Source organism: Xiphophorus hellerii, chromosome 5 (genome assembly GCF_003331165.1).
Source record: "Xiphophorus hellerii strain 12219 chromosome 5, Xiphophorus_hellerii-4.1, whole genome shotgun sequence".
In the NCBI taxonomy this organism is placed as follows: Eukaryota; Metazoa; Chordata; class Actinopteri; order Cyprinodontiformes; family Poeciliidae; genus Xiphophorus; species Xiphophorus hellerii.
In genome coordinates this window covers 10,060,363-10,204,541 of record NC_045676.1, presented here as the reverse complement: position 1 = coordinate 10,204,541, position 144,179 = coordinate 10,060,363, and the positions used below count along the sequence as shown (strand labels likewise).

Sequence of the window (144,179 nt, the reverse complement as noted above, 5' to 3'; positions counted from 1 at the left end):
GCGTCGGAGAGAGCGTAGACGTGTGTGATCTACATTTGCAGCAAGATGCAAGATTGAATTTGTGTGCCTATGTTTCTCGGAAAATGCCTGTGCATATGTGTGTGTATGTGTGAGTGTGTGTGAACACGCAGACAAATGTGTGCCTCCCTCAGATCTGCAGTGTGAGCACACACACTCACAGTGACTTATTTACTCCAGAGGCGAGGCTATAACCCCAGGTACAGAGCCCTGCACAGAATAATTGCTTTTTTTCATCCCCCTGCATCATGCTGCCTCTTTGTTCCTAACCGCTCACACACAAAAAGTGAAATCTATTTGTGAGTGAGAACGTGTCCGCATGCATATGAAGAAGTAAGATTGGGTCTGTCTGAGTGGGAGTATGTGCTTATGATGGATATGAGCCTCAGAATGTGCTTGTATATCCAAGTATTTCCGTATTCAATTGTCAACCCAGCAAGAATTTGATTTGAATATATGTTTGTGTTGTCTTTGGTGTGAATGTAGCTTTATATGAAGAACACTGAAAGCCTTGAGAAAATGTTTTTATCTCTGGCAGAACTGTAAAAAGCAGTTTTCAAATGAATATTTTATTTATTAAGAGAAATGTTATATCTGTGTTAAAAAGTAATTTCCCCCTAAATCTATAAACTGGCTGAGCCATTCTTGCCTACATCAACTTTAGCGATAAGTAACAGAGTCTTTTACATCTTTGCAGATGAATTTTGACTTAGTGTTCTTTGCAGAATTGTTTGAATTCAACCACATTGGACCCATTACCTTCATTTTGATTTTCTGAGCCACTCAGAAGTGAATTTGCTGGTGTGGTTTGGACCATTTTACCTGCTTCTTAACCCAATTTTGCTGGTTTTTAAGATCACAAAGTGATGGGTGGACATTACTCTCCAGGATTCTTTTTCTCCCCAGAGAGCAGATTTCTTACCAGTCAATCGGTTTTTCACATTTTTACATTGTGCCCAGTTGGTTTGGACAACTTGTAACCAGTCATTATTGATATTTTGTGATATAGTTTGCTATTAAAATATCATTAAACATTTTTGTGTGATAAAAAAATTCTGCGGGGGAAATTATCTTTATAGCAATGCAGAATTATTCCTTCATGCAATGTGCATAGAGCATAGAAATAAAAAAACCCATAAATGTAAACATGCAATTTAAATGTGCAAATCTGCAACAACTGCGAGTAATTATCATTCAAGCATTTGAGGATAATTTTATTCAGTTTTCAGAACAAACTGCTCTAATTTCTGGTCTATTAGACTGCTGAGTAATGCTTTTAACTCACTTTCCATAATTAAACCCAGTGTACAATTGAGCGGGCGGGTTACTTGTGTTATGTAATGATTGCAATTAAGGGTCACGCACAAAGCTGGGTCTGCTTTCGGGAGCCACTGCGCGAGACACTGGCAATTAATTGAAAATGCAAATACACAAGCTGATGAATGAGAATTGTGCAGGGTCTGTTGTGCGTGAAGAGACTGTCTGCCTCACTGCTCGAGGCTCAGGGTGGGGGTGGGCGGACGAGAGGAAGGGAGATGCTCCTTCCACTCCTTCAGAGGGGAAATCAAACAAATTGGATGTGATGCATTGCTGTGCCTCTGCTGAGAGTGTGTTGTTTGCAGAGATGGATGCCGCAGACTGCAGGCCAAGTAAAAACAAAATGCTTTTAGACAACAATAGGACCACAGAAAAATGTTCTCTGCATTGAATGTGAAGTTGTTCTGTATAATCTGTAAAACATTACTTATTTCTTTATTTTATTTTAGTTCTTCTAAACTAGCCGATGACTGTCGGTGGAAAATAGAAAATCATCATCAGAAGAAATTAAGAGTCTTTGCTGAAAACATGCCACCACGTTGTTTTTATTATTTACATTGATAAATAATTTTTTTATCGTCGGACAAAATTAAAACATAAATCGGGTAGATCTCATACTTCTGTAGACATTGCACATGCACATGACAAATGTTCATATGAGCATGGTTATTAAAGTATGGCTATATGTTTCAAAAGCACGTTTGGGTTGTTGCGATCCGTCCCAAAAGATATTCAAGCCTCTTTGGACGCCTGTTGCAATCCCATGCAGTGTATTAACAACGTTATAGTCTTCTATACATCTCAGTTATAAGTCTCTTTGGATAACAGCGTCTGCTAAATCAATGTAATGTAATAAAATGACACACAGAGAAGTTGCAGCTGTGTCCCTGCAGCTTCACACACACTGTGTGAATAAACAGCTGAGCCCTTTCTCACTGAGATGATACTATCTGTACAGAAACATAAAGCAGAGGAGAAGCAAACTGAGCATAGCTGAATTATGCTGCACTAAACCTGTTGCACAAAAGAAAAAATGGGTGAAATTAAACATCCTGCCTTGTGAATTGTTTCCCATGTTTTTCTGGGTCAAGAAAAAACTTTTTATTATTATTATTATTTGTTAGACTAAGATAAAGTAGTGCAGAGAAAATAGTGCATGGAAAATGATATGTAGTTTAGAAAAGTGTACAAATATAAATCTGGAAAATCTGGGATGCATTTATTTTCAGACTTCAACACCTCTAAATAAAGCTCAGTTCACCCAACTATATTTTAGTTTTAGTTTTGGTTTAAATCTGATTGACATGCTTTGAAGTGACATTAAAGTGTTGTTGGTGTGTTCAGACATTTATTTATAAAAAAACAAACAAACATGAAGAACACCATGCATCCCTTTTCCTTTTATTTCATAGCTACAAACTACTTTGTGCTGGTCTATCACATAGAGTAATTGCTGCTTTGTTACTGCAGAAATGTGTCTGTGCCAGGGTGTAAACTCAGCTGTGCCAAGATCCAACGAGAAAAACTTCCTACACACGACCGTCTCTCCACAGTGTAGCCCGTTACAGGATTGCTGGATTTGGCGCAGAAGGCCACACCACCTGGCTGATGCCAGCAGCTATGTAAAGTTCTGCCTTGGCAGAACCGCCCTGTGACATGGCAGCATCAGGAGGGCGCCCCTGGCTTCATGAAGAAAAGACACTGTGCAGGAGGGGAGGCCCCATTTCAGTGCGACGAAACACACACACACACACGCAAATCCACATATGGAGCTTGTCTTTGTGGGCCAATGGTGACAGATGGGGGATGAAGCTGTCAGACCCTTACTCGGTGGTGCTGTAGGCCCATGTCGGCTGGCTGCTGCTTGTTAATGTGTTAATTAGACTACATGCTTGCCCTGTTTGGTAATCACAGTCCGTCTGGGCCAAGCTACTCATCAGGGGCCACTGAGTGCAAGACAGGGGAAGAGTGCTGACATATGGCCAAGGTGGTGTGTGATGCATGACCTCGTGAAAGAGTGCAGACTGTTACAAAAACTGAGCAGATAAATTGTAACGAGAACGGAAACAGTGTTGAAACACCTTAAAGGAACCTTTTCATGGTTTCAGCTGCCAATTATGCATTTAAATGTTTTTGGTAACTGATAAAAATGTCAACCTTTCAGAGCCCTTTCTTCAGAATGTCTGAAAAAAAACTGATGTTACCCACATTTTCGTTTAGATCTTTTGAACGCTGGATCGTCTGGGACCAAGAATGATGGACGGGCCAAGCACTCGTCGCTTAGGGAAATCTTGAATTTCCCTAAGTCATATTTAGCCCACTAGTGCAATGATTTAACTGTGACTTTGCTGGCTGTCAATATTCCTTCTGCAGAAAGTTTCATGTTCTGATGATACAAACATTGAGCTATTTGGCCACAGTGACAAGAAGTGTGTTTGGAAGGGCAAAGACGAAATTATTAAACCTTACAACACTGTATATTCTTTCAAGCATGGTGGTGGCAGAATCATGCTGTGGGACTATTTCTCCACAGTGGTAATGAGGCATTGCACAATGACAGCTGGGTCGTTCACTGCATGTCTTCCCCTTCTCTCTATGTATATATACTCTCTGCTATGAAATATATAAAGACAGAATTATTTAAAGTTAAAATCATTACACTCTCACTGCTTATTATGTTTGTTTGCAAGACATGGAAACTGCAAACCAGCAGCAATAAACAAATCAAAGAAAAACAATTTAAGTAGCTCAGCACACCTAATCTAATAACTGCTTTCTTCAAGCTAAACACAAAATGACACTTTTAATAACTACCGCAGTGTGAAAATTGTTTAACCTCTTAATGACAAGCAAGCTGCAAACATGATGGCCAAAGACCGGCCTCTGGGAGGATTCAGGAGAAATCTTAGTCCACTGGTTGAAAGGACAAAAGCTCTCAGATCATTCATATTTAGGTGTTCAATAGGAACAGCATCTAATTAACATTAGCTTCTTGTCTAAGATGGTTTAATTTTTTTATTTATTTATATGTAATCTGCTTTCGTTGATTTGTTTTTTTGTTTGAAATAAAGATTTATTTCTTTTTATAAATGGAGTCCTCGACTGGTTGCATCATTTGTACTAAAGGCTACATTTGATTTTCCATTGTGTGCTCTTGTGAAAAAATCTATTGAGGGGTTTTAGTATTTTTTAAGCTTTATGTGTGGAGTCATAATAAAGGATTAACAAACACAGAAATTACATTCCCATAGACGGACCAAATAAGTACAAAACATCATGTCTGTGTTTGAGGCTGTGGAATGAGTGCCACAGGTAGAGATAATGTGCTATTAAAAAGTGTGAGGTGTGCAGAAGGAGGAGTGGATATCAGATAAGGAGAGGAGGAATGATGCTGACGACCATTCGTCTTTGCTGTTATCTCCCACCTCGGCTCCAGCTCTTACCTGCAGGAAGCAGCAACTTCCTGCCTATGAGAGCCTGGCAGAGCCAATTAAAAGCGGTTTGTTTTATAGACGTGGGCTAATTGACTCGGCTGGATTGCTCGATCACCCGGTTCGTGCCTTCCATATTTTCTTTTTCATATCTTGACACTGCAGCTGCCTGACCCACGTTGTTTACTGTATTGCTGTGTAAAGTGAGGAGGGACATTGCTCCTACGTCTAATTAGACTCCTCTCCATCACTCTCCGTCTACCTTCTTCACATCTATATCTTTGCCCTAGAGGTCTGGTTTTGTCTATTTTCTGTCTCTGTGACCTTCTTCTCATTATTTGTCCCTCTCTACTCTTCCTCTACTCACTTCTCCATCTTATCCTCCTCTCCCATCCTTCTTTCTCTGCCTCACCACCATACCTCCTTCCTCCCCTGCTCTGTCCTTCCCAGTGAGTTAATTAGGCTCATCTCTGGCACCCTTTTGCCAAAGCCTGTGCCCACAGGGCCAGTCGCACTACTCTGCTCGTGATTGGGGAGGAAGGTCTATTTTTAGAAGACAACAGAAAGAAATGAGGAAGAGTGGAGGAGAGGGATGGCTGAAGGTCATCTGGTGCCTTCAGTTGGAGCATATCTCAATGAGTGGAAACGAAAAAAAAACCAGAAAAGAAGATGAATCATGAAGCAACAATTATTTTGAAAGCCATAATCGAATATAATTGTGCCGTTTCTTTCGTATGGCAACGATGCAATATGTTACTTTGCCTCTTATGTTGTACCATGTCCCATTGTATTTCTTAGAAAACTGCATATTTTAATGAGATAAAGCTTTTTAGAGCTCTGAATGCAGACTGCCGCTGCACACACTCTACAGCTCTTTCTCAGAAAACCTTCCATCATAAAGGTGCACAAGGTTTTCTGATCCGGTTTGTGCCGTTGCACTGTTGTGTATTTGCTTTGTGTTTTTTCAGTGCTGTGATTAGCTATGCTGCTTTAGGTCAATAACGTTCCAGCTTCACCTTCATATAAATCTGAAGATTTGTTTTCCTGTATAACTGGAAGGGTGGGGCCACAACCTGAATGACCTGAATATGGCAAGACCTTTTAAACAACAATAAAGAACACAGAAACCATTAAAATAAAAACCCAAACACCAGAAGAGAGAACAATATCATATGCAAAAGGCAAAATATATTAAGGCCTAATTTGCCTCTCATATTATTAACTAAACTAAATTTTTGTTGGATAAAGATGAGGATAGATCTTAAAGTATAATTTTTCTATAGGACTGGATATCCGAAAAGCAAAACGCCAAAATTTTATTACAATGACTCAGTTGATTGCGGTCACATGTGAGTTATGAGAGGAATTAGCAAGACACAATGACAGCACACAGAATTAAATGTCATCCACTTGACCAATCAGTGTTAGGCTGAATATGGTTACATTTCCTCATAATTATCCTTCTGGCAGACTGGAGCGAGGGCTTCTACTGTTTTCTGCATGTGGTTTAAATGTAAGTATTTTATTAGTACTGATTCTTTTCATCCTGCTTATGCAAATCATTTTCATTTTCAATAGTCACAGCTGGCTAACTACCAACAGAGATAAACTTTTACACCCAAAAAATATAATTAAAGTATTGAGATCACAGTTTGTCACAACACAAAACAAGGTTATTTAACAAACCCTGTATTCAGCTTACTCTGACACCCCTAAATAAAATTGAGTGAAATCAGTTGCTTTCAGACGTCACATATTTAGTAAATAATTTTATTTTTTATTTTTAACCATTGTATTAGGCATCTTTAATGGAAAAACTTTGGCAACCGTTTCTGGTTCAAAACATTATTCATGCATATATGCAGATCTAGAGTATGACATTTTTGGCCATTCTTAGCTCGCAATAGATTCATTTTTGGATTCAGTTCAGTTCATTTCAGTTTGGTTTATTTTTATAGCACCAATTCGCAGCACGTCAACTCAAGGAACTTTACAAAAAAAATACATTTGTCACATACTGTACATTCCAATTGATCCTAGTAATCAAACTGTGGATTACGTTCACTTTGTTGTTCAAATTAATTTAAAAGGTTTTGTATCTAAGGAAATTGTGCAGATTGCATCTAGTTTTTGGCTTGCAGGCTTTGACTAGGTCATTACTGAAAATAAACATGTTAAGATTCTTAACTCGGGCTTTACTTTTGGCTAGAGTTTGTAGGTAGAACAGTTTTTTTAAATGCAACATTACTTTTTTTTCTGTCCATGATCAAGTAAATCTGAAATAAGTAATAACAAATAAATAATACTTGTCCATTGGACAAATATATTTCGTTCACTGATGTTCTCTGACAAACTTCTGAGGTGTTCAGAGAACAGCTGGACTTTTACACAAACACTTCAGTGGATTTTCTTCCAAAGATGACTGGCTTTACCAGTTTTAATTTAGGGAAAGCAAAAAACAAATCAATACATGCTACTTTGTGTTGGTCTGTTGCATAAAATTCTAAATAAGGACTGAGAAGTTTGTGATTGTCAATTTAAGGGTCTAAATCATTTTTGAAAACCATCAATAGACTGTGACAGATTGTTCCTATGTCACAAAAAAAAATCATCCAGCAGTTCATAATTTTCTTATTTTCCGTTTTCTCTTTAATAACTTGAGCAAAGTTTCTTTCTAACAGTCCCTTTATTTTTTCCTGAATTTCAGATTTACACATGACCCTCTGAACCAAAGCAGCAGCACAAGAAACACACGCAAAACAACAAAAAGACAAACAGACAGTGGGACATAGAGGAGGCAGTCTGAGTGTAACCACCAGAGGTTTTTTCACCCTACGTCTATAATAAACAAAGCAATCAGGAACCGTCAGACACACAATTATGAGGTAATTACATCAAATCAGGGATTTTCTCTGTTTTTTTGTGTTTTTTTTGCATGTCTTACATGGGTACTACCACATAACAACAAACAACATGAACCCCCTCCTCCACCATGCAACTGTAATCCAAGCCCCCAACACACCTCCCCCACCCTCCCTAAACACATACTCACATTCATCTCCACGCTACACGAGACTAAATAAATGCACAAGTATGCAAAATACACACAGATTTATGCGAAAGGTTATTCATGCGACTGCGCGCTCTCTCTGTCACACAGAGTCATCCTCTGCCCTCCCAGAGCTTGTCTTAATTAGCAGCCGAGTCGTCTCATGGCAACACACTCGTCAATCTCCCTCTATGCAGACTTGCACTAATTAACTGATCTAAATGGGAGTGTGTAGCGAAGTGACACGGGGTGCAGGTTCTGTTGCCTTTCGTAAAGCCCCACCACCCCAGCCTGATTTGGCTCCAGATATATTCTTCACTCTTCCCTGACTTCTTCTTGTTCGTCCTCCTGCACATCCTCTAGAGTATTTGATTACAGTATTTATCAACATGGGCAGACTCATCCTGCTGTAAACGGGTAAACCACTGCGCCCCTGAGCCCAAACGGTGTGCTGGAAGGGGCACTGATGCTCTTTTCACAACATGATCATCAACATGAGCAGCTCCACAGGGAGAAGTCTCTCTAAATACGTGAATCGGCGCAACTCTGGAAGTGTCATAAAATATGGAGGGAAAGGAAATGTTGCACAGGAAGCTACTTAAGGTTCACAGGTGTAACTTGGGTAGCTTCCTGGCAACTCCTGGTGGAGTATTTATAGACTTAGACTTAGACTGACTTTATTGTCACTTTGCATGCACAGGGTGTATACAGAACGAAATTTCGTTGCATACGGCTCAGGACAGTGTTTTGAGCTTTCAATGTTGTGAGGTTACTCCAGAATAAAAACAAAATACAGTATAAAATATGAATATAAATATAAATATAAAATATAAAGTGCGGGACTGACAGTAAAAAGGAAGTTACTTAGCTCTGTACATGTGCAAGGTATAAAGTGGAGACCAGATTTTAAGTGCAGTCCAGTTAAGAGTTCAGCAGTCTGATGGCAAGTGGGAAAAAGCTGTTTCGGAACCTGGTGGACCTGCACCGGATGCTGCGGAACCTCTTTCCAGAGGGCAGCAGGGAGAACAGTCCATGGTGGGGGTGTGAGGGGTCACTGACGATGTTTCGGCCTCTGTGTAGGTTATAATCTGTGTAGGTTCCCACTAACCTCTTTCATTAACCTAACTTTGACAAAGTGGATTGATTTAAATAAGATAATCCCTCGATTGGATTGGATTACAGCGAAAATGTAAAAGATGTTTAACATAAAAGATGTTTAACACAAAATACTTTCTTTATGGAGAATTTATTTCAGTGTGGTTTGTCTGCACATAAAGCAAACATTAACTAATGATAACTTTTTATTTTTAACCTCTATCACCAGGATCAGGTGTGGGCTGTAAGGATTTATAAAATAAAAGTTTATTTCTGGGAAAGATTATGAGTTTTTAAAACGACAATGAACACAGAAAATGAACACAGTATTTATACTGGCTGTTTAGTATTTTTATGTCATTTTCTCTTAAATTGATCATTTTAAGGACGTTTCTGACAGGAATGCTTGATTCTTGGAATGTTTTAAAGACACTGACAAATAAATTAGAGCTTAGAAATCATAGGAAATAAGATTAGGGAATGGAATCAGCCATGACAGTAAATAACTAGGAGCCTACTGGAGCCCAAGCCTGAACGATAATGTTCAGCCATTTATCTCCCAGATATCCAATACTATTGGAACAGCCACACACACACAGCTAAGGTTTTAAGCTGCCTCCCTCCACTTTGAAATGCCCTGGCTCTCCAAAATGGCCTGCAGAGCCCAGTTTCTCAGCATGTAGCTAATACTGGTTTTATCTCCGAGTTATATTGGCCTCTCTGCTCGCACTACTGCCTCCATGCTGGGACGTTCAGAGCCACAGGATGGAAATGGCAACAAGGGGGTGAAGAGAGGGCGAGGAGAGGGCGAGGTGGGTGGTGCTGGAGCATCAGATTGGTGGAATTGATTTTCCTTTGTGACCTAAGAGTTGTGGCAAAAGCACACACACACACGACTGCTTTTACGCTTCAGAAAACAATACTGACATAAGCTAGCAATTTATTTTCTACAGACTTTATCTAACTGTAACCATAACAACCTGGCCCTTTTCATATCTTAAAAATAAATCTCATCCTCACCGCAACATTATACCCAATGTTCAGTCTTAAAATTAATAATACAGAATGAAATCTGTCTTTTCCATTTTAGATTATATACTATGAGCACAGAAATTGCACATGCAGTGTTAGAACTTGTTTTTGGTACAAATAAGAAGGGAGGCAAACTTTCTCAGGTGCACAGCTCAGACAAGACTATCACTATTGTGACTAATATTGTCTTAACATTGCATCATTCAAAATGTATGCGTATGTCTATGTATAGAATAGATACACAGAAAAGGCAGGTGGATGGAAAAACAGTGCATTTCAAAAGTATTCATAAGCATTTTTACTTTTTTTCACATTAACACCACAATAGCAACAATATTTTATTGAATGTTTGATAGGTTGTCAATTTTTTTTATTTTCTTAAAGATATTCATTTGCATTTTAAAGATATTAATTTGTTGTGTGAAGTTGGTTAGACACCGCAAACACACGGTTACTCAAGCCTGTCCGATTTTATCTGTTATCCTGTCATTTTTATTTTATTTGTTAACCTACAACTTTCAGATCCTTAATGGCAAGTAGTATTGGTATTTCATAAAAATTTTTTTAGTTATGTGACAAAACCCAATAGACTAACATTATAACTCCACGACCACATACCCCCATTCCACCTCTCTAAGTTTTTACCAAAGCAAAGCTTCTCTTACTTTCGGTAGGATGCAGATTTTGGAACATGCCACAGGCTGGTAATAAGCCCCACTGCTCCACCACACCGTACAGCAGCTAAATGCTTCTAATGGTTCCATCCTGTTCAGACAATGAATTGAAATTGAATGTTGTGCACCACACCAAATCTAATAGGTAACACTCGAGCATTGCAGTGAAACAGAGGGCATATCCCCTGATGCCTATCTGTGCTGCATTAATGAAGATTTATGGTGCAGGTATAGTGATGACATTTTCATGGGCAGTAGACACCTTCCATCTGCCCCGAGGCATCGGCTCGTACCACGCCTGTCTGCTCTGTGATGTGGAAAGTCAAAAGGTTTTGGACACAGCAAGAAACAGGTGATAGAATATCTGATAGTCGTCATATGGAAACACTGCAAGCTGTGACATGACAATTTCATCATATTACTTTTAGATGTGAAACAACTGTATTATATTTACTGGTTTATGGGGGGGGGGGGAAATGATATTTGTTAAGGCATTTGGGTTTGTTTACAAGCTTATCAGAAACTGGAGCGAGACATTCCAACTGTCAACAGTCTAACAGTAAAAATATTACCAGATAAAAAATAAAAATAAACTATTTTAGACTTTAAGGGAACAGTCACACAGGCTCAGAATTAATACGATCCTTATTATGGCACTTTGACAAAAAGAAATAGTCTAAATGATATTTGCATTTCTGTCCAATCAAAACAAATTATTTATGTTACTTCAATTATTTCAACAATTTGGTCAACATGAAGTACATCATTTGACTGAACCATTAGGGTCTGGAATATTTTGACAAGATTTTCTTACTAGAAACCAATAATGACAAAGAGGAAAACAAATTGTACATTTATTTCAAATTAAACACACTTTAATTTGAAATAAAAGTGTTACCAAAAATGAATGAAGAGAATCCTAAATGTGTCATATTTATATGTTTAAAAACGTAAAATTATGACCATGCCTGTAGCCAAATGACAGTAGAAGTAGCTCATTCAGCCTAATAGATGCCTTAATGTGTTTTGAGTAGTTGGTCAACTTTCATTTAGACCTGCAACATTTTCCAGCCATCTTTTAGCTATTTACTTTGTTTAATTTTCCTTTTCCTGCACCTCCACCTATACTACCCCTAATCTTATTTCTGTGGCTTCCCCAATTTTTTTCCCCAAATGTGGGGATACTTGAGAGGACTCGGTTTGGCGTTGAATGACGGATGTAGCTGAGTGTGTTGCCATGGCGCTACTGGATAGGTAATGCTAAGGAAAACGTGACTAAAACTAGCAACCTATCAATGAGCACAGGGAGCAAAATAAGATCCTGGAGTTAGCAGGGTGTGTGTGTTGTGGTGAGTGAGTGGGTACACAGAACAATGTTGTCCAATTTAGTAAACACACAGGCTCAAACCTTACAGGCATGCAATGCACATAAGCATGTGCACACACTTTCTTTTATGCAGAATTAAATCTCAGCGCTTCCAGAGGTGGTTCAGTTGAATTATTTATGGCCGCCCGTCTCTGAGCGGAGCCGTAATAAAGTTACGGCCAAGACTAATTTGCAGTTTGATGAGGTGGGCTTTTAGCGGCAGATATTAGACCAACATTAAGTACATATTGTTTTTAGAGATTTGATTACCTTTTTATTGTTATTTTTATTAATGTGCTGAGTGTGTGTGTTGGCTAAGAGCGCACACTCTGTCATTGTTTGCAGCTCAAAAGGCTCAACAAAGAAGAAAGATAAAGCTGAAAGAGCGGACTTGAATGGGGACCATTGGAAATGTACAGCATGTAATCTCGTGTTTAAAATTCAGGAAAAGTGGCAGCTCAACACTTTTTATAGCTACCTAGGGGCAGTCTGTTCCTTAATAAGTTAGACTTAGTCATGAATTAGGTGTGAATTGGACATGAGTCATAAAACAGCACAAAAAACACACGAGAATATGCACACACACAATATACACAGGAACCTCCATGAAAGTAGGAAAGTTTAAGAGATGATGTTGGCACTCACTGGCAGTAGATTAAGGATAATGGGAAAATGGTGTTGAAAAAGACCAATTTAGAATCTGTAATTTACCCTGGCTAAACAAAATTCAAGTCTGCATATTTTCCTAGGCTCATCACTCTGTCAGGCAAGAAACAACACCCTGTAAATCCGAGGCATAAAATGACAATGTGTTGCTGGGTTGTGAAAATGGAAGTTTCATGAGCTATTAGAGGATTAGGGCCTGTAAAAATGTGATAGTTATTAAAACATAAAAAGAAAAGTGGGGTTTTACTGCACCTTGTGGATGCCATTACATCTCTTATTCCTTAGCAAAAGCAAGCTTACATCGTATTTACCCTCCTCTGAATGTATGATAATCCACTGATTAATGACGCACAGCACATTTAATGTTTAATATGTAGAACGGGAGCTGACAAGCCAAACAATTAGATCAATTACTGGGTGACAACTATGTTGTGCTGGGTTAATTACTGGAGTCCTCGATCGTGGAGGGCTGGCGATTCAGGGTCATTGGAACAAGTTCAAATGCAAATGAGCTTACTGACAGTACAGGGGCCAGTAGTAACATGTCTTATGCTTACAGGTGGGTGTGTACAGATACAGTTGTTTGTGGAGCTCAACAAAACTGTGCTTTTTGTCCCCTCACAGGTCATCTAATTATATACAATTCTCTAATACATTATCTGACTGGAAAAATAAGTCACTACCTAAATTTAACAAAACCAATAGCAATGAGACCAATCACAGTACGGCCAATTATCTTTCACCTGGCAATAAGTTATTTAACCCCAGCTGATGCAATGAGCAGCTTCTTGTTTTTTAAACAAATGCGTGGAAAGAAGCATCCTGTACTCATGAAAAAAATGTTAGCTTGTTTAAGAAGGGTCAAATCATTGACACCAAGCAGAGAAAATATCTGAGCAGATTGCAGAAACTACTAAAATTGGGTTGAGAACTGTCTAAAGTATTAATAAAAACTGGAAGGAAAGTGGGGAACCATTGAACTCAAGGGATTGGGGCTGAAGACAAGTGTAGCCTTCAGAAAACCAGTAATGAGGCTAACCAGAGAAAAAGGTTACAGTTTGCAAACGAGCATAAAGATTGGACTCTGGAGCGATGCAAGAAGGTCATGGAATCGGATGAAATCTGTGCAGAGGTCAGACTCTCCCATCATCAATACAAGATCTTGGTGAGAAGTTAATGTGATGCTGGATGGAAATACATTTTGAGGCATTGCAGAAGCTCATGGAAATAATGCCAAAGCAAATGTGTGCTATAGTCAACACTAAAGGTGTCCAACAAAATATTAAAGTGTGTGACCATATTTTTTTTTTTGTCCAGACTGTGTATTTCTGTCTTTATTAGAGAGTCTTGCAATGGTTTTCATTCCCTTTCAGCTTGGTCACACTGGTTCAGGTTAAAACCAAAATTAAAGGTTTGATGGAATTAAAGGGCAAGGCCACATAGCAAGTAGGCCACAATTGTGGTGGAAAAAAAATACTACAACATTTTTCAACAGTTTAACCAAATAGAAATCTGAAAATTGTATCTTATATTCCTATTTAGTTTTCCTCAGTCAATCTTTCAGGTTATGTCTCCAGTAGTTTTGATTATCTAGAGAAATTACAAAAAAAAGATTATGCTTAGTCATATTGGATGGTATCTACCTGTGAACAGCATTTTTTTAAAGAACACCAGAATGGTTTGGTTCGCAGGTAGGCTGGTAAATCTAGAGTTTCAGCACTTTTTTCCCTACAAGGATAGATCAGAGCAGTGCCCACATTACTGCAGAAAATTCATCCCAAGTTGCTTTATCTTACCAACACTCATTAAAAAAGATACATATCTTAGAATTGAATTGAAAATGATTTGAATTAAACTCCTCTGCTCTGACCTGAGAACCATGGCCTGAGGCTTAGAGGAACTGATTCTCATTCCAGCTGTTTCAAACTCTGCAGTGGAAACTCCTGCACACCTTGAAGCATGAAGCTGCTAAAAAAACCACATCATCTGCAAAAATAAACGATGGCACCCTGAGAATGCCGAAACACCTTGGAGAAGTTGCTAATGTACACCTCAAATAAGATCCCATACGCCCAATGTACCCCTCACAATTCATCTGAGGAGATACAATCTCAAGCTTTCTCCGGCTCCACAAAACAAATGTCGACCGGACAATGAAACCCCTCAGCAGTTCAGCGACGGCAAAGATATGATTTGCTGTTTCATAGCCAGGATAAAAACATACAATTCCTCCTGACTCTGAGGTCCTACAATCACTTCAATTTACCAGGTTCAAATATTGAAAAAAAACCAATAAGGATTGCCCCTAATCTTTTGTCACTCTCTGACTAACAGAAATAGTTGGGGTGTCAACAAATTTGCATGTGAATGCAAAATCATTCTGTTTTTAAAGTCTATACTGCTCATTTTTGTCATTCGGTGACAAGGACATACATATTTTTTGAGTATTTACACACTGTTCTGTGAATACGACATCACAAAGTGTTCAAGAGAAGAAATTACTGGGGTTCTGCTTGAACATTCTCAGTCCTTAAGAGCCCACAGTCACTGGAATGTATTAATTAATCAAAGCTGGAAGACTTGAACCGGTCACAACCAATCCACAAGGTCCATCATGTCACCATTTTCTCCCACGCACACCACTGTTCAGCGCATTAAGAGAGGTTGACACAGGAGCAAAAGAGAGTGGCGTAGGTCATTTCCATATTCACTTAACAGAGAGTTGCCTCTCTCTTTTCTGCTCTGCAGCGCTTTAATCAAAGCAAGCGGCACTGTCACCATTCCTAAATGGCCCTGGAGCACCTTTGAAACACACTGACACCAGTGTCATGCTGAAAAAGGACATGCTTTTTATCCTCCTAAAGAGCTTGTAAAAGGGTCCCATTGACTACACAAGCAGCAGACACATCCATGCCTCCTTACCCAGGACTCCTTTGTACTTCCAAGCAAATCTATCAATGATACTCTTTGAGCACAGCCAAGCTGTTCAAGTAGGCTTTGAGCATTTGTGAATGGCAAATATTTATTTTGGTCTTCAAAGACACCTGTAGCAGAAATTGAGGCTGCTTTAATGGGAGAAAAGAAAGAAACACACACACACACACCCGCATGCACGCCCCCACACGCAGACACACTGACAAAAGTGATGATACCATGAAGACATACACAGTCAAACCAGAACATACACATACACTGAAGCCCCTACAGCACGGACATTCTTCATGTATGGCAATACACTGTGAAGGCTATCATCCATCAAGAGGTATTGCCTGTCCTTATTAGAAAGTCCTAATCCACTTGTTTCTACAGTCTATTCTCCTGGTAGACACCCCACACTAACATTATAATGGGCCCACAGCGCTCACAAAACACACAGACACACACACACCCCGTAACACATGGCCACACATATGGACAAACTGATTCCTTTATGCTTGTGGTTTTGTGTTGAGAAACTGCACCAAAACTATACCTGTTTCTGACAGTTTAGCCAAATATTATTTACATAAATAAGCAGAAACTCATGACAAAATGTTAGTTACAGTTCATATTAAGAAATTGTGCATTGGAAACATACAGGTTTCCAATGCACCTGTATTGCAGGTGCATTGGAAACCTGATAGAGCAGCAAATCAATAGCAAAATAAGAAAGCCGATGATAGAGTGAATTTTTTGACTTTTCAGCAAAAAAAATAAACAGTACACTGAAAATGCCGTCTTTCTTTTATTTTTTGTTTATGTCTTGATGTGTTGTTTTCAAAAAAGGAAAGAGAAAAAAAGAAAAAGTGGCAAATTGTAACCTAATTTTCAGACTGTAGTGGGTAGAGACTACAGTGTGTGATTACTGCTAGCATAGCTACAGACTAATGTTGTAGTTAAGCTAACAATCTAGAATCTTGCTTTCAAAGATTCTTCTTCTACTTCTTAATATGGTTCTTACCTTCTCTATTACTTTTAGTTATATGACCAAACTGTTTCATAGTGATGTAACTGTAATTTATTTATTTTACAGGCAATGACAGAACCTTGAAAACTCTCGTCTGACATGGACACACTAGGATAATTTTCACAGTGTGTGGGCGTGTGTGGGGGTGTGTGTAAGCACAACAGAAAGTGTACCGTGCTGCCATAAGGCTCCAGTTGGTGGACCCTTACACAGCTTCGTGTAGAGTATGTTTTGGTGTTTGCTTGTGCATCTGTCGCAATTGTGTGTCTGTGTGTGCGCTAGTGAATAGGTGTGTAATTGAGCTGGTGTAAGTTGGCCCCTATCAACTTCTCCCTCTCTGTAGTCTCTGAATTAGGTGGAGAGTGGCCCCATGGGGAGCCATTGTTTGAACAGCAGCAGAAGACAAACAAGACCGCCACCGCACACAGTGACTCCCCAGGCAACACTTAGAGTGTTGCAGTCATTCATTGAACAGCTCCTGAATGTGCACACACATATATGTAGCCCCAACATTTGCATATGCTTATCAATGCATATAGGCACAAATAAAAACAATAAAACGGAGAATATTGTAATATAGGCACAGTCGTTCATATTTGATTAATGGAAAGGATGTGAAGGTGTACAAGCAAAACATGGACAATGTGTGCACACACATGCAATGTTACACCGCAATGCTTCCTAGTAAATAGAGCAAAACCACAGATCCAGGGGAAAAACAAGGGCACACATGTTTACACACAAATTGCCCCCCAAGGACTTACTTAGCTCAGTTTCTGAAACAAAAGGCCTCAGCATGTTAGATTATACAGTGTGCATGGATATTCCCTTATGCATGTTTACTGACACCTTAATAACTGCTACTGTCCTGGGGCCTCTCGCTAAATGAACCAAAAAGATTTTACAAAGCAAAAAAAGCAGAGAAGTGAAGGAAAGATTTCTATCATAAACCCATGCTGGAACCAAAAAATTGAAATGAGAAGAATTGTCAGTTTTTTCAACAATTCTTTTTTTACTATGTTTCAATTAGAGAATGAAAAGATACGATTTTGTTTTTGTTTTGTTTACATGGCTAAATTATTTTTTAAATAATTTTGAATATTTCTGTCATGGTTGGAGCTGTTTCTAGAGGACTCAAATTCAGAACCAAAGAAACCAGGAGGAGGGTGAAAAGACTATTTTAAAACAAAACAGGATGACAGAACAGGAAGAAGAAATCAGCAGTGAGTGACAAATAGTGGGGAGGAGCTTAAATCCTGAGGAGTTGATTACTGAGAAGATGCAGGTGGATGATTACACACCAAGTGCAGCTGGGAGAGAAGACAAAAAGGCAGACAGGCTGAGGGAAACAAACGTAACCAGGGCTAGAACTCATCCAAAGAAATGAACAAATGAAATACAAGAATACACTTAGAACTGAATACAAAGAAATGATCTGAAATAGTGAGATCTAGGCAGAATGTAAACAATATAAATCAAAATACAAGCACAGTTGAAAACTAAAACCAAAACATTCCCATATTTGTGATCATTTCAACTCTCCTATTGAAATTCCTTCTTGTCTCATTCCAAGGTGGACTGGATCCCCCCCAAAACAATATTTTTTTGTTGTTATTTTGATAAAACAAATAATGCAGTTGACTTTTCCCCAAATCCCAAATTGTTTGTCATTGATGTCAAACTCAGCTATCTTCTTATGAACTTTACAGAAAGGGAACAACAAACAACAGCAACGGGCCAAAGTTGGGCCAGTGACAAAAGTTGGACATTTTTCAACGTTCATGTGTTGAACGTCTATATGTACAAGCTCAAAATTTCATATGCATGAATTTTGCCGGTTGCTTGGCTGAAGGAGGGCAAACAATTGTCGTCTCATCGTGGAAATTAGTGGAGATGTGTGTTGGGTGCTTTAGACTTTAACGATGAAATCAGAATCAAGAACTCAGAATATTTACTTGTTTCACATTTAGAAGGGCAGCGAGTGCCGGTCTGCTCTTCACTTTGACCCAAACTGCTTTGAAGATGATTAAACTGCTTTCCCCCCCAAAGGTTACAAACTTTAGCAACATACATGAATTCTAGATTGATTTACTTTCAGTTTCTCTCTTTTTCCTCCTCATTATCTCCTGCCATAATAAAACTTTTTCTCTGTGGAGAACTTTTTTTTTTTTAGATCATAAATGTTTTATAGGGGTCATAAAGGTTACAGCATATAAAGCCAGCTCCTCTGAGCTTACACTGCTACACTCTTCAAAAGAAAGGCGTTCAGTCAGGAAAAGAATTACTGTGATCCATCCACTTGTCTCATCTTACCAATGTTATTTTCTCTAAATGCTCTTTTGAATTTCCTGTGCGTTTTATGCCGCCCTTCATGTGGAGTATTTCTGCCGATGGCTTGAAAGAAGCGAATCCTAATGACAGATCTTAAGGAGAAGAAAGCCAACTCCGACATTGTGATGATTCTTTATTTAGTGTCCAGCTTTAGATGGCACAGGTATTGCTTTGAATTATAGTCTAAAGTGCATGGACGTGTTCCAAAGCTTTCATCCTTGTGCTTTCCACATTAAAGCACAAGGATATTCATTGTTATGTACCATGGGCAGATATACACCACACTTTCTTTTGTGAGTATCTCCATCTATTTTCCCCCCTACAAATAAGGAAATAACTTCCACGTATTACATGGAGCTACAAATGGAAGATGACAGTCATTCAGTCGAACGGGGCGGCAGCCGACTCCTTCTCCACAACCTATGCAGCAAGCTGCAAAATAACAAGCGCGCAAACAACAAGAGAAATAAATGACTTTCTGGACAAAGGCGGCAGGAAAGCAGAAAGCATTTCTCCTGAGGCTAAGGGGGGAATGAAAGCGAGATGGAGAGCTGGAGGAGGGGAGGGGATACATCACCTTGTGCAGCGCTCCATATAATTTGCATGGTTTATACTCTCCGAGGCCCCCACCATGCAAATGACTCATAAAACAGAAATAGAGAGACTTTGGAGCTGGTGTCAGGAGTGAATTTATATATGATTGCCAGGCGGGCCCGCTGTCCTAAATCATTTTCAATTAGATGACACTTTCAATATCGTGCAACTGATTTAGAGATATTAAAACTTCTCCTGCCTTATTCTCTACAGAGTTGCAGGCAGGCAAGCTTATCAGCCGCCCTGCTTACCTCCTCACTCTCCTTTTTTCCTCTCATCCGTGTTTTCTCATCCTTCTCCACTTAAAAGGTGCGTGTCAGAGGGATTTTTTAAAGGAAGGATTCAGCTCTTCAACGGGTTAAGGACCCCCTCACCACACATATGAAATGAGGATGATTTGAAACTCGTTTGAAATTCACCATGTCATTGTCTGAGCTGGCATTTGCAGAATTGAAAGAGAAAGGAGTGTAATATGTACAGGGTCTTGAAAAACTATTCAAAACGCTTGATCTTTTGCATTGTTTATAACTACAAACTTTAAGGTATTTTAGTGGGATTTTATGTGATAGATCAATGCAAAGTACCACATACAATTGCATCTCTATAAATTAGACTATAAATGAAAAGCAAATTTATTTCATTAACTCAATTTACAAAGTGAAAGACATTATGTAGATCAATTACACACTAATGTTTTTATTTTCATTAGTTATGATGATTTTCTGCTTAAGACTAATGAAAACAGGCTTTAATGAGGATAAACTTCAGAATATTACATCAGACCAATAAAAAAAATGTTACAGGAATGTGGACTTAATGAAAAATATGTTTTATACTTGCTTAAAGATTATTATCTTCAAAAGATACTTTTAATCTCACCATTGAGCTTCATTGGAACACATTTTGAATTTTCTGATGTACCTGTAATGTTAAGCGGAAGCAAAAACAATTAGAAATTTTTATCTAATAAAATAACAGAAAAGGTGTAGCATCAAAATTTCTGACAATTTATTATGACAAAACAGCTCAAGCTCAATCTGACGTGAGCCATTTTAACAGATTCGTTGGTCTAAGACAGAGTTTCCCAATTCCGGTCCTCAGGCCTCCCTGCCCTGCATGTTTTAGGTGTTTCCCTTCTGCTACACACCTGGATTGAATATATGGGTGATCAACAGGTTTCTGCAGCACTTGATGGTCATGCAATCATTTGAATCAGCTGCTCTGGAATAGAGGCACATCTAAAACATGCAGAGCAGGGGGGCCTGAGGACCGGAATTGGGAAACGCTGGTCTAAGACATTTTATTGTAGGAAGTTTAACCTCTGCAACAATCTTGGATTTTGGCAGAGCAGTTGGACGCTAGCCCAGTAGTGGCTGGGAGAGAACTGATTGAGTTTGTGGTCACCAAAATGTATTTTGACCTAGCAGGCCAACAATGGTGGAGTGTGAACATTGGCTGTTGAACTACTGTTTGCTTGAGGTTCAACATGTAGCAAAAGTTTATGTTCTGTTATGTTCAAATATTTACCATTAGACAGCAGTTTTTGGGTTCATCCCAGAAATATCCCACTGTAATTCATGGAAAGGTGTTCAGTGTTAGTTTTTTTTTTTATCACGGGTAGCAAGTCTGTCTCTGCTGGAGCAAAAATAAAAAAAAATTTCTTCCAACTCTTGTAGAGAATCCAGATTTGTAAAGAATATGACTAATCACTGTTCTGTTGACAGATGAGCTGTGGACCTGTGCAGCTCCTCCAGAGTTACAATATCAGTAGGTTCTTTGATTGGTGTTCTTCTTGCCTGTCCTATAAGTGTGGATGGGTGACCATGTCTTCATAGGCCTGTAATATACATATGGGGTATTTTTAAATAAGCTGACTTCTTTAATTGTTGTTCTTCTTGCCAATTGGGCAATTGGGTGGACTGGCATCAGAGTAAAAAGGGCTGAAAACAAATGCACATAACATTCATTTAACTTAAAATGAACTAGTTTGTGTCAGTCTATTGCAAAATCCCAAAAATATTACTTTTTTTGTGTTATGTGACATTATGTTGAAAAATTTTAAAGGAAAAGAAAACTTTTTTAAGGAATTTTATTTGAGTTATGATGACACAGAACTGGATTAATTTCACCAAATGTGTAAGTTTCAGTGCACTTATTCTACCTCTTCACCATCACCTTCATCCACTCCATCTTGCTCACACAATATCAAGGCAAGCCTTGATCCTGAATCTCTTTAAATTGTTCCCATTCATTCGCATTCCTCTTGTGCACCCCTCTCGACCTTTCTCAAGGCTGCCTTTTTAAGCATTCATTGTGGCGCTCTTAACAGCTTTGTTACATCTGCCCTCGCTATTTTGTACACCGTCTGAGTTAAAAGGTAGCCGTTTTAACAAAGTGCACCTCGACTTCCCGTCTTCATCCAAACCTCTCTCTTCAAGGCAGCAAGGCTGAGTGAAACTGACAGAATGGGATCCATATCAAAAAGCTTTCTTCAGTAGCAGCAACGGCGTACACCTTATCTCGTCAACACCGTGCAGAACACACAGCCCATTCGGAGGCAATAAAGACGGTATCTTAATGGATGCACACTAAGAGAATGTCCCCTCTGTAATGCATCTAAATGACATCTCCACCCTGCCATCATCGCAGTCTGTTCACATTTGGTCTAACCGATGCCAGCACCCACTCTCACCCCCTCCAACCTTTCAGGACCAATAAAACTGAGGCTTAGATGGACATCTCCCATACCTATACTTCCCTCTACATGCTGCCCTCCACCTCCTTTTCTTCATTTCATTCAGCTTCCTCTTGCTCCATCTCCCCCACTTTCAACCACCCTCACATCCCCCGCCTCCCACTTTTCCATCTCCCTCCTCATCTAAACACCGGTGCCCTCCCCCCTTCTCTTCTCCTTGCGTCCTCGATCTCTCCCTCCATCCGTCCTCAACGTGATCGTGTGCGAGGTCGGTGCTGCTGACACGCCTGGGCAGGGCTGATAACGTGGGGAGCTGAACAATGGGGGGAATATTGTAAAGCCTAATGGAAAGGAGCTAGAGGTGGTGGGATCAGGGACATAAATCAGGGCGCTTGGCACTGATGGGACTTTTCAGCAGCAATAAGAGAAGTAATACCTCTTGGAGAACCACAGCCGTGGATAGAGGAGGGGACCTATACTCCTTACCACGTCTCGGATCAGGAAGGAAAACACACATATGCAATTTTACAGACACACACACACATATGTACCAATTGTTAATGCCTTCAAAGGGGTTAGTACAGCAATAGATTTTAAATGTAGAAACACAAGGACACAACCTATGTGTACTTTCTGAAGGACTATGTTAAGCAGGAGCTGTGTCAATCTCCCTGGGGACAGATGGGGGTTGGGGGGACTGGCACCCGTCCGCCGCTGTGTTTGATAACCGGCAGGGATGGATGAGTCACATTTTACTTTTATGGTGTTCTGCTATTCACTGTGCAAAGATAATGGACGAAGCCACTTAGTAATCAGAGGTGGAATTAAAGAGCTTCTCTCATCTCCATTCTGACTCACTACAAAGCCTTTCTTATTCCATCACTCCTTCTACCCTCTCTTTTTTTACCCTCACCTGCCATCATTTCTAATTATCTGGCAATAAATGAATCGCTTTCTGCATTCGCCAAAGAAGGTGCTGCGTGCGCTGTTTTATCTGACCCAAAACTTGAGCGAGGGTGTGAACAGTCTGCAGAGTGACAACTTGTGTTAGTGATGAAAGGCAAGGTGAGGCTGGTTTGAGATGATACTGTGTGCTGTTAGCGTGGGGCTGCTATAGGATTTGAGTCTGCTATTTAAACATTTCAGAAACAGAAAAGTATTGTGGGGATTGTTCCTGTGCTATCACACTCAAACTTATTGCAGTAAAAAAGCTTCGGTTTTGTGACGTAGTGTTGGTTTATGTTGGCACTGCTGGACCAGACTTAAATTTTGCTTTTCCTTCTAAGAAGTAAACCCTGACAAGAACAACAGTGCCTTGCTAAAGTATTCAGACCTCTTGAAATACTCTGGAGGGGGAATCTGTTAACACAAGAACTATTAGTTGGTGCAGTTCACAAGCCCGTTCATTATGGGAAAAGAAGAAAGTCAATAAGACGTCCTGTAGGGAACAGCAAACTTGTGAAAATAAGGTGTTTTGGTTAGAAGAGACCAACATTCACCAAATTTTAGGCCACACATCACTCTGAAAGCAAACTGTGAAAAATGGTCCAACAGCATCATTTTGGGGTAAATACTTAGCAGATACAAGCAAAATACTAGTAGCTGTAGTTGTACCATTTTTTGAAAATGGTGAATAATTTTCCTTCTATTTCACAACCAATTACTATGTTGATCTTTACATAAAAACCCAACAATAGCATTGAAGTTTTTGGTTGTAGCAAAATGAGTTTTTCTAATATTTGTAATGCATGGTAGCTTATATTTTGGCTATCCTAGCTGTTTGGTTATGCTTAAGTAACTAAAATGGATAAATAAAGAAAAGACGATGCTAAGTTTGTGAATCTCTTTTTTGTTGGGTAAAAACAGTTTTTTGATTCTTGCTAACTAACGCCTCATACTTTTAACTTGATTGTAATGCAAGTTTTATGAATACATTTTTAGATCAGCTATATTTATGTATTACACAGAAAATCACATTGCTGAATAATTTAATTAATTTGCTAAAGACTATTAAACAGACTATTAAACAGTTAGCTAAATGAATAGACCGAATGCAACAAAAGCCAACATGCAATATAAAAAACAATCACAGTGTGACAATGGGCAGTGTTAGTTTTTGTTTAGATATCTGAACACAAGGTCTGAAAATAAAATGCAGTGCAGTAAGGCATCCCTCATGGTCTGAAATGCTCAATTAATCATTCCCCTCAAGTCATATCCTCCTTGCTGCCACAGATAAGAGCATTGTATAGAAGAGAGGCTGGAAAAGAATGGAATGTGGTGGAGAAATGGGAAAGGGTCCGGGGGCAATCACAGACCTGCTAAAATAATAAGCTGGTTCAGAGCCACGTGGAGGGAGGCCCTGGTGAGATGGGACTTGCTGATTAAATTAAAGGCTCATTAATCAGCCCTTGACCATGACTTCCTCATTCCTCTTTTTCAGCCTACACTACTGACTTCCAACATTTTTTTTTCCCTCCTCTCCTTTAGGCTTCTCTCTTGCCAAGTGGGGGAACCCCCCCTCACCCCCACCCCGCGGAAGGGTCAGGGTTAAGAGTCGGCAGGAGAGTGGGGATAAAGGGGCAAAAGGAACTGGCAAGCTTTTCCCCTGATTTGCCTGGAAAAACAGATATCTGGCCTCCTGCTGTAATGGCTGCCTCCAAATGAAAGCCAGAACAACCAAGGGCACCGGATTGGCAGGCGCCAAACGCATACGCACCCACTGCCTGGCTCATCCAGAATCACACAGAGCCTTGTGGCTGTGATTTGTCTAAAGATCTGGCAGCTGCTCCACTAATCTGTCAGCCCGACTGTGCTGAAGAGGAGCGAGGAGCAAATGAGCGCTGGCTGTAGGCATGAGTAGGCAACACTTTGATGATGGAGTGGGTGAGGGAGCTGAGAGCCTGTGTCATAATGGTGGTGATTATGCTGAGGTCATTAGAACATACACATTACATCATGGCTGAACGTAAGGGGACCCCCACCCCACAAGTTTACCTTAATGGAGAAAAATGGGCTTCTCATTACAAAAGCCATCACTTAGTCAGTCAGATTATCGGTCAATCAGTAAATCAAAATTGTCCAAAAAGAAAATGATCTGCTATTGGTGTCTTTTGACGCACTTTGTGGAGAATAACATTATGTTTTCATTGGGACTCAATTAATTAGTCAGTTAGATCATTAGTACAAGAGACAACACTGAAATATTAAATAGTAATTAATTTTTCTTTCCTCTGTCTATGGTAATGATTTATATAACTTATGATTTACGTAATTTGAGGATATCACCTTATCATGTGTTCAATAAAGTTTGAATAAATTAGGAAAAGAAGACAAATCACATTGTAGGAATTCAGTTTCATTTATGTAAGACACAATCTGATTTGAGGCAACAGTAGAGAGGAAAACTCCTAATAAAGAGGCAGGAACAGCCGGCAGAACCAAAGCTGCTGTCATATTGTTTCTTATTTAACCATGTACACAGTTCTTTTCAGTTACACCAAGAAATGTATCTTGTTTAAAAAAGAACAATAAGACATAAAGGAAAAAATGTGTTTTCTAATGGAAGGAAAGGAAAACGTTAGGAGACCTTACTCCCTAATGGGACTGATCGCAAATTATGTCACCTTTGCTCATTAATATTTATAAGAGGTTGCCTGGATGTTCGGACAATTAGAGTACAAACAGAACGGTGACATCTGAAATGATTATAACTTTGGAAGGTGACGAAGGTCCTGGGAGCTTCGCTTCAATATGTTTTAATGCTGAAACATGGTGTACAGCCGCTTAAATGTTGGTTGAAATGTAGAGGACTCAAAGTGAGTGAAAAGAAGACAATGTTTGTAGAAACCACTTGCTAGCACAAAGTTATCTGGGCCTACCCAGCCAGGAAGACAGGTGTCAGACTATTGATTTATTAATGCATTGGAATTAATTTTTTCCCATTGAATATCAATTCAGAATCATTTCAGATGTTGACATTCTGTTTGTACTCTGTCCAAACATCTGGGCAACTTGCGCATTTATGACTATAAATGAGCAAATGTGACATCATTTGCGATCAGTGCCATTCTGTCAAGGCTGCGGTCATCATCAAAATTACAAAAAATAGGATATTTACCTAAATAATAGTCAGAATATAAATTCTAACTTCAAATTGAAGTTGTTTTCATGAAAAGGACTATTCTTTATTTTTATAATTTTTTGATGAACCTGCTGGAACAGTTCACAGCATTTGTTGCCTTTACGCTTTCAAGAATTTGACACCAAAATAATAAACTGAACGACAGTTGGACACCATTTATGCATTTATCACAAAAAATTATTTCTTTCCCATAATTTCATCTGAGGTTGAAGTGAAGATTTTACACAAATGATTGCAATCAGGTCTGAACAGTTAGGAAAACAAAACCCCAATGCACAGTATATACCTTTATTTTAATCTCCCTCAAAGGTTTTAGTGGAGGACAGGATGTAAATAGAAAAAAATATATACAGATTCATCCATACATTCTGCACCTTGCCCCATGTGAACCCCCTCAGTATAAGTTGATAAATTGAACAGGACTCCCCTGACATCTCTGACAGCCTCCTTTTCATTCCTCTGTCGGCCCCGTCGCTTGCCCTTCTCACGCCACACTGAGGAAGACTGAGGAAGTAATGGGATCGCAGGGCTACCTGACCCCCGGCACGTGAACAGCTGTGGCACACAAAGCAAAGAGGGAGCAGCCACTTAAAAAGGAAATGGAATGAGCAAGGTGGAGGAACAGACTGGGAAGGTGGGAGCAAAAGAGTGAGAGAGAAAAGTGAAGAATGACGATAAGGAGCGTGTGGAAGAAGAAAAAACAAGTGCCCAGCCATGTGTGAAAGACATAATTGAAAATGTCAAAAGAAGTAAGGAATGACAGCAATGAACTGGCTGAGCGTGGCAGTGCAGCCTGTCAGTGAGCTACTACCTCCATGCTGAATGGCTTCTCCCTTTCTCTCATCTCCTGCATACATTCTGTGCTGCACAGACTCACACACACATTTAAAATAACCAGAAATATTTTCCTGAACTCCTCCGATTTCATTCACGTGCTCTTAGTCTGTGTGACTATTCGCAGACTCACACATGTACACTCAAAGCCTCTAAAAGTGTGAGGAGGAGCATATTCATATAGACTGATTTCAAAGGGAAATGTGATGCTAGATAAGCACTTGACCCTGATGTCAGCTTTATCGCTTATCCCCCCTCCTGCTCCTCAATTTTCCTCTTTATGGGTTGCCCTCCATCTACTTTTCATCTCTCAAGATGAAAACGAGATTCGTGGCCCATATTGGCCGCAGACGATGAGGAGAGTAGACGACTTATAATTCAGCATATGTGCCTGATGCCAGGTGTGTTTTATCATGTACAAGTGCAGACTGAGGGGGAGGGATGGTGGACGTTGTCAGATTTCCATGCAAACGCTTAAAAGCATTCTGTAGCCATGCAAACTTAATAATCACTAGAAATTTGATGTTAATGAGCAAAGAGCTTTACTTCAACTTACACATATGTAACGCACAATACAAAAAAAATTGGATGCAAAAAACAACCAGCAGAAAACTACATTTGAAAATTTTCAGTCTTCAAATGGTTTTACAGGAAAGGCTTTGTAATCTTCCATACTTATTTGCATTGCCTTGCAAAATTATCCTTGAACTTTCACAGGATAATTGCAGCTACAAACCCCAGTGGATTTTACTGACTGATCACAAAGAACGAAAAGCAGAAGAATTTAACATGGTTTTCAAACTATTATTTAAAGGAAAAAAAGCAAGTCTGACATCCATTTGTGTTGAATCTATTTTTTATGATACTATAAAATAAAATCCCGAGAAACTAATTGTAGTTACCAGCAAGAATTCATCAAAAATAACATAGACCCCACCTCAATAGTAAATCTAGACATGAAAACCTTAAGTAGAAAAGCAACTAGAGGCCCACTGTAATTCTGGAGAAGCTGCAGAGATCAAAGTCTTGTGGGAGAATCTGTTGATAGGACAGTTATAAGTCATGCACTTCAAAACCTGACTTTTGTAGAAAAGTGGCAAGAGAAAAGCCATAAGAAGTCCTGGTGGATATTCACCAGAAAGCACCTAAGAAACACAGCAACCATAGAGAAAAAGTGATCTGGTCAGAAGAGACCAACGTTTTAACCAACGCTCAAAATATGTGTGCATATACAGGAGAAAGAAAGAAAACTTGTTAGAGGCTGCAGCAGACTTGAGGCTGGTATGGAGTTTCATCTTCCAGCAGAGGTTTCTATGTTCTTTTGACTTCAAACCCACAAAATAAAAAAAAATTAAAAAACATTGTAATTAGTTTGGTGTGCAAGTGCTACTAATGAACTAAAAGGTGGTTCTATAATTAAACCGCTGCAATGACAAAACCCACATCAAAAATAATGTTTTATGCATTTGTAAATGCTACTGTTATATCTCTAGTCACATTTACAGAACAATTTTTTCCCCCGCACTTGTTTTCACACCTTAAATGAGAGCTCAATCCCATCATTGGGTATCCCTCCTCTAGCAGAGCAACAGTCCCAAACATACAGATCAATCATGTATTAAACTGGCCTAGTCAAAGTCTAGATCTAAATCTTATTAAGAATCTGTCCAATACTTTAGCAGAGCACTGTAAATACAGGGAAATACATGTAGGATTGCGATAAGTATGAAATAAGATTTACAAACGGAGAAGAGTTTCTCATTTCAATTCGCATTAACATGTTTTAAATCTACTGCACGGTTCAATACAATCGGTTTGAAGATGAAGATGTATAAGATCATTTAACAGGAAGCATTTTTCTTGATGACTTAAGGAACAGCACAAGTCCTTAATAATTGCTTAACATTAATATCAGTTCTAATTCTGCCCATCTTCTTGGAACTGAAAACAGTTTCCAAGCATCATTAATTAAGAAGAAAAAGGGGGCAGTATGGTGGAACAGAGATGTGAGTAGATATAATTTGCATAGCCTGATGGGTGGAAATCACTGTGCGACGTACAGGCTCTCAGCACCTTCATGAATATTCATGTCTTCCATAGTCTACTAACACAGCACATCAAAAATGGATCAGCAGATCAGTGTGTGACATGGCAGTAGCATCCAGCTGAACTCCTCCACCGCAGAGAATCTGTGCGGTGGGTTTAGATTTGCAGAGTTTAGAGTGTTGCTGTGAGTCAGCTTGCACAACAATTTAAGATAGAACTCTACAGAAATGCCATGGACGTCTTGCGTTAGAGATACCAAGGACCCCTGCTGAAGAATTCATGAAACTTTGAAAGGCTCGCTGCAGAACGACACACTCCGAGTCGGCAGTCCTGTGATGAAGCAAATGCCACTGCGGCTCTGTGAGATAATAACAGAACGTATCCTGCGGTGGTGGTGAAGGTGAACAAGGTAACCCATCCTCTAACACTAATAAGTGTTTCCTTTTTGTTGCCCAAGGAAATGTATTTCACTTGCAAGGCAATGCTGCCCTCTAAAAAGACCAGAAAGGGAGAGGAAAAGGGGGAGGAAGTTAGTGAAGGAAAAAGGGAAAGGAGGGAGAGGAGCAAATGGAGGCAGAAATGGCTGCAGGGTCGGGGGAGTTTATTTAAGACTCAAATTAAACATGCAGAGCAAAGGCGCCGACAAAAATTAAACCTTAATGACAAAATATTACCTCCATAATGGAAACTTGCACAATACACACAAGGCAACAAAGAAATTATGCAGGCGTGTCTGAAGAAAATATCTCATCTTGCTTTTCATCAACCTAGAATATGACCCATAAAAAATGTCCAAGTTACATTTTATATTAAAATTACTTGAACAAAGATTGTTTCAGTGTAATTCAGCCGGTTTTCAGTGTTATTATTGTGCCAAGTGTATCAGTTGGAATGTATATTCATGTGGCTTTAGAGAGGTGCACTGGATGTGAATATTTCCTTTCATGTTGTCTTGCAGAATGTGCCAGCAGGTGTTTCTAGACGTACCCGGTTATGTCCAGTTCTGCAGCATCCAAACAGCCTGTGAGCTCCCTGCCATACAACAGTGTGGGAACCAGGCTGGCAAGAGGAGAGAGTGCAGACACAGCAAACAATGCTGAGACAGGGGACAACCAGTAATAGGATAAGTGGCGGGTTGAAAATGTGTCAACCGGAATGTGAATTCCATGTTAGCTATGCAAATGAGAGGGAGGACCCATTGGCTTGGCACACACGGCTCATCTATTCCACACAGCGGCCTGCCATGGTTATATTCATCAGTGGCAGCTTGAGCTCTGCAGAGCTTTCTACTGTAAATTATACTTTAAGGGTAATTAAATCAAATCTGGGCCAAATATTCATTCTCAACTGGCAGAAAAAAATTGTTTTACAAAATGTTGCACAAGGCTAACGATGGCAGGCTAGCATTGGATACGTGCACAAAAAAAAAAAAACTTTAGTAGCTTGTCTGTTTGCAACAGAAATGCAAAACCCTATAAACAGCTGTTATTTTAAAGTGTAATTTTTGAACTGATGCGAGTCAAATTTAGTCAGGATTACAAAATAAAAATTCATACCAAGTGGGTTTTTTTTTTCATTTTCTCACATTACAACCACAAATCTTGGTATTTTAGCAGAATTTTATATGATAGACTCACACAAAGTAGTACATAACTTTGAAGCAAAACTACATGTTTTTGTTTTGTTATCAAAAAAGTAAAAAAATCTCGGAATGAGTGGAGTGTGTCTTTGAACAGTGATTTTCAAGGCCTGCCAGAAAATTCTGTTGGATTCAGGTCTTGTTTTTGACTCGTATGTTTAGGTTGTCGTCATGCTAGATGGCGAACCTCCAGCCCAGTTTCAATTCTTCTCTAGCCTCTACCAGGTTTATTTCCAGGATTGACCATATTGACTTCATCAGTCTCCACCTCAGCAGTTTTCCTGTCCCTGATGGACAAAAAAAAAAAACACAGGATGATGTAACCACCACCTTGTTTCATGTTACTTCCTCCTCACATTGCATTTTGCATTTGGGCTAAAATGCTCGAATTTGTTTTTATTTAACCACTGCACTAAAACTTTTATCCATTTACGTTAGCAACGTGAGTATTTAAGCACTCAATTTTAAGTTATTTTATACTGGGAATAAAATACCTTTACCTTCAGAATAATTGAGGAAAACATTGTTTATAACGTGAATGACAAATCACTTGACGACATTTGAAAAGCTGTCCTTGAAAAAGCTTAAAAGCATTTGAGTCCCTGAAAGTGGCTCTAAATTTGAACCCTGTTCAGCTTCCTGCAGTAGAAAATGTCACACAGCAGAACAGGATGTCTGAGGAGAGAAGGTTCAAAATCAGTCATTTTGAGCTGGAATTTTCAAAATCAACGGTGGGTGTTACTAATTCAGGAAAATAAATCAGTAATGAACGTAACTCTGACCTACCAGGCTGAGCTAATCCTCCAGGTCATCTGAATGCCAGATTACTGTTTGTCTTCACACAACCTGAAGTAGGCAAGTCAATCACAGTTCTGTTCAAAAAAACTGATTTATCTCACAAACAGAATTTTGTTTTCACCCTTTTGGACCCAAGAAGGAAGTAAGGCTGGTGCCAGAGATGGAGCACTGTTTATTCAAGATACTAAAGCGGTAACAAAAGAAACATGACCTATAGCAAAACTAAAAACATTGGAGCAAGCCTTCAGAACAGAAAAAAAAATGTTTTCTACTCCTCTGCATATTTCTTTGTCCCTCCAGCCCTTCCTCCTCCTCCTTCTCCTCCTCTCCTTCAACCCCCCACTCTTTCTAATTTTCCTGAGGACGGAGGTGCCTGCCTGCCTGGCACATGACATTGATTTCCATCAGCGCTTGGAAATAACCTCAGAGCCGTTGCCAGGACAACCCGCATCTACCTTTTCACATTTTTGCATATTGCCAGTGAGTTTTGTTTTTTTTCTCACCCTCCTCACAGCCTGTCTTTCTTCACTGCGTCGGCCACTGCTCACAGAGCGACGGGAAGACAAATGCTCTCAGGTAGATGGGTAGCGTGCGGGGAGGTGGAGGTGGAGGGGCGGTGCGGGGTGATTGCTGTGGTTGGGTGGGTGGCGGTTGAGGAGAGAGATGGATGGCCATGCCAGGCCAGAACAGGATGGGCTGTGGGGACTCTGGCATGAAATGTGTGTGCATCTATACGTTGTGGGGGAGGGCTAATGATGTCTCCACCCTGAGGGGGGGATGTGGGAGGGTGGGGTCAGCAAGAAGGAGGAACAATAAAACACAAGAGCACTGACACCGATGGACTTCTGCCTCCTAATTAACTAACATGATGAACAAAAGCGGGTGGAATGGAGAAGAAAGGAGAGATTAAGGATTAAACCTGGAGGTGTGAGAAGAAAACAAACAAAAAAAAAACCCATCCTTTCAACTTTCCCACTTTTTTTTTATTATAAAACCATAAGCCTCAATTGGATTTTGAACACAAAGTGATGCAAAAATCTGAAAAGTTTGGCAGGCAATTGGGTTCAGTTCTCCATCAATTTTTCCCATCAGACATTCTGAAGAGAAATATTCCCATAGCATGACCCTGCCACCACTATGTTCCACTATGAATTCCCAGGATTTTCCAGCTTTAGTTTTTATTTTTATAGCATTTCATATGTAGGTCAAAAACTCCAGTTTTGATCCTATCTGATCCAAGTCTTCCATATGTCCCCTACATAAGTGGACACAAGTCCCTTATACGTCGTACATATATGGTCCATAAATGGGTAAATGAAAACCCTTATGAACGTCAGTGTGGGACAGTTTCACAGCTTGGCACACCTACTTAGATATTTATCCATAAAGTTTTTTGGAAAAATCTTTCATTTTATAGTTATGCACTTACTTTGAGTTGCTCTAGCAAATAAACCCTTCAACAAGATACATTAATGGATCTGCTTTAAATGTCAATACTGTGTAAAATTTAAATGTGAAATACTTTTGCAAAGCAGTGTATCTTACAGACTTGAACCAGCAGGCTATCAGTGAATGCCACTCACAATGTCAGACTCTGACAATCATTAGGTTTCTTCCCTGACAGTGTACGTTTGTCTATGTGCATATGATGTGGCGTCCATTGGGTTGGTCACTTACAGTTCAGTGGTGTGGAGAGGCTGGTTTTAGCGCTAATGTTAAAGTATCTGGAAAGCTGTATGAGCACAGGAGAAACGGGGTGTGTGAATGTGTGCGGTGGTGGGGGCCGGCTGTCAAACCGTCAGTGTGTGTCATGAGAAATGTTGATGCACACAGAGAGAGAGAGAGAGGGCAGGCTACCAAGAGACCGCCCTCCACCTGCATCGTGTGCCTTTTGATTTCTCTCCTCCATCGCAGCATCAACACCTCAGCCAAAGTGCAGCCATGGAGAAAATTAATTTCTTATTACCTGATTATATTATTTGGTTTTAGCTGGAATGTCACTTGAATATTCCACATCAGCATTTCATCAATAAGGTTGCTAGAAGGTAAAGAGAGGCAAAGTGTTGAAGCAGGGCAACAGGGCGAGCCGGCCTGTAGTTCTGCAATGGCAGTTCTAAAGTATAAAGACCGGCGCTGGCAATATGCCGACCTGGGCAGAAAGCAATTTGCTCAAGTGCTTTTCTGTCTTATCTGCCCACTACAATCACACACACACACAGTCTTACACTCTTGTATGTGCACAAACATCAAAGAGGAGCAAGACTCGGCCATTCAATCCACGAGGGGGTTTAGAAGTTTTACTGAAGCTGAATGTCCACCTTCATACACATTTTATGTCTCACTGAGGTTTTTCTCATCCAGCCACTGCTGGTATTTACCTTTTATCCCCATCTCTGCTCCAACACACAGAGGATTTAAGACTGATGGCCAAGCACACCCTGCTGCCTCCCCTTCCCTCTCACATCTCACAAGAAGCACAATCTGATGGATGAATTTAGAGGCTGTCAGGTGACGAAAATGAAAGATGATATTCTGAAAACACTGGATTGTAAGGCAAAAAAAGAAAAAGAAAAGTCAGACATTTTGAGTCTACATAAATCTCATGCATTGTATCCCTACAGCTCAAACGTCTTAATAAATCTTGGAGAAGATGAGGTAAACAAAACTGATCATCACAAAATTCATGAGGTCCAGAAAATCCAAACTTGGGTGTGTTTCCTCCTGGAGGGCATTGCTATTATTTTACTCGTCCCCTTCGCAGCAAACATACAAACTCAAGACTCCTGAAAAGGGCAAATTTGCATACCTTCCATAAGGAGGAAAATCTGATCATATAAATGTAAATAAGGTGAGCTTAACTTCTATTTTTTGCAGAAAACAGTGAACTGATAACACAAGGGAGCAGTGGGCAGAGCTCGATGGAGTGGAAAGGGCACCGAGATGCTCGTGAATTTGTATATACATTAATGTCAGGGATGAGGAAGAGGACAATATTTTTATTTATTTCGCACCTCCAGCTTCCAATGCTATGTTGGTATTTAAACAGCAGGAGGCACTGCTGCAATATCTGCAGCACACATTCAGAGACAAGCTGCTTTTGGAAAGTGCCAGACATACTTATTTTACAAAATCCCTTTTCTGTTTGGTTTCGTGTTAAATATTTCCTCAGAAATCAAACGGATTTCTCAACGCAAACTACTCTTGGTCTTACTCAAGTCAATAACGAGATCTGCATCTTGAACAAGCACAAACCCAGGTTTCTTTGTGCAACACTGATTTTTCTTTACCACAAATAAAAATACATCTATGACAAAACAAACCAACTCATGCAAACAAGTACAATGTCACTGGATTTATTGCTTTTTTACTTCCAGCTTTGTTCACTATTACTCTTAGAAAAATGTCAATAAACATCTACACAATCACTCATAATAACCAATTATAAAATAGTCTGTGCAAAGCCTTAGAACAGATATTGAACATTTTTACATCTTATGTTACAAACTAAACTTCAATGCATCTTATTGGGATTTTACAGACCAACAAGAGACAGACCAACAAGGAAAAGGATAAATGTTTCTTTTTTAATTCTTCTAATTTAAATTATTGGGTCGATGTTGCAATGTTGGAGTTTCATTCATAATGATTCTCTAGCAGAAGTGCTTATCTGAGGATCAAATTTTGGATCCTACAATGGCAATTTTAAGAATATTGGAGCAATATTTTTCAGAGGAATTGGCTTTCCAATAACAATAAAATGAAAGTCAGATTGTGTGAGAGGATGTATGAACAAAGAGAAACCACAAAATGTTTTTTTATAGATCTGAAGCTGATTGAAAACACACAGTGAGAATATCCTAATTTATCCATTAAAGGTTTGGATTTGGGTCACACAGAAAAGCACTCTAATCTCTTTACAAATTTACTTGAACACCCTTTTGCCTTTTTTGTCTTTGTTATTATTGTTTTCTGAAGTTATCAGCATAAACCAATGTCAAAAATGTGCTTTTTTTTTTTTTTTTTTCCAGAAACAGATGTTATCTGATAAAATATCAGTGGACATCCTTCTTCAAATAATTTATTTGAGCTAAAACCCTTTATTTAGCTTCAAGGCATGTTTCCAGACTGAATGTAATTGAGACAGAGTAAAGTTCATGGCTGAAAAGATACAAGACAAGCATTCTATTAGCTCGCTTTGGGACATGCAGCTCCACCAAGGAAGAAAATGAAAGGACAATCTCTCCGGCTGTATGCATGCTGCAGGCTCAGATCTGATTATTTTCCCCCACCTATTGTGAACCAGAATTTGATCCTCTCGTTTCTGTCCAAACAAACACTCAATCTGATTTTCCCCTAGCTTTGACGTACAATGAAAACAGCGGATGGAAAGCAAGACCAGAAGGAAAAGAAAAGGAAAATTGGCTTAAGGGTCTGGTTTCATTCTAGCTCAGAGCAGTACAAGCCGCAGAGGAACAAAATGTAATTCATATTATCGTGACCTCGAAGGGGGTTTCATCGCAGTGTGACTGTGAGGATGCCAACTGGGTCAATGGTGCATGAAACTGCCTCCTTTTATTGGCCTGGCATTCAATCAGTTCCTCCTGGGTATATGTCCTTGGCTGTGCAGTGGGGGCCACTCATTACAGCTCTCCTTGCACCTGCTAGCATCTCACTGCCTCCCCGCCCTTATTTCAATCCTTGCATAAATACAATCAGTCCTGTCAAGAAAGCAGGAGAGCTCACCATCATCCACAGTCGTCTCTGACTGATTATGCAGAGTATAATCAGTCCTCCCATTTCTTCCAGTGTCTTTGAATTCCACTGGAGCTGGCAGAGTGCCAGCATCTGTTCACCAGATACCATCATCCCCCACACCTCACCCCTGTACACATCTTTAAGCAATAGCACAAAAAGAGTAGGTAAAGGTTTGACATTTTAAAAACAAATGCAAGCTACAAGACATCCTTATACACCAAATAGAGACAAGTCAGATACCCAATTTCACCACACTGCTGTAACCAGGAGGCAAACGGCATATATGGTGCCTTGTAAGAAAATTTTTACCCCTTGAACATTTTTATATTTTGTGACAACCCCAAACTTCAAAGTACTGAATAATGCTAAGAGGGAGAAAATGGATGCTTGGGTTTCAACAGTTTTTGCAAACAAAACATGTTTGTTTGCAAACATGTTTTGTTTGCTCACATCGCCGTGAGCAAACTACTCTCACTGTGAAACAGGGTGGTGGTAGGATCATGATGTGGGGTTTGTTTATTTTAGCCAGTACATGGATCCACATGGGGCAATCTAGACAGCCTGTTGGAAACAGTGGAAAACCTGAGACTGGGATAATGATTAACCTTCTGTAGATCAGCTAACCTAAACATACAGCCAAAGCTACTCAAATACAGGAATGGAATGGATTAAAGTTTGTGGCTGTTACATCTCAATAGCAAAAACGCAAAAGGTTTGCAAGGCAAACCCTAGCCTCAGAAAGTTATATAGCTATTTCACCTCTTGCTCTAGCTCTCATGCTGTAAACATTCATTTGTAACTTGCCTCAGAGTGAGCTTTAACTAATGTACCCATCAGTCTGTCCCATTATAGCTCAGAGAAGTCCCTGGGCAGCCTGCTTTCCAGTTTGTTCTCCTCACTAACACTAAACAGAAGCTGGGTACCGCAGCATTCACACCAGCTAAACAACCTTCACCTCTCCAGGGAGATGTGCCTTTTCTTTCCTTACACATCCACTGGTGACTTTAATGAAATATGCAGCTGTCTTTTAATCAAAGCAAGTCCTATTTGCATATGGACAAGATATGGAGGTGGGCGCAGCAGCCCTCCGCCGCGCACATGAGCGCCCTGATTTAGAAGCAGGAGGGAGATAGAGGGAAGGTGGAGGAGGGAGGTGTGGATAAAAAGAGGTGGGGTAAGGAGGGGGTGTAGGAGGAGTAGGGATGGGCATGGCTTGAAACCAACCAAACACATAGATTGATGTGGCACATTTGCATACCTCAACAACAAACGTGGGTGCAATGCTTCATATCCAGTGGGGCTCAAGGGTAAAAAAGGCAAAAAATCAGAGGAATGTGACACTGTGTGCGTCTCTGTGGAGACAGGACGCATCTTTACTGTAATTTTGCCGGTGTTAATTATCACAGGGTACCAATTATCAGAATGTGGTCTCACTAAATGCAAAGTTAATGACCAATAAATGACCCTGTGTTGGTGACTCAGATGGCACAGTGCTGGAAGCCAGAGGAGGTGTGAGCGAGGCTCCTGCGCTCTGTTTTTAGATGTCTTTATGCCTACAGATTAATTCAAATGTGAGTAACAGACAGATACAACAACATCCTGTTATGTGTGTTTAAGAAGCACAGAGGGAGACCGAAGTGGATGAAAGACGGGCTTGTTTAAATGTGTGTTTGGTACAGACAGGATCTGGCTCACTTCACTGATGTTGAACTGGAAGTGTGTCTGTTTGGCTTTCTGCCTGTCTGCCTGCAGCAACTCTGCCAGGCTCTACAGAGCCTACAGTGATTAAAGAACAGATGATTTCATCAGATCAGAATGTTTCATTTCAAAATAGCTCTTTGTATATTTAGTATTTTCTCGCAGGAAGGCACTGTTACCCTGTTGTGATGGAGAAAGCTGAACAGGAGGGTGGTTATATTCTTGTATGCGTTTCTTACTCATATTAACTCTTTTGCCTTTGGAAAACCCTGGGAGTTTTATGCTCTTGGTGGTTTAAAAGCATGTGATACAATTTATGCAAATGAAGCTGAACTGAGGAATAACTCACCATCACTACATTTTCATAAATCTAAGCAACCTTATAAACCCATATTGAATATTCGTACAATATCTCCCACATGGTCTTTTCCTTAAAAAAAGTTTCTCTGTCTTTCACCTGAACTTGACCCTCACAGTTTCTGTTAATTGCCATTTCTTAATTATATTTTGAGCCCAGGAATTAGCTATCTAAAATACTTTTTTTCAGCTTTTTTTCCAAAGCTCCTTTTTGTTATCAGCATTTATTATTTTAATGTTCAAAGTGGTAAGTCTGTCCAGGAGCTTACGGCTGCAGATTACTGAGACAAGGTTTGAGGAGTTCTAATAATGATTGCTAAAAAACGATAGCCTTAAAATATCTAATTGAGGAATAGGTCCTTGCTAAAAGTCTTTAGAAGTTATAATTGCAAATCTTCAAACTGCTGCAAAGAAGTAAGTTCTTATTTTCATACCATGACCACGTTGTGCAGAAGAGATAAACTCATGTTTTCAACATTTAAATTTTGGGTTCTGCTGCTGTTCATAGTTCCTAAAAATGTGATGAAAGGATCCAATGTTTTACATGTGAAAGCAAACTATTTTTCACATTTTTTGACCTTACAGGCACAAGGAAAACACAATATGTTATTAGTTATTTTATGTAAAAGACTAAGACAAAATGTTCCACAAATGTGAAATGGAAGGAAAAAGACAAATGGCTTTTAACATACTAAACATTTATATTACATATTACAAAAAAAACAAAAAAGAAAATTACGGCATTGTGTATTTTCTCAACCCTATTTGTTCTGATATCCCTAAATAAAATAAAGCGTAACCAGTTGCCTTAAAAGGTCATCTAATTGATAAAATGAGTCCACCTGTGTGTAATTTAATCTCAATATAAACCCAACTTGCGATTCTCCGTTCAGATGAAAATGTAAAGTTGGAAAATTACCATTGCATGTCATGCTAATTAAAGGTATAGTTAAACTTCTAATTGGCCATAAAATGTGCAGTAAAAATGCGGGTGGGGAGTCAGAAAGTACTAAGCCTCACTGATAGGGGGCAGTGCTGAGCCCTATGTAACAGGTGCCCTTCTTCTATGGGTTGAAAACAGTCGAAATCCACTGAAGCAGCCAGACTTAAAAATGGAGGCAAACAACAAAGTGACTCAGGTATCAGTGGAAAAGGATAGATACTTGGAATTAATATACAAATAAAGGTGAGATCGTAAACAATTTTCAATTTTAATAAGCACATTTAAAAAATATATAAAATTTGATATTATAGCCTATAAATATTTTATTTTTCTTGCTATATTGTTCAACAGTATGGAATTGATTAAAGCTTAATAAAAGCTTTTAATACAACTAAATATTTTAGTGAAGGTCAAAATAGAAATAAAGCTCTCCATTTCAGGTATATATCCGGACATCTGATTCCAGAGGAATCACTGACTGATTCAAAAGAGCTGAATACAAATGTAAGTCACACTTCATATTTTTAGTCAAAGTGTGAAAACCATACATCATTTTCCTTCCACTTCACAATTATACTCTACTTTATGTCTGTCTATTACATAACATCCATAGAAAATACACAGAAGTTTCTGGCTAAAAAGGGAAAAAATGTCAAAAAATTAGAGAGGTCTTATATAAATACCCTATGTCAGTGTAGCAATTTTGATCCAGTGGTGGGTACATGAAAGAAATAAAACATGCATTTATACTTTGACAGTCACCAACTGCCATGCATAAATGTTTTTCAGAGATCGGCTTCACCGTTCCTTAGCCTTGGTCCTCGGTGTCTACCTGCAGCCAGCCAGCTGCTCAAACAGAAATCTCAACCACACTTCACTTTCCTGTCAATTCTTAATACTCATCATATCTGGGTTGCTCCAGGGTATCTAACTTAAAATTAACTCCCGCTGCTTGTCTTATTTAATGGCTAATTAATTCAGGCCTCCCACAGTTTCACATATTGCCGCTCCGCTTTGTCTCACTGCCTGAGCGGAGCGGCATCTGCTAACTGATGTTTCCTTTTGTTGTTAAGCCTTCACTTCAAAGATCTCTTGGCGAACAAGGGCTTTGATGAGTACAGATGAGTAGGAGTCTGAACACTCACTGACATGCAGCATATGTACAGCTACTTCTGAATGTAATCAGTGGAATAAAACACAATATCATTTGATTAAATCAAATAGTATGAATGAGTTATCATATTAAAGGTTATGCACCACATAGTGCCTGAACAAATGTTGGAATCATAGAAAAAAATAGTTTTTAAAGCCTTATTTTGACATGTGACAGTATGAAAGACACAGCGACAGTGACATTAACAACGGAAAACTCACATCAGTGACCAAATATCATTTTCTGCTTAGATTGGAATGCTGCCATCATTTATGCACTGCTGCATTTCCTGATGTGACATTTTAAAATGTCTTGAGCTGAAAAGGTCTACATAATGGAACTAAAGTAGTGCTAATATGTGTCCATAATAATTTTCTCACAGAAATGTTTACACTGTTGCTGCAGCTAAAATGCTAAGAGCTATCATTTTAGCAAAACATTAAACTAAACATCACAAATGTATAACTTAAAACAACAAAATGCAACAAGAAGCACGGAAACTGAAATTAAGTGCAGTCTGGTTCAAAATTATTCTTTCCACAGACAGACTTATGATTAAATTCATCTTTTAATTTCACCAACATGTTTAACCTGACTGGAAGTAATATAAATGTTTTAGAGTTGCCTAACTTGAAAATAATAACCAATAATACTGGTTTGCTACTAATTGTCATCACAAGTTAAAAAACAAAAGTAATATGTTGATGTGCAGCGGAATTTGGTGTTTCGGTTCAGCTAAAAAAAAAAAAAAAAGGCGACGCACACACCAACTCTGACAGATCACCAGTAGAGCAGATGTTTAAATTAGCTAATCAACCACCGCTGTGTTCAGACGATCACTTATTAATAACCGCAAAATAAACACCATGTCTGAAAAACATAAACGGATAGAAAGTTCTGTTTTTTGAGTGGGAAACATTTGAGTGTTTGTTAGCATGGAGTCCAGATAGGTAAAGTTGCTATGGCAACGAGTCTTCATGTAGCGTAGCTAACAGAGAGCGAGAGAAAAAGTGGTTTTAACTTGTTCTCTAACGGTTTTTGGTTATTTTTCCTATGCTGTTGCGCATTGCACCGAACTAACAACAACTACATCTCCAGGTTTTATTTTGTTAACGGGGTCGTTCTGCCGCGGTAGCGCAGCTACAGGTGGCAAGTAAAAGAATAGGCTTTTTCTCATTCAGCACATTCGCGAAGTTTCCGCTCGTAAACAACAACATGTATGGTATCAGCTGATGAATGCTGTACAGGTAAAAGTTTTACCACATCTGTTTGTGTTGCAGTTGGTGATGTTATTTAACTTACCTTAGAAACAGCGGTGTTCGGGCGCCAGAGAAGCTCAGCTCCGAGGTTAACGGCGTCAGGAAGGTCTGCTGCCTGTCAGCGCCAGCCGTGGCGTTGCTGGTAATGCAGCTTTCAGTTGAGGTGTGACGGCAATACTTATGCTCGCAGCTGAGCTTGAAGTTGCAGTTGGCATCGTTTCGTGTCGCACCAAAAAAGCGAAATAGATTCTGCTCCCCTACGCAGGAATCCGCTGCTAATGAACGGTAGTTGCTCCGCTCGGTTTGGTTTGATCACATTCAAGCCGTTCCAGGTCATATTTATATATATATATATATATATATATATATATATATATATATATATATATATATATATTTTTTTTTTTTTTTTTTTTTGCATACTTTACAAAGCGCTTCTCTGTCACCTGGTTATCGAGTAAAAGTCGTGAAAACGTATATTTTCTCATGGTGAGGCGCAAAATGACTCAACAATAGCTTCCAACAATACGCATGCGTACAGCAGGACAGCGGAACCAATCGAGTCTATTAACGTCAGCTCGGTCCTGAGAGTAGTTATAATTTTTAATACAGATTATATTTAAACGAACTTAAAACGAAAAGTCAGCATCAATGTAAAATTCTTAATATATTGAAGGGGTCATGAAATTTTTAAACTTGTACTACCAAGTCAAACTCTGTTACCTTTTAATGGCTATAATTTGAGCTAATTTAATTTACTACCTTTTACTATTTCTGGCACTTGGGTGTCAGAAAGCGCTCATCTCCTAGCAACAAGTTAACAACAAATATTGTTATTGTTCAAAAAACATAAGATTTCTTCTGATATTTTGAAATACTACTTAACAAGAGTTGTGCATTTGTTGAATTTGGCAGAAAAGTGAAAATATTTTTTCTTCTTTAGTCATTGGTGGTAAATATAAAACAGACATCCAACACAAAAGAATCTGATTTATACTTTGTGGCAGTTCGTTACTAAAAAAACCCGTTAATCTCTTAACACCAAATTATTAACAAGTAATATTATTGATACTATTACTTTTGAAATACTGCTTATCTGCTTAGACAGAAGAAATTTACAGTTGGTAAATTTTGCAAAAGTAAAAATCAGACGTTTACGGTCGGCACTTGGTTACCAGAAAACACGCTCGTCTCTTAGCAACAGATTAACAATAAATATTGTTATTGTTCAAATAACATAACATTTCTTCTGCTCTTTTGAAATACTACTTAAATTGTACTACTTAAGAATTGTGCAGCTGGCGAGTTTGGCAGAAAAGTGACTTTTTTTGTCATTGGTGGTAAATATACAATAAAACAGACATTGAACACAGAAGTAAAAATCTGATTTATATTTCGTGGCAGTTCGTTACCAGAAAAAAAATTTCATCTCATAACACAGAATTATTAACAAGTAATAATATTGTTTATAAAATATAAGCCCTTTTGAAATACTGCTCATCTGCTTAGACACAGGAATTTTACAGTTGGTAAATTTTGCAAAAGTAAAAATCATATGTTTACTTTGTGGCACTTGGTTGCCAGAAAACGAGCTCATCTCTTAGCAACCGATTAACAACAAATATTGTTATTCTTCAAAAAAAAACAGAAAACAAACAACATGTATATACTGACCACAGGGTGTCGATATGGGGTCATTATTCAGACTGGAGGCTGCAGACAGGGGTATCCACCATCTCCCAAAAGAAAGAGACCAGCTGGTGGGTAAAGGGCTTGCTTATACATTAGGGACCTTGACAGGGCTATTGCATCATGCACTCAACCACTATTGCCTATGTGTACAAATAGAAAATAACCGTTTTCATCACAGATGCCTTGCAAGACAATTGATGGAGAAAGTTTCCTATTCACGTAGGACTTTTTTGTGGTCCAGCTGGAGGAAGAATCCTAATGTGGCATCCATCGATTGCACCAACAGCTAAACGGAACACCTCATGTCCAGCAATGCCTGCAAAACCGGCTCCCATGTTCTCCAAATATTCCTCCTTGGGAAAATGAATAACCTTGTCGAGGACGGTCATCATCTAATGTTAATCACTGCCTTCTGATTTTTACTTTTGCAAAAGTAAAAATCAGATGTTTACTTCATGGCACCTGGTTACCAGAAAACGCGCTAATCATTGACGTTGCATTGCTAGATTTTCTAAACACACGTTGTTTTGAAACTTAACAGATGAATATTTGTCATAACCACTAAAGGTTTTCTTTTGGACCTGTTGTTCCCAAGAGTCGATCTCGGATAAGCAGAAGACAATGAAAAGTGTTTAACGTTTTTGAATAACTTACCTTATTGGGCTTCTGTTCGTATTAGCTGTGTGTGAGTTAATTTATCCCTTTTTACCCTAAAATCACTGGTGCTAAAATGTGTTCCGAGTGCCATTCCATGTGACTATGGGTGCTGCTTAACCTGTTGAATTTAACACAACTTTTACACAGAATATATATGTTGTGTACATATTTGGTTCGTCAGAGATGGGCTGCTGTTGGAAGCTAACGGTCAAATGTGAACAAGTTAGAATCACAGCGCCAACCAGTGGCCTGGCATGACAACTACAATGTGTCTTGACTGTGCCGTCTAAACGTAGGACTTTTCCCCACTCATCTGAAAATATCGGCCGTTTGCAGGCAGCGTTCTTGTGTAAATACAGCCTAGATGACACAATGTCAATTTGAAAGCCGATTTTAAAAGCAGCTAACTAATTTACTCTGTGGTTCTGTTAAAACATGGGATGTATATCGTACCACCAAGACAGTAAAGATGTCATATTCACTTCCAGATTTCTCTTGCAGCCAAGAGTCATAATGCTTTCAGTGCCAAACACTTTCACTCTCATGCTTAGCTCTGCAGCCAGGGAAAATCTTTAAATATACATGTTGGTGTCAGTGGAGTTTTCAGTGGCTGCTGATCTTCCTGCAAGTTTTTTGTTTTTGTTTTTTTTGCCTCTCACCTTGACATTTGTCACCAAAACACTGTTGCTCTCTTCACGGGGAGGCTTCTGAGCAGCGATTCCAACTGAGACACAGCAACAACAGCTACAGCAGGAGCTCCAATTTGTGAGCAGTAGATGACGACCTTTGAGATGCGGCTAACTGTCAACACATTACGGTCAGCGGTGCCGTTGAGAAGGATGTGACAGGAGGTGAAAATGAGAGGCCCTGTTACAGCAGTCCGGGGGAGTAATGATGCTGCTGCAAAGTCACAGTTTCTCCCAGAGGGGTTTCTGCTGTCATTGTGAGGCAGAATATCTGGATATTATAAAATATGCTTATTCTGAATAAGCTGAGCAAAATTTGGTCTGCAGTTTATCTTCTTGCCACTCATGGCTGCTTATAAGGGAACATGGTTTATAGGATAGATTATCCCGTAAGATTAACAACCACTTTCCTGAAAACAGGACAAAATTATATGTTCCTACTGATCAGGAACCCCAAACATAGACTAAAGCAGGCTTTAGAAATAAAAGGAACATAAACGCACACATTTAACCCCAACGGTCATGTTGTTGGACTCCAGGCCAGGATTCAAACCAAGGACATTCTCCCTGCAATGCAACAAACTGCACCACAATTCTTCAAATATGTAATATTTCATTGTATTGTAATTTAGATGATGCAGATGACCCCACATCAGTATGCGATTATAAATTGGATTAAAGAGACGCTATACTGCATTGCTAATGCGTTTCTACACCCAAGCAAGTTGTTATTTCTAATTTTTGGAATAAAAGGAGGTAGCTCAGTAATGATAAGGGGGTGAGAGATATTTAAATTTATAAATATCCACTACAGAGGAAATAATTGAACATATGGATGATGGGGAATTCAACATAGAGACGCAGTAGGCTATATGTTATTTTCATTTCTACACTTTTTACACAAATCAACAGTAAAAATATCAATCTTTATTCTTTGAGATAGCATATCAAAGATAAAACCTTAATCTGAAATAGCATGACAAATTACACAGGAACTATACAACAGTAAACAAAGAGTAATTTAGTTACTTTTCCTTAAGATACAATAGTTCTGTTTGCATTTGCTAGGGAAAATAGTTCTGCTCAGGCTTGCAAAGTTGACTGAGAATGGCAGGTAAATTGGGCCTAGAAAACATTCCTTGAGAATAAAAGTCATCAAAAATATTACATTTTAGCTGCTGTTGAAATGTATTTGCATCAAATTATTTGCATGTTTTATTTTAAAATTTCATAGGCACATTTCTTTCCACACACAAATGTAACAGAAATCCTGAATGAAAGTGTCATGAATTGGTAGGAATGTTTCCTCTTGCCAAAATAATTTCATAATCGACACAGTACAGTCTCACAAATATGATAAAACATGCTATAGGAAAAACCATGACAACATTTTAAACCTAAAGTTATCATCAACTATCATTTATGGCCTGTTACAAACTTCAGGAGTTAAAGTTGAATTATACGTACTACGTTAAACAACAATTAAATAGCTACTCATAATTCAGCTCTATATGCTGTATGTGCTTCTCTTTAGAACAAAAACAAATGTATTTGGTTTACGGTCAGAAGAATGAACAAAACAACTGCATTGGACAAACCTTATCTTATACAATTAATATTAGAACATTAACATAAGCCATAAAAATACAACAGTAAACAAGCGATGGAAAATGTAACACAGCTGATAACACAATACTATCGGAAATGTATTGACAAAGACAGTCTGGTTTGGCAATAAAGGGATTTGGAACATCCTAACAACACAAGGAGCTGCTCCACACTACTGTTGCATTTCGGATTTGTTTCACAGTGCAGAGGTGTCGACTATATCTTTACCCATAACAATGTAAACCTAACCTAACCCTAGTCCTATTTAACCTCAGTAACGATACATTACTATACACCACACCACAGCACAAAACAGACCAGGCAAGTGGCACGGAAATATTTCTAGCTCAGAGCGCGGCCAGAATCGTCATATGTTGTACTTCATTTAAAATGATGCTGTTTTCAACTGATCGGATGGCTTTCTGTCAGGGTTTGACTGAGGGTATCGGCTCCCTGGAAGGAGATTTTCCTTTAGTCGCTCCATGAACTGAAACTTTTAGTTTTAACTGTTTTACATCGCCATGTATTGCAGCAAGGATTTTTACTCGGAAATGTAATTATAGAGGAAAGAAAAAAAAAAAGAAAGAAAAATGTATCTTGTCCATCTGTGTGCTTAGAATGCTCTTCACAGCATCAGTGTGTATGTGTGTTCTGTATAGATTTGGGCTTGTTCATGTAAACAAAGCATGTCTGAGTGTATGGATTGTGCCTGATATCATAAACCGGTGCCACAGTTGACCTCTACATCTCATGGGACAGGGCTTCATGTTGAGCAGCCACCCCATTGGCCTGCAGGGCACCGGGCTGCTCCTCCAGCTGACCGTTGGCCTTTGGTTGAACCGCCATATGGTCAGATGTCTGAGAGATGACATGGCCGTTGGATTCGTTTAGCCGACGGACGCGGTACGTCTCGTAGTGGATGCTCCCTGTGATGTCCTTGATGTTCTGCATGTGAGTCCTGCGGATGAGTAGGGATTATCTTAGCAGGTGAAAGTCTTTGTTTTTATTAGACAAAATTTTGTTCTCCAGCTACAGTTCTGATGTGTTTACACACGCATCCTGGGTATGAAGGTCATATTCGGCTTTTAACACTTTTGAACTGCTCATTTCTTTTCCTACACAAAACGCCTGAGTGTTTCTTGGGTAAATAAAACAACAGCACTTTCAATCATTTTAACAATTTGCATAATCTGAATTGATTGGAGATAACATTCTGGCATAATTTCATATGTATATTAAAACAACAACTGTTATGAGAGTTGTTGCACCCATTTAAATCACAGAGATCAAGTTTTTAGGCAACGCTGTTCGAATTTAAATCATCTAGCTGTTGTTTTGAAGTGAAAATGAAAAATCTGGACATCATCCTCCATTATTCCATCATCTATGTGCAATGCACCTCTACCACTCTCAAATCCTTCAAACATACATGCTGTGACCAAACATCTGACAGAAAAAACATTTCTCCAATTGGGATTTGATTTGTCCATTTTAGTTGTGCTTGACTGATTTTGTTTATGCCCGGCTTTAAAAGAAACCTCTTCTTGTCAGCAGCCTCTCAGTCGGTCCTGAGCTTTAAATTGTTATACTGTGGACAGTGGTCGCTTTCCAGCACTTTCCAGTTTATGCTAGGTTTCACAATGACATTCCTGGATTGTTCCTAAACATGCCTGATCAATTACCTTCCATCAGCGTTTGGGTCAGACGAATAAAACTTGGACAAGGTTCAGTGTTCCAACAAGAAAAGGATCACACTAATGTCAAAACTGGTATTTAATGAATGAATCAATCAGCCCAGTCTTAGGCTTCTGAAATGGCCTCAATGTTAGCCTTTATGTTTGAGCTGCGCTTCAAAGGCAGCCAGTCAATTTAAACAAACTAACTCGGTAACTATTCAGCCAGAATTATGTCGAAAGCTTGTTGGTGAAAACAAAACTCACAGTCATTATGCAACTTGCAAAGGAAACTATACAAAATATTTGTTTTTGTTTATGCATAAGTTTGAGCCTGTGCAAACGATTTTGACCCTGTGTGGCTTTAAGAAAACCCAAGAGAAATTCTAATTCATGCACAAATTTGTAGTTTTTTTTACATTCATTCAAGTTGTTTGTTGCACAAAAATCAAACTGAAAAAGAAAAACAGTTAAACTATATTATTTAAAGCCCCACTGAGACTGTACCTGCTCTTTCACTTACCTAATTGATGCAGGCAACAACTCAAGAAAACTAATTCATGAACAAATCCTGAGATGTAGCATTATATTAGCAGGCACTTGAAACATTTAAAAAAATTTCATTTCTATTGATTCTTGCTGGAAGTAAAGCTTTATTGATTCAGCAGAGTACCTACAATTACCACAGCCCACAAAACGCCTGAGTGTTTCTGACCTGGCAGGAGACTCAGTCCTGAGCTCAATTTCATTTAAACCTTTATGAAAAGTCATGAAAAGAAAATAGTAGCTGACGTGGATTCCCACCTGATGAGTAGATCTCGCAGGTAAGCAAACTCACAATGTGCAATGTTCTCAACTGCAAAGAGAGATAAAAAAAAATTGTGATAAATGATTGAAACAATTCTGAATGTTAAAAATCCCTAAAACACCACAAGATGGCAGTGTTGGTCACAAGCAAATGGAGGAAAAACACTGCTACCCTGAAATCTCCAGCAATTTTCTTAAACCAAGATAACATACTCCTCAATGGAGAGCGTTTAATAACGTGTCTCCAGTGTCTCCTCCACACTGGAGAACTTTAAAATGAGACGCTTTAACAAACTCTCCATGACAAGTCACTAGTGCCTCCCTTTAGGGCTAACACATGTTGGAATTAGAGATTGTGTCAGAGGTTGAAAATGAAATAAAAGGAGTGCGCCATTTATGGAAAGCTTTGAAATACTGAGCAGGAAATTAAATTTGCTTTCAAAGGAGGAGAGGGGAGGAACTGCTCGGCCTGTGAGCTCTGATTAGAGGCATCAGGGGAATGTGCAACGCTAACTTGGCTGGCATCTGTGCTGCTCTAGTCCTGCTTTAATCTCCCACATTTAAACTTCAATAATATAAACAATTTCTCCCTTTTGAATGATATATGAAGGCTTCAACTACCAAATCTTTCTGAAATCTACAGTAGCTTCATCTCTCCCACAGGTTTCAGCTATTGCTTTATCTGCCTCCCTTCAGCTTCCTTGAAGTGGTGAGAGATTCTAAAATGTAATTAATTTGTCAGAAATGTCTTTACTCAAAAAGGGAGGCGCTTGTTTCCAGCATGAAAAATCTTAAAAGAATTGTTCAGGATTTTTTAAGTGAGGTTATGTTAAAAGGTTAGAGTAAGTTCATACCTTGCCTGGAGTAAATGTTTAGTCTCAAACATTTTATAGCAATTACAGTGAACACTAATTTAAGGACATTTGCTGAAATTATGTTTATATTAAACAGTTATTCACACAGAATCTAAAAGAAAATGCACCTCTGGCCATTAAACGTCTTTATTTTATAATTTACATTTGGCTTTCTAAAGAAATAAATAAGTGAAATATAATTCTAATTAGAGTGTTTTGGCTTAAAAACACACTTTGGTGCAGTTACACTGATCTTAACACCACCTTAAGCTTTTCTAAGTTTATTAACAGGTTTTTATCCCACTACTAAAATCTGTGTTTAAACCAAATTGTGTTAATGTAAACTTTCTCAAGATGAATAGATGATAATGGCGAGTTTAAAAAGAATATCTTGATTATTATTCCTTAAGCAAACTACAATCAATCGGTTTTACGATTGAAACTCTTGAAGAGTTTGTGGGAAAGGCTGAATGTCAGACATTAAACTTCTTTTCAACAGAGTATTTCTTAGAGGGAAAAATAAATAACTTTCAGCATAAACTGATTACTCTGACCAGAAATTGTTTACATATTTAGATCTCTGTACATTTCACACAGGAATATCACCTCCTTCCTCTACTTCCTGTGTAAAAATTACAGGGTTTTTTTTAAATCACCATCCAGTGCAGACATGACAGTAGCTCAAAAGTTTTTAAAATTGCTTTAATATAAACAACTATGTTGTTTTTGAGGGGGAAGTTGTTAGCTTTAGCCTTCAGCTAACCTGGATTTACACTATATCAAGACACCAATTATCCTCTTAGAACTTTTTAACGAACACTCACTTCAAAATTAAAAATATTTCCCTTTAATCCAATATGAATGTGACAAATACTTTCTCTTCAATTTATATATATTTCTGCCTATACTGTAGCTTGTGACTTGCATCCTATTCACAAAGCAACTTGTATTTCTAACATGCCTCTGATCAGCATCTGCACATTTTAATGTACTAGGCTGTATTTGAGAACCAGATGAAATGTTTCTGTGAACCAAGTAATGTAAAAAAAACATGTGTAAATCAGAAAATATTCCCCAAAACCCATGAAAAGAGCTTCATTTAAATGTGGGAAAATGCCAGCACAGGACACACTCGCATCTAAATTCTTTGACAATGTCAGACAAAAAATGTAAAACAACCACACACCAAATTACAAGTGCACTTGTTTGCAATAACTTTACTGCTGTTCTTTGTTCACATTATCTTAAGAAGGAGGAAAGTCTCTTGTTTTCCTTTTCAGAGAAACCCATGTAAACTGTCTGTAGTATCTGTGCAACAAATGGCTAGACCGCTCAGCCACATGTAAAAGCTGCAATATGTTATTATCCACAGTTTAAAATACTTCAGAAAGACTGTAGACCAGCTTCACCACATTGGTGAGCGCTGTGGTAAGTGATTAAGAAGAATGTGAGTCGCTATGCTATTTATTTCAATAAAATAGCTGTTGTGACACGTGAGTGGGGTAAACTGGTCCAATCAAACAAAAGTGTTAATTCTTTAACTAACATGTTTGGGGTTTTTTTCTCCGTGGGAAGATTAGCCAAACAGTATGGTGGGTCCGGTTGCCTTGGAGTGTCAAATTTCTTTGACAAAAGGGAAATTAAATCAACACTTCCAGTGTGATCATCAAGGACGTGCATCCAAGACTGGTCAAGAAAGTCCCCTCAGTTATTCGCATTTCCACAAACGAAGAAATTCACACAGAAATCAGCAAATCCCCATAATTTTAACGCTAATGCATAATTTTGGGTTGATTGCTGATATTTGCAAAAATGGGGAAATACATTGCTACACTCCACTACTGAATCAGACTTACTTGATGTCAAGTAGATATTGAGTAATACGTCAAGTAACAAAAATCAAGATGTTCTTCAAAGAAAAAAGATTTGTTTCTAATCTGTGTACTTGTTATTTTTTTTCTCATCTTTTTTCCTCTTTTATATACATATCCTGCAAGAGGTTAAAAAATCAAAAATCCTGTGTGTACCGAGAAGGACTCGTGTTCTATTACCTTCAATGGTACCCCATTTTGTTTTTCTTCCCAGAAGCCTCTTCCCATTCACCTGGTACTCCTGGTCACTGCCCACCACAGCAAAAGGGATCATCTCCTGATTTGGGCCAGAACACACTCCGATTCACTTTTTTATTCTGGTCAAGGTTTGTATGTAGTTTTTTTCCCCGCATAAAAACAGACAGTATCAGCCAACATGTTTCAGGTAAGCTTTATCCATCTGAATTTAAACTTACCCTGATTTTGTCGTTGATCATTCTGTCCTCTGCATCTTCATCAAACTCTTTCTGCGGATAGACGTCGATCCCGTTGGCTCGCAGTTCTTCCCTGATCTACACACAGCAAGAGAGAAAAACACAAAGTTAGACCTGATAAAGTTTCACAATATATTATGGACAAGCTATTAAATATCAGCTGAGATTTTAATCATCAGTGAGCACAAGTTTTCCATCCGAAAGAGACTGCACACATGGTTGCATCTTTATTTTCTCATATGTGATGCAGGTGAAAAGGCAGAAAACATCTAAGCACATTCAAACATTTCTCACCGTCTGTTTAAAGCTGTCCCTCTCCTCCAGGGTCAGTGTGTCGGCCTTGGCGATGACCGGGACGATGTTGACCACTTTGCTGAGACGCCTCATGAATTCCACATCCAAAGGTCTAAGGCTGCAGGATGATTACAGAGAAACTTGAGTGTGAATAATTTCCCGTTTCCCTCTGTGGTACAAAGTAAAGTTAAGATTCACTTTAAAAGGAGTTGATGTAATGAAATAAAACAACCGCGAGGGGGCAGTAAATGAATTTCCTAAAGCTACCCGTTCTGATACAACACTCATTCACATTGAGGAATATGCCACACAACTTGTTTGAACCGCAGCCTTTATCATTGATAATGTCAATGTGTTTTATTAGATTTTGCAATTGTAAAGTGGAAGCAAAATATGATTTTTTAAAAACATTTGACAAAAGTCTGAGAAGTGTCATGTGGATTTATCTTAATTTCTCCCAGTCAGAAGACTTACATCACACCTGCAAGTCTTCTGTCTATCAAATTTGTCTTGTCACAGATTTATTCTTCCATGAGTCTGTGCTCCATCTCTTTGTCCATGAACAATGGTGCATTGAAGGTGATGTGTTTGTTATTTGACCATTTGGATGACTGAATGCAGTTGATTGTATTTGGAGTCACTTATCAGTGGTTGAACACATCTGCACACCACACTTTTCTAATCATTTGAGAAAATGTTCCTTTTTTTGACTTTACATCTTAAAAAATATATGTCTTCGTTTATTACATAAAATTCTAGTAAAACACACTGAAGTTTGAGACTGTTAAATGATAAAATGTGAAAAGCTTTAAGAACTATGAATCCTTCTGCAAGGCACAGTTGATAGGAACGTTATGCTCTTAGGCTTGTTAGATTTTCTATGTTTTATTTTTTTTATTTCATCTCAGCTTTGCCTGCAGCTGATCCTTCACACAGACTCCCTTCATGCAGTCTGCTCTGCCCTTCAATTAGCCTCGACTGAGCCGAGCCAGCCTGGCTCAGACTCCCAGGGGCGGATTGTAGGGCAGGCCTGACTCGTTCTCCACACAGACTGATGGGCATATCAGCCTTGAAACATGATGAAACACTGGTGAACATGTGTTCCACAAAGCATGGAAAGCAGAGAAAGGAAACAGAGCAGCACAAAGTTAAAGAGAGATGAGTGATGCAGAGCATCAAAAGTCCTGGGGAAAGAGAGATACAAAAACAAAGACAAAAAGGAAGAAACATCTAGATCAAAGGATGAGTACAAGAGGATTCAGGTTGGTGGGAAGTGATCTCTTCCAGTCAGTTAATTCTGAATCCAATTATTGTATTGTAACGGCTGAAAATGTGTAGAAAAAAATATACACAAGCTCACACGGCATGACTGAGCATTTCCGAATCCTTTTAACTGCACACATCATTTTTCCATAACATGTGTCAGGGCAAGAAATATAAACAAAACAATGTGCATGCAGGATCACATTACATGTGTCCTCTTGTATGCATGCAATAATTCAGTGGCTGCAGTGATTAAAGAAATGGTAGACAGGTTGAAAACAGCTCAGTGATCACAGTAAGTGTAGAGAAAACAACTTGAAAGCAAACCACCATCCTCCTTTACTGTAACTGATCAGAAGGTAGTTCTAAGCTGACAGGAATCAGAGAGCAAACACCGAAATTGAAGTAAAAGCTGCACTGCTTGGAGGGGGATACTGTTGAGGCCTTTATTGAAAATAGCATCTGATGCCAAGACTGTTGTATTTATGCTTCAGTAACCCCATATCTTTCATCTGAAATCTATAAATGCAACTTTGCAGCAGATTCCTCTCAGACTACTTCTCTGCAAGTTAAGATTTACTAAATCTGAAGAAGTTTAAGATACTAAGCACACTCCACATCTTAAGGGGAAGGAGTTTTAAAGTAGCTCATTCTAGTTCATCTCCTGGCTCGGTATTCAAAAGCTTCAAGAATCTCTTGGACCATATCTGTGTCAGCGATTTAATACTACCAAAGGTTTTGTATTTAATGGGTCAGCTGAGCTGTGAAGCATGCATGTCCTCCTTTATTTCTCTTCTGGCCAGACTTGCTGTAATATCTAAACACGAGACAGCTGTGTTTCAGCCTTGAAATGATTCGTCGATATATTCTAAAGTAGAGCGATACATTTGACAAGATCTGGAAACCTTTTTTTTTTTGTCTTGAGCACTTTTAACAGTCTGCTACCAAACAATTTCATCTGTCACGTAGGTCATCTATATTCACTTCTGGGACCCTGAAAAGAAAATAATCTTATTTCCTTTTCTACTAACCCTTCACCCCTTTTTGTTATTTCTGCATGTTGAACAAGATGACATCCAGCTCAACAACATTTGGGATGAGCTCAAAAAAATGCAAATGTAAAAATCTTAAATGTTAAGGTGAAATTGTAGCTGGTAACAGTAGTTTGTGAGTCGGATGTTATAAACCTGGACACAATGAATCCAAGCATACATGGCCTCCCCAAAGCCTTGATCTCATTCATTTAAACTTTATGGGCGATGATCAAAAGCAGAGTCCATGCCAGAAAACTAACCAACTTGAAAGAGCTCTACCATTTATGATAAGGAATGTTGTAAAGGAGCTGAAAAAGTCAGAACTTTGTTCACAGACACAAAAAATGTGTTGCTAAAGAACATTAAACCAAATATAGGTTTGGGTGTAATGTATGTGAGCCTGCAAATGTAATTTGAGTCTTTGTGGATTTTTGTGCGTTAAAATAAAAATTGTGAACCCAATTGGTGTTTTTTTTTTAATTACTTAAAATCACTTGTTGAATCAAACAAACAGTTCAAATGCATTGCAGCCCAACATTAAAATTAGATTCCTGCTCATAATAAGTAAACTTGTCACCGTCTTTTCACTGGGGTGTGGGTTTCTTGTTAGACATAATTTACAAACCTTTAAAGTAAAGAAAATGTACTACCCATTTAAAATAAATTTTCATAATGCCATAATAACTTGGAAGGCAGTCCATATTCATGATAACAAATGAGTAAGGACACCCACACAATACCACAACTGTGCCCCACATGACAGCTCTACCTAAACTCCTCTTACCAAACACACACGGTCCCAGAAGCAGCAGCTGTGGCATCATGGCTGACTGCTGAGGGGTTCTGTCAAGAATACGTACATGTTTCCCCCACAGCTGCACAAAGAATCTGTTTTGTATGCGAACAACTGTGGAGCTCTTGGTACATAACGGGGAAGCAGCATTGGATGGGTCTGTCTTAGTTACTGCCTGAAAAGTATATTGTTATAACAATACTTTCAGATTTTTTTTTCTTTTTTGAAATTCTGCTCCCACAGACGACAGAAAGAGATTTTCTTTGACCACAGTCTAGTAAAACAGCATCTGCTCATGATTTTTAAACCACCCGGTTTTACATCTTTCTTTTTAATCAGAGACTTTTATACAGAGAAATGGTCAAAAGGGTCTTGTTAACATTAAAAAAAGCTCAGGGAGGGATTATTTCCCCATGAAATCATAAGAGTGGTGGCTGAAACTGAGAAACTGACAGGGCTGCGGACACACAGGCGGTCAGAGGAGATTCCAAAGAGGCCTGAGTCATCTCAGAGGTCATTTGAGGGAAATGTGAACCACTTGGTGGATGTGGGTGTGGGATGGGGGGCTGGAAGGAGAGCTGATCTTTTTAGGAGGCAATCTTACCAGTGCCCTGTAGGAGGTATGAAGTATATGCAGCAATGAACCCTGGAGTCTGGGATCCTTTTCTTCCTGTTGATGTTGATTTCCTCCTGCAGGTAGGCTTCATACTGGTCATTGATGAACTTCATGATGGGCTGCCAGCTGAAGCACAAGTTTAAAAATGAGTTGTTTAACTGGCAAACATGAAAACATCTCGCTATAATGTCTATTTACATTCTTCAAACCTCAAAAATGTTTTCCAAGTTACATTTGCTGGCTTTGAAATATTTCACTAAGATTTAGGCCAACACAAAGTAGTGAAAAATTGTTAAGAGGAAGAAAACAAATGCTTGTGTGTACTTCATACTGTTCTATTTCACAGAACAGTATAAATTGAACTGTTCTGTGAAGGCCTTACTGGTTTGTTAAAGAACAAGTAAGAATAAACAGCATAATGAAGACCAGGGTACACAGCACAGAAAATTGTGGAAAACTTTAAAGCAAGGTTAGGTTATAAAACAATATCACAAGAGAACTTCAAACCCATTAATACCTGACTGTCCAACTAAACTGACCAGGAAAGGAGATCTTAAATCAGGGAAGCAGCCAATAAATCAATGGTAACGCTGGAGGAACTGTAGAAATCCAGAGCTCATGTGGGAGAATCTGTTAAAACAACTATGTGGTGTCTACCCCACAGATCTGACCTTACACAGACAAATGTTAAGTAGAAATCAGTTGGAAGTAGCAAACATGTGGAAGAAGAAGCTTAACTGAGATGAGACCAACGTTCAAGATTTTAGCCAAAGTGCAAAGAGCTAATTCAGATGGAAAACTAAAACTACAGTTCCACTGTGAAACATGGTGATGGACTGATCATGCTGTGGGGCATTTTTATTCAGCAGAGACATATAAGATGGTTAGAATTAATGAAGAAATTAATGACATTTTCCAAGGATTTTAAATTTTCAACCCTTGAATAAAGGCTGAAAATGGGGGAGAGTTTCACGTTCCAGCAGAACGACGACTATGAACTGCAATGGACATGTTGAGATAAAAGCACAGGCTTTTGGTAGAATGGCCCAGTCGCTACTTTGTGTTGGTCTATGTCAAATTAAATAACTTGAGGCTTGTTGCAGTAGCATCACAAAGTGTGAAAAAGTTTATTAATAACATTTATTTTCATTCTCCTTTAAAATTTGATGGAACGCGCAGTAATGAGTAACCAAACATAGTCATGGAGGGAACTGACTTCACTCACCAGTTTTCATTGTTGATTTGATCTCCAAAACCAGGAGTGTCAATAACCGTCAGCTTCATCCTCACTCCCTTCTCCTCAATATCTAAACAAAAACAAAACAATTTCCATGTCAGGGAATAATTATGTTGATGAAAACAATAGCCCATATGGAGAAAAAAAAACACACTGCATAATTAATAGCACCATATGTGCAGTGTAAATGCTGTGGGCTGTTAAACTTGAATATAGGCCAACCGTGACTGATGGATTTAATTTCAACCGTCTTGGGGATCCTCTCCTCCGGGTTGGACTGGACCGATTTATTACGGCTCACCTTGGATTTGAACAGTGTGTTCATCAAGGTGGATTTCCCCAGGCCGCTTTGCCCTGAAAAACAAAAACACAAACACGCAAGAACGTCAGTTTCCCATCTGTTTTTTTGTTTCCTCTTTCACAAGGATGCAAATGCATTCCCTTAAATTCAACTTTTTGTATGCTTAACCCAAAAAGCCTGGACAAAACATTAGGTCTGAGGTATGGGGTGTAGTGTGTGTGAGTGTGTCTGCATATTTAAGAGGACGAGGATCGCAAGCGTGAAGCTGCAAGGTCATATGAGCAACCTGTGGGGGCTTGGAGGAGAAATGTATTCGACAGACCACACACAAAAGAATCATCACCCACCAAGGGATGAATATGATGAATTAAACCTGGCTGTCTTTGTGATACATTGTTAACTCAACAGAAATTCCACATCTTGAAGGGAGGAAGAGAAGCACTTTAACATGGTTCAGTTTTTCTAGCCGTTTTTACGTTGTAGTTGAGGAACCACAAAGAATGAGGCTAATAGTGTAAGAAATATTTGTTTTTATTAAAAAAAAACATTTATCCAGGGAACTGACATTGAGGGAATTTGTCCCTGGATGCCCCCTCAGCCCAGTGCAGGTGGTTAGAAGAACCCTAGCTAAAACAGTTACTGAAATGGAGAGACTGCGGCATTGTTGTTGCACAAAGCAGCATTATCGCAGATCTTTCCTGCCAGCAGCTGTTATACTTTATAACCGTCACTGCTCCCCACAAACTTAATATGTCTTTAGAGCTTTGCTTTTATTTTCTACATCCCATTTTGTAGTTTTTTTTTCACTTCTTGTGTCTACATATACAACAGACAAACAAAACTGGTATCTGAAAACAAGATGAGAAGATGTCACCTTGTTTGCATTTTTAAAAATATAACAAAGGTTTCATTAAACTTCAGATGTATTTTAAGCAACCATATTTAATTAATTTGAAATAATGCAGTTCAAGTTCGAACAGCCAGATGCCGTCAAAACAATAAAAAATGCATTATAATAGCGACAAACCCTAATTTAGCATTAAACACGGTTATGGTAACAGATCCAGTGTTTGTGTCATTCTTGAAAAACTCTTAGAAAAGTAAAAGGCCTCATGCAAAAAAAATGAATTTAAAAACAAAATCTTTATCAGGAAAAAATTGAAATGCAAAACATGAAGATCCAAATCTCTTATAACCATTTCTCTTACTTCTTTAAAACAAAACAGCATACGCAGGCAAAAACCGTATTGAGACTGCAATCTTTCTGATTAACATGCGGTTCAACAGGAAGTAAGCCTCTCAAAAACTGAATTTCACAATAAAGTTAGTCTAAACTAATATTAAGCTTACTGAAAAATAAAGAAAAAAGGCAATGCACAAAATATTCTCCTTGACAACTTCTCCTCATGTGTCCAGCCATATATTTCTAAAATGTTCGCCCTGTGTAACAGACAACCCCAATATATGGGAGGATGTTTTAAGTCAATAATTCCTTAATATTGATGAAAGAGTGCCAGTTCCACTAGCAGATTATTTCCCTTATTACATGGGAAAAATGTCTTGTTACAAGCGAAAAAAATCTGCCAGTGGAACAAGTACTTTTTAAAATCAATATTAAGGAATTATTGACCTAAAACAATCTTCTATATCTTGCTGAAAGTTATTTTTCACTCATTTCATGTGTTCTAACATTTATGCACTTAAGACTAGACCAAAAATACTTGGTAAGATTTTGTGTTTTTGCAGTGTACGTGCAATCATGTAACAAATACAAAAGTTTTTGTGAAGTGCAAGATCATGCATTAGGAATGTAGCTTTGTTTAAAATGAACTTTTACACAAACTCAGCCCTTTTCCTACCCTTTGTCATCAGGCCCTGCGGGAGTCAACTGTCATGTGGAGCTTTGCCAACTTACTAGGTCTTCTGTTGCACCCAGGGAGACACTTGTCCTTTTACACCAACTTCACATTCAGGCCACTCAGAGAATTCATCCTCCAGCACATGCTCACATTTCCGTTGCCTCTGTCACAGACACACTCACACTGGAGCGTATTAGCTGAAGTCAGCCAGCAGAAGGGGGGGTTCAGAAAATACTCTGTCTGAATGCCACAAGACTACAGGAGCAAGACGAAGACCACAGCTGTTCTAACCTTTAAAAAGACCCGACTCCGACTCCATGAAAAACCTTTGCTTCTATCCTTCTGTCCATTCTTCACAGGACTCTTCATACTTTAATTAACACTCTGGTGTTATCACAATACCAAGCATCACTCTCAAGTATCTACAGGTAACGAAGCACAAGAATTGAGTCATTTTTCTCAGGATTCTTTGAACCAAACACAAATAGCAAGTCAGCACCAGCCTGACTGTGAGAAACTGAACTTCCATGATGCACTTAGGTACGTATCTGCTAACACTTGGTCCAAGGAATCTGACACTATAACTGTTGCGTTGTACATTTGCTCACTCTATAAGAATTTGACGTGGAATCACAAAGTTATTGTCTGTTCTTTTTCCATCTACTGCTGCATAAAACATATTTTCAGCAGTTGCACAACATTTCATTTCACCACACGAGTTTTGAATTTTCCTTCAGGTGTCGGAGCGCTGCAAGCGCGTACATGCCAGCCGTTTACAGGGTTGTGTAGTCTGTGTGCCACATGCAATATAAACTGAAATTATGTCAAAAGTCACTTAATTACATTGATGTCAGTAATGCATGCAAATTCTTTGTGTGGGATTAATTAAAAAAAAAAATAAAATTTGTATAATTTTTGACCAGACCAGTAGTAATATAAACACCCTCCATGGAGTTCTGGTTCTCCTCTCTGCATCCTCTTTTTCCCCTCTTTTTTTACTAGTATCAATATTTCTCTCTTGGAAAAACACAGTTTATGTTGCAGATCTTTGTTTGTCATGCCAAGAGATTCCTTTTGGAGCTGATGCTTCACCAACATGTGAGCACAAACTGCTGCCCTCCAGGGAAAGCTAATTGCTTTCAACAGAAACTCTCAGCGTCAACAAAATCAAAGCATAAAAAACATGATTGTGTTGCCAAGCCACTCGTTCTGTTTGTGGTGAATTTTACTCTTTGAATTGTTTTCATAATAATCAATGTATGAACTCATCCAGAATAAAGGCTGTGGTCACTATTCACTGGCAATAAGTTGACTTTGAACCTTATGGATGTCCCATCATTGCATATGGGCAATATATTTCTAGACAAAGATTACATTAGAGGGACTCCATGCATGTAACCAAGCATGGGTGGATCAAAAATGTGGTCTATAACATCATTGCTTTCAAAATGTTGTGTATTAGTTTTCTATTTCAAAGTCCAACAAGTTAGAACACGTCAATGTTAAATGAGCGTTTGTGCAGATTTTGGGGGGAATTGGGAGAGAGGGCAAAATCCCCCAAAATGTCCACTTATCAAAAACAGAAATCTTAAGATTTGTTCCCCCAAAACCTCTGGGCCCAAAGCCACTGCCTTAGTAAACTTTTAGCAAAAGTCTGGGTCAGTGTGTACAACAGGAACAAGTTAACCCAGGGTACACAGACTAGGCTTTCGGTATACATGGAAAACCTTTAGTTATTACCTTTCAATGAATATGGCTCTGAGATGTGGCACTGACTGTTTCAGAATATCCCTCAACAGAAATGGCAATCTGTTATTTTCGTTTTCAGCAGGATAAGCTGCTCACGCCTCAATGGGTAAAAAGGCTGACATAAAATTAAGACTGACTGAATGATAGATATGGATGTATACAAATGCAATGTGGGGATAAGATCATCAAAAGTGGACTAGATACAGTTTTCTTTTCACACTTGTCATTTTACATCTCAAAACAATTATTAATTTTATTGGGATTTTATTTGATAGACCGGTACGGCAGCATATATAAATTAGCGGTAAGTGGAAGGAAAATTATAATTTGTAATTAAAACTTGACAATTTTTGTATTTAGCTGAAATAACACCCTGAAATAAAATCCAGTATAATAAACTGCCTTTAAAAGACAACAAACTAGTGATACACTCCGAGTAAAAAAAAAAAAATACAGCGGCTCTGTGAAGGTCTTAAGGTTTTCTAAAGAATGTAAGTGAAGAAACAGCTGCAAGAAGACCATTGGCTACAAGTACTTTTGCAGGACCCTGTATAAGAACAGACCATTTCAAAATGCTTTTAAATGCAGTAAAGTAATTTTTAGATCACTACTGTCATTCCCAAAGTATTTTTTGACCATTACATTTTTGTCTTTTTTGCCTCCAATGACAGAGAACCAGAAGGTAAATAAAATTTGTTTCAAACACAATCAATTTGGACTGGCAAAAACTGAGAACAGTACCAACATTTTCAACTTGTGCTCTTCTTGCCATTAGCAGACAACTGTTTATGAAAATTGACACAAATAGATGCATACACAGACTTGATGGAGCGGCCTGATTCATATTGTCTTACTGTCACAGTCAGTGTAAGAGCTGCTGCTGATGCGAACGCTTCAACTTGTCAGACTAATTGTCCCTCTGAGGCTGACAGCCTCTTTTTATCCACTCAAGCTGCTTTGTTTGTTTGGTACACCATGAATACACAAACAAAAAGAAACCATGTGGATGAAGGCGCCAGGCTGGCATTTCTTCTAAGAAATGCTTAGAAAAACACATTAGAAAATGTTCAAAGTGAGTAATGAGAAAAATAATTATGTAAATGCTGACTATGGTTGTGCGTGTCTCTTTACATGCCATTCTGAACTACCAGTTCTTACTGTTACGGCATAAAATATTGAATGTTTTATATTTTATATTGTTTTTTTCTTAATTATGGTAAACACCACACATTTGGGAGTAATAAAAGCTTCAAGCTCTCTTAGATACATCTGTGTCAGTTTAGATTTCAGATCAGTCTCTTGTAACATGCAAACATAATCAAATTTAGAGTCTAGTTCCTGCTCGTGCTTGATAAAAATCTAAACAAACAATCAGTGATTACATCATTTCACAAACCAGAGCAAAATCTACTGTTTTCCCTTAAATTTAGCTTCTTCTTCCACAAACATTCCATGTCAAAATTTTGTGGCTGATTTCCGATCAATGTTAGACTTACCAGTACCAATTTTTTTTAAAAAACAATCTGATTCATATTTAAGAACTAGAATGAATAGAAATGTGTTTTTGTGATTAGTATTAATATTTATATTAGGGCCAGAGGTGATGTCAGAAAGTAAAGACCAAATATTTATGGAACTGAGATTTCAAATAATTGTAGCATAATTATTAGCATGTTTAGCATGAATATTAGCAATTAGCTCAGTATAGCCTGGAGAAAAAGCATAGGCCAGTTTCCAGGATCAATGTATACCACCCTTTTAAAAAAGAGCTATGCTTTTAAAACCACAATACTTTTCATAAAACACTTTTCTTATGGTTTATGCTTGGGTCAGGGCTGCATGGATGCCACCCGAGGTCACTTTCATTTCTGCTGTTTACACAGAAGTAAGTCAGCTGTTTGCAAAGTCGTGCCATGGGAAGTAAAGGAGCACCTCCCATTAGTGTTATTAAGATAAGACTTTTCTGAAATGCAATGGACATGCTAAAAAGACAGAACTACATGTTTAGAAGCAGTTAGGCAAGTAAGTAGATAGTCTGACTAAAATAAACAAGCTAATTACCCAATTTTAGCTTGTTAAAAGAGCAGAGCAGCAATTTGCAAATTTACTTCAATACTTACACTAAATTCAGTGGGTGTTTAGTCCATGTTTTACTTCAGTCTTCCATAATTGCTCATCACTCAAACAGATGTAAGCTTACAGAGAAATGTAAATGTGCATCACTACATGTGATGGAAGTTGAAATCAGTTTTTGATTTTGGTAAATATCTTTAGGTGAAGAAAAAACTTTTGTTAAATCATTGTCACGAAAAAATTAAGCAGACTGACAATATAATTGTTACTTTCCTGTTATAAATAATGGAAACCTGATCATTTTTATGCAACTTTATGTGACAATTTTAGGTTAGAGCCATGATACCTTGGAACTCTCTCTTACAAAATGTAGGTTTACCCTGATTACTCATAAAGATCTCTGCAAACTGGAGATGGAGCCGTTAACTCAGAAATTTCTAAAATGCCTCGAACATTTCCAAATCCTCTTCCTTCCACAATAGACATAGGTTGAAAGTTAAAAACAACTGACTAGGCTGGCTGCACTCTGTTCAGTTTTCCTGTTATCTGCTGAAAATCTTGCTCTCTCACTGTCTCAGAGGATACTGAGGCTACTGCTCACGTCTTCACGTGTAAAAATACAGTTTCCTTTTAAATAACTTGAATTCATCTTAATCCCAACACCGACAGTGAAAAAAGGCAACTTTCAGTCTTCTTGCCTCAGTAACAGCCAGCAAACTGAAGAGTGTTGTGTCACCACAACCTGTTAGTTTAGATATGATGTGTTTACTGATCTGACGGTTATTTTTTACTTTCGATCACTCAGTGGCTGATGTGGATTGGCTGAACTGAAAATAATCAGGTTTTGGTGTGATTTCTTTGTGCCTCTGTTTTATCTGGCATTTACGTTTATGCTTGTATTAAATGATTACAACTCACCCACAACCATGAGGTTGAGCTCAAAGCCTTGTTTCATGGCCTTCCTCCTCATCTGCTCCAGGATGGCATCGATGCCAACGTAGCTGAAGTCTCCTCCATGGCTCTTCTCCCCCTTGCCTTGAGGGTTGGGATGATGGGGCTTGGCGGACTCGGACATGTTGCTGTGGCTCAGGCTGACCTCTGACCCTGAGGAAAGGCAAAAAGAAACAGAGGAATTATTCACAGAATTATTCAAAAGGAACTGTTCAAGATGTGAATACAAGTGAAACTGAGATGAAGGGTAAAGGCGTCTGAACACTAAGTAGTTCATTTCCTGTGTGAAACAAGGCTCCAGGCTTCAAATCATACACTACTGCACCTATCCATTATTCAAATGACAAAGCTTTTCTTTTTGTCCCGAACTTTTCAAATAAACTTAACCAAAATAAAAAAGCAACAACATAGCTGCACTGCAAAACAGTAAATGTACATGTTTTTGAAACAATGGGTGCAGAAGTTTGAATTCCAGTGAAAAACTCCAGCACTGCTCTGCACGAGTCTAAAAGCAGCAAGACAAACCAGACAAAACGTGGTTTGGACACAAAACAGTCACTACAAATCAGAACTTACCTCAATTTAGAGGAGGACTGCTGAAATGAAAAATGAAAATGAAGACAGTCTGCCAAGGCAACGCTGCAACAAGCAGACTAAAACACGGCTCGGCTCTGCCAAAATGTGCTAGTGCATGCTTGCAGAAATCGAGTCACTCCTCTCGGAGGAGGAGACAACAGTTTCCTGTGCTCTAACAGAAACTTTTGGTAGTGTCTGTCTGAGGCTTCAAGTCACAAACCACAAACACATGTTTAAAGCTGAATGACAGCTTTAAACATATTCAGTCTACAGGTGTTTATCATCGATTCTTCTGGTTGACAAAATCACAAAAGAGAGAGTTCAGTTTAAACGGTGCACAGTGACGAGCTTTACTTTTAAGAGTGGGATGTGTTTGTAATGGCCCATCCGTCTTTGCAAAACACTTTGACTCAAGTCAAATTGGGGGAAGAGAAGCACCTCCTTAATTCAAAAATCAACATAGATTCGGAACTACATTTAAGTTTGAGCTTTGACTGAGCCATTCGAAAACATAATGATGCTTTGGTCTAAACCAGTGGTCGCAAACTGCATTCCTTGAGGGCCAGAATCCTGCAACCTTTAGCTGCGTCCCTGTCTTACACACTTGAATTAAACAGTGAAACTGCCTCACTAGCATGAAGTCAAGCTGTATAGAGCCCTACTAATGAGCTAATATTTGAGCTAGGTGTGCTAAACCAGAGAGACATCTAAAAATTTCAGGACCCCGCCCTTCAGTACTGGAGTTTGAGACCACTGGACTAAATCATTTCACTGCAACTCTGGTTGTAAGCTTAGAGCTGGTATTTGCTGGAAAACAAAGTCTCTAACAAGTTCTCTTCTCAAGGCAAACTTTATATTTTCTCTGTACAATTACTTTTTTCTTGCACTAAAGCTAGATTTGCAAAGTGCCCAACTTACAGCTAGTGCTGTGAAAATCTGCATATCCTCCAGAGTTATAATGGAGGATCTTGGCTGCTTCTCTTATCAATGCTCTCCTTACCCAGTCAGACAGTTTAAGTGACCTAAACACATCTAAGGGTTTGTAGTTGTGCTATACACTCTCCATTTTCAGACAATGCATTGAAAAGAGCTCTTTGAGATGTTTAGAGCTTTGGATCTCGTCTTATGACATTTTCTTGCTTTCAAATTCTTCACAACTTTGTCCCTGACCTGTACTCTCTTTTTTGTGTTATGACTTTTTATTTCTGAGGTGTCATAAAAAGCAGCGCCAGATGCATGCTGTTCTTTTCAGACAGTTGTTTCTAAAAATATTTCTAAATATTTATGTTTAATCTTCCCATGCATTCATTATTTGCAGGAAAAAAACTTACACTGCACTGACGCTTAGGGTTTAACCAGTAGGAAAACATTTGCAAAGCACTGCACACGCAATGTTTCTGAGGAACGTTTGTAATGACCAGTTGATGCAGCACTTGCAGTATGTGGGTGTTTTTTAAGGTTTTTCTTACTGTAAAGACAGAGGGCTAATAATACATTTCTAACGACTACTTTCATCTGTCTCCTCATTAAACACCATAAATCTGCATGTGTCCTGTGATCATAGACTTTTCTACCTCAGACTTCTACATGAATTTCAAATGAATACTTCTGAAAATCTTCGTCTCTTCCAAGACTCACAGAATAACTGGAGTTTAGATTAGAAGGAAGAGCGCCACACCTTCAAAAGTCGCCGTCAGTCCTGCTAAATTTCAATGCTTTGACAGTTTAATGGTTAGCTGATGCACTTCGATACCACAAACTGCTCACCTAAAATGTAAGAGCCCCACTCAGTCAGTAATTAATCTCTATAGAAGTTTTTTTTCCACTCTCTCAAGATGCAATTTGCCTCGCAGGACATTAATTCAAGTAAAAAAAAAAAAAGCAAACATGACATTTCTGGAGAACTGTGTAATCTATAATGTAATGTCAGCCTTCAGTTAGCACAGCATCACAGTGAGCACAAGTTGATTTAGAGCAGCAGTGCTTAAGAAACCCAACACATGTCTTGGATTTTGTACAATATTCCTAAGGTATTTGGATCCGTTTACATTCAGCTTTTGCTTGCAAATCTTCCCATGCAATATCACAAGGTATCATTTGGCTAACCCTGTACAAGAACTGTTTCATACTGAACCCGAAAGGCATTGGAAGCCTCTTGAACGATGAATGATGCAGATAAGCTCTAATGACATACAAGTCTGTAGCCAAGCTGCTTTTTGGGCTCCACGACCCCAGAACTTGTACAAATACAAAACATACTTTAATAGAGGAAAATACACAGCAAAGGCGTGGTGACAGCTACTCTGCAACAAAATTGACTTCCCCTTCATAGGCAGGCACTAGTACTTTCAGAGGCTGTATCTCTTCCAAGAGACTGCAATCTTCAGCTTCCCCCTACCTGTAAAAACCTCTTATAACAAAATATTTTTGTTATAAGAGGCATAAGAAATTTCTTCATTAAATCTGCAACTCAACATTATGCCATTGATGAGGCCAGTGAAAACTATTTATATTTTACTTTTCAGAAAACTATAATAAACTTTCAGATCACGATAGAGGTACAGCATCAGTTAAATCCAAACCGTGCTCACATGGGAACAATTTAACTGACGCACCAAAAAGGAACAACGTGTCAGCCATGAGAAACTGAAACTCGGTATGGCAAACCAACAAGAACAAACAGTACAAACAATAGCATCAGTGTATCAATGAATCTCTTCAGGAACTGAATATGGTCTCTAATGAGTAATCTCTTTAAAATATAACAAGAAAAGCTGGCCAGTTGACTAGTTTGGAATTTTTAGCTACCAAAATTTAATAGACGTAACCAGTAGGAATGGGCCAGTTACAGAAATTAAGACATATACTGTATATATATGTATATATATATATTGTATATTTTCAGTTCTTTTAGATGAGATTTCATAGAAAGAGATGCTGTGATGCACATGTTCTCTCTTTTACTTGTTTCTGTGTATTGCTGGTCAAATGGCTAAAAGGCAGCAACTGCAATTTACTGTGATTGACAAAGATACATTTGCTATTAAGAAGTCGTACTGTCTAAATAAAATGGCCTTTGACAATACCTTTTACTAAGTTTATCCAGTTTTTCCTTCCAGATTAGGGCTGAGTCGCTACCTCAGTTCAAGTATCCTGTAAATCTTGTGACCTCATCTCATTTGAGTCAAATTAAATGAACAGGCAGATTTTTTTAAAACCACATGTTAACCAACTGAGGGACAGCTACACAAAAAGGGAAAATATTGTAAAAATTATGATGGGTTTTTATTTTTGCATCATATCTGTAATAATGTATTACTAAATAACAGCAGTTACCAAAAACTACTGCTTTTGTATTTCAGATAAAAGTCAGATCCTTTTCTATATTTTGTTTTACATTTTTTGAATACCATATCTTGAAACTGTTATATTTTCACTCAAAGTTGCCAAACAGTTTGAACTTTGTACCATCCCATGATTACTGCAAGAACATGCTACACAACACCAAGCAAATTATTTTATATTTTTTACCACAACATGCAACGGGAACATTTAGAGGTTCAGCTTTGTTTGAATGAATGAAGTGGATGAGTTTTCTTTGCATGAATGAATAAATCGCATCAAAGAGATAACCCCAGGCTCTGGTCATTTATTTTTAAATGCAGACACTTTAGAGGAGGGTTCAGGATTTAATCGCTCACATTGGTGAGGATGAAGTTTGCTCATAGGTTGAGCAAACTTCAGAGTTACTGGTTGCAAGGTTGTCCAAAAGATTGCATGACAAGTCTTCATGTTTAATAAAAATGAGTTCCTGCTGTGAGTTTTATCTTGGTTTCCTGTTTGTCACTGAGGACTTGACAGTAGAAAAACCACAGACTTCACATCCGCAGTCAGGCAGCTCAGAAGTTAGCAGCTGAACACAGGAATTCATTTATTTTCTACTATTAGAAGCACCTAGAATAGCAGGTGCAATGCGTTCTTCAGGAACATACTGAATGATGACACTGAAGTCATGTTTAGTGCTTCTTAATATGATATGTTTTATTAGTTAATTTTGGATGGAGTGGTGAGGAAGTAAAAAACCAAGGAAAATTGCTGCTTCACCTCTGGCTAGTATTGTGTGCTTTTGTGTTTGTTTTTTTTTGTCTTAAATAAATATAGATAATAGAGGGTTTGACAACAAACTCGCCCAAGAAGACAAAATGTCTGAATCTAATTGCCCATACGTTTAGGTATTGATTTTAAGATTACATTATTCCCAAAAATGCTCCAATAGCAATACTTATTTTTCTTTTTTCCCAAACTACCTGGTCAGAACTAGCTCTATTATATTGGAACATTGTTTTGTCAGAGGAAGGCACATCTTTGGTTGGTTGCCTAGGTGAAGACATCAACACACCATGCAGCACCCCATCCTACCAGATGTCACAGCAAGAACCATCTGGTCCACATGAACGAAAGAAAAATATGGGGCAGTGAAATGTTAGGATAACTACAGACAGCTACAGATTGACCTAGAGTGGACAGAGTTTTGGTCACAGATGAGATGTGGTGAGCTCAATTTTTAACTAAATATAACCCAGCCTAGTTTTAGAATCTAGACTTGAGCTCCACGCTTTGGCCAATTACTGAGAAAGACTCTCAACCATCCCAATTGGTGGAGCAGATTACATCCTGCAAGACATTTTTCCTAAATCATTTCTTAAAGTTTGTTCAGTTATTTTCCCAAAATCATTAAGCAGATTGAATGGCTCCAACATTCTCAGGTGTATTTATGCTATAATTTATTTTGTTGGAAAGTTCTCAATTTACTCCCAGTCATACGCAGTAATGAGCTGCTCTGAATCACTGTATGAAATTAAAGTCATTTAATGACAGATTTTGATGTTTTTAAACCCCCAAATTATCTGCTGTGACTTTTATATTTTCCTGAAGGGCTGTCTACCAGTATCAACATATCCAAAGTTTTAAAGATTTTAATCTCAAAAGCCGCCAAGATTTTTTGCCAAAGTACTTGAAATTGGGTTGTGTGGAGCACAGAGTAACTCTGCAGTGCTCTATGACTACCACTTGCTGTGCAATGCTGCCTAGCTTGCTGAAGGAAGGTCTAAAAGACAAAATTAGATAACTGGTTACAAAAAAATCAGAGTAACCAGTTAATAACATTGCTACCAACTGTGCCATTTTGCAGCCCAAATCATAGGTATTCTTTTATTTTAATTTTTTTTTTTAAATGTTAAATCCCATGAAACTATGTTGTTTTATTCAAGGTTATACCATGAAATCTCATACTAGCCCATGCCTACTTTAAAGTTAAGGAAGCACAGTACAGTTTGAAATGAGCGCTGGATTATGATGAACGTCATAAGCATAATGCAATTGTTGGGTCTGGCAATGCCTTATGGAGTAACCATATTTAAGTCACTGCCACTGATCAATAATAAACTGGAGATCAGTTCTACGCACAATGACAAGCCAAACACAAGATCAGCAATAACAAGCTTAAAAGGATTACACAGATTTGATTACACTAAACGGCATGACGGTTAGCATTATGGCGGAGCTTCACTGATATTAACTGCACTAGCTTCTCATTTCTTGTGCTACCTACTGCATCTGTACTTTTAAAGTCAAATAAATACTTAGGTTCACATTCCACTGTACGACATATGAGGCCAATGATGGCTGCACACTGCCGTAAAACAAAACAATTTTCAAAGAGGTCTCAGGAATGCCACCAGACACTGTCACTTGTGATGGCCTTTGGAGAATGTAGCCTTTGGCTTTATGTGGAGCAGAGCAGATGGTCTCAAACACCCCTAAAAGACTGGAAAAAAAATGTGAGGAGACAAAGAGTGGGGTCATCACATGGGGGGAATCACTGAGATAAAGAGCACTGCCAGAGATAAGTGTTAAAATACCAGAAACAAGCCGCCTGAGCGCAGCTGGGATCAATGGTTGTAAGCGGAGACTGACTAAATGAAAAAAAGCAAAGTCCAACACAGCAGGGAGGACACTGTTCTGCTGTGTGCCATTGTGAGAACCCACTGACCACAGCTATAACTCAAAGCCTGAACATTTCTGAGAAACATGGAAGGGAAACTAGGAGAGTCCCACCGCAAGACCAGCTAGCAGCTGCAGAAGGGGAAGGGGTATGGGGAAAAGGACAAACAGAGCCCGTAGTGCAGTAAATCTGGAAGCCACTAATCACTAAGTGGTAAGGGGGGCTGGCTGGTTTAAATACTTTCATTCTGAATGTGACGAAGCAATTCATGAGGAAATTAGAAGTGTTTCACAGCTGACCGTTAACTCTCCAGGTTGTGATATTTCAATGTTATGCAAATATTTTGTGTTTTAGAAATGAAGGGTGAATTCCCTCACTTAAGAGGTTTCACAGACAGTAATTCTTCCTTTTTTAATTGAAATGTTATTATAATTAAAATATATCTAGCTTTCAGGTACATTTTTCTTTAATCGTCAGTAAGTCACAATTCACCAAGCAGAAATTTTGTAAACCTGTAACCTGCTAATACTTACTCAGGCTGATTCTAATGTATTGATTTAAAATTAAAATAAATAATAAAAGAATGCACCTTTTTTTTGCTTTTTACAAATATCTAAAGGATTACTTTTCTACAGAGGAACTTTGCTGCAATACATTAACCTTCCTGTTATCTGCTGACATCTAATGCAATGTAAATGAACAACAGGCATCCTTCTATAAAATTTTAATAGGCTTTCAAAAAGGCTTCTTATTCTTTTTCCTCTGACTTCATTTCCATATACCTTACTGAAAACAGCTGACACATTGTCTTCTCTCTGCAATAACATCCAAACTGAGAAGTGTTGCCAGCGCGATTGAGTACAACTAGGTATGGTGTGTTGACTGCTTAGAAAAAAAAGGTTGATTTCTAATTTCCAAACAAATAATTACCAATCAGGACATAAAGTCATGCACAAAATAATCTAATTTTCTAGAAAACACTGTGAGAAACAATGTTATAATTCCAAAATATCAAGATTGTCTAGTTGATCAGAAATAAAATGTACAGGATGCAACCTGATCATTCAAAGCAAGAGACTAACTCATTTAAATATAACCATCTTGAATTTCTCCACATGCCAGAAACTATATGTTTTATTTCCAGTCATAATTTCAAGAACCAAATCTGACAGATGACCTATAATTACTTAATCACACTGCCACAGCGCTGAAGAAGAGACCACCATAACTGTACCTCCCCCAGCGCCGACAAGCTGTCAGCCCTGAAAGAACATGACATGTCCGACTTCCTCCCAGCCATGACATACATGTAGAGCAGAAAGCACTGTCTCCTGTGGGCATCCACAGAGATAAACAGAGCAAGACATGTACGCATAAATGTGTCACCCTTCACTGAACAACAAAGAAATAACCAAAAAACAGAAGTACTATGTTAAAGGAGTAAGTATAAATGTAACCAAGTTGCAAAGAGGAAGAACTTTAGAAAAAACAGAAATGTAAAAAGCAGCATTTGCAGACAGTCCCGTTGTTCACAGTTACACATGTTCACACCTCGCCTCTTTGCAGCTCGACTGCCTGCAGGCGAATTCTTTGGTCAGAAACAGCAAAAGTGTGATGATCGTCCACAACAGCAACAAAACACTAAGCATTTACAGATGTTGTTGTATCATTCAAGATTTCAGGTTTGAAAATGGACGTGTCAACTACACCCTATACAGTTTCTAAAAGCAACATCTGTGTCTGGAGTTTGGTTAAAAGGAAAGGAGACCAGCCCTGAACAATCATGCTGACGTTTTCAATCACTGGTGATTGAGTTACTCTTTATCAGAAGCTTTATCTGGTTAGCAATGCTTTAAACATTGACCAGGTGGATTGAAGCACTTTTTATGTAAATCAATGCTTTAAATGACAAATATTTATATCCAATATGATGCAGTTGCAGCACTGATGCAGCAGAACGTCTGTTGGGTATAATACATGTAAGTTCATTAACGAAGCAGCCTTTGCTTGGAAAATGGTATGTAGTGTTATTAATGAACCTTTAGTACCTCAAAGGTCGAGCCCCATTGAGTGGGTAGGCACCATTTTGTCACTCAAAGAGTGAGGTGTGATTTTCACACCATTTCTCAGTTGGAGCGTTCAGGTTTCAAAACCCACCTCAACCATTTGACTGATGAAAATATTACAAAGCTGTCAGAGTCTAAAATACTATCTGAAATAAAACATAGAGACAGCTGATCTGCAGAACATGATGAAGTCTAAGCTCTGGACAGTCAGGTGCTGATCAGAGGTAGTTAATACTTTTGAGATGTTACTTCAGTATTTCTACATAATGTTTTTTGCACTTGAAGTCATCTGTTTTGTGATCATGCAGTACAATTCTGCCAATCAAAAAACTTTAAGAAATCATAATTTTCTTATCTGGGCTGCTGTAAATTGAATTAAAATAATATAATTTTAGTGACCAAAGAGCTTTAACTCTGCAGGATGCAGTGGAAGCAATTCTAATATCCTTTGCCTCATAAATCTGAAATTTTACTGAATGAATTATTATAATCCAAACACAACCTGGAAAATTATTGGGTTCAAAATATATGTTTTTCCCTTCTGCTCTTTAGGAATTGGACAGGGAGTATAACAATGTGATATTAGCTAGCACCAGGCAATTAGTTGAGCTATCTCCTGGGGTAGCATCCCAGCTTAACAGAGTTGTTGTTCATAACTTGCAAATAATTTTAAAACAAAGTTGCCTAAATCAGCGTGACGAGTGACACTGGTTACTTTCTACATGACGGCAGTCTTTTCAAACCAAAAAGTTTCCAAAGAGGCAAATTTCTCCTTTTTTTGGTTAAAGAGCATTTGGTTCTTTTTAGCCTTCTGAATAAGCAGTTCTTAGCAATGAATGGGGGAGGGGCAGTGCTGCAACCCCAGTTACTCCAAAGTTTTCTCTGGCATCTCAAGAAAAGGACTTTAACCGTGTAAATAACTCAACAGTAACAGTTTTGAATCTGGCTACACCGTGATACTTGTCCCTGTCCAGACATAATAAACTCAGTTTGCTAGGACAAGTCTTCTCTGACCTCCTTACACTGACGAAAAAACTTTAGGAAAGAAAACTTCTTCTGATCTAAGACATCTGGGTGTAGTATCCAACAATGCAACTATTCAGGAAAAAGAGGGCAAGTCAGAGAGGTAGACCATGTGACACAGTGAACATGTGGTTGATGGATGATACTTCGAAAGTCTGAAAGCTTAACATAAATCAAAGGTCAGTTCCTATTTTCTGATTAATAGCAGATCTGAAAATCTAAAAATAAAACAAGATAGATTTTTTCTTTTCTTCTCCCCCAACAAATTATTGTGGAGACAATCAAAATTAAGCTGCATCAAAACAGCTTGGCTTCGCTGATCTGGGCCAAACTGAGCCTGGAAACTCAAGGGATTGTGGTAAGAGGTGAAGCCACAGAAGAAAGACAGACAAATCACTAATAGAGTGGGAAGAGGCTATTTTGATTGGTCAGCTGGGATGGTCAAGCTTCATTTTGGAAGTTTGACCATCTATGCATGTTGCAGAGCAGAGGACACAATGGGTGGGGGGAAAAAAGAAAGAAAAGAAGAGGGGAGGAGGAATGGGAGTGCTGACCCCCCACACTCTCTCCAATGCCTGAACAATGAGAGAGCAGGGGAGCAGATATTCCACTAAGTATAAGGCTGTCAAACAAAATTACGGTCTTTCCACACACCTCCTCGCAAAACACGCTCAAGCTTCACCTTTCTGCTTCAGAACTTCAGTCCAAGCACAACACAGCAACGAACACCTGGCAAAATGAGAAACAAGCAGCTTCAACACATCCATGTCAACCCCCTCTCTGTTTTCCTACTTTACTCTTCAAGCCTAACACTTTTTTTCTTTCTTCGTGAAACCATTCCCAAGTTTTAGCACAAGACAGAAAGAACACAGCAAACATGAAAAGTGACAACTCACCCAACCCTTTCCTCTCCTTCTATTTCCTTCTCTCCCACTCTCTTCCTTTCTGAATCACAGCTCCAGCTTGTGAGGCCAAACTGCTTCTGTTGCTGCGGCTCCCTGGCCACGCCCGCAGTGTCACGTGACCGCCATCCCAGGGCACTCGTCAGCCACACCCCTCATTCAGAGAAAGTCAGTGGAGAACTTTGGGGAAACAGGAGAGTTTTCCCAATCCACGGGGGAGCGAGAAAACCCACTTGAGAAAGAAAAAATGTGTCTATGTCACAACTGAAAATGCAAATAGACTTCAACCTGTGTGTGTGTGCGTGATTGTGTTGGTATAATATTATCTTTCCCTCCTCCTGTGTGTGTCCATCTGCTCCTTCCCTCCCACTGCTTTGTTTAACAGAGGAGGGTATTAAATTTTACAAACTGTGTGTGGACAAGCTGAGGAGATTTGGTCATCTCCTTTCCTCAGCGATCACTAGCTCTCTGTCTCTGGCAGGCACAAACACAGCATCCCTCCAGCTCTGACTAACACATGATTAAACCCATGACTAACTCAAAACTCTTCTATATTTAGACATTTAAAGAGATCATTTGTAAAAGAGGCTATACTTTAGCTTGGATTAGTGTAAAAACGGGGGGCCAAATAAGACCGCTTAGCATGATAAGAAGTCTCATTAAACAAATAAAGCCGACCAAATACACACACTTTTAATCTTACAGTGTTTTAAGTTGTGAAAGGCTATTTTATATCCAGATGTGGTGATAAACAATATACAATTAATTTTATTTTAACCTCTATCATTACATTCTTCATCATCAAATGGATTTGAGATGTTTTATTAGACTAGTATATTGTATTCTGACTAAATTCTTCAAAATTTAGCTCTATCAAAAGAAAAAAATACATACTTTAATTAACCCTCACTTTGATCTACTCTAATCAAAAATTAATAATTTACTTTGTTGAATAAAAAAGAAAAGATGTGGTTGTGGATTTTTATACTTCAGTCACTGATTTCACCTTTGCATGTGGCCACAAATTGCTTATAGTTTTATACTAAAGCATGTTAGGCTCACACAATACACATGGAAATTATTTTCCACATAACTGGCATCTATTCCTTTAAGAAAGGATATCCTAAAAGCTAAACAACACCAGCTAGACTGAGTGAAGCTGCGTCGAATTTAACATTGGCAACAAAACAAATGAAACTGTTTCCAAATGTTCCCTAGAAATTTGAATCACTCCTGCATCCTGTGACCCCTGCAGCCCCCAACTGCAAGACTGCAATGTCAAAAGGAAAAAGAAATATGTTCTGGGAATAAACTTAATGATTAAAGTGAAAGACGGGTTGAGATTATTGATGAGTTTGAGTGACATGGACAACCCAGTGATTTATTTGTTCCTGTGTTGATATGTGTTGATACTTTTTTTTCCCATCAGCACACTGGCTGAAGGTCTAAGAGACGTTTATAACTTTCAGCAAAAAGGCTTCCTTCCTGCCACGGCTGGGTTTCAGTCTTTGTCTTGGTTGTGGTTTTCTTGTGAAAGTCAAAGTAGAAAATTGTGTTTATCGGGTACTTTTGGCAAATGTAAAAGGCATGTGTATTAATTGTCCTTATAGACATAATGAAATTAATTTAAAAAATCTCAGAAAATATGTTGAATCCGATCTGAAAGAACTGACATGGAGCAAAGGTTTGTCTACTTGGAAGGTCACTTAAGAATCTTACAAAAATTGAATCTGTGTTCTGCAGACAAAGTTATGCAAACTTTTTTCAAGGACACAACTCAACATTTACAACCTCTTGGCTACAGAGAAGATTTCTGATCTGTTTTTGCTTTAACTTATCGATGTTTTATGAGTAAGCGAGGATTTTTCTTCCAACATTTCTTTTTCTTTTTTGTTTAAATTGGCTTTGATGTCTCTTGAGAGAAATCTTAAATGTTTTCCCCAACATGCATCAACAGTGTAGCCCTTTTGATATGACAGCAATTTGTTGCATATCTCCTCTTATCAAAGAAAATGTTCCCATAAAGTTGTCTCCACTCAGTAAGCAATGTTCTCTAGATGAAACCCATGACACACCAGTGTCTCAAGCTGCCATTTCCTCTTGTGGGAACCTAAGATCAAATGAGAAGTCTGTATGATGTGACAGACTGGAAAAAAGAGAAAAAGTAGCATTTACAAAATCAAGAGAATGGATAGTGTGTGAGTGTGCATGCATGCAAGTGACCTTCCATTCAACACAAGCAAGCTAAAGTGTTAAGGTAACAAGATAAGCTCCTGACAAATACGCTTTTATATTTACCTTGTTCTTGTGCCTTAGGAGAAAAAAATGTGAGGATTTTTCACCTTAACCCCAGAGAGGTTATTTAGAAAAGCAACCAATCATGAAATCCTTAGGGCTAACGAATTGTAATCTCCGATCAGAGGGTCCATGTCACGTCCAGCCCATGTCAGATGACAAGAGAAGAGGCACAAAAGAAGAGTTGATGGTGAGTTGGACGGAGCTAAATACAGGGCAATTCTAGAGGAAAACCTGTTAGAGGCTGTGAAATATTGGACAGAGGTGGAGGTTTACCCTCCAGCAGGACAAAGGACCTAAACATAGTGCCAGAGCTGCAATGGGAACCTGTAGATCAAGACTATTCATGTGTAAACTGATTTTTATCCAATCTGCCTTTCAATCTGTAAAGGTATCTACATTACAACCCACATCAAAAATTAACAACTTTTTCAGTAATTGCGGAAAAAGTTGGTTCTGCAAAGTGTTGACTGGAGGGGTGGGAGAGGTCGGGTGAGTACAAATACACACAAACTTCTAGAATTGGATAAATAATAAATATCCTTGCACTTCCCAACATGCACTACCTTCGATCCATCACATAAAAATCCTGATAAAATTGTTTTGAAGTGTTTGGCTGTAAGAAAGCAAGAAGTGAGAAAGTTCTTGGGAGTATGAATCTTTGTGGGAGACACTGTTTGATGGGTCAGTGGGGGAGATCTGCGACTGGCCCAGGTCAGGGATGATTGCTGAGGATAGATGGAGGAGTTTGAAGGAGCCGATTAAAAGAGTCACTTTTGTAACTCAGCAGCTCAAGCGACTCTGGGACATGTTCTCATACAGAGAGGGGGAGAACAGAAAGAGAAGGAAAGGAAGGACGTTAAGGAAAAGAGGAGACAGGAAGAAAGAGATAAATAAGGAGGACGGGGGTGGGTAGAAAATTATTGCTCGAAAAGGAGAAAGGGAAAAGAGGAGGAACATCTGGCTTGGCCTGGATATCTACAGGGAAGATAGTTCTGTTACAGTCTTCCTGTTGTGTGTTTTGTGCCAATGTTGCTCCACTCCCCTGTGGAGCAAATGGAGACAGCATGTGTGACGAGTGAGGACTCCCCACTGCGGGCCCCCAGGACTCAGCAGCCTCCGTCCCTATCTGACATCACTCCCACATGTTACCAATACACTTAAATTAAAGTACACATGCACATCCCGAGCTTCTTAATACCAATATACACTTCTTTACAAAAGTATTCACTCCCCTTGAACTTCTCCTTGTTGCCTCGTTACTTGATAAACTATTAAAAAGTAGTGAAATTATGTTTTTTTATATATATATAAATACAAATGTAAAGGTCTGGCGTGTATTTTTCAGCAGTATTATTGAAAAGGTTGTTGATTTTTTTTTTCCTTCTGAAAAGTGAACTTCTGACTGATTCTCAAGTCTTGCTATCTCTAACAGGTCTTTCTTCCAGAATTGTTTAATAATGAGTTGCATTCATATTTCGTGCACCTACTAAAGAGTAGCATGCCCACAGCATGATGCTACCACCACCACACCACACATGATGTCCAGTCAATAGTTTCCCCAACATAAGATATGCATCATGGGTCACTTGGTTGCTTGTGGTGTGCATTTGCAGATTTTAATTTGTGCAATATTTTGAAAACTACAAATATTAATCACAACGTGCTACTGTGGACAATTACATCAAATTTCAATAAAACACATGCTATTTGGTAGCAGTGTGACAAAAAAATGAAAAAAGTAAGTTAATCAAAACTGTGTTTTCTTTTTCACTTGCTGCTTTTATGGACTTTAGATATGGTTACCCCAAAGTGGACAGAAAAACTGAGCAGATTTTATGGTTTTCATTGATAGAACAGTGTTTGCTTGTGATATTTATCTGTGAGCTCTAAGCCGCCAAAGTTTTCTTCAGCTGTGTTTAGTGGAAACATCCTTCCAGGACTCAGACAGAGTCTGAGAGAAACTGCAGCCTTAACCAGCCAACTACAATAAGTTTAAATCATGTGTTCTTTAAAATAACACCACAAAGACAGTGAATTGAGAGACTGTTTCTCCAAAAAATGAAAAAAAAACTAAGCAGCAGAGTCTCACAAGAGGGAATACTGCAACTAAATTACAACAGTGGAAAAAGGGCAAAGCATTCATTAATTTCCCTTATCCACATCTTTACAAGCATTATGAGCATCGGACATGTTTGGCTTCAACCAGCCAGTGTCCGATTTCAGTTTAGTGAAACAACGCATGAAAGCCTTTGAGATAAGTGTTAACAACCAAACTTGATACTCACCAAGCGTGAAATCTGTGTGGTTGCTGTATATTTCACTGCAAGTAGAAGTCATCTCTCCTGTGAGCCTTTTTCTGTTTCACCTCTTGCTTGGATGGGGATTCAAAGGTCCAACGTCACACTTTATCAGGTTAGCAGCTGTTAGTAAGTTTTCTTTGCAACGACAAGATCTAATTGAAGAAACAACCCCTTTCCGGACTCATACACACTTAGATCTATCTCATGATCTTCTCGAGGCAAAGCCTTCCCTAATGAACAATAAACAGAGCGACTCCATGGGCTCTGCCTTCTGGGGAATCCCTGGATCTGCAGGGGCAGGGGACGCCTCAAAGCCAGTAAGAGGGAAGAAAAAAAAAAGGCGGAAGCAGCTCTGTAATTAAACTATTTGTGTAGTTGCTGCATGTCTTCCAGAAACATCTAACCGAGTTATGATGCTAATTATCTTTAATGGAAACCCCACGAAGACAGAAGCAAGGAGGCAAATTACGGCCAAGGGAGAAGTTCTGCTTTCAGGGATCAGTGAGCATCACTTTTACTCTTTTTACCTCCAGAATTTCCAGCTGCCAGTGGTTGTTCCTTTGAAACAGCTTGCCCCCTGTCCCCCTTCAGTGTTGAATTCCTCATCCTTGCCTGCCTCCTGTTCTCCTGAGTGATGTTGATGTGTTCAGTCTGCTGTGTAGCATCACCGAGCTTTTCATGCCATCCAGACTGGAGGTGAAAGTTCACTAGACATTTATCTGAGCTCCACCGACACGTCTATTTTTCAAACAGATTATGGCGTTCCCTTTTGGAAAGAGAACCTAAAAGCTTCCTTTGAATTATCCAAATCCCTAAACTGTCAGCGTAAATCTCTGTGATAACATAAGGTCACCCTTATGAACGGTGCTTTTTAATGTTTAGGCAAGAGTAGCTTCTAAGATGTCATAAGAGGAAATACTTTTTAATACACAGTCTTGCAGTCAGTCGGCTAAGTATGTAGTTCACTCTTCAAAGTCTGATTTAAACTGCGCATATTAATTCGTCACTGAAAGTACCTGTCCATAACATGATAAAGATTTTAAAAGCTTTTTCATATAACTTTGCAATGTGCATTCAGTCTTCATAATACATTTAGATAGTCACTTCTGAAGCTGCTCGCTGTTTTCTGTACCTGTTGAGTTCTTGTGCGTTTGTAGTAGAGGAGAGGACTGCTGTTGGATGAATAATACTTGATTTTAAAAAAAGTACTAGCTCCACTAGCAGATTATTTTACTTTTAATAAGACATTTTGTCCATGTTATAAATGAAATAATCTGCCAGTGGAACTGCTACTTTTCATCAATATTAAGGAACTACTTACTTAAAACATGCTCAATCTAAAGCTCGCTAAAAGGTTACTTGTATATTTGTTTTGTCTCATTTCATGTGTACTAAGATATTTGAACTACAAACTAAGCCAAAATTAATTGGTAAGATTTTGTGTTTTTGCAGTGAATGCACCAAAATACAAAAGGACAGTGTGCATGAGGACTGCGACACAGAGCTCAACCCTGGGGAAATCAAGTTGCAAACCATGCCCCTTTGGTTCCACAATCCAAGCTATATAATTTAAATATTCATATGGCCTGTGGTCTCAGCTGATTGTCTTATATGATGTGAAAGGACAAGTGGTCCATAACAGGCGGCTTGCAGGTATGTACTGTATATTGCAGAAATACGATTTTAAAAAGGCTTTTGAGGTTTTGAATTGACTTTTTGATGTCAGCTGGAGCTACATTAACCATTCAAGATACAATGTGATTCAATGTTTTTAATTAGGTTTTTGCTGCAATATTTGTGTAGCCCTTGGTTAAATATCTTAGCAGCTCAGTATAATTGGTGGGTTCGAGACTTTCAAATTTTATTTATGTTCAGAAATCTGTGATAACTGATGATCAAATTGTGTGACTTGAGTATAGGATGTGCAGTAAAAGTGCAAATCTTCCAACTAAGTTATAACGCAAAGCAGATACTCATTGGGCCACAAGCGTCTCCATTGTATTCAGTGCAGAAAATGTTTAACTATAGCTTCCATTCATATTTTTTCCAATGACTAGAGTTAGAAACAGAAATTAAAAAACAAAACTCCTGAATCTCTGCTCTCATATTCATCTCAACAGATGGCAGGAATGTGACATGTTTGACCATCTGTCCATGCAGACATTATACGGTTGCTCTTTTTGAAGCATGTTGTCTGTGAGCTAACAAGTGTGTAAAACTTCATTAGCAAAGAATGATAAGGCTGATTATTATAGAATATTCATATTTCCTTGTTCTTCTAAATCATAACTGCATACTCAATTCAAAAGATTTGCATATTCAGCATTTGAAGTCAGAAGGAAACCTAACAAAATGTTTTCTTTAAATACTAAAAATGGCAGACAACAAAGCACAGCTATGCAATGTTTGTTTTTGTTTTGATAACTGACAGAACTCAAGTTTAATCTCACTAATTTGATTGTGAATATAAAAGACATGATTTTCCCATTAGTTTCTTGGACAAAAGAACCTCTAATCTTTGAATAAACAGAGGATCCAAATGGAGCTGGATCACATAATTGAAGATAACCGCTGAGTGTAAGCTTTATCTTAGCCTGCTCTATGCAGCCCGAAGCCCATATCTACTATCTGCCTTTCATCTTATGACAAAATTGGAGTTTTGTTATGTATGTAATTGCCAAAAACAAGCCTTTAAGTAAAACCTCCTGTGGAGTTCAGTGTTAGGCCAAAAGAAACATATTCATACAAATGAGAGGGAAGAGAAATTGGATCTGCTAAAGAAGAAGTCGGTATCTGCATTGGGGTGCTCAGCATACACAGGAAGCTGAACGGTAAGGGGGTGTTTGCAGCAGCTGTGGGACATGGCATGATGACTGAATAGGACAAAGGTCTTTCTGCAGTGGTGGGAAACTTCTTTAACCCTTGACTTCCCCCAGATGCTCAAAGTAAACTTCAACTTCCGAAAGCCTTATCTGGGAGTGCGGAACTGTGTGTGTATACGTGCAGGCGTGTGTGCGTGTGTGTGTGTGAGTCTATTTGTGTGGGGTTGTATGGTCATCCTCCCAGTGCTCAGTTACACTCCCTCCCCCTTTTAGATAAAGACATTTATTACAAATATTCTCAAGCTTTGTTAGTTTCTGCAGACTTCAAAGCAGTGTTAAAAATAAGTATATGGAGGAAATAATACGCAAGAGTGTTAAAAAAAATCTCATTCCATGAGAAAGGCAAGTAATCTCTGTTCTGATACATTTCTCCTGAAGTTACACTCCTGTGGTCCATGTTTCAGTTCCAGGAGCTTCATCAGGCTGCAGCCATAAGGCAGACTACTGTGATACAAGCAATAACATGTCATTTTAAATCAAAGTGTAAAAAGGAAGGAAATGTGGTTTGTCCCATTTACCCTGTAATTGGATGTTATCTATCAAACACTGCCTCCTGGTGGAGGAGAAACACAAGATCAAAATTCAGTTCTGGATATTTGGAAGGGACTGTTGCTGCTCTCACTGCAGGGCATTTTTTAACAAGATTGATGTAAGAGACTGACTTCCAGAGTGCTCATTATTTGGCTCAACCAGACACACTGTCTTTAACAATTTGTGCTTCCCTGCAAAAGGAGGTCTATATCCTTTATTAGGTACACTTTACTAGTACTGAACTGGACCATCGTTTGCTTTCATAACTGCCTTAGTAAGATTAACAAGGTGTTGGAATCATCAGAAAATGTAATCATAGTAATCAGAAAATTGCTACTCTCTGGGATGGATGTGGTCAGGAATCTAAAATCCAGTCCATTTGGCACCACAAGCCATGCCACAGTCAAAGATAATTAAGTACATTCCTCTCCCATTCTGGTGCTCGGTTTGAACCTCACCAAGTTGCCCTCACCATATCAATGTGCATAAATGAACTGATTTTTCTACTTGTATTTGAGGACAATTGAACAATTCTACCCAATGAAGTGTCCGACATTAATATTCTACGGTCAGACAACATGGGATGCCTACAGATGTCTGGTGAGGCACTTTTTTGCTGGCATGGGGGGGATAATACACAACTTTGCTTTTGTGGTTTTATTATGTTCAGCAATCTAAAGTCATTGAACAAGTAAATCTATACTTCTGTAGCCCGGTTATGTTTGTGTCAATACTACAAATAGTCCAATATGTCAAAATGGGTGATTATTGCAGTCATATTCTTTCAAATCATCCTTTTAAATCTGGATGCTGACTTTATTCTCTCTCTACAGCAGTTCTCCCTCATAAGCACCAAGACAAAAATCTCTGCTTCCTCTACTTTGCCTCTCGCTTCTTTCTTTCCAGGGTAATTAGCCGACAGGTCACGCTGAGTAATGGTCTGGGATCAGTCCAGAGTAATTACACTGGGAGAGGATTGACCTCGAATATGCCTCTGCCTGAGGGTGCATGTATGGCTGAATGCATGTGTGTGTGTGTGTGAGGGCTTGTTGATGAGAGACAATGAAAATCAGCCAAAAAAATCCAAAGATAACGAAAGTCTGTTTGCGTACTCTTTTTTTGACTTGCGGACAAGCAGAGACAAATCAGTCTCTGTGGATCCCTCCCCCTCAGTCTCAGAAGGTCAATCCAAATTAAAGACAAATGATTTCACTTGCTCCTTTGACCAGAACAGTTACACCTTAATTGTAAGACAAATGCAGCTGAAGACAGTGTGTTTATTTGGACAGTTTGAAGCCATTTTCCAGCTCTACTTAAAGCATCTGCTGGTCTGACGTGACGATATCTCTTTTGTTCTTGATCAGAACAACAGGAAGACATGACACAATAGTACTACCACTCTTTAAATGCACATCTTCCCAAAAAAATTTCTTGGCTTCAGTCATGTTATTTTTACCCTTGGGCCACTGCTATAAAAGTGGTTGTTTCCCTAGAGTCATGACTAAAGACAAAACTAAATGAGGATGTGATCGCAATGATAACCCACCAGTCCTCAGATAAGGACGCAGTTTATGGTTGAATGCTGCCCCTGCTGACCTCACCGCTCTCTAGTAGCTGTAAAAATGGAGGAAATTCATCTTTAGTGTTAACATGAAAGCAACTTTCTCTTTCTAAGCCTCAATCAGTCAGTCTCAACACAGACCTGAGTGTAATTACCTTGACTTTTTCTTTTTGTTTGTTTGTGGATTCCTGAACCTACAAGTCTTCATGAAGGATGCTAGCTGGAAAAAGCCAAAACAAAGTGTCCTTAATGGAATAGTATCTGTCAAACTACTACTACAACTCTGTTCCATGTTTGCTGACGGCATGCTTTCTTATAAAGAGATCTGTGTCTTCCTCCAAAGTAACCATCAGGTTATCTTATCATGCTGCTTATTTTAATGCAAATTTTCTTTCTCTACTTCTGCTAACATTCATCGCTTTCTGCAACAATGCTACAATATCTGACCAGTATCAGCTCTGTTTTAATAGAATAGACACAGCTGACCTTCATTATCTGCAGTCAGGACATTGGCAGTCGCTGAGTTGCATAGCGTGGACTCGACTTGTTCCTACGCATCCCTAAGATCCTCCATCCAACTGCAATTTGGGGAATTTGTTGGACAGATCAACACCTTACGGCCTAAGGTGTTGATCTAGTGTTGAGACTAAGGGTTAGGCTTTCTATCAGGTTCCTTGAGCTGATCCTGATCAGTCGATGAGCCTCATTGGTCTAACTTTTTGCATGGGAAACAAATCATATCTGGACTAATAATAATACCTTACAGTTACTTCACTTGATGCAGTCAAGCTCATTACAATTGGATCTTGTTTGACAAGACACACTTCACTTTGACAAGACGTATAATTATTTTAATAATTGTGAGTTTATATGGAATGAGGTCTCATCATTAGCCACACTATAAAATTAGATCCTTCTGGATGCTGGCAATGGATGCAAGGATTACTGGCATGGCTATTCCTCCCCACCATGCTGAACAGGAACAGGCAGGTACAGAAAACAGATGGAGGGATTTCTTGCCATTGCTTTAAAATGTGCCTCTATAATTCATCTAAGTAAATGTCCCTTCCCATTTTGAGATGGGACTTTTCTAAGGCTTCAACTCGCGTCAGCTCTGTATTCTACTCAGAAATTACTATAATTCTTGCCTCACTCTTGTTAAGTACCACAACCCATTAGAAGAGAGATTTTGGTCTCACTCCCTAAAAGATAAATAACTACATCTGTCTTTCTGTAATTGAAGTCGAGGATGTGGTTTCAGAAGATGATCAATTGCTTTTTAGTGGAAAGAAATAAGACGAAATTCTTGAACCTAAATGACCTATTTGCCCAACAGTAAGGAACCATCAGTAACAGTTCACACAAAATGGTTGCGTACCCATAACATTTATAAGGATCACCTTTAGTATAAACATCCTGATGTCTTCCTTTGCAATATTCCAAACAGTACAGAGCACCAGGAGCTGGGAAGTTGATGGACTAATATCATAATATCATAATATCACAAGACCCAAGAGAGAGGAAATACCCTGCAGTGAGGTCACACTGCAGGGGAAACAATCCCAGTTGAAAGAACAAGGAAGGAAGCAGAGTGGACTCTGTGTGCACTTGCTTGTGATGTCATTTTGCCGTGGAAAAACTGAATGGGCAGGAAGGTAGCTTATGGAGCAGCCAAGAAATCACAATTGATATTCACATAAAAAATAACAAGATTAACCCAACACATTAATTGCACCACGGAAAAGTTATGGATAAATAGATTTCTCACGATCCTTTGCAAAACTATTATTTATATTCAGCCCCCTTTACTAAGGCACCACCTAAAAGTGACCTTATAAGTAAAGAGAGTCAGTATAAATCGAGCTGATCTGTGAAGGCCATGGAGGTTTGTTAGAGGTCTGTAGTGAACAAAGAGCATCATGACAACAGCAGACAGGTCAGCACTAAAGCTCCAGTTATGACCTGTCTGCTGTTGTCCAGACATTCACAGCAGTTATGATGTCAAAGAAAACCCAAGCTTTGGACATCTCTGAAAACCCAACAAGACACAGCAGTCTATCTAAATACAGAGTCGGAGCTCTGAGATCATTAATAAGAGAAGCCGCCTCGTGATCCATGGTAACTCTGGAGGAGCTACAGAGATCTGCAGCTCAAGAGTGAAATTCTGAGGGAAGTGCAGAACTTCAAACAATTTTGCCTTTATAAAAGAGAGACAGGCGAAAAGCAATAAGAAGGTCTGTTCGTCTTGCCACAAGCCATACAGGAAATGGCAAGTGTGGGAAAAATTGAAACCACAACAGTTTGTTTTGTTTTGTTGTTTTTTGGTGAGTGTTCAGGCCGCTGTCTTTGACTGCAAAAGCTAATTCTGCATATCACCCTGAACACATCATCCCCAAGTGAAACATGGTGATGGTAGCATCAGCAAACCGTTTAGATGTTGCAGAAGACTCGAGATTCTGCACAATAAGCCAACAGCCAGCTACAAAGCAATGGTTCAGATGAAACTGTATTTGTGAAACTGTATTCCATCCAGTCTGACTGAGCTTGAGCTGCTTTACAAATAAGAAAGCTAAACATTTCAGTCACAAGCTGAAAGCTAAAATAGACGTAGCCTAAGGTTACTGCCATGACTGCAGTGTAAGGGATTCTTCAAATTGGATGAATACAATTGCATGCCACACTTTTCAGAATATTTTTTTTTATCTAAATAAAAGTAATTGTTACATGCCTGAAAAATGGTTGGGTTACAGTTTTTAGCCGTTGGGACTCCCAGTGAGGTCACTACTCATTTCGACTCCTGACTGGGCCCCTCCCTGTGGACCAGTAAGTAGCTAGAGCCTAAAAAATCTCTAACAGCTCCATGTCAAACCCTCAGCAAAGACACAGATAAGAGATTTATAGATGCTTACAAAAGACAGCAAACAGGCAGAACACAACATGACATACTGCAGCACTGGCGAACACGGACAGACTCACTCAGACATTGGCGCATTGTTCACAGTCTGAAGACAAAACGTCTGCTAAATGATAAAGTGGGCTATTTCATCTGGAAACACATAATAGTGTGACCCAGCTAAGAGTACAAAACATTAAATGGCCTAAAATCAGAACGAGATTATATCTAATCAAAAAGTAAGTACGAAAATACCTGAGTAATGCATTTAATAGCAATGCATCTCAAAAAGACTAGTTTTCCTCTAGCAGCTACAGCCATTTATTTCACATGTTACTTTTGGCAGTGATGAAGATGATCGAACAATATTGGAATGGTCTGGTGAATATCTTCCCTATTGCATATAGTAGAAAGGACAAAAAAATAAAAAGCATAAATCAGTGTGACAATGTAACAGTCATCACTCCAGATGAGCCTCTGCTTTACAGTACTATTCAATGGGATGATACTATTGCTCCATATAAAGATGCAGAAAAATGTGTTGCCATGCATGACAAAGATATATAAAAAATCTTTAAAATCAACTTTTTAAAACTTGTTTTTGTACTTTGTTATTCCCTCATCAAAAACAGGGAATAACATTCCCTGTGTTGCTTTGATTGTTTCATGTATGAGTTTCCAGTATTGAGTTTATCATACACACTTCTTCTCAGTTCGATACTTCTAAAAGCTGTTTCAAACAGCATAAAGGAGGAGCATTGTTGTGATAAGATACTGAAAGGAGAATGTTTGAAAGAGCAGGAGTTTTTTAAAGAAGCAGGACAATTTCAAGGCGTCACTTATAATAGAAATGAAATTATATAGGCAATTTAATATAATCTTTGCTGTTTTTATATTGAATGATTCCAGAAGAAAGGCTGGAATCATTGAGGCTCAGATTGAGCAACAAACACTGGCTGGATTTGGCGCAAAACAAAGAATGAATATGTGGAGAAATGCATCAAGTCCATTGTTGGGTATGATGGAAGATGTGGTATGGAAAGGGCCTGATTCTTTTCCAAAAGCCCAGGGAAGCTTGTTAAGAGCACACAGCCTGAGCTGCCTGAAACATCAGGCTATCTAATACAAATTTTAACAACTTTAACAGTAAAATGGAAACGGACAAAGATCCAAAACATATATTCAAATGAACACAAAAATGTGTTCATTTGACAGTTTTTGAAGAGTTATAGAACAAAAATAGCATTTCTTAAGACACTTGGTCTGAGTTTGATTTATTTATTTACTTACTTCAAATCAAATTTCAAATTGTTCAGATCTTTACCAGGACCAGATGTCCACATCTGTATATTTTACACACTCGACCCAATAAGTCTGTGAATTTAATTAACTTTTATTACCAAAATAATTTAGCAAAAGTTGTATAAGTGTCACAAAAATATATATGGGTTATATAAACTTGCCTATGTGTTATTAAAATGTGGCAAACATATCTGCAAGCCATGTAATTGTACTCAAAAGTATTCCACACTGAAATACATGCAGTAGTGTGGTTTTGAGAAGGAACAATCAATTGTACTCTGCATGTAATTGGATCATGTTGTCATACAGAATCAAACAGAACTAATCCAACCCAGAGGGGAAAACATCTTCGTTCTCAGTTACATACATGTATAATTTCACTTCTATCATAACTCTAATTAAGAGCTCAACTGCCACGCCAAACTGGTTTTGCCATGTGAGGTTTTCCGCACATCACAAAAATCCCCCAAGCTTTAATATGCCATGAACAAAAGAAATGAATAACCACAAATACAGACAGTCAGTCTGCCTTCTCTTACTGCTGACAGATGGTTCTCCAAGGACACGGTTTCTTGTATTACTGGCAGACAGGCAGACATCCGATTAATCAGACAAGCTGCTCCTGTTGTTGGCTGTTTCTTGGTGCGATATCTAATACTGGTTCACTCAGTTATAGAATAGTGTGAATGGATGTGGACCAACAGTTTCAGACTTACGGGGAAAGTTCAAAGAAACTCTACTGTGGAAAAAGCAATATTGTTAAACCAGCAGGATGCCTGTTCGTCCACCAAAGGAGAATGTGTGACTTGGGTTTATGTGACTAGAAGACAGTCGCTTTCACTTAGTTTAAATGATTTTCCACTGCAGACATTGCAACACCATAGTGGTAGGCTAGTGTTGATCTTCTAAGACAGGTTACTGAACTACCGTGTTTTCCGGACTATAGAGAGCACCATACTATAAGCCGCACCTATAAATTTTTTTCTTTTTTAAACTAGAAACGTACATATATAAGCCGCACCGGGCAATACGCCGCTGGTATCTCCGCCGCTCTCGGTTTTCCATAAGGACCCAGCAGGAGGCTGCATCCTAATAAATCTGCTGGATATATTAAGGACGCCGCCCTCCCGTCTCCAAAGCTGAGCCATGGTTTCGTTCACGCCGAGCTTATGTGCAGTGGCTCTATTTTCCTCCTGTACAGCTGGATCGATAGCCTTCAACTTTAAAGCTGCATCATATGAGTTTGAAAACATTTCTCCGTCGTGCTTGTTACAAGCATGTGCTTGTTCTAAATGAAAGTTAGCACTTTCTTCTTTGATTTCCAATTTTGACTTCCAAGCCTGGCGGTTGAAGAAAAATCCACAGAAAAGCCGCACCGGGCTATAAGCCGCATGGCTCAAAGCGCAGAAAAAAGTAGCGGCTTATAGTCTGAAAATATGGTAACTTATGGAACAAAAATAAAACAAAAAGTAAAAACTGCTTTCAGAGGATGCTGTGGTGGAGCAGGGGCAAAGCATGACCCACATATAAAGGCCTTAGTCCTTGTGGCGGTGGTCGCACGTTCGATTCCCGGCCTGGCAACATTTGCCGCATGTCTTCCTCCCCCCTCAATACCCTCTTTCCTGTTGAACTGCTTTCAAATAAAGGCCACTAGAGCCAACAAAACCTTTAAAAAACTGCTTTCAGATAACATGTTCTAGCCATGGTCTAAGAAATTTAAGATCATACTTTTTCACGTGTTAAGTAGGGAGTGATATTGAATGTGGGGCAGAATGTGGGGCAAGAACAGTTCATTGAAAAGGTACTCGTGCTCTCAAAGGTTTTCTTAATTTTTCAATGTGACATACCAGCAGAAAGTACAACAGTATGTAGCCGCATTTACACTGATAAAGGTCCAAGTATGGGTCTTCTGCATTAGTGCTTCGTTATAAATAATGCTGTTTCTGTCACAGATTCATAATTGACCAGATGTAAATACTGACAACAAAGTTTTTCCAAAATTTCCTAAGTTTATGACATACTTCAAATGTCTAAAATGTTTCTAAGTTTCTTTTTATTGTAACTTACTCATGGCTTCTGCTCTGTCTTATTTAGAAAGAAAATTTTGCTAAAAAACACAGTTGTACAGTCATCTACAAAGCAATTAAAGAAAATTAGTTCTGGTTAAGACAGAAATCCTGCTTGGAGTTGTATTTGGTAAGACAGAATTGGACAGTAAAAGAGAATATAACTAAAGCAAGCATGTGTTGCACTGAGCTGCGCAGACTTACTGTCAGGGTTAGGAGACTTGCGTCCAGCATGGCTGGGAGAGGAGCAGCGGAAGGTGGTGACGATGGTGTTGTGGTGTGGGTTGGGGTGGTGAGGGTGGTGCACAGCTGGGTGGTGGCCATTGTTCTCTGGGGGAGCTTTAGTGATGTTGATTTCAGGTTTACGCACATCACCAAGACTCAGCGACTCAAACTTGCGAGTGTGATTCTGCTCAGGAGCTCGGATGATCCCGTTGTTGTTATTGTTGCCCTCGTTGCGGCGGATCACTGGGGAATCAGTGAGGGTCTTGGCAAATGTGACCTCCCTCCTGTGGCCCATCTCTGGGGTCCTGGAGTGTCCCAAGACTTCGGGGCGCTTCAGCGCACTGTTACTCACAAAGCGCGAGGAGGCAGGGCTGGTGATGTTGTCCACCTGCTTGCTAGAGGAGGAGATGTCAATGGAGAGCTCAGAACGGCGTGACACAGGTTCAGGGGTCCTGGAGCCACCGCCACCCATGATGGACCGTGGTTGGGAGTAGTTGAGGTTGTTGTTGTTGGTAGCCGGGGCGGCACTGCCAAGGTCACGGTAGTAGATACTGGTGGGAGACATGGCATTACGGTGTGGGGAGTTGGTGGCTCGGCGAGAGCCAGGTGAAGAATGGGACGAAGTGTCAACATCCTCCACCTCAAAGGACCTCTTAAGGGCTGCATGGAGAGAACAAAGAAAAAACCATATAGCAATTGGCATGTAATTTCCTTTTCTTAACATGATCAAATATGCCTGTGACACCTTGTTCAGCATTCAACTCTACAGCTCTCGGTCACTGGATTGAACTCACTTTTAATTAGTGTGTACAGTGTCTTAAGATGCCATTTATTTTAACTGACACTATATAAATAAACTGAACTCAACCTATATCAATTCATTTTCTCTGTTTAAATAAAATTCCTGTTCCTCTTCCTTTTCTAGTGGTGTTTTACAGTGTTGTCAGACAGTGATTATTAAGCTGTCTGTTAAGATAGAATCAGTAATTCTTCCTTTAGCTGCATTTGGCAGGTACAGTATGATATCAGTGAGTTTAAAAGTAAATAAAGTGCTGGGAGACTATCAGCCTGGAGGGAATTCAAGGCTAGCCAGGTGTGGCTGTCAAAGAAAGCATTCCCTGAAATTAGAGCACACGATATTCATATAAGTTTGTTTCTTTTGTTTTGTTTTTTAAAGCTAAAATGTCACCATGAGACCTACAGCAGAGACTTGTTACTGTGGATAACAAGGCTCACACCTCTACAATCAGAAAGAGACAAACACTTTCTTGTGTAATGTTGAAGGAAGAAACCTTTGCTCCCTAACAAAATGCAATTCCAGACTAAAGATTCACAAAGTGAACATAAACAAAGACCAGGGCTTCTGCAGTTTTTTGCACAGATGAGTCCAAAATGGAGAACAGTGGACATATTTTGCTTAAATCAAATATAGCATTCTGGGAAAATAATCTCATAGCAAATATAAAGCATGGCGGTGAGGATGCCATTGTCTGGGGATGCTCTGCTGCAGCAGGACCTACTCAGCTCACCAACGTAGAATCGACCATTAATTTTATTGTTCATCAGAGAGGGGTTTAGGAAATTGTAGGACAATCTCCAGAATTGGAGCATGCAAAATGACATTGATCCAAAATGTCTAATTTGATCCACCAAAGAGTGGATGAAATGGAAAGCCCTGGGTGCATTTCCTTTGAGAAGCTGGGGTGACTTGAAACAGACTGTACATACAAGAAAAAGAGAAAAAGAACAATGCCATAAATAAATAAATAAAAAATATATATTAGGCATCAAAATGTTAATATTTCTTCATCATGAACTAAGTGGTTTCCTATTTTTTTCCACTTGATAGCATTTTCCTATTAGGCATTAGTTAAAATGTCAAATAATTAATATGTGAGGTTTGAAGCTGAAAAGAAACAATAAGCAGAAATAATTAAATCATGCTCTGATTTCATTTCACCCATAAACACATCCAGGCTTTCATTGCATTTTACAGTTTATTCTGTGCATCGTTGTGACATGCACAGAATAAGCTGTGCATGTGTGTGGTGCAATATAATATTTACTTCTACACTTTTACATGGAACAGCTTGAAGTGTTTCCCTCCATGTTCTAATGCCAAATGTCAGCCAAATGTCATCCACCTCCAGTCGTAAGAACAAAGGATTTCCATGACTCTCTGTTTTTACTTTCATGCATCTTCCCTGCTCTTGGTTAATGCGAGGAAATAGCTGCACTGTCCAACTCGCAAACACGGAGGGATGGAATTACCCCCTGGGAAGATTTCATTGGGTTGAAAGTCAGCTTGAATCTGACTTCCATTGAAAAGTAGAGGAGCACAGCCAGTGGCCAAGAGCTGGCATCGTAATTATACACAAGTTAGACCACTCACACACACACCCCCTAAGAAAGTTTCCTTCAGTTCAAAACACAGTGCTGATTATGTGATCTGTTTCTGGCCTGCGGTGCGCCTACAACACATGTGCTCATGTTTACTTGTAGAGTTGCGTTCAAAATGCTTGTGAAAACTATGTATGTATAACGAGAATATGTTTATTTTTAAACCTTTCTACACCCACAGGGAGGGAAGTTTGCCCCAAAAGTGTCTTTGTTGGTTAAGAACTAGACACAATAACATTTCAACTGTCTCCCCACAAATTAATAGGGGAAACTAATCTGATTTTCAGATATGAGACAGTTTTTCCTTTAGTTTTTTTTGAAAAGAATTTACAGTCTACTGCAAGCAATAAAATAATCTAGCTCTCTTTAGACCAGAATACAAACAGCTGCATGAAAAGCACAGTCAACAAAAAATACTACCCAGAAATGAAACAAGTTGGTTTTTTTTTTACAAATATAACTTTATTACATGCACTAATTTGAGAATTTAATGAAGAGAGAGGAGGATGGCCCTGTTGCCTCAGTTAACTCTAAATTGTTGCAGGTTTGAATCTCAGCAGGGGACTCTGCATGGAGTTTACATACACTCGTTAAGTCTCTGTGGGTTTTCTCAGAGTTCTCCAATTACCTCCCATGCTCCAAAAACTGGTCTGCTGAATTTAAATTTTCCTTCGTTGTAATGATGTGGATAAATTTTTTTGTTTGGAATGCAAATTTACCCCACCTTTTGCCCATTGAACACATGAATAACGTCCTGGTCTCAGGATTGGTCAATAATCAAGTGAGATAAGAAAGGTAAAAGAGCAAAATCGTAAAGATGTTGAATTTGAACTCTAATTGCTTTTATTCAGGTTTTAACAGTTTTTGAAAAAAGAAATAAGAATAATTCCAGAGGAATGAGAGATTCCTTTAAAACAGAAAAAAAACAACCAAAAAAAAAAAAACAAGAGTCTAACTTGAAAGCAGAAAAAAGCTACTAAAAGAGACAAGTGAAAATAAAACAAAAACATTTTCTGCCAGCTTGAAATTTAGGATTAGAAATTTGGAGATGAACATCTGAACAAGCCCAAAAGCACTTTTAAAGCAAGCCCTTGAAAACAAGAAACACAGTTTCACAAAGTCTAGTATTTCTACCTCATCCTGTGTTTGACACTCAAGAGATTAAATGAAGTAAACAACAGAGAATAAATGAAGGAGGCTATTTTTAATTTTACAGGGAAGCAGTTACATTTTAAATTTCTTCTAGAAAGCAAGTAACTTTGCATCCAGATTTTACAATAAAGCCTATTTTGTTTCTTTAAATTTAATTTTTTAAAATGTTTATCTCTAATAGCCATTTTTAACTGCAGGACTGTTATGTATATGGAATGAGATTAATATCTGCTGTGTTTGAGTTAAGCACAATCTAAATCATTTTAATCATTTTCTGTTTTGAATGAGTTTAGACTGTATGTGACTTGCTTTCTTTGTTTGATTATACTTTTTTCTTTGGTTTCTGTAATTTATACTCATGTTTGAAATAAACTGAAATTGAAAAAGAAGAGTGTTTCTGATTATGGAATGCCACAAAAAGAGAGTTTTAAGCATTGAATGTCAAGCAGGTTTTGAAGTCCATATTTAAAAATATATATTCATTTCACCGTCTTTGCACTCTTACTTTTTGAAAAGGTCACAACATGTATTGGGAAAGTGAGACATGTCCTTTTACACAATGGTTTTACTAGCATTGCAGGTAAAACCCTTAAAGTGTTACTTATAGGGCGCTGAGTGGCTCAGTTGTTCCTGCACTATGTACAACCTTCAACGTGGTTGTTCTGGGTTCGATTCCTGGTCTCCTCTCTCTACGCCATATTTCCTGTAAATCAACTGTTCAATAAAGTTCCAGAAACATATTTTAGAAAAAAAGAAGTCACTCATGAATACAGTAACGCTCATTTTGTCCCCCTTTAATTTTTTTATTAACTTGAGGGGAATCTGTTCCTTGTCCAAGAACTTTATAATCTTACAATTTCATTTTTATGAAAATGTTGCCAGTTAAGCCTAATAATAAATGTGCAGCTTGTATTTAAGCCCACACTGCCACTGGACTGTGTCTGTCTAACTTGTTGCTTTCCATTTTGCTACATGATTGCTATGGGGGAATCCAAGGTTGTGGCTACATTTAGCTCTCACCAGACAATAAGCTTTTCTGCCAAAATTGGTCAGCAAATTATATAAGATGACTAAGACACTGTAACACGTGAATTAGGCAAAAAATTAGCAATCTGTGGCCACACCAAGCTTAGTTAAAACATGCTTTCCATTAGTTTACCAAAACTTAAAGATATAAACTGGGAGTATGATCTGTTAGAATAATGCAGTATTTCTAATGTAAATATCTAAAGCGATGGCAGAGCAATCTTTGAAAATTAAATAAAAATAATCTTACTCTTTGAATATACATAAAGATTTTATTAAAAATGTGTCATATCTCATTGATTTTAAACAAAACATCCAAACAATGATTATTCCTAGTGCTGCTGCATCGCATATTGGATATAATGTATAACATATTAAAGATAAAGTTATCTTTTCCACCATCAGTGGAAACGAAAATAAGTCTCTATGGCTAAATTTTACATGACAGAAATAAACATATTTAATGTGCATTGGTCCTTTTTTAAATAAATTATAATGATATAGACTTTTCCTAGACTTTTAGACATTTCAAATAAACACCTACTAAATTTTGTAGTAATGTATCAGCAAAAACACAACACTATAATGTTTTGTGATTTTGTGTAACATAGTATAATTTAACTAATATTATCAGGGCAACTCTTGAACCAAGCTGCTCAGGTTGCTAGCCTGCTGTCAGCTGCTTGACAGCCAGAGTGTTCCTGTCATTTTATAAACATAAACTGTATCACAACAACTATGCATATAAATAGTTTGTGTCTCTGTATTGTTGAGACATCAAGATTTTAGTCTGGACCCCGTGAGTCAAGTGCTGAATATGCATTTAAAACAGGAAGCGATTAGGAAACCAGTGATTTTTACAAGAAAATTACAAAAAGCAACGAAGGTCTAAGTGAGAATAAAACCCACAGCTATATCATTAGCTGGAGAAAACATGGGGTCAAGCCACTAATAAACCATGTGAACAACTTACACTATGTTACAGCGCTATTAAACAATTTAACAAAATAACCCTCAGAAAGCCAATTCAGTAGATTATTTAATAAAGAATGTGCATAACAAGCAGCCAATGCAATTTTCCTAAATGGCTGGGTATACTTCACTGCCTAAATCCTTGAGAAAATTTGGTTTTGTAGCCACATGCAATAAGTCAACTGATTAGGACAGTAACTCTGTGTCAAACACCGGTTATATAAAACCGTTTCATGCATAGTGGGGCTTTAGATGCTGTCAGTTCTCACAGAGCAGAAAAATCTGTGGTCACACACAGAAAAACACAACCAGCCCTCGCCACTGACAGGACAAGGCCAAACAATAAACGATGAAGTTTCAAGCTATGGTATTTTTCTGGGTAAGAAAAACCTTAATGGTGCACTGTCAAAAACACTTCCCTCCACTGATGGTGATGGGTGTGAGTGCTGCTCAGGAGCAGCGCAGCTCACTCTGTCAGGTTTACTGCATGATTCCCTACAGGTCTGGGCAATATGAAAGAGTCATAGATATAGGTGTTCAGTGAAGTAATAAAAAAATGCACAAAGAAGAAGCTTGATCAGAGTACGCCCAACACTGAAGAACCTGACAACTAAAAGAAAAACACAGATCCTCTCATGCTAACTTATTCAGGCAGATGTGTTTAGCAGTCTTATTTACTTATTTGCAGCTTTTTATGCCTCCAGTTGCAACAACTTGGTAAACTGTAGCAACAACTGGCAGGAGGTTCTTAAAGAGACAGGCTATGATAATATTTTTGATGTAAGAACTGAAATGAACAGAGTTACTTGGCTGCACTATAAAATGACACAATATGCCTACACCATCCCCCTTTAAGTTTCAGGAAATCTTCAGTCTTTCATTAATATCCAGACATCAAATAAACTTAATTATTTCCTGTAGATGAAACATTTTCCCAACTACTTTTCTGCATCATCATCATCATCATCTTATATGGTTAATATGTATTATAATCTAATTATGGGTGCACCGATTCATCTGTGCTGATTTCCTTAATTTTGGGAGATCAAACTAAATAAATTAGATCATAAGTCACATCATCAAACATTGAAAGTAACAGACACTGCTTAGTTCCAACTAAATGAAAATTAAGTTTCCTTCCAAAACACATACAGCTCTGAAAGAAATTAAGAGACTACTTAAAATGATCAATTTCTCTGATTTTGCTTATTGTAGGTAAATGTTTGAGTAAAATGAACATTGTTCTTTTACTCTATGAACTACTGACAGCATGTCTCTGAAATTCCAAACCAAAATTTTGTATTTATTTGCAGAAAATGAGAAATGATCAAAATAACAAAAAAGATGCAGTGCTTTCAGACCTCAAATAATGCAAATAAAACAAGTTCATATTCATTTAGAAACAACAAAACTTATGTTTTGACTCAGGAAGAAATCAAAAATCAATATTTGGTGGAATAACCAGGAGGTTTTCAGTGGGGTTCAGTGAAGTGGACTCTTAGTTTTTTTCCAGAGCTGTGTATCTAATTTAGTACAACACATTAGAACATTAGTGAACATAAGAGACTTGACTCAATTTCTTTATTTTTTTTTTTACTTTTTGATTAGCATAAAGAAGTAAAGAAGTTAGTCCATTGCTGGAAAATGTACTTGTATTACTTTTCTGTCAATTCATAATGATGCTCCGCTTCGTTTGGTCTGTCATGTTATATTTTGTTTTGTGACAATACATGTAGAAGTTGAAGAGGCACAAATACTTTTGCCAGGTTCTGAGTCAGAGCACTTCTCATTGTTGAACCCTAACCAGCTTTGTGAGTATAGTTCTCGTCATCAAGCCGTGACGTCAAACGCAGCAGGCCGAGCAGCAGCTGGAGGTACTGACAGCAGCAGGAACAGGAAAGGAAGGCTGAGAGAAGGAAGGATGACAGAATACAAGAGGAAAATAGGACAAAGGGAACAGATGCACCAGACAAACAAAGCAGGGAAAAGAGTAGGACAAATGTCTTACGTGCTACATGCAGGTGTTTTAACATGCTGGAGTGAAGGCAAAGCTGTGTTTGTTGCTGTTACTGACGTTACTCTCTAGGATAATCAACAACAGATGACAGGCTGATTTGGCGAGCGTTTACCCACCGCCCTATTTTTGACAGGCTAACAACCAGTCTTGTAAAAACACAAATAAGACACCATACAGACTTGAACCCTGCGAGTTCATACCAAGTGGAAAGATTGTGGACAGTATCTGACAGATGCTGGCGCTCATTATAAAAGGCCAGGATAAACACTGGGATTGAGAAAAATAGAGAAAATAAATGACAAACCTTCAAAATCCGAAATAATTCCCTCCAAGTGCGGGTTTACTCCAGCATCAGACATTTTTTTTTTTTTTTTCCTGGCTTAAACTTTCACAAAAATTGTTTTTTTCCTTGAAGTGGCTCCCTCTTGATTCTGCAGAAACTCAAAAATAGACCCAATACAAAACACGACTTAGCCCACAGCTCTCAGTGAAGGGAACAGCGTTCCCACTAAGTTTGCTCTGTTGCTGCATACGCACGTCAGAGTGAGGGGAAAAGGCGAGCCTCCTCCCTTCTCCTCCTCCCTGTAGCAACACACACACACGCGTCCACACCCCCCCTACATGCACACACACTCCCTTCCTCTAGTGTCCTATGCATGAGTGTGTCCCCCGCCCCCCACACACTCCTACGTGCACACACAGGCATTCATGTAGACAGACGCCCTAATAACCTGAGACTCTTTTCAACGTAACAGGTTTCAGTTCTGATTTCTTTATCAAGCTTTTAAACAGTGAAAGAGCAAAAGCAATTGAAATGAATTACAATCAGAAAAGATATCAGGTTACATGTGTTGATTTTCAGGCGACCGTCGTAGACAATCGAGCTAAACTGATGGAGGAAGAGAATAACTTCTGTCACAGTTGACTCAAAGCAAACAGTCATTTCCCTTTTTAGCAACTGCACAAGTCGAATAAAAACAAAGGGGCAGTAAGGACTGCAAGCAAAGCAATCAGAAGGAGTGTCCATGAATGTTTACAACTGTTCTCATAAAGTGTCATTTCGTAAATAATGCAACTTTTAATGCGCAGTTGCAGTAAAAGTCAATTAAAAGTGTAAATTTGCATTATTTGGTCAATAATTACCCTTTTAATGCAAAGTTCTATTAAAATTTGCATTAAAATTTTCTTAAAAGTGTCAACTTTGCATTAAAAGTGTCATTATTTACCGAATGACACTTCATGACAACAGTTGTAAATATTCATAAAGACTCCTTCATGTTTATGACAGTGTCATGTCAGTCTTATGCACACCCCTTCAATTAAAGTGTAACCGGATTACGTTAACTGAGTAGACTTGAGAAATATATTTACTTACTTCTTCTTCCCACTGGTGCCAGCTTGAAAAGACGCTGGACTGCAGTTGGGGGTAACTGCTTTAACTGGACCGGTTCTAAGGGTCTGCTTAGCGATCATTGTTGGAAGTGAAGGTGATGGACGTTTTTCAGCTCTTTGCAAAATACAAAGTTGGTGTTTTAGCAATTTCAGTCAACCCCTGTCCTCTTCTTTACAAAACGCCTTCATGTGTTTTTTTGTTACGAAACCTGAAACCTACAGTCTCTTCACACCTCAGAAGAAATGTAAACAAAAATAACACTGATATAAACACAAATAGTCTTGCTATTCCTACAAATTAGCCACGCTAAGCAATGCTCCACTCTGCAAACTAGCATCTTTGGTGTTGGATTGTTGTAATCCTGTTAAACGATGAAAATAGCGAAGCAAATAAATAAACTGACTGTGGCATTTTGCTTTTAGAGTGAACTATGCTCATCAAGTACTTCATTAGGTACACCTGGCTAAATATTTGTTGATATAAGCAGTGGCTCAGTCAATCACATGACAGCGTCTCAAAGCATTTAGATAGAAGTGACGAAAGCGACGATGAACCCGAGTGTCTCTATGAAGAAAGAACTGCATCCAAACAACTTTGATCGAGGCATAGTTGTTGGTGCCAGACGGGTCAGACGGAGTAATTCAGAAGCTGCTGACAGTGTCTCATCTAGTTAGTCTGTAGATGATTCTTGCATTAACCTGTCCTCTGTGACTCAGTTAAAAAAGGGGGGAGGATTCTGAGTTTGTCGTGGACATCTGACGATGTAACCCAATACTGCAGCATGTTTTTGGCAGAGACAGCGATGAAAAGCTTGTGCTTGATGTGCCGCCATGATTTCACAGCTCGTCCTTGAAACTGTTTCTGCAGGTTTAATGATAGATTCTTGAAGTGAAAAATGAAACATTGTTAAAACTGTGTTGATAGAATAATTAGTTATGAGATATCAAAAGTTTTCAACAAATCCCAATTTAACATACTGCTATGTTCTTAACCCACACATCAAATGAAGTAGAGGACCAATCACTGAATAGTTTTCCACAACGTCCTGTTTGTCATCAGACATCAGACAAACAGGAGATTTGTGAAGAAAATATATTGATGCTGGGTTACATTTCAATGGTAAAAGTCTTCAAAAAGTGTTTAAAATAAGCCTAAGCCATGTGTGTGCACCACAGGGAACTGATATTTTCCTTTCTACACACTCAACAGACATTTGTAACACAATGGATGTCATGACCCAGATCACATCTAGTTTTTCAGTGTAAACGGCGTCAGCTGGAAAATTCACTGAGAATCCCACCTGAATGAAAAGCTCCGTTCTTAGGGGCATAAACAGAATAGTAAGCACCCCGGAGGCCCCTGACCCTAACACCTCAGAGGTCACTGAGAATACAGAATAATGCTGTGTGTTTCTGAGCCAGTCTGCTTTCCTAATGCAGCTTCTCTGAAGGTGTGTCTTGACAAAGAACAGTGCATGGCACATGGAGCGTACGGGTTCATTAAACCCAGCAAAAATGACTTCACCAAGTCAAATTCTTGACGTCTGTGACCCCTGGGAGATGCTGACGAAGGGTAGATGGTCAAGGAATTTAAACACAGGAGAGCTACCAAAATACTTTGTAAAGTGTGAACAATTTTGGAAACAATGACACCACAGAAGACAGCTTCCAGTATAGTTGCTCATTGACTGATCTGCCTCCCTGTGGGATTTAACATAGCAATTTGCACCATTACATAGACGAGTATTGGACTGAACCTGGGATGTTAAACCAACAACCACAAAACTTCCACACTTCCCTCTTGCACTTCTTGCGCACCATTATTTTTAATAACTATAAACTTCTTCATTCTCTTGGCAGGTTATTGCAGCCAAGAGCTTTACTGATTGTCTATGGTCCCAGCTGCACTACAACAAAATTATTTTTTAAATGGATATCTTTCACTCTGTTTCCTCAGAAGGCTAATATCATCACATTTTACAGCCAGATTACTGAAAGCTCTTGAAAGTATGTGAACTAAATAAATTACAATCATCCTTTCCAAAACAGACAAAACACATTTCTCACAGAGAGAGCCTTAGGTTGTTCTTTTATTCAAAAAAATAAAATAAAATTCTCTGACTTGCAAAAATGAAAAGTAAAGTACAAAATAAAGGAAAATAAAGCTAAAATAATCTTGTCAGTATAATAAAGGTTTAATGTTCCTGACCAGCTTCAATAATATGCTACATTAGGAATAATGTAAATCCTAAGCACAGGCCCTCTCAAGTCTGTCTTTTGCTGCAAGAGCAATGCTGAAATTATTACCTTAGCTTTGGACATAGTAAATAATCCATTTCAGACATGAATTGCAGAGAATCATAAATCTTTGCTCGTGTGGTCATAATGTGCGTCTCCTCCGTCTCCTCCAACCAGAAAACAGAGGACTCTTGTGTTCCTTATTTGTACATTTGAATATATTTTCTTAGGTATTTTTAAGTTTCTTCTTCTTTGAGTCCAAGTTCAGCTCTTTCTGTGTTAATTAGTTTTCTCTCTCAGTTTCCTAGCTTTCCCCAGATGCACCACATTTCTTCTGATTAGTTTATCTTTTGTCACTGCTCACCCTCACCTCATGTATTTAAACTCTGGATTTGTATTATTCAGTGATGGATTCTTCCATTTCAGGCATGTTTCTTATTTCATGCTCCTTATCCTTGTTACCCAATGCAAAGACCTTAACGTATTTTACGTTTTTGAATTACATCTTCTAAAATGAATTTTTCTAGCTGATGTCCATCCTTTTCTCCTGCCAAAGAAAGCATGTCTAATTTCAGAACATCGAGTCCTTTCACATACAATATTGATTTAAAAAAATATTATTTTTTAAAAGCATTTATAAAATGCATGTTGTCAGAAGGTGCAAATGCAGCAAAAGAGAGTTTTGAGAGGGTTTGTGGCTCTTGAACCTTCAGCCAAACGAAGCAGACCGATGTTCTGATGGAGATTTATTTCTCTCAAAATAGAGTTCTTACTCTCTTTTATTCAACTGGGATTGCAAAGACTCAAGAAAATACACATAAAGTATGTTTTTATTTCATGAAATAATTATTTTTTTATGTGTTTCTTTGGAAATGAATTTGATTTAAATCAAATTAAACTCAAGTCTTGGATTGATGTGAATGTGGCTGATTGAATGCAATTAAATCTGAATTAGACCAGTATTACGTCAGGTGCACAGAGATGATTCTATGTTGTCATCTGATTTTAAATAAATTTATCTGAGCTCAACTGAGCCAAAAAAAAAAAATCTGATGCACCACTAAGCACCGAAATGATGTGAACAGTTGTTTCTGTTTGGCCAGCAGATGTCACTGTCAAATTTCTAAACTTTGCAAAACAATAATTATGCAGCAGAGTTGCAGTTATCGTTTTCAAATTAGAAGTTGCTTTAGTCACTTTTTATAATGCAGTGCAGGCTACATTAATTGACCCCTCTTATTTTCTGCCTGTCATGTGTAATCTTTACATATATGACAAACATGCAGATCAAATCCAAATAATTTCATTTTGGAGAGTTTTTGCTGCACACTTTCTACTTAAAGGAACAGAACTTTATGCCTGTGATGTCTACCATATGTTGTGCTTTGTGTTTGATTATATATGCGTATAAGAATGCACCAGAGGGGAGCGCTTTTATTTTCACAAGCCAGTGCAATGTTCTGTAAAACATATGCTTCCATACCACAAGTCTCTGTTGTAGTGAGCTAAAACACAGCCTCTTAGGCATTTGTTCCTGCTTGTGTGTGCGTGGGCATTTACTCTGTGAGTAACTGTACTTTAATGTGAGCCTGTACACATGTGTGGTTTCTTAACTGTGACTGGAAACGGGCGTGTTTGTGTGTCTGTTCCCTTGAAATAGCCCAGTAAACACTGAGGTCTTTGGATTCATTTAAAGGTTACATTTGTTTACCCAGAAACATTCAGAAACAATCAAAGTGTTTTAAAAGTTTTTTTTTTGTTTTTTTTTGTTTTTTTACCTCCAATCTATGGCAACTCTTTCAGGAAATTACTATTAAAATATTTCTGCTCAAGATTCCTAGAAAAAAAAGGTATTGAGTGAACACATTGCAGCGTTCTTTGTATCAGAATGAGTAACTCTCTGGGATCCATGGGAAAAAAGTAAAAACCAAACCAGAATTTTAATTTTTTTTCACTTTTAACATTTTTTAACATTTTACTGCTAAACATGTCTCCTTTTTATTGCATTTTAATGCTACTTTTAATAACAGCAACATACATACAGCGTACATTTTATCCTGAAAAACAGAAAACATACGTTAGTGCAAAACGCAATTATGACAGAAGGTTTTGCAATAATATATTGCATTCATTCTATATTTTATTTATAATTTAAGCTCAGTTTAGATCCCAACATTACGTTTGTTTCCAACTTGTGGTTAGCATTAAAATTTCATTTAGCATATTTAACCAAGAGGTTTAGATTGAAAAGGCAGTTACATGTAACACTCAGTTGAATTTAAGCATATCCTAAAAGATTTACTTAAACAGCCATCAGTGAAGTGCATTTGGGCTGACAATACCACATGATGGCCAATTTAAACTTTTGACTTTGATCCAAACCATTATTTCCATTAGCATTAACATGGACAAATACTGACTATTGAAATTTTTAAAAATAAAATCAGTTGTGTCAGGAACATCAGTGTCCATGTAGACTTTAACAGTTCTTTAATAAATTGTATTTTAATGTTAATTCCAATAAAAAAAAAAGACACTTTATTTTTGCTTTTGTAGCTTTTGCAGATCCAAATATTCCTTTCAGATTGCTGGTACAAGACTTCCAAAACTCATTTAGAAATAAATTGCTGCAATCATCAATGAAGCAATAACTTCATTGATATTTACATCAATGATGATTAGTTATTTTTCCTTTAATTTTATCTTAAAAGTAAAAATTATTACAGAATCATAGGCACTTTCATACCAAACAACTCTAAGGTCTCTCCAAGGACTTTACAAACGGAAAAACTTTGTCTCTTACTTCTTTGTTCTTTTTGTAAAACTGACCATAAGAGCACAATTATGAGCTTTCTCTGCCTCCTCTTGACCGACCTTTGTTTCCAACATCACCTGTCAGTAGCTCTCGCCGGCAGGATGCCTGTAGGTGGAGCTTCCCCTGCCAGCTTCCTTCAGTCACCGCATTGGCTGTTTTACCAGTTCCCTAATTTATCATGACTGAATAATGATCAGAGGAACAATGTGAAGAGAGATATGAGGAGGGCAGTAGAAGGAGGACTATAGGGCGTTTACTCATTGAGGATATCCTGTACACTTCATTTATGGAACATGGAGAGCTGAGTGATTTCCTTAATTTCCTCTGACTTCAGGTTCATGTGTGTTTATCTGTGTGGGTGGGGTTAGGAGGCCAAAAGCTTTAAGGTGTGAGGACCTGAGGCTCAGGGCGGCTACAGCGTATCAACTCTAGCAAAAATTATCTCTGTGAAGTTGTCCTTGGTTTTATTTTCACTTTGGGTTTTAGTATTTTCCCCATTCTGTGTTTCAGTTCAATTTACTACCACTTTTTTCTAATCTGGATTGAGCTGAAAAGTAATTTTTTTTAGTTAGCAGAACCTTCATAAGTGAAATGAGTTTAATTTCTTTTTTTATTATTATTATTTTATGTGAAGATTTTCTTTGCTTTTAATATCCCAGCATGCAGAGTGATTTTCCTCCCATCTGTCTGCAGATTTAATAAATGGTTATTTAAATCCCACCACATTCTCTTCAGGTTTCACTGCTGGCCTTGCAGAATCAGTTCCAGGCAAAGTGCTAACCCAAAAACCATATGAGCTTTACCATTACTATCCGTAAGCCAAGAGAAGAAGAGTGTCTCTCCAATATTTGTGCTTCAATCTTTATATTACCCTTAATGTGAATGAAAAATCATTTATTGCAAAAATCTCAGGTTGCATTTAAAAAAACTTCTGACATGTAAAACCCTTTAAAGGTTTAACATTTTGTTACAGCACAATTAAAATCATCTGTGTATTTTATTGGGATAGACCATTGCAAATTAATTGATCAAATAAAAATATTAGATGTGTTTTATGTATTTTATTTTCAGATGCCTTTTTTACTCTGAAGCCTCCAAATAAAATATAGTGCAACCAATTACCTTCATAATTCACATAATTAGTCAATGCATCTAATTTTTTAATGTTTGGTAAAACATGGTGGAGGCATCATGCTGTGGGGAGACTTTTCTTCAGCAGGGATGGATAGTCGGAGTTAATGGGAAGAAACAAAGACTGGACAAATCTTGAAATCCAATTTTTTACTCATGCAGACATTTTTTGCTTAGACATCCTTATTAATTTATTACTTAAAATATAAATTTCTAAAAATATATTTAAAAGAACACAAGCCTCACTCATTTACAAACTTCTCTACACAAACAGAGATTAGTAAATAACTTGGGGTTAATTGCCTGGCAAAGACAAGGTCTTCTGGCAGGGGAGGATGTTTGATTTGAGCCAACATTTTGCAATTGGAAAATGACTACATTTCCCACTGAGCCACAGCTACGCTGTCCTTGATACTGAGCTGCAATCTAAACAAACAACTGCGGCTGGAATGGTCATAAATGGTCATAAATTGCAGGACAGAAATGCATGAAGGACGCAGGGAGATGAAAATAAGAAAAACTAAACTCTTACAAAACACGAGAGACAAAGGGAAACTGGCCGGTGGCATACAGGATGTTAACAAGTAGATCTGACTGACTGGGACATATTTATGTAAGAAAGTTAATTGCAGAACAAGAAGCTGGTGGTTGATTATACACTGGGTGCAGCTGTGAGGGAAAACAAGTAATTGAAGTTGAACTAAGGAAATGGGAGAAATGGCTGTTAAACGTGGGAAACATGCAAACATCTAAATACACTGACGTAGACGTATCCCTAAACACAAACACACCAGAATCACTACAGGAAGGGTTTAGATCAAAGTCTGTTCATGCGTTTTCAAATGTCCCAGTCAAAGTTCAGACCTAAACTCCCATTGAGAATCCGTGGCAGGTCTAGGAAATTGCTGGTGATAAATTATCTGTTTTAATTCTAAGTGAACTTGAGTTATTTAGCAGAGAGTAATCGAACATTTCAGTGTCTTGGTGCAAACACCATCTTATGTCATGTCTCCAAACAGATGTGAGCTGGTTTGAACTAACTTATTTCCTCCATTGGAATGTATTAATTTGTTTTGAAAATAATAACCAATCTAATTTTAGATCTAACACTGAATCCTGGGTTGAATCATTCCCTCACTTATGTTCAACAGACCGTGCAAATACTGTAATTGCTCTCGTCAATAAGTTCCTGTTTTATTGGCCAGACTTCAAACAACAAATATCCCTCATCTTTTTTATCTTCTGCACTGTCAATAAGCAGTTTCAACAAGTCAATGTGGTGGCCACATGTGACCCCAGTGTCAGAGCATTCGTCGTATTGAATGTATTAAATTAATCTTCAACGGATTTCAAAAGGAAACTGAGAGGAGACTTTGCTTTGGACGGCTGAGGCACAGACACATGCTCAATAAAGGCGTATAATAACCCATTTATACCACACTGTCTTATTTCTTCTGTCTGGAAAACTCCAGATGAGATGAGGCTTCTTCTGTGGCTGTTGTCAAGACAACAGGCTCAAACAGAAGTCCACAACTCAGCCTGAAAAACCAGGAAGAAACCTTGGCCGAGTGTAGCTTCTGCAAATAAAAAGAAGCAAGAGGCGAAACAATGCCTAACTACTGTTTTCTGATGGAGGAAAAAAAATAAAGCTCCATAATTCAGTTCTCCGCCTTCATATCCTATCAGTGTCAGCCTACTACATTCCTCCCCACCCCATAAACAAAAATATCTCTCTGTCTGCAGAATATAAATCATGCACATGGAAATTCCATCGAACGTATAGATAAGGGGCTGCGTGACAGAGGATTGCAACACTGCAACAGTGCCACCCAGTGGAAATAAAAGTGTCTGCAGAGGCTTGGGACAAAGTCACCCAGTAGGCCCAGAGTTCTCACTGGCAGTCAAATAAAGTCAGAATGAAGCCAAGCCTCGATGAACAAACAGTCGATCTGGTTAATACTAAATCAAATACTAAATGGGAATTCCCTAAAAGTACACATGAACACACATGTTACATTGTTTTCTCAAACCAGAAAGGACTTTAATGGTCTCTACAAACACCAGGAACCGTTTGCCTACGATTCGCCCTGATGCACACCATTAAGTTTAATTTAAACTCTACAGTAGCAAGCAGGGGCAGAAAGCTGAGAAATGTCTCACCAAAGTCTGACCTACACCCTAAACCTAAGAAAAGCAACACATGATTTGTGCTGTGAGTGACAAAAAATAGCAAATGCAGGTCTTCAGGTAAAGTCTGATGCTCTCTAACTCAGGAGTTTTGAGCTGGTATAAAATCTCACATGAGCGTCACTCCACTTCTACATAACTTAAAATAACTAAGGCTGGCCAGAAGTAATCTGACAAGTGAAGTCATCATCCCTCTCATCTAAGTGTCCAAGCTTGTGATTATGGAATAAATATTTCATTCTGTGTATCTATCTGTGGACTCCAGCTGTGTGTGGGGGGTCATCTGTGATTTCAAGGCTGACAATCAAAGCGCCACTTTAGCCCTGGGAGATTAGGACTTGTCATTTCGGGAAGTTAACTCTGACAGCACATCACATGAGGTTAGCTCACTGTATCACCCAGAAATATTCTGGGTGATTTTAAAGCTAGCCAACTGTAGCTACGGCTGCCCATTGAATCACACAGAGAGAGAGAAGGATAAACTGATACACATACACATGTCTCAGGACAGCTGCCTCACCACAAAATAAACAAAATATACAAAAAATCACAAAAAGGAAGGCATCTAGAGCTAAGCTTTCAAATGTCTGAGAAGTTGCCTCCTCTGCTGTAAAAGAGCAAAAGAAGTATAGAAAGAGTAAAAACTTACCAGCTATTCTGTCTCGGTCCATAACTCAACGGCTACCTCAGATAGCCACATGTAACCTCTCGCTTTTTCTCTCCTTCCTCCCCTCCCTCTTTTCTTTTTGCAAGAAGACTTCCCCTTTCTCCTGACTTAGTCATTCTGTCCCCGTCTTTCCACCCACCCTTCCTCTCTCCTTCTCCCCTTTCCTCCGTCTGTCTCTGTTGCTCTCCTGTCCTCCAACTTTTAATGTTTTCAGCCTGTCAGAATAAAACAAGTGAACAGATCAGACATCCGCCACCATCTGTGAATCGTATGGCGTCGCTATCTCATTTTTTTTAGTTCCTTCTATACCCCAGCTACTCTCCTTCTCCCCTTTTGCCTCTGCTGCCGTGCTGACAGTGAATTATTTTTTAAAAAGGCTATTTTGGTCAGAGAAGAAACAGACAGCACACTCCAGTGCTATGTTGTAATTGCTCTAATGACTTTATTAAAAGGATCCACAAACCCACATGAAAGCTACATTTCAAACACAGTGAGACTGCTGAAATGGACAAGAGAGAACTCTCTACACGCAGCGGATATAAGTACTTCAGTCTGAGAGTTTCATGCATCAAGTGCATCTCAAGAACACGTCTTCACACCGCTCTAATAATAGGATCACTCACTCTCAAGTGTGTTGATCTCGCGCACATATCTGTGAACTTCTCTCAGCTCAGTGCTTAAAGATTTGACTTAAGTGTATAACTAAATGATGAGAGAGCTTCTTAAACCTTTTACTCAAACACACACATCTTCAGTGCCTTGCAAAAGTATTCCTACTTTTTCACATTTTGTCAAGTTACAATGACACATTTCAATTTGTTTTATTGGAATTTTATCTGAAAGATCAGGAAAAAAAGTATGCATGGTTATATTCAGAAAATCGGAATTGGAGTTTCAAATGACTAAAAATGCCAATTCCTCTCCTTTGTTTTCATTTGTCACATAAAATATTGATAAAGTATTCTGATATTTCTGCTTGGAACGTGTTAAGTTGTGGAAAACTTCAGAGTGTGAACACAAACACACATCCCATCCGACTCCCCACATGCTGCTCTTACAAGGTCAAGGACCACTTAGTGAGCTTCTTGACATGAAAGTCAAAGAGACAATACCCAGACACAAACAGACACACACAGATGCACAAATCTTTCTGTCGGTCCAAGAAAAACAACTCACTGACTTCCTCTTCCTCTTTTTTGCAAAGAACAATCTCTCTCAACACCCTGACCTCAAGATTTACAATTAGCTACCAATTCACTTTGAGCAAAATAAACAGACTCACAGAGTCACGGAATGGTACAGACCTCAAAATATTTATGGACATCAAAGAATCTAAGTGTTTCCCCTGTTAGAACACAAACAAGTTCTGCTGAAGCAGAACCTTTCTGTCCATATTCTGAGCATCACGATAAATAAACATAGTATGGCTGGCAGATCCTACTGCTGAAACCAAGACTGTAGCCCAGCCTTGGAGCCCTCTGTATAATGTCTTACTAGTGCATTGGTTGCACAGTTTTCTGGACATTGCAAACTTTTAATTATCCTATATTGCACACTACATTTCAACTCAAGTGGCTACGGGCAGAATATTATGGTATACCAAGGTTTTACAAAGTTATGCCTTCAAAGCCACAAGCATATTCCCTCATACGTCTCCTATATGGTTAAAAGTGATTTAAATAAAATGCCCGAGAAAGAGCTGAGGGAACCAGAAATTTCTCTGACTGTGTGTAGCAGCAGCACAGTCACTCCCCCACCAGAGGCTGCACACCATCAGCTGGCTGCAAAACAACTGCTGCAACCTCACTTACCAAGACTAATTTGGCCTTTTGGAAACCCTCAGAGATTAATGCAGTGTTAAATCAATAGGTACTACTGAGAGCTCTTATGTTTTTATCATGTAAAGCACTTTGATCCATCTTGTTGCTGAACTGTACTATACAAATAAACTTGACTTGACTATTAATTTAAGATTGTTTTAAAGCTATCAGCACCACATCTACTAGAAGGAAGCCCAATTAATACACCAACTGATATGGATGTATTATTTTATAAAGAGCAGAATGGCAGAAAAAACAACATTTTACCCATCTATCCATTTTCTTACACCCTTATCCCATTGGGGTCAGGTCAGATGCTGGTGCCTATCTCCAGCTGTCAACGGGCGAGAGGTGGGGTACACCCTGGACAGGTCGTCAGTCCATCACAGGCAATATTTTATATGCAAGTTTAATAAAGAACAATGTCCTTAACCAGACTGAAAGTACGAGCTGACTGGGTTTGAATAGTGGCGGGTGGGAAGAAAGGTGGAATGTAGTATGAAGAAGTTCATTTACAAAATGTTTTCACCATGTGTTCTGCAACGGATATTAGAATGTCAGTGTTGTACGACTATATCTTGCAGAAGTAATTGAACAGAACTATCAACAGGTAGATAAACACCTGACCTGCCGCACTGTGAAGTTGTGGTTTCCTTTGGCACCTTCAACAAATCCTAGTAAACTAAATTTAACAGATACATCTCAATGTCTGATTTACGTTTTACAAAGTTGATCAAGGTGTTAAATAATATTTAATCGTTAATATATGAGTTTATTTTACAAAGCTGAGTCACCTTAACATGCACAAGTCTAGAGTTAAAATAACAAATCTTAAATCTTCTGTCCCTGGATTAAAAAACTTGGAGAGTAAGCTGAAAAGAGCACAGGAGAGGAAGTCTGGATAGTATTATCCTGTTGGCAAAAGCGGGTTGTGTAAAGTATTAACAACAGGGGAGCACAGGATATTTTGCAAAAACATAAATGGAAGTACTAAAATCCAACTAATACACTTTAATTCATTTTCATTTTATTTATATAATATTGATTCACAAGGAATGTCTTTAGGAACTTAAAAAAAATACAACTTTAAGTAGAAAACTATTTAGTGAATTCAATCCGGTCATACAGACACAGTTACTTACATTCACATTTAATCCTAGTTGTAAAACTCTGCAGTTCAGTTCCATTTAAAACAGCAGGATTTCTTTTGAAGGAAAACCAAATGATTGCATGGAGTTACTCACTGCAACAACTCATTCTTCATGTCTTTCATTTTGTCCACTGTGCATTTAGCAACAGTGAACAATCACAATGGCATTCTCTAAATTTTTTTAGTGTCTGGTTATGCTGACAAGATTCAAGTTCAATTTATTTTAAAGCATTTTACATATCTTCAGCAGAGGTGACACTTCAGCAGAAGTGTGGAGAAAGCACATCTATGCACATTATGCAGCATAGATAACATTATCTCATAGATAATGAGAGTTTTAGTAAACACCAGATCATTTTTATAATTAAACCATGGAATTAGCAATACTTTCAATTAACAAAACTGTGGTAGTAAATAAAATTTTTTAAAATGAGACTAAGCATCCTGACAATCTTTGCATGTGCAATTTTACAGTTACGCATAACTTATTTGGAGTTAGTCTCATTGGAAAAAATCGGTTCTCATCATCTCCATTTATGTCATCATTTGTTCTGTGATGTATATTTATGCTTTCTTAGAATAGCTATGAAAGAAGCTACAGCAGTTTTCTATAAATTACTTTAAGCTAAATTTAGTCTGTAATGTTGCTATGCTTATAACCAAACAACAGAATAAAACGTATTTTGCTGCTGAGTACATCGTAGGAAAGCAGGAGGTTTACAGGGTGACGTGTCTGCACTTTTAAAAATAGACACGTCTCTTTTGGCCACTGGCTTTTTCTGCCCTGTGATAATTTTCCAGACATATAAGGCAGCAGCTAATCACTGAGTTTAAAAGAACAAACATGAAGCACACAGCATCAGTGCATGTATTAGATGACTCAGTCTCATTTGCATGGCACACAGGAAGACACAGGTTCTTAGCACTACTTGCACTAGATAGCACTAGACCGTTCAATTGTACATATAAAACATATATTGTTTCATGTGTTTTTGTGCATAAAAAGAACTGCTGATTCATTCATTAATCCATTCTCTTCATAACTAATTTCATACAAACTAGTATAGTGGTACCTGCTTAACGCAGGTCATAGTAGCACAATAATACATAATACATAGTAGCACAATATTAAAAAGTCTATTGATTTGAAGAAATAAACATCTACTTGGTTTAAAAATTCTAACAATTCCTTATTACTGCTAATGATAAAAATGATTTTATTTAAAAATTTTAGGATTATGTAGATTATACAGTTCATGTAGTGTGTAGTATACAACAAGACTTGAGGCTGATTTCTCATTTGCATTTCTTTTTTTTTTTTCTTAAATTCAGTTTTCTCAAAAAATTTGAAATCCAGCATCCAGAGATTTGCTCTTGCGACTTCCTGCTGGGTGGTCAATGATGTTTCTGTTAGAAGCAGACGTGACATTTGCAAGTGTGTGAAGGTGGAGTAACTATAATCAATGGTTTTATTAATTTATGTTGGATGCAAATGATTTGGAGTTGATATTTTAAAATTTGCCAATTTCTGTGTATTCAAAAATAAATCGATTCTTTAAAGGTTCTCATTGGCATAAAGATTGGAGCAAATTAAACTAGAAATGAGCTTCTCTGAAAGCAACTTTCCAATGCAAACGCCACAAATAACATAATACTCTTTTTAGATTGGAGATTCTAATTCACTAGAAATCTGCTTTTCTTTCGCTCCACCTCAGCTACAGTCTTCGTGACGACTAATCTGGATTTATACGAATTAAAGATGCCAAGAGAGTTACCACAAATAAAATATTATCTTTCAAAAACCTTTTAAAATAACCTTGTTTTAAAATCCTGCAGCCTCCCCAGAAGTTATAAGGCTGTGGCTCTAATAAGAAAACTGGTTACATCCTGTGGTTTTATGTCATCTGAATCAGAAAATGTTTTTTTTTCCAACACCTTTAATCACTGTAACCTACAACCTACTGCTCAGTTACAGCTGAGCCTTAGAAAAACTCCCACACACAATACAATGGCACAGAGAGGTACAGTAGATACATGCAGCAAGGACAGACGTATCCAAGCTGATTCCACTAATATCAGAGTTCATCCTACACACACACTCAGCCTCCTATTTACCCTACCTTAGATCCACAAATACCAAACACAGTCCATGTTTCCACGCGATGAGGCAGATGCTCATAAGGCTCAGACGGACACGTGTGCTTGTTCACTCATGCGAAACAAACTCGACCCCCATGCTGAGCCAAAACGGAGAAAAAAAAGTCTCCCACATTGACCAGGAGGGGATGGTGTGCCTTGGGGTGAGCATTAATGTAAGCTGTCACTTCAGAGCATGACCTGTGGCAGAGCACGTGACACACACTAGCTAAATTTAGTTGCATAATGGTTGGACAAAGGACTCACCAGCATGCCAGCCAACGCTAAAGAGTTGTCTGCAGGGGAGCGCTGCACAATGATGGAGAATGAGCAGTGTGAGAAAGGATAAGAGACAAAACGAGATTAGAAGGAATGCATGGTGGAGAGGCAGAAAGAGATGCATGAAGGGAAAGACCAAAGGATAAGGTGATGGCTTGAAGCATCCATGCCAACAGAGGTGAAAATATGGCCTAATGTCGAAGAAAACTTTGAAACATCAATTAAGAGCCATTCTACAGGATTGTCCATTGATTTAGTTGTGACTTTTGTGTGCAGCTACATTTAAAAAGAAGAAGAAGAAGAAGAAGAAAGAACTCATAGTTAAATTTTATTGAAATATCCCTGCTGGTGACTTCATGAAAGGCACCTGCAACTATTTCTCAAGCGGGTTTGAGGATAGCTCTAAGTTTTGACACAAGCAATTATCAAAAGACAGGCATTCACACTGCGCTGCAAACACTCACTTGATCTATGTATATATCTATATAAATACTACTCACCAGCATTCCTAACTAAGCACATACAGATGCAGAGTTTCCCTTAAGTCTTTCATCCAAACATAGCAGCAGATATTTAAAAATCCTTTCTACACACATAAGACAGTAGGAGGGGACAACAGGGTGATGTGCTGCAGCAAACCACAGAAAGATGACTTCACCAGAGAGACACGCAGCTCTCATCTTCCTCCGGGTTCCTTGCAATCACACAGAGGATGAGAGGAAGATGCTGTCCGTAACACGGGAGTCTCTTCCTGCAGCTGCAGCACTCAGCACACACAACCTGAGGCATGTACAGAGAAAACGCAGCTCACCCATCATTGAAAGGCACGTTTAAAAGTGGACCACACACACTAATGCTAACACTCCCTTTGTGTGTGTGTGTCGTGTGTCAACGGTGTATGAAGATGCAATGATTTTGTAAAATCCGGTATCAATTTTCTAGACAGCAAAAAAATTTTAAAAACAATTAGAGCACAAACAACCCTGAAGATTTTACATTTAATTTTAATGTTTTACTCTTTTCTTATCAATTTCTTATCCGGTATTCTAAGGAAAGCAGGATCATTCTAATCCTTGCAGACTGAAAGATTTATGGATTTAAAGATGAAGGGTAACAGTGAAAGTTTTCACTTCAGTAATATGCTTTTGAATTGTTTAACGGCTCAAGGATCCAGTTGGGAAAGGGTTAATATAAGTTCAAGCCAAAGAACTTCGGCATTACCTCCTGTTTTTACATCTCTTACATCTCAACTTCCTTGAGACCAGAACTTTCATAAAGTACAGTCACTTTAACTGCGTGTAATAATGAAGCTTTACTGCCCAACCAAGAAAGATTTAATTTATGCAAAGCTCAGAGCATGAACATGTGAAACTATTTTTGGAACAATCCTTCATTTCATCTTCAGTACACGTTTTTCTGTTCCTGAAAATTGCAGATAGAAGAACTTTTCTGCACTTTATTTCTGTGAGAATCTCTCTGCAATCAATCACTCCCTTTTGTGCTGGTAAAAAAAAACAAAAAAAACACAGGCCCTGGTGTGACCCACTAACACCTGCCAGGCGCTTTTAATGAGAATAATAACAGATGGAAATCTTTGACATTTTCAAGCATTTTTCCATGACATAGAGGGGGGAGAAGTGATTTCTGCTCTGCTTGCCTGTCAGAAACCAGGCAAGGTGAAAGTGACATTTCTGCTCAGACAGGAAGTGGGAGAAGCTTGTGCAACTGCCTGCTGTTACAACTGGAAAAGAACATTGGATGATCATAGAAATCTGATCAAGTTAGAGATCTTTCACACAAGGTGTCTGTGAATCAAATTATCGCCAATTAGCTATTTGAGCTCTATAAAGTTAAAAACTGTAAAGCTGTGCAGCTCCATTGTAAAACACGTTTTAAAAACACAATTAGCTTAACCAGAGCGCTGCAAAGCACTAACTAAGTTCCAAAAGACAAATTATAAAATAGAAGGAAAAACAATAAAAATCAGGAATAAAACATGCTTCAAAGACTGGAATAAGTACAATAAAAACAAAAACAAACCAACTCACACTATCAAGAGCCACAGGCAGGCGTTAAACCACACTGTTTATCCAGGATTACAGATATTAGCGGTTAAGATTTTATCAGTGGAAAGAGTTTTTTCTAATATTCATTTGACCTGTTAGGCTGTTTATAGAGCTTTGAACTCTCAGCCCAAGATGTTCAAGCAACTATAGGAGAAAGAAAACAGGCAGTGACACAGCAAATCAACATCTTAAACGTGTGTTCATCTTGTTTTATTTGTTTTTTCCTAAGGAGTTACAACCTATCAACCTCCAAAACAAACATGCTACACTATTGTCAGACCACATTAAGTGGTAAAAGTGGAGTAATTCTGTCTTCTCCCTGTGTTGCAAGAAGCAAAAATAAAGGACGATAATGGAGAAGTTCTTAAACGAGAGTAGTTAAACCACAATGGCCTCCAAATTATAACTTTGCAATTTATAGGTCACAAACTATGCTTTATGTGAATAGGTCATGGTAGACCATTCAAACCAGTATTTTTGACTGTAAAAAAACAATCTGGGGTTGCAGTCTTTACAAAAGAAGATATAAATGTTCTACGAGTTCCTATTTATGCCTCAATTGGATTACAAACAATTCGAGACGAACTGGCCATCTGGCATACTAGACATTTTTCCCGATGGGCAGACACACTGTTTGGGTCCCAACATTTTGTTTCTTTGTACATATTGGTCTGACTGACCAATGAAAGCAGTAGATCAGCGGCCTAATTGACACCGAGTTGGGTCAGTTACATTGTTAGACACCAACTCTTTATGCTTTGGTCCTGCCTGCAAGATGGATTTTGTAAAACAAAGAAAGTCAACACAATACTGTTTTCTTACCACCGTCTCTGGATTATTTTCTTCGCTGACAGAAAATAACCTGTCAGCGTGACACCACCTGTTCTCGTCTTCACTACTGACTTCTGTTAGCGTCGGTGGTTACGGTTAGCTGTGACAGATGTTGCTGAGCTAAAAGATCCCGCTTAACTGCCCTCGTCAATAACGTTCTCTCAGCCTAGCAACAAAGGATTAGCAGAACGATAAGGAACTTTATAAGAGACACAGTGTCTGTGGTGGATTTAGAAGAGGATCTGTTAGAGGATAAAGGATTTATTTAGGAAAAAGTAACAATGTGACAAAGTGAACTAGCTAGGCTGAGACTTGCTATGCTAGGCTATGAATGCTACAAATTAAACCTTTGATTAAGTTCAAAGCCTTATCTCAAAAGGTTGAATGGCAGGACAGATATACTAACTGACCAAAAAATAAAAAGTAAACCTACAATTAAAGAATGACCTATGTAAAGGCTCACAAAATGATCAGAAATTCTAGTGTATACTAGATGTCTCAATGACGATGATAGTTTAAGTTAAAACTTCAGACAGAAGTTTTTACAAAATGATCGATACATGTTCAAACAAAATCTGTCCACAATTCAAAAAACAAATCGTGGGGATTCAGAAGGATTGGCAGCACGTGACACAGTGCTTACACAGTGCTCGTGCGCAGGGAACAACGTGCTTTTCCAGCTTACAAAAAAACCTCATTCATTCAAGCAATAACTCACACAGGCTCCTCTCTTATTTAAATCCCATTCTCGGGTCATTTAGGCTGTCAGAGGCAGTAAAAGTGCTGGTAGTGCAGTCTGTGTGTCTGTCTTTTCCTGCCTCACTGTGGTAACACTGCTGGCTATTTCTTTCTCAGCATAAGGTAAGCATTAGAAGTGAAAGAGGATTGGCAGCAACCTCAATAAAATGGGATATCCTAAAAAGGTTTTAGATGTCTTTCAGGAAATAAGAGGTTTCTTGTTGCAGCTGATAAATAGGTGGATTCTGTGGATATTGCATAAGAAATTCATCATGCAGAGTTACTGTTCAGAATTATTTTAGCAGCCCTGAAAGCACTAATGGGAATGGCCTCTAATATTGTCTACACAAAGATATGCAAGATGTGTTGACCAATAATGAGGTTTGTGTAATACGCCTAATGATCCCTACAAATTATGTACGAATAAGAGTTTTGTGTCCAGTTTCGGATCTCCAATTTTTGAACAGCGATGACAATAATTTAGCCCATTACAATTTATTTTTAAGAACTACAATTGAGGAATGTTAATAGCGGTGATCAATACATATATTGCACTGGCAACATCCATTCATGTGAGAGAGTAGTTGAAAAGGGTTTTAATAATTTAAAGCAAGGACGAAACCTTTGAGAAGTTCACATTATAATCTGTCTTCAGTCTTATATTAGCAATTGGCATAGTTAGCATTAAAAACCATAATCATCCTCATTGTGTAATCAATGGAGAATGTTGATTTTTTTTTTTTTTTTAAAGGCTGTTTCATTACCTTATTCCAGAGGTTGAAGGCTTCAAATAATAAAACAGAGCAAATGTGTTGCAATATGTACAGCTTGTTTAGTCCCTGCTGTATAAGAAACTCAATGTGCTGAAATAACAGAGTTTAGTGACAGATATGAGTCAGGTTGTTGTTCTTTAAAAATTGTGCGGTAAAGAGTTTTTAAAATTGTACATGAGAATGCTGCAGTTTTATTTGCTAGTATCACTAAACCAGTTGTGAAATGGAGGTTCATCTACAGGTTTAAGCTACTTATGCTTTCATGTGTCTGTTTTATGACATTTTGTACTTCAGCTTCCACTGTATGCTAGAAAGGCAAAGTAATTTTTTTTTCCTTCAACAGTTCAACCTGAAATTCAACCTGCCACAGTTCTTGATGTTTCAGCTCTAAACGGCAATCATCCAGTACTGCCTCACATCGTCAATAACTGTCTGGTTTGAGTCCTCCACCTCAAAGAACCGTGCCAAGCTGCAGTGGGTAGAGCGAACAGCAGAGTGGATTACTGGCTCCACTCTTGCTTCTCCGCACTTACAGCTGCAGGGTCATGAAGGATTATGGCAAACTCATAATCATTGACTCTCACCGTGGGCATTACCCTTTAACTTTTTCCGTCCTCTGGAAGGCAAACTGAAAACAGTGACAAACAGTGGTCTATTGCAAACGTCTACACCGTGTTGTATTACATGGATGTTAACATTTTCTGGTAAAGTTGTTCAAAATATCTAAAAGCATCTAAAACTGCCTGTTAGGTTTTCACTGCTCTTAGAATTTCTCTAAGTTTCCTCACCACTACATTAAATCGTTTTACAACAAGTAAGGGAACTATTGCTGGAGGCAATTTCACAGAACCTCACTTCAGCAAATCTAAGCTATTCATTTCTGATTTGTAGTGCTTTCACACTACAAATCAGAATCCCCCATTAACACATCATTTTGAGGACAGGGGGCGAAGTGGGTCCAGCGTCTTACCAAGGACGGGCCATGTGGAGGTTTAGAGTTATTTCCCTTCCTTCTGGTCTAAAGCCAAAGCCAACCCAAACGCAAACCAAAATCCTGCCCATCTAATTGAGGGGAAGCATTACAAAGCATAACGGTGTGATTACTATTGACAATGGCGACTTAAGGAGTGTTTAAACTGAAAGAGAAAGCATTGGCCCTAGAAAAACCTGCAACTCAAAACTTGATCGTTTGATCGTATAATGTAAAAATTAATGACAATATTATTAGATGAGCATTTAAATATTGAATTCTTCTACCAAAGCTAAATGTGAATTATAGAGCTAGAGTTCTACAACACAAGCAGTTTGAACACGAGTTTGAACTTTTGACCAACAAAAGTGGCCACAATGAAGCTGAGTCTGCTCCTTTCACGCTCTGGTCTCCACCGCTCTCTCTTCTTCCCACTCCATCTCATTTATCCACAACTGCATGTATTCAGCTCATCTACAAAGTTGCTATTCATTACAAAAATAAATTTAATCTTATTTCTTAGTCGTCTCGCAAGTACCCACTGTTACTCCAATGGCACATACCACAAAAGAACTCCTCAGTCTCCTCACAATTCAGTGACAAAGCACTCTGTGCGGATCGGCTCCAGTCTTGTTTTATGCAGCAGTAAAACATTACTTGTTTTTAAATAAACTATCCCGTCTCGCATTACTAGAGAGATCTCTCTATTCCAGTGGAACTGCAAGACAAGCGACCTAATAAGCAGTCAGGAAAAGCACTCACCACTCAGGCCAAAGCTGTAATTTCCAGGACGGTGATGCCAAACCACATGAAAATTTATTACATCTCTCTTTTGTCTACATTTCAGCAGTTTGAGTTTTAATATAAAAATCTTAAGGAGAAATAAATTAGTTGTGTTTTTAATTTCTCCCACAAAAAGTGTGACATCCCACTACATGCACGCTCAGTATGAGGGATTGCTGCAAAATGAACGACGTAATGCAAGCGACTGTCCGCTGTCGCTACATGCTCATCCAGGAGGAGAGACTACCGCACAGTCAGAAACAGGAGTGTGACTAAGATTTTTCTCATAATTTTTTCAGAATTATAATTTTCAGCATTATTGTTTACATCCAGATTTACAGTATCTGGTTCTTCATGTCGCAAAATTATGATGCATGTCTCACTTCAGTGACGTAAAAGTCGGATAAAATGTGACATGACTGTTCAGACTGCAGATGCTTTGAAAACAAAATACATCACTGGTGGTTTTTGTGTATTTTCTGGGGTGAAACCACCGCAATGGGGCATTCAGGCTGCCATTTAAAAGTCAGATATGGGTTGCATTTGTCTGCTGTGTGAACATAGCCAAAGTGTTGAACCCTTTCATAAAAACGATATACACTGATGACTGAGGTCTCTTTCAGAAGGATGAAGCTGCTTGGCACAGACATAAAATGGTTCAGCAACCATTTCAGGAACACATCAGTCGAACATTTTGGAAAAACTAATTCCATCCATGGTGGCCCACCTTGCAACTTATAAGACTTCTTGAACCAGCTCCGATTTTCTTGAAGCCAGACACAAATGTCTCAAATACCTCAAAGGTTTCATTTGCAGCAGCGACAAATAAAATTAGAACACAAACACTACTGCTTGTCCTACATCTGATATCAAGCTTGTATCACAGTGACGCTCTAGTTACAGTGACCTTATGCTTTTCAGATGGCATCTGCTCCAACATCAGGTGTTTCCTAAATGAACATGAGGCCAAATCATTTACAGCTGACTTGCTGCTCATCACGATAAGCAGCAGTGACATGGCTCGAGTTCGCCCTTGTTGTTCACAGGGGGTTTTGTTAAGCATAACATCATCACCGTCATCAACGGCCGCCTCTATTTATAACCAAACTCTTACACAGTGGCAGATGATGTCATGCTCACATGCGTGGATGTGCATACACAAATGCACGGGGTATATGAGACAGCTCATCAGCGGGAGAGAGGTCTCCTTTGTTGGAGCGTGCATTATGGAGGTATGGGTCAGCGTTTCAGAGCCCTGAGCTACGCTTACTCAGATCGGAATCACAGCTGTGAGGACAGATAACCGGGAGACACGACCCCGAGAGACAGAACAGAAACCATATGTCGTTTCACCAGTAATGGGAGGGAACGCATTAGGCTATTAGCTTATCTCAGAGCAGAAAGTCAACTGGGAGAAAAACTTTAGCTGAGTAGTTGGGTTCTAATGCAGCCCTGGGGGGCCAACAGACTCAGCTTTTCTTCTTAGCACCTAAGACTGATAAAAGAGGTTTCAAACTTAAGCTCGAGGTCTTTGGGGAGATAAGGGTCATAATATGCAGCGAGCCGCTCTGCACTGAGGTGATGAAAAAAATAGACAATGAACGACAGTTTCTCTATCACAGGGGGTTGTAGAGAATGAACTGGCAGACCGGGCCAGAGTGTGACTCAGACATAAGGGAATCCAGCTTAGCTATCACTGAAGAGGCATTGTTAAGCAGAAATAAAGAGCAGTATTGACTCCCCTCATCTGCTCGTTCTCTTGAGGACGCGATGGTGAGATTTAGTGGGAGGATGAATGATGAGCCTCGGACTACAGTTATAAGGTTTGATGCATTTATACAAAGTTTTTGATACTGTACCAAGACATTCTTCAAAGTAAGTTGGAATATATTGGTCATCATAGCATTTAATGTCAAATGACTCCGAAACAAATCTTTCAAACAGATTGTTACTAAATATTTTATTTTGCTGTGCAAATAGAGATTTAAAATATTAGGTTTTCTGCTGTGGGACAAACAGGAGAAAGACTCTTTCAGTCTTTTGCAACTTCTAATTTGTCCCCAATGGATGATGATGCCGTCACCATGTGTCACTAGCCGCATTTGTACTGACCATTTAGCTGTGCAATTTGACTTCTAAAAAATACATTTGCTTAATGTAAAAATGGCAATTTACAAAAAAAGATGGTTAAAACAGGACTGTAGGATGAAGTGGTCTTCTGGCTGTATCAAAATCGGTTTATTTCGCAAAACTGCAATGCAAATAATGTTTGTTTCGCACCATGAGTCTCACGATCAACAACCGGATGTTGCCACTGGCTCAAACCACAAAGAAGACAACAGGAAGTAGGTGGAAGATCACGGTATGGCATTTTTTTTCCCGATGACTTATCGCGTGAACACTCATGTATGATTTTAATTGATTTCTTAATTGACACCACAATTGTGAAATTGTGTTTTTTCGACATTAGCGGAATAGTGACAAAGTTTCCACACATTTGTAATGCAAATGCAGCTACTGTGGGGCTGGGCTGTTTAGGGTGATGTATAGTGACAGTTTTCTGAAATACATAAAGTGAATAAATGACACACTTGTATGCTCTATTTACTTTTGAAAAAGGCTATTATTTATTTAGGGGAATAAGGGAAGTAGGGATCAGAATACAAATACATGTTAGATTTTTAAGATTTTATTGGGAAAGCAAATTTAAACACTGCTTCAGGTTGGTAACAAAAAAGTTCAAGGGGTATAAACACTTTTGCAAGACACTCTATAACATAAAGTGTGCCGCTTCACATGAAATCCTCCAGGCTCAGTCGTGGCCGTTATTCTTTCACCGCTCTAAAATGTTTAGTCCAAACTAAAGTAAGAAATTAGGGTCTTAAAAAAGGCAATGCTAAATTGAGACAAAATAAATTTAAACTCAGACTAATAAGAACAAGCGGCACCAGAGAAGCCTGTTCCAGCTGAGGACAAGCCTGCTTTAGAAAAAATGAAAAGCCAAACAAGAAAATATATAGCGCAGCTCACTGAAATCTTTCATGCGTAGGAAGGAAAGAGGGACTAAAGGCAGGAAAGTAAGAGTGCATTTACTCCCCTGGGTCTGCCTGCTCATGCTCTTTACTCGAGGGTTACATTACATGAAACTGCACAAGAACATGGAAGCATCCAGTTCATTAAGTCCAACAGACTTCAGGTCTCTGTGGACTTTGCTGCATAAAAACAGCAAATAATTGTTAGAGGTAAAAGGTAAAAATAAGACTTCTTCCACATTCAGATGGTCCTGCTAGTTTCTGGTCAGATATATGACATTTCAAACAGAGACTAACCATATTTTCAGGATACTACTGAAACAACGCATTGTCTCATTGCCAGTTTTAGGTGAGTTACCCAAACCTTTACTGTTTGGTGAATGAATTAAATTGACTGTTTTCTTTAGTTTATCTACTTTTCTTTTTGCAAATTCGTAGCTGATTTACTGTTATTCCAAATTCAATCCAACTTTTTACATCTGTAAACTCCACACTGATCAAATCTTTTTCTTGGGGTAAGCCAGTTCAATCATTAAACAAAAAATAAAATAACAAAAAACCACTTTAAATTGAGTTCTTTCTCAGTTCAGCTATGAAATTCACCAGCTTGACCAATAATGTGACACCTTGAGGTCATAAAGCCTCCTGGACAATGTTTCTCAACTGCAATCTGTGGAAGGCAGCATGTGGTTGCCAGGTCTTATGCTTTCTCCCCCACAAAGAATAGATCAAAAAGCAGAGTGGCCTCTCAGTTCAAACATTTGCTTTATCCAGTGAAGCAAGATACCCATCCTGCTGGAAACGTGTGTAGATGTGGGCAGTTTTCTGGGGGAAAATTCTTGAAAAACATCAAGACAGAAAACCGCTCTCATCATGCATCAGATGTGATGCGGCAGTCAGACCACCCACATGGCTAACAACTCAAGAGTGAGAAAAAAAAATCTCAGACTCTGTGAGAGTGTTTGTACGGTGATGCTTTGTCATGGCAGGTGTTGCAGTGAAACTCTCCAGAGACAGAAACTGGAAGTTGGTGATAAGACACCGTAACGAGGCCAGCATGCTACCTTTGCTGACCGCTACCAAACTTATTTTCCCAAAATGGGAAAATATCCAAGCTCTAACTTTAGGGAAATGCTTTGAGAAATATGAAATTGCAACAACATACACAACTCTCACTTACAGACGTGCAGGTACTCACCAGAACTACTTGCTTTAGGACAATGGACATCGTTTATGTTGATTTGAACTTACCTCATTTGAAAATTAAAATTTGTCTTTTGTTCTTATCTTGTTGGTTGCTTTATTATTAGCGGTGGAAGGGTTTTAATACTGGAAATGTGTCTCTTTATCCAGGGCAGCATGGCCATAATGTCTCCATTCAACAACAAAAAAAAGGTTGTGAGATTTTATTTTCTCTTAATATTTACAAATATACCAAAAAAATGTTTGTGTGTTTTCAAATGACCTCTGCTGGGGGTTAGAACTTCTGCTTTATGTGAAATAAATCCAAAGGTTGACATGAGAAGACAGTTTTTGGGGGCATAATCTTGACTACATGCTCAAGCCTATTTTAGCTTACTGCTAGGATTATTCTGCAGAATTAGAAAGCCTAAGTGCAACATTTTGTTTGTGTGACCCACATTTATGTGTTTGCATGTCCCCAGAACCAGAAATAGAGCTGTCACTGCTGCTGTGTGAAAAGGTCTGTTGAGCCTGCAAGGATTTATTCTCACATCATGTGAATATTTTTGTGCTTTCCAAACGTACACATACACTGTGCATTTATTTTATTTGATTTATCCTGTCCGATTCCTGGTCTGTTGAAGAGATCCAGCACTGTTATAACACTTAAAAAAAACTGAATTAGATTCAGTTTCCTTATATTTCTTCTCTGTGGCTGAACCCTGTCTGCCTGGTGAAATTACGTCACAATGAACAGTTTTATTTCCAAAGCCATAAGAATGAGGCTAACTCAAAAGTAAAGACAGGTGAGATGATAGTCTAAGTTAGCATTTATTTTAGATGGATTTGTTTGTTAAATAAATCGAATAAGAAACAATTAAGGTTTGGTCATTTTTCTCTCATTGTGATTTTTTTTTGTTTGTCAAAAAGTGGAGCAGCAAAGAGGTAACTTGACCCACAGTTTCAACGTAAGGAGCCGCAGCTTCACTTCCCCCCTGTGATCCCTAATATTCACAGTAGTGTGTGAAAGCTTTTAAAGCTCAGACGTTTCACCTGGTTGCTTTAATAAATCCCATGCACTCATCTGGCTGTCACAAAAACATAAGAGGAGCATATTTTCTAATTAAGACTTGAAACTTTGCTACTACAGCATTTCTGGGGACCAACAGATGCCACTTTTACAAGGGTCTGATCTGGTTATTTTTAAAGGAATCACACACAGAGAAGCATCCCTTGATTTATGGAAAATTGGCAACAAGAAAGTCAATGGAGGAAAAAAAAGCCGTAAGAAGTCCCATTTTCAACTTGTCAAAAGGCGTCCTTATGCGAGTTCAAGACTCTGCTCTGGTCTAATCAAACAGAATTAAGTTTCGGGTTCCCACTGTGAAACATGGTGGCGGTAGCATCATGCAGTGGGTGCTTTTCTTCGGCAGGGAAGCTGGTCCAAGCTGATGGGGCAAAATACAGGGCAAGGCTTGAGACTGGTTCACCTTCCATCCAGACAATGACCCTGGATGTACAGGAATGGATTAAATCAAAGTATATTTATATGTTAGAATACTCCAGAATTAAATCCAATTAATAAACTGCAGCTGCTCATCTAATCTGACTGAGTTTGACCTATTTTGAAAAGAAGAATCTGCAAGACATCTTGAGATGTGCAAATTGCAAAGCATATAGTGCAGTGCAGTGAAAATGTGGTTCAAAGCTCTGATACAGGAAGGCTCAACACAAATGCATACCGATTTTTATTTTATATTTTTTGTCTCTGAAAAATGCAAACCATGAATCCTTCCTACACACTACAACATATAGACGCCTGTGGTTGTAATGTGTCAAAATGAGGAAATCTTTATGGCTCATGAATGCTTTTGCAAGGCACTTCCAACTCCAGAACTCTCACAATGCTGCTCGAATAATATCCATGTAACCTGATATTATGAGAAATCAGACATTTAAAAAGTGAAGCCAAACGGACACACAGGCACGCATCATGACTCAAGACAGAGAGCGCAGCCCGAAGGAGTCGATGCGTTCAAACAGAAGGTCAGGAAGAAAAGGATAGAAGTTGATGATGATGATGATGACACTCAGGATGGCACATAAGACCGCAGAAGCCAAGAGACCCAGAAGGGGTTTCCTGAGGGTCATACACTCATCTGCAAAACAAATTAGCCCAAAACAACAGAGGTTATGACGTCTAAAAGAGTGTGACAAGTTGGAACCAAGAAACAGAACAGCTCAAGAGAAGAAAAAAATAAAGGTTAAGAAGAGCGTCAGCAGTAATTTGTACATACATTGCATATTATGAGTTTTCATAGACATCTCCTATGTGATGTACATTATTTTACTTGGAGTATTATTTACAATGCATTTTATCCAATCTTATATCAGATCTGCTGTATTATCAGAAGATTAAAAGCAAATTGAGTCATAATCATTCCTGTACCAATATACATCAATTAACAAACATAAATACATGAAGGCACATAATGAATGACTTTCTGCTATATGTTATCACTAAGCAAGATGAAACGTTTCTGATCATATTTGTACCTGAATTGGCGGTCTTCTTCATGTTTCTGGTGAGTTAACTTCTCGTAGTCGTCTGAAAAAGCGGCGTCTTTGTCTCCAGAGGAAAACTTTGGACTGTCCCTTTCCTCCGGTTCCTTCAAACCAAAAGCCAGGAGGACTTCACTGTTATACTTCTCTGTTCTGGCTCAGCTGATCCGAGTGCGTAATGACGTCCTTCGACTGCAGGCTAACGCAGATGTAAATATGATGCGTACTTCAGAGTGAAGCTGACCGTTTTGGGACCGCGATGAAAGGAAATCAGAGCGCATGACGGGGAGAGGGAGAGGGAGGCAGAGCGCAGCTGACGCGCTTTTACGCACGGATCGCAGCTCTGGTGCGGAGCTGCTGAAAAATGCTTCCATGGTCACTCCTGTACATACATGCTGAATTATAACTAAACGCTAAATGTGCGTGTCACATTTACCGTTTTACGTTTACCAGTAAAATAAATCCATCTTTCATTCCGGCTGCACTCTGAATATCGAACTTTTTAAAATATTTTTTTCAGTTTTGTGGAGGCATATTTCTCCTCTTTGGCAACACGTGTTTTATCATTGGCTCTCTAATTATTCCACCACTTTTATTGCTTTGAAAACCAACATTTCACCTACTGCTAGACAGTTTAGAAGATAGAGAGAATGATCTTTGAATCTTCTTATTTTTATTACATCCGCTTGGTTTCTCTTCTGCAGTCTTCCTTTGAATCTGATTTTATTGACATAGGACTATGTACACTGATTTCACAAAAGGTAGCGCCGACATCTGCACCAGATTTAGCTACTGGTTAATTTCTATTTTCAATCATTAAGGCAAACCTAACAGAAACTATGTATACAATATACATATAATATAAAATCATAAAAATCGCAAACATCTAACTCACATACTGCAAAAATATATTAAGTTGTCGTATGCAATGCGGATTCAGTTTTATTTTTCAGTTTTATAAAAATCTTAGATAAAAAATTTTTTCTTAGATAAAGAAAATCTAAGATTTTTTTCTGCAGAACATTCAGTACAATCAAGAGTTACTTACAACAGTCAACCAATCTTCATAAACAGAAAAGGTATGAAATGGAAACAGTTTTCCTTCCTTACTGGCCCAGACAGAGCTCACATGGTGTCTCTACATGCTTTAGATCAGGGGTGTCAAACTCCAGTCCTCGAGGGCCGCAGTCCTGCAACTTTTAGATGTGCCTCTGCTGCACCACACCTGAATAGAATAATTAGGTCATTAGCAAGGCTCTGGAGAACTGATCTGCACAAGGACGAGGTAATTAAGCCATTTCATTCCAGCGTTTTGTACCTGTGGCACATCTAAAAACTGTAGGACGGCGGCCCTTGAGGACTGGAGTTTGTGACCCCTGCTTTAGATCTGTGGGCTGAGATGGCCATGGAAATGGATTATTTTCATGCCTAATTAACCAATTCTGTGCTGATTTGGTTTGACAATTTGGATTTTAAAAAACAATAATGAAAAAATATTTCCAGTTTTTAGAGAAACATACTTTAATTTATTCCAAACCTGGTATTTCAAATAGTTCATGATGCTATGTAATCTAACAAAGTTTGCAGAACAAACAGGCCCACAGCACCACAGATCCTCCATTATGCCTATAGCAGGCATGCAGGGATTTTCCACATATTTTTGCCTTAATTCAAACTAAACCTACTGGGAGTGTTTTACTGTAAAGCTTAATCTGTGTCCCATGACATGATAGCACATGGCTCCAGTTGGTCCTGGTTGGGTTGAGAAAATTCCCCACTTACACTTTTAATTTGGGTACATTTTTACATTTCCTAAGGAAGGTGGAATCTACTGCCAAATCAAAATTAAGATGGTTAGTTTAAAAAATGTGGGGGATTTTTTTGTTTGTTTGTTTTAAACATATATTTCTTCTCTCCCCTACTGAATCCTCTTAGGGTAGGTTATTTACAATTTCCAGTGTAAGATTATGCTGCTGAATTAAAGATGGATTCATTTTAAGACTTTTTACACATTTTTGCCATGTGGGGTGTGGCATCCACATTTTTAAAGTAAAGTCTCAGATTTACAGACTTGCATGTCGATTGGGAAACGTGTTCCACAATCGTTTTCACCAGTGTCTGATTTATGAATGAATGTGTTGCTGTGGAATAACTGCGAAATGCTGCCCTCTTCTGGTTGAAATTGAAATGTGTTTAGACTGTACTTAACTGGCTCTTATCTCAAGCAAAACTCAAATGGAACCTCAAATAAATCTCAGATTGATCTTTTGGTTTGGTTTGGTTGTTTTTTTCCCTTTTTTTCTACTCTTGTTTTCAAAGACTTTCGAATTACAGAGTGTATGTGGTTCGTCATTACAAGAACTGTTAAAGTGATCTCTTTCATAAAAACATTGTTTTATTCAAAACTTTTATTTAATACGACATAGAAATTAAATGAATACAACAAACATCATCTTCTCAAGTTCTGCACGCTTCAATAGTCTGTCCTTGTTCAAGCTGTCAACAGCAGAGATGAAGATAAGATCAACAAAACGATGTTAGCAGGTCATTTTGTGGGAAGGTAAAAACATGCAAAGGAAAATTTAGTGATTTTATCTGATTCATTTTCGTAGTTACCTCAACTGGGTGGAAATTGAAATCATTATAAACTGAGGCAGTAAAGTTAGTCAGTCTCAAAACTTTTGTCCATGACTGTAGTACTTGCTTTAGGTCAGTGACTTGCAGTCAGAGAGCGCAGGTGAGGCAGTGTCTCTTCTGTTATCATGGTGAGTAAAATGCAAACACTGTAAAGAGAAAATCAATTTGTCCACTTGACTGTTCTATAAATGCGTTACCCATAAGATGGTCAAAATCAATGAATTTACACTTTGTGCTCTGACTGGAGTTATAACAGAAATAAGTCAAGTTGCTGTATAACTTCAAGTTTTGTCATGGTGGCTGTTTGTTCAGTACTTTAGTGGGCTGATTAGATAATCTAACAGCACATAAACGGCTGTGTTCTTTTCATAGATGGTTGTAATCATTGAGGTGTCGTCACCATCACCTTTATTCATAAAGAGCTTCAACACCAGCCTGAAAAAGATCAGACATAAGACAAAAATCAGCTAAATAAAATGAAAAAAACCAAACACACAACAATGTAAATGAAATAAAAAAACTCAAGTAAAAACAGATAAAATAAATACCAACAAAAGTTGAGTAAAATCAAGTGTCAGTTGGGTTGAAGACCAGTGAGTAAAAATAGATTTTTAGATGGGGTTTTTAAAAAATGAACAGGTATTGACTTTGTCGACTCTTTACTGTCACATGAAATCAGTCGATCTGTCAGGCTGAAAGGTTAAAGTGTCTTGCAGAAGAGGTAGAATGACAAGATGCAGCTTTCTGCTGGCATGGATCTGCTTTAGACTATAACCTTGACATTTTGTGGCAGAGTGTACATCAAAAAGAAAGGAAACCTACTTCTCAACTGGAGCAAGCAGCAAGCTCAGTCAGTGACATTTTATATGGAGCACTTAACCCAATCTTTAACCACAAGACATAACCTCATATACAAGAAACTAACTTCACAATAAGAGTGGTGTAAATATACTCACAAACATCTGCTTTCATAATCTTGACTGGTGCAAGTTTTAGACAGTAAGAGCGAATGCAGAAAGGAAACGTCTCTGCTGCCGTAAATTTGTTTTATTACTTTAAATATGTTAATAATTTGTTGTTCAAAGCTTAAAGTAATCAATGCATAGAAAGAAACCAAAACAAATGAGTTCAGAAATTAAGTTATGTGTAATAATGCAAAATGACAAATCAAAAATGCTGAAAGGGAGGTGGGGAAAGCCAAGATTCAGCTGAAATCTATCAAATCGGTGGTAAATAGTCTGTACTTGTATAGTACTTTATCATGTTCAGAGTCATTCATTCACACACACATTCACACGTTGATGTCAGTTAAAAATTAGGTGTTCAATACTTATTCCTACTTAGACATCACCAATGCCTGAATTTGGGAAAGTACATGATTTTGAAACACAAAATGAAAACGACAAATTGAACTAAAATAAATCTGAAATAATCTAGCATCCATCAGTTTTTTTTGTTTTTTTTTACTTAATCCTGGTAAGGGTTAGGCAGTGAAGGTCTTCAGTAGCCTGTCTGCACCACTTAGTGGGCTTGAAGTTGGGCAAGTCCTGTACAGGTCATCAGTCCATCACATGTCCCACATTTAACCATTTGCATACATCCACAACGGGGAGCGTACAATGTTTGTTTTTCCCATCAAAAGCTACCAAAACAAGGTCATAAACATCTCAACTAGTAAATCTTTTAACCTCTAGTTGATTTGTTTTGAGTGTATGCAAACAGTGATGAACAGTTTACTTAGACAAATTCAATTATGTCAGCAAACAGATGCCATGAAATAACCAGCTTCATTTTTAACTCCGTTCAAAATTACAACCATGTGAATGTTTCACAATTTCAACTAGTGAATCTCCACCCTAAATTATCCAGGTCAACAATACAGCTAACTCTGGAGTTTTAAAGAAGATGTATTATGTATTTTACAGGCACCTGGTGTCATTTTATAGGACAAACCAAGTCACTATATTACCTTGAGTTGTAAAAATTCTGTGTATATCAAACATAACTGAAAAGAAATCGGACTTAAAAATCTGACACTTTAAAAATTGCCTCGGTCTCTTTGAGAAGCTCCTGCTCCGACACTCTGCTTTCAGCATGTTATCACAGCTATGCTCCTCCAGCATACCATTTACAACTGTTCTTAACAGTGTTAGATGGAAGAGAAGTTTGTATCATGAGCTTAGCAGATTATCAGTTCCACCAGGCATTTGCTAATTGCTGCTGTCGCTAGTCTGGAGGAGCAGAGTGGGGGATGCCAGGAGTTGCTCTGTGAGGTGGAAGGTCGGCTGGAGACTGCAGCTCCAAGGTGAAGATTTCTGTAACTAGACAGCACTTTGTGTGAGCAGGTGCCTAGGCACTCCCAAATGATTGCGTGGGAGATTCAAGAATTTCTCACACACTCCAGGTATGCTTTTGATGAGGGAAAATCATTATAATGTGACATAAAGCTGCCCTCCACTGCGTAAAGCTCACAAAACATTGTGATTGGTTGTTGTTCTCCATGTGGGTTATCTCCCAGCTTCTGATGAAAGTAGTTCTTTATTCTGGCCCAGAAAACAGCAGATAGTATCAGGGAAGCATCATTTCTCTGTGCCACAGTCCGTGCTTACTTTAACACTGGAACTGTTTTGGTGTAAAAACAGTTAGAGTTTCCAATTTATCTAACCTGCCTATTTCTGGACTGTGAGAGAAAATCAGAGCACAGAGGGAGAACACTCATGCATGCAGATTGTATGCAAACTCCACACAGAAAGACCCTGAATGGCACTCAACTCATTCAAGGTTCATAGTCACAAAAAAAACAATAAAGAAAGACACCACAAACCTCAAGAGGGTAACTCTCAGAGCAGTGGTTTGGTGAAGTTAAACAGCTGAACAAACAGGCTCTATTAATAAAATGTTTATTTTTTTTTTAGGTTATTGCATTTCATGTCCTCCAGAGATTCTAACACACCTAATAACAGTAAGTAGTCAAAGTAATCATACAGTGTATTCTGGTCTCTAAGGTAAAAACATTTACAAATGGGCAAAAAGAAAATATTTTGTTTCATAAAAATGAAATGCTAGAAATGAGAAATAAAAAGTTGTGTGTGTTGCATACAAAGACAGTGAAGTTGCTTCACTGCATGGTTCAGTGCCACCAAACGGTCTCTACTGGTGAGAAAAACATGCCTTTATGATCGCAGTTTAGCAATGCTTGTGGTTTCCTTCTGTTCACATCTGATAAACTCATTACCAGACCCAGAATGGACCTTTAAATACCACAGAAAATTCTTCTTTCGTCGTTTACTTGTGCCGATTTTCTAATTAAATTTTGGCATAAAGCCAAAAATAGCTACATGACGATAATAATTTTCTACATATCTGACATTTTAACAGCAGACATGTAAACCACTATTACATCTAGCAGTTAGATCTGCCGTGTCAATATGTGGGACACAACACCATCTGGTCTCGTTATTGTGTCTGACTCTTGTTCTCTCTTACTTGTACTGTAGATCACATAGATTTGACACTTAGTTTTGAAAAAAAAAAAAAAAAAACATTTAAAATTTCTTTTGAGTACTAACAGATGCGAACTGAAGGAAATACAGAATAAAATGTCCAAGTAGGCCCTGTGTGGGATCTTTAGATTGAATTTTTCTGCTTTATTTTTTTTTTTTAGAAAACTCAAACGTTTACAAGTTAAACAGTTGAAAACAAGACATAGTATATAGTTCAGTTGTCAGCTTGGCCTCGTGCGTTCCCGCTCATGATTTCATACACATTATCAGTGGCGACATTCTGGTCGCCTCCCGTTCTTCTCCTTATGCACCATTGTTTCACCTGTAAGCAAACAATTCACAGAGGAAACCTTCTTTATTATACTATCATTGTTGCGGATGTAAAAAAAATAATCAAAGAGTTATCAAAATGCAACTTAATTGAGGGACACATTTTGAATGAATGGGAATAGAAATGTTCACTTTGAAGTAAAAAAAAAAGTATTAATACAGTTTAACCTTTCCTCTTTTGTCTCATTATAACATCAACTTCAATGGGTTTTGTAGACTTTATGTAATAAACTTACACAAAGTAGTATTTAGCTCTGAAGTAAGGGGAAAATAATATGTATTTTTCACAATGCATGAAATAAAACAGTCTTTTACCGCCCAGAGCTGCTGCCTAGAGGATGGATGGGAACGAACAGCATTAAGTTCGAGGTGGAAGTACAGTACAGACCAAAAGTTTGGACACACCTTTCTAATTCAATGGGTTTTCTTTATTTTCATGACTATTTATAAGGTAAGAAATCCCACTTATTAACCTGACAGGGCACACCTATGAAGTGAAAACCATTTCAGGTGACTACCTCTTGACGCTCATCAAGAAAATGCAGAGTGTGTGCAAAGTAGTAATCACAGCAAAAGGTTGCTACTTTGAAGAAACTAGAATATAAGGGGTATTTTCAGTTGTTCTACACTTTTTTGTTTAGTGCATATTTCCACATGTGTTATTCATAGTTTTGATGCCTTCAGTGTGAATCTACAATGTCAATAGTCATGAAAATAAAGGAAACTCATTGAATTAAAAGGTGTGTCCAAACTTTTGGTCTGTACAGTATTTATACAGGTGGAGCGGACAGCTTGATCACAGCGGGCTGCTGCAGCCGATGCTCAGTTTAGCTTTATGGACAAACCAGACAATAAATTTACCGCCATCCTGGTAGCAACAAATGGGTGGTGGAGCGCATCATGGGGGCACATAGCTGGCAGATGTTTATTTGTGTGGGATGCAAGTTCCCAATTCCGTCGCTAACATGGACACAAAAGTTATAGTCGGGCAAAGAGTTCATCTATTAAATTGACTGACAAATACATGAACTAAAAAATGGTGCAGAGACATTTTAGAAGCATCTCTGTGAACCTGCTGCTTTATTATTAAAGGGAATATAATTTCAGATTTTTTATGTATAATTTTTCCCAGGTTAACTTAAAAAATGAGCCAATATTGTTAAGAGGGTCATTTTCTAAACTACAGAAAAGTCATTGTAGGTGTACACAAATATGAAAATTTGGGCCAATGCTGAAATCTGATACTGCTGTTACTAATATTTTACTTTATTAAGTGTTTTTATTAAATTATTTAATTAATTGCCAGAATAATCGCTGGATTACTCGATTTTAAAAATAATTGTTCACAACAATCCTGTTGTTCAGATTATCATCTTTTTTTAATTAAAAGAAAATTGAAAAATGTCTCTTTTTGTTTCCCCACTTCAGAATTATTCACACTAATGTTTTATCTATCTCATGCAACTACATTTGTTGGGGTTGTATGACAAAATGTGAAAATGTTAAAGGGCTAAAAGACTGTCGCAAGCGGATACAAATTAGTGGTACTTTTATTGTGGGGGCTGTACTTTGATACGTAATGTCACATAGAACTGAAAGCAGCGCACGCAAGACGGACAGAAATGGAAAAAAAAAAATTGCCAGAGTAAAGTCAGAGGAAGCCACAGGCGCATTTTCAATGTAAACAGAACAGTGGTGGTTTAGACGTTATCTGTATTTGAGTTTGGGGGTGCTTGCTGTGTTCCCAGCATTGAGATGGTTTCACTCTAACCCATTTCTGCTTCAGAAATGGGTTAGAGTGATCATATCCGCTGATAAACATTTAGAATCACTGTTGCATTTTAAAGGTTGCAGAGACTGATCAGCCACAAAGTGTTGAGCAAAGAGGTAAATTTACCCTTGGAATGATCAGCAAGAAGAAGATCCACATGGCCAGCACACTGATGACGCAGATTAAAATTATAAATAACATCAGGGTTGTCCTTGGCTCAATGCAGGTGGAACATTTGGTGGGAGGCATCATGGGACATGACATTGTTTCTGTGTGAAATAGAGACAGAAATTAGCAACAGAAACCATTAAATTCTCTTGAATATTTAATTTCACTCGCTGATACTGAACTACCACTCCAACTAGAACTGGAAAATAATGTAAATCGTCTTCTTTTGTGTTTTTACTGCATTTCTAATTTTGATGCGTTAGCAACAAGTGTTTTTTAGTAGATATAGATGGTTTTATTTTTTTTTAAAGTGACTTGAATAACCTGCAGATAATATTTTTCCTTCCATTTGTCCTCGTCTTTATTGGAAATTTTTATATGGGTAATTCTGTCAAGCTTGAGATGTTTATTAAAGAGCAGCAACTTCTTTGTAATAACTTTTACTTTGGGGAGGGGGGGTACAAGATCAGAAAATATAAAACAAGACGAAATTCTCCCACCATCTAGATAAATGTTATCTGCTTAGTTCTGGGAAAGTTATAAAGTATTTCATCAGAGTAAGCCTGATGCTCCACATCAGCTTGAAGTTGCAAAGTATCCATAAAAGTTATGAGGTGATCAGTTTGTTCACTTGTCTAAAAATTGTAGAAAATAAATGCAGTTCTGCTGCTTCTGAGACTTTCTGCCAGTGTTGCAACATTTTCATAGAGGAGCTGCTATGTTGCAGCTCTGGTTGGAAATTACTATTTACACAAAGAAAAAATGACAGGAGTCTGCACTGACCGCTTAATGAGATTTCAAATTAAATGCTTATGGTTTCCATCTTCTTCTAAAGGATAATATGTCATCTGATTAAACACGAGTCTTTATTCTTTTACTTTCAATTAAGCAGAAATACGGAGCACTTCCCCAAAAAAGTTACTGGAAAAACTGTGAAAACAGTTTATAGTATTAAATCAAGTTTTTCTAGAGTTTCAGTTTGTGTTTTCTGTCATTTTGATGTTTTTCTGTTCTTCATTTAAACTCTTGGTTGGTCTAATCTATAGCCTGGATTTATCCTCATAAATCCGAGATACAGAAGCATGTATGCAGATACATGCATGCATGTAAATACATTTCTTACTTCTGTGTAGGAGTATTAGTCACAACATTGTATTTGCCATTTATGTGTTACATTTATGCCATTTTTTTCCTATTAGATTATTATTTTTTGTTTTCAATTTTGGACTCCATGTTCCTTACAACTGTAGCTTTTGGAAATTGTCTTGTATCTGCAAAATGACAATAAAACCATCTCATGTTACTTGTAAGCTCAATGCTTTAATCTATGTTAAAGACTGTTGCTCTGTGGGCTGATGGGTAGAGGACAAGGAATATGAACTGAAACTGTATTCATCAGCATAAAATTAACACATTGGAATTTGTTTCACATTTAGACCAGAGGTGTAAATGCAAATACACCACTTTAAAATTACTCTGTACATCTATCCATCCATCCATTTTCTGTTCACCCTTGTCCCTAATGGGGTCGGGAGGGTTGCTGGTGCCCATCTCCAGCTACGTTCCAGGCGGGAGGCGGGGTTCACCCTGGACAGGTCGCCAGTCTGTCGCAGGGCAACACAGAGACATACAGGACAAACAACCATTCACACACACTCTCACCCCTAGGGAGAATTTAGATAGACCAATTAACCTAACAGTCATGTTTTTGGACTGTGGGAGGAAGCCGGAGTACCCGGAGAGAACCCATGCATGCACAGGGAGAACATGCAAACTCCATGCAGAAAGACCCGGGCTGGGAATCGAACCCAGGACCTTCTTGCTGCAAGGCAACAGTGCTACCAACTGCACCACTGTGCAGCCCTACTCTGTACATAAAACCTAAATAGAAAAGAGAAAAAACAAACCTGTTATAAAAACTCCATAGATGCCGCAATTGACAAAGACTTTATCCGATTTTTTGTAGACACATTTGTAGATACCCTCGTCATTCACGGTCAGGTTGCTAATAGTAAAGGTCATGATAGATCTGTGTGTCTGGATCCTGCGTTTATACTTTCCTCTTGGCACAGCCACACTCTGAGATGTGAAAGGAAAGAACAGGACCTCGTCCTTCTCATGGTACAGATACAGATAATTGTATCCGTCGATTTTGTCTGGACATTCATCAGAGGAGCATGTCAAATTGATGCTTCCACCTGGCTCTTTGGAAATAACAGTGCTTTCTACCATGAAACAGAAAAATTGTCTCATTAGATGGTCAGAAATATACAGACATAATGGCTGTTCTAACACTGAAAGCTGCTAAAACGCACTTGAAAATAAAAGCCAAACCTACCTGAATAAGCAGAAAGACAGACCAACAGTATAGTGTAAGCCAGTAGCGTCATTGTGGACCAGCACTTGGTTTTACTGCAACTCCTTCACAAGCCGTTGTATATAAACCGCTCCACTGCAGCAAACAGCACTTCCCCTATAGTTTGATGTGGGCAGAGGTTGCACATCTTGTCACTGAAAATATTTTGCATGCCGGCATCATCATGCATTACATTTACCAGAGGGGACTTTGTGTCACAAAGGATCAACAAGGGGTATAAGGTCATACAAACATTTGGAATAAGCATATTCTGTTATTAGAAAATTATTACTGGGACCTTCAGTAATCCATTGAGCAATTTTAGAAATTAAAATAATGTCTAAATGCTTTAAATGTATATTTGCTATGTATTTAGTTTAAAAGTCAAAACTAAATTTAGACCTGTTTTTACCAAGATTTATTACCTCAAAAAATAAAGCATGTTAAAAAGCAGCCTTGATGTAAGGAATACAGAATGAATAATTCTGTATTCTGTAAAAATTATTCTGTATTCTGTAAAAAAGAAAAAGAGCCTTTTACTGCGTCCAGAAACACACAATATCACACTCATTCACCCACGAATTCGTCGTTATTGCCTCTGTTCTCTTCATCTCACGTTTTCTACGATTCAGGTTTCTTGGTTGAGATGATCATCGGTGAAGGTTGATTTTGTGTCTAGTTAACCGTTTCCGTGGTGATTTGATATGTTTTGGATCACCATCTTGTTGAAAGATGATCCATTTTCGGTCCACTGCTGGCTCCACCAAATCTGATTAAAAATGCGTTTGGTTTGAAAAAGTTAATAATCATGTGTACAGTGTGCGTCCACTTGCATGGGGACTTTGTTAGTGTATATTAACAAGGTTTCCAGCATCTCTGAAGGAGACACAGGCCTGAAGCATTGGAGATCTTCCATCATACTTAACGGCTCTCAAACAACTGGTTAGTTGTTTTTCATCCTTTCACCTCCCTGCTCACTGTGGATGCTGGCTAGATAAACACAGGTCCTCATGCAGCTAATGATAAATGGCTAAAAGAAATGGGATTTGTGCATCATATTTGTACCTGGAAAAACGGAAGGTCAAAGCGGGTAAAATCCAAATACTCTCAATAGTTTGCATACCAATTTGTTCACATTTAATCCAAGTTGCTGCTTAATCTCTAATTGGAGTAACAAGTCCAAAACCTCACCACTTTAAAGCAGCTGTTTCTTCTTTCCAAAATTAATGTCTGGTCTACCACAGCATCCACATCATCTGCATCTTTAATTTGATGTGATTCCTTACTTCTATTTACATAGAAATAAGGAACTTACTTCTATTTACATAGAAGTAAGGAATCATAGCTATATAGTCTAAGGCCATTTTATGTAACACTGCCATCTGGTGAGGTTTTTTAGTAATAGCATTTATTTAAAACAATTTTACAACACTTTCAGTGAAATACCAAACACTCAGTACCAGTTTTAGAAAAGTACAGAGAGATTTGAGAGGTTTCTATGCATCAGGTGCTGAAAACCTAAAACTCCCCTTTTCACCTTACCAGTTCAGTTTTTACTTTAGTTGAATAAACTAGCTAATACTGTAGTGATCCACACTTGTGATCAGTGATCACAAAGAAGAAAAAGAAAAATGTAAGACATTTTAAACAACAAAATTCAATGAGAGTTTCATTAAAACCAAACTGGGTATGTTTTTGTACTCTGAAAGTCATCGCCATAAAAAGGAAAGCTAAACATGTGTGCTATATATTAATAAATAAAGCACTACAAAATATCTGTAATGCCTGTAGGCTAAGGTTGACCTAAGTGCAGAGAGGTTGTGGATGATATAGACATTTAATGACATTCAATGACAAAATGAAGCAAAGGAAACGTACATGTACCCTTCTGCAGGGCCACCTGCAGAATATTTTTGGAGGGTTCACACAAAACTCACTGCATCTAACCCACATGAGCACAACCCCATGTCCAACATGCATCACGTGCATGTGGCACAAAACCAGCACAAACCTCACCCACACAAATAAAAATACATGCGACACCATACAAGGCCCAATGCGCATAACATAACACGCTCACACACACTTGAATGGCCTACTTTTAAAAAATAAACAATTTACACTAACAGATAAAGATAGGTAAGGAAAGCCTACCCACGTGATAAACAGGAGGTGGAGGATAGAGATTCCCAGATTCAGATGGTGTGCCTGAGACTTCCAGAGGAGGATGAGGTGAAGTAACAATGTTTGCTTAATTTCTACTCTTTTTGGCAAAGTTTTGACTAGCTTTAACAGTTTAACCCTGCAGCAGTTTTAGCTCGACACTTAGGAAGAGCCTGGCAGATGTCATGGTCGGTCAACCGGGTGACCCGTCAGCTCTTCAGCTCCCGAAACAAAAAGAAAAGTAAACCGACCAATAACATTTAGGTTAAGAACATGCATGTGCGCACTCCCACAGACGCACAAAGATGTGGGTTATATACAGGATGTTTGACAAAAACACCTTTTTTCTCACCACATTTTCTTTGATGCAACAAAAATACATCATCTGGTTGAGGTATAGAGCCGTGCTTCCCATGGAGACAGGCAGAAAATTGGACCAATCTCAGGTCACTGATTTTAGGGTGCAAAGATAGAACAACATGCAAACATACAACCATAGGGTAACATTGGAGAATCCCTTGGAATATTTGGAAGGACAGAAAAATGTTTATACCCAACTTGTATAAACTTGCTGTAGCTTTTCTTTTTTTTTTTTTTGAACTTTATTTTTTTTTATTTTTTACAACACATGTTGAAGGTTACATTCTTCCGTCTCTTACTGACATTTGTCATCTGCATTACAACTTGGCAACAGGAGATGAGACAGTAGGTGTTCTTAACAAATGTAATAATGATTACAGAACAACAAAACGAAATCAACAGACAGATAACAGCAAAATAAAAAAAAATACAAAACATACGATTAAATCCTCCCTGAGTTAAAGTGGTTCCCACCATGGTATTTTAGACCGACCCAAGAGAACACACAAGTGCAAAAGGGCAATCCTGTTATTGTGTCACTGAAATAATAACGGTATGACAGAGCTCCACCTTATATTAACAACTGTTTTTTGAAGCCTTAAGGAATATGTGATTTCTTCCATCAAATGAATGTCCCAAACTTTTTGTATCCATGTGTTATATGTAGGAGGTCCTGGCTTCAGCCATCTGATAGTTATGCATTTCAATGCTGCTGTAAGCAAGATTCTTAGAAGATATCTATCATCCTTCCTGTCCAATCCATCGGGTATTACTCCCAAAATTGCCACAAAGGGGGTTTTTGGAACATTTCTTCTAAAAATTACCTTGAGAGCTTCAAAAATGTCCTCCCAGAATACACTTAGTTTAGGACAAGCCCAAAAGATATGAGTATGATTTGCATTCTGCGTCCCACAGTTTCTCCAGCATGGACTGGGTTGTGTTGGGTTCATTTTACTGGTTATTGCTGGTGTTCTGAAAAACCGGACTATTACTTTCCATTTGAATTCTCTCCATGTATTAGAATTTGTTGTTAATTGTGCTTCAGTACATATTTCTTCCCATCTGTCTCCTGCTATTGACTCCTGCAATTCAGTCTCCCATTTATGCTTTATGTTTGTGGAATCGTGCACATTTATGGACAGAAACAGGTCATATATTTTACTAATTACTTTATCATTTCCCTTTCCCCTTTGTATGTCCATTAGGAAATTTTCTATAGGTGTAGATTCAAGAAGTTTAGTCCAATTGTTGTGTGTCGTCACAAAGGTTCTAAGTTGTAAGTATCTATAGAAGTCCGTCTTAGGGAGGCCAAATTCACTTTTTATCTGTTCAAAGGTTTTGAAATTCCCCTTATTAATTAATTGGTGGATATGAGATAGCCCATATTGCTGTAGCTTTTCTGACAAACCTCACCAGCTTCATCTGCGCTCTTTGAAAGGGTATTCTCTATAGTAGGCAGTGGCAGCTGGTAGGGCTTTTTCCTAACTCCAAAATAAACACATCAAATAATAGTAATAATAACATATACTCACAACAGTGCATTTACATAAATGAATAAATTTTACATGAATGAAAACAACATTATAATGTCATGTATGTTTTTGTTCATAAACTTCACCCCATCATTGAGAGAAGAATATTTCTCAAAGACTGTGGTTGAAGTCAGGGATGGTTTTGACAAGATTCTTCTCCATAGAAAGCATGAGACGATCCATTTCATAGCAACAATGCAAACTCACACAGCATCTACAAAAACTATTATACACATGGCCTCTTTTAAGGCGTGTTCTCAATATAGCACTGATTAAAAACACTGTAAAAGACCGACACCGCATATTTAGCTTCTATCTCACCTGATCAGCCATACCTGTCTTAATCCATGCTGGGTCAGATGATCCTGATGGAGGCAGGCAGCCCCGGCTCCAAACGAGTTTAACAGAGCAAAATGAATCTACATGGCTGATCGTAGACAACAACATCAGTAGCCTACAGGCTACTAGTTAACAAGCTTAAGGTGCTGTATTATTAGTTAGTCATCTTTTAGCTAACATTACCTGCATCCAACCGCATTACTCAACTCAGTCGGTTAGTTTTGGGGGGAAAACTGTGCAAAGTTCTTTGCGTTTTGCTGGTTTGCTGCCATGATTATAACACAAACCTGAGTAGCTCTGCACCTGTGCAGCAGCAGGTCTCCTTCGCTGCTGCACAGGTGTAAACCCAGCGCGAGAGTCGTAGGGCACATGTTGCGTTTAAAGGCGGCTCGGAAAAACAGGTTACGACGTGTTAACAATGGATTAATCCAGGGGTCTCAAACTCCAGTTCTCGGGGGGGCCGCAGTCCTGCAACTTTTAGATGTGCCTTTGCTGCACCACACCTGAACAGAATAATTAGGTCATTAAGGCTCTGGAAAACTGATCTACACAAGGAGGAGGTCATTAAGTCATTTCATTCCAGTGTTTTGTACCTGTGGCACATCTAAAAACTGCAGGACTACGGCCCTCGAGGCCTGGAGTTTGAGACCCCTGGATTAATCAGTTTTAACTGGTGAAAACAGTAACAGAGGACACAGATATGGGAAGTGCGGAAGCCCCTACTGTATCAAATTGATATAGGAATAACAGAAAGTTGGACTTTCTAAGATAAACGACAAACAGCTTTCAGTCCAGTGGGGTCACGGCTGACTCTGTGGGCGGGTAATGTCCCCCAATGCCCGCCCATGCCGCCGGGCCTGGAGGCAGGGAAAGCTGAATAAGGCATCAGCCTAGGCTGCATGCATCTAGTCAATCTTTGTTGTGATGTTCGGCTGATCAGGTCCGAGCTGTTTCACCTGGACTTTCTCATTATACGTTCTTCTCTCTGAAGGTATATCTGTCCCATCGTCTCCAACTCCCTCGGCTCGGTTTTATGGTGAACTTTATGGTAGACCACGGCTGTGACGTCAGCCCCGACTTCGCCCCCATGACGGTGGCATTTCAATGGGTGGTGGTATGCAAATCAAGCTGCATTCAGATCTGGGCGTAGAAGTGTGGCCCTGAATAGTCCTATCTCCTGCATTGTAGAGGAGCTACTGCATCTGCGTATATAGGCGCTAGTCTATAGGCAAAGATTTTCATGCCCCAGGGCAGAAATACGTCACCAATCTATTCTTGCAGGTAGGGGTTACTTATGACATCAAGTAATCCCGAAAGGTCACCACGACTGGCCTTACCGTAGTAGGTGAAATCATCTCCCAACAGAGCGGCCACCTACCTTAAAACCAGCACTTTGAGAAGTTTTATTTTGAAGTAAAACAAATGAGATAAAATACAATAAAAATAAAATCAAAGAGTGACATAAGCATGGTTATGCTACATGGTAAAACAAAAACACAAGTCCATTCACAACACAAACCTCTGCCCTGTTTCACTTTCCCTTTTGATCCAGACATTGTGTCGTAAAAATCGGTTAAGACAACAGTCAAAATGTATGTGTCGGCATCACAAAAGTCATTCATTTAGCTACTTTTCATTGGATTTAAGGATTCACACACCAAAGCCTGTTTAATATGTATTGTCCACAAGATGGCGCAGAGCAAATCATCATCATAACAGTGTCAAAGTGCGACCACGTCAGACCTCAAAACAGGAGATGGGCAAGATTAAATGGATCTTT

At 38.4% G+C, this 144,179-nt stretch overlaps 2 protein-coding genes and 1 long non-coding RNA gene across 10 annotated transcripts; 1 reads left to right on the top strand and 2 right to left on the bottom strand.

Moving 5' to 3' along the window:
- The first annotated feature begins 25,003 nt into the window (after positions 1-25,003).
- On the top strand, positions 25,004-40,699 carry LOC116719816 (uncharacterized). The gene is made up of 3 exons (XR_004339268.1): positions 25,004-25,014; positions 30,207-30,209; positions 40,677-40,699. It is a non-coding gene; the product is annotated as an uncharacterized LOC116719816 (long non-coding RNA).
- A 5,081-nt stretch (positions 40,700-45,780) lies between these two features.
- septin9b (septin 9b) lies at positions 45,781-127,349 on the bottom strand. 6 transcript variants are annotated; one of them, XM_032563088.1, is made up of 11 exons: positions 127,235-127,349; positions 90,901-91,581; positions 64,260-64,445; positions 57,582-57,713; positions 57,348-57,429; positions 56,111-56,248; positions 52,417-52,534; positions 52,105-52,200; positions 51,869-51,965; positions 48,961-49,012; positions 45,781-47,441 (listed from the first exon to the last, which is right to left on the bottom strand). In XM_032563088.1, exons 1-11 carry the CDS (start codon positions 127,254-127,256, stop codon positions 47,225-47,227), a joined length of 1,821 nt encoding a protein of 606 aa, XP_032418979.1. In that variant the 5' UTR covers positions 127,257-127,349; the 3' UTR covers positions 45,781-47,224. The 6 variants fall into 6 exon arrangements, with proteins under 6 accessions (XP_032418979.1, XP_032418978.1, XP_032418977.1 ...); XM_032563087.1 differs by lacking the exon at positions 127,235-127,349 and adding an exon at positions 108,901-109,014; XM_032563086.1 differs by lacking the exon at positions 127,235-127,349 and adding an exon at positions 98,793-99,023.
- A 5,416-nt stretch (positions 127,350-132,765) lies between these two features.
- On the bottom strand, positions 132,766-140,747 carry LOC116720809 (uncharacterized). Of its 3 annotated transcripts, none has more exons than XM_032564234.1 (5): positions 140,160-140,747; positions 137,988-138,122; positions 137,557-137,874; positions 135,608-135,750; positions 132,766-133,702 (listed from the first exon to the last, which is right to left on the bottom strand). In XM_032564234.1, exons 2-5 carry the CDS (start codon positions 138,037-138,039, stop codon positions 133,595-133,597), a joined length of 621 nt encoding a protein of 206 aa, XP_032420125.1. In that variant the 5' UTR covers positions 138,040-138,122; positions 140,160-140,747; the 3' UTR covers positions 132,766-133,594. The 3 variants fall into 3 exon arrangements, with proteins under 3 accessions (XP_032420125.1, XP_032420124.1, XP_032420126.1); XM_032564233.1 differs by having other exon boundaries at positions 140,164-140,747; XM_032564235.1 differs by lacking the exon at positions 140,160-140,747 and adding an exon at positions 138,622-139,191.
- Positions 140,748-144,179: the final 3,432 nt, after the last annotated feature.

Bases quoted from the DNA above. Each gene is read 5' to 3' on its own strand.
- septin9b (XM_032563086.1), bottom strand. From the start codon at position 98,847: ATGTCTGATGCTGGAGTAAACCCGCACTTGGAGGGAATTATTTCGGAT. The intron at 52,201-52,416 runs GTGAGAAATGTT...TGCTGTGTGTAG, and splicing joins GGGACAGCTTTAAACAGACG to ATCAGGGAAGAACTGCGAGC. The intron at 47,442-48,960 runs GTGGGAATCCAC...ACTCATCCGCAG, and splicing joins CTGCGAGATCTACTCATCAG to GACTCACATGCAGAACATCA.
- LOC116720809 (XM_032564234.1), bottom strand. From the start codon at position 138,039: ATGACGCTACTGGCTTACACTATACTGTTGGTCTGTCTTTCTGCTTAT. The intron at 137,875-137,987 runs GTAGGTTTGGCT...GTTTCATGGTAG, and splicing joins CTGTCTTTCTGCTTATTCAG to AAAGCACTGTTATTTCCAAA. The intron at 133,703-135,607 runs GTAAATTTACCT...GTTTGCTTACAG, and splicing joins TCTTGCTGATCATTCCAAGG to GTGAAACAATGGTGCATAAG.